Source organism: Hyperolius riggenbachi, chromosome 1, assembly GCF_040937935.1.
Source record: "Hyperolius riggenbachi isolate aHypRig1 chromosome 1, aHypRig1.pri, whole genome shotgun sequence".
NCBI lineage: Eukaryota > Metazoa > Chordata > Amphibia > Anura > Hyperoliidae > Hyperolius > Hyperolius riggenbachi.
Window position 1 is genome coordinate 299,411,108 of NC_090646.1, and position 144,179 is coordinate 299,555,286.

General features: G+C 45.7%; 1 protein-coding gene across 1 annotated transcript; it reads left to right on the top strand.

The window, feature by feature from the left end:
* Window positions 1–24,018: 24,018 nt before the first annotated feature.
* Window positions 24,019–114,780, top strand: CIST1 (colon, intestine and stomach enriched 1). The gene is made up of 7 exons (XM_068233777.1): window positions 24,019–24,051; window positions 25,399–25,527; window positions 82,279–82,404; window positions 93,741–93,863; window positions 104,178–104,270; window positions 108,579–108,733; window positions 114,577–114,780. Exons 2-7 carry the CDS (start codon window positions 25,458–25,460, stop codon window positions 114,622–114,624), a joined length of 615 nt encoding a protein of 204 aa, XP_068089878.1. The 5' UTR covers window positions 24,019–24,051; window positions 25,399–25,457; the 3' UTR covers window positions 114,625–114,780.
* Window positions 114,781–144,179: the final 29,399 nt, after the last annotated feature.

Genomic DNA, 144,179 nt, shown 5'->3' on the forward strand with positions numbered 1-144,179 from the left:
CCAGCAAAAATTGAGCCGTGGAAAGGCAAACTCTCACGTAGGGACAAGTGCCTTACGAAGGCACCTGGAGAGAGGGCACAAACAGCTATGGCAAGAACACCTGAGGAAAAGCAGCACCCCTCAAAAGACAAGCCACCCTCCTTCTTCTCTTCCTCCTTCAGGTGTATCGTCTTCATCCACTTTCTCCCTTGCACCTTCACAGCCACCCTCCTCCACACCGCCTCTTCCCTTGAGCGGTTCCTTCTCCTCTGCCCACAGCAGTACCCAGCTGTCCGTGAAGGAAGTATTTGAGCGTAAGAAGCAAATGTCTGCCAGTCACCCTCTTGCCCGGCGTCTGACAGCTGGCGTGGCGGAACTATTAGCTCGCCAGCTATTACCATACAAGCTGGTGGAGTCGGAGGCTTTCCGTAAGTTTGTGACCATTGGTACACCGCAGTGGAAGATACCAGGCCGCAATTATTTTTCACAAAAGGCCATACCCAAACTGTACTGTGCAGTTGAGAGGCAAGTGGTGTCATCTCTGGCACACAGCGTTGGGTCAAGGGTCCACCTGACCACGGATGCCTGGTCTGCCAAGCACGGGCAGGGCCACTACATTACATACACAGCCCATTGGGTCAACCTGGTGACCGATGGCAGCAAGCAGGGAGTACGTGGCTGCGCAGCAGACCGACTTGTCACACCTCCACGGCTTGCAGGCAGGCCTCCAGCCACCTCCTCTCCACCTGCTACCACCGCTTCGCTGTCGTCATCCTCCTCCTCCTCCTTGGCTGGTGCCGCGATATCCTCTCCAGCTACACAGCCCCAGCACCCCAGGGCCTATGCTGCATGCCAGGTACAACGGTGTCACGCAGTGTTAGACATGTCTTGCCTAAAAGCGGAGAGTCACACTGGAGCAGCTCTCCTGGCTGCTCTTAACAAACAGGTGGAGCAATGGCTGACCCCGCACAAGCTTGAGATCGGCAACGTGGTGTGTGACAACGGCAGCAATCTCATTGCTGCGTTGAATTTGGGAAAGCCGACACACATACCCTGCATGGCACATGTGCTGAATCTGGTCGTGCAAAGATTTGTGTCCAAGTACCCAGGCTTAGAGGACGTCCTGAAGCAGGCCAGGAAGTTGTGTGGGCATTTCAGGCGCTCTTACAAGGCCATGGCACGCTTTGCGGACATTCAGCGTAGAAACAACTTGCCGGTGAGACGCCTGATTTGCGATAGCCCGACTTGCTGGAATTCCACCCTGCTGATGTTCTCTCGCCTGCTAGACCAGGAGAAAGCCGTCACCCAGTACCTGTATCATTACAGTACAAGGACACAATCTGGGAGGATGGGGATATTGTGGCCCAACAACTGGACACTGACGCGAAATGCATGCAGGGTCATGGAGCCCTTTGAGGAGGTGACCAAACTGGTGAGTCGCAATGAGGGCACCATCAGCGACTTGATCCCCTACGCCTACTTCCTGGAGCGTGCCGTGCATAGAGTGGTGGATACAGCTGTGGAGGAGCGTGAACGAGAAGAGTTACGGCAGCAGGAGTCGTGGGAGACATTTACACCCGAACCCGATGTTCCCACAACACCTGCGGCAGCACAGAGGGGGAGGAGGAGGAGGAAGAAGAGGAGTCGTGTGGGGAAGGAGAGGAGTCAGACTCTGATGATGGTGATGATGAGGAAGGTGTTTCTGTGGAGGAGGAAGAGGCAGCGGAAGAAGAACAACCGCGGCAGCCGTCACAGGGGGCTTCTGCTGCTCCACGTTCCCGTGGTATTGTTCGTGGCTGGGGGGAGGAAGAGGAGTTGCGTCCCGTCACTGAGGAAGAGCAAGAGGAGATGGAGAGTACGTCTGCATCCAGCTTTGTGCAGATGTCCTCTTTCATGTTGTCCAGCCTGTTGAGGGACCCCCGTATCAAAAAACTCAAGGCGAATGACCTGTACTGGGTGGCCACGTTACTAGACCCTCGGTACAGGCACAAAGTGGCGGACCTGTTAACAACTCAACAGAAGGCGGAAAGGATGCAGCACTTGCAGAACAAGCTGTCGATGATGCTTTACAATGCGTTTAAGGGTGATGTGGCTGCACAACGCAATCAAGGTACCACTGGCAGTAACCCTCCTCCTCCCAAGTCCACGCAGGCAAGGACAGGACGCTCCAGCGATCTCAGGGTGATTTTGGACATGCGGACGTTCTTTAGTCCAACTCCACGCCATAGTCCTTCTGGATCCACCCTCCACCAACGCCTGGACCGGCAGGTAGCCGACTACCTGGCCTTGAGTGTGGATGTAGACACTGCGAAAAGCGACGATAAACCCTTGGACTACTGGTTGCGCAGGCTTGACCTGTGGCCAGAGCTGTCCCAATTTGCCTTACAACTAGGGATGCTCATTCGGATTCCACGGAAATGCAATTTCCGAAATTCCGCTCGGAAATTGCATTTCCGCATCGGAATACGGAAATCGGTAATGCAAGTGTGTTAGGCGGATTTCCGCCGGAAATCGCGGAAATTTCCGCCGGAAATCGCGGAAATTCCGCTCGACTTTAACATCAATTTTCTCAAAAACTATAAGGTCTTTTTGAAAACTTTTTTTTGCATCTTGTTCAGGAGATTCTGCTTAATAAACCCTGAAAATTTGGTGTTTCTAGGACTTACGGGGGCTGTGCTATTAACTGCTAAAGTCGGCGGATTTTTACTGTAATGTAAAATGCAGAAAATCCGCATCTGCCTATTTTCTGCATTTACATTACAGTAAAAATCCGCCGACTTTAGTGGTTAATAGCAAAGCCCCCGTAAGTCCTAGAAACACCAAATTTTCAGGGTTTATTAAGCAGAATCTCCTGAACAAGATGCAAAAAAAGTTTTCAAAAAGACCTTATAGTTTTTGAGAAAATCGATGTTAAAGTCGGGCGGAATTTCTGCGATTTCCGGCGGAAATTCCGCATCGGAATGCGGAAATTGGTAGCGGAAAGCGGAATCGGTATTTGGCAATGGTGGAATGCGGATTTCCGACCATCCCTACTTACAACTTCTCTCTTGCAAGCGTCCTGTCAGAAAGGACCTTCAGTGCAGCTGGAGGCATAGTTACTGAGAATAGAAGTCGCCTAAGTCACGACAGTGTTTAGTACCTGACCTTTATCAAAATGAATGAGGAATGGATCCCGGAGGGCTACTGCTCGACCGAAGACTAAGTCGGTCCCCACACACAGCATCTCTGCCTGCAGGCCGCTTGCCTTCTCCGCCACCACCAACAGGGTCCAGGACTCTAGGCAGATTCCTGAATTTTTAAGGCCACTGCTAGCAGCGGCCGCTACACTAATTTTTCTGGTGCGTGTACATGCCTGCCTAATTTTTCTGGCTGCACTGCGGGCGGCTGCAACAAAAAAACAAAAGGCATGTACATGTGCCCATCCCCCTTCGTGATCATTACCTTGCCGCGGTGAAGGGGCTTGCGTATCACAATGAAGCAATGACCGCCGGCTATTTGAGTGTCTCGGGGGGGGGTGGCACACAAAAGATAATAAGGTCGTTGCTTCATTGTGGTCAGACCAAATTTGATCAGCTGGACAGTTACTGTTGTTCTATCATTGAGCTACCACAGCCCGGCGACCATATGGGCTTGAAAAACGCCACGACCTACACTCTGGCCACGGTGCGCACCAGTCCAGCACGGTCGTCACTACGCAAACAGCCATTTGCGGTGCGTTACACAGTGAGTTTGGTGTGTCAGTTTGAAGCAGAACTCTAATTACACTCCCTGATTGATGTATACCCATGCAAGATGTTTGAAAGCACTTTAGGCCTGCAATTTAGCATTCAATGTGATTTCTGCCCTTAAAACGCTGCTTTGCGTCAAATCCAGATTTTTCCCCGGGACTTTGGGCATGTATCCCACTCCACCATGCCCCCCTCCAGGTGTTAGACCCCTTGAAACATCTTTTCCATCACTTTTGTGGCCAGCATAATTTTTTCTATTTTTCAAAGTTTGCCTCCCCATTGAAGTCTATTGCGGTTAGCGAACTTTTACGCGAACCGAACCTTCCGCGAAGGTTCGCGAACGGGGTTCACAAACCGAAAATCGGAGGTTCACGACATCTCTAGTATCCTGCTGTCTCTTCCGCGTTAGGCCCCGCCTTACATGTTTAGTCACACCGTGACTCATCAGAGGGCCTAACGCGGAAGAGACAGCAGGATACACGCAGCCACGGCAGGACCCAAGACGCCAGAGGAGGACAGAGCTGACTGAGCGCGCGGCGGTCGGAAGTTCACCATAGGTGAAGGGAGACCCAAGCCAGCTGGCCATCTTGGCGGGGGAGAGCCCGCAGGATAAAAAACTCTGTGCTGATATGTTGCTGTGGAAATTGTAAGTGCAATTGATTTTAAAAGTTTTTATTAAAGTGACAGTATTACACTATGTGGAGTATTTTTATTGAAGTACATTGAGGAGGATATAGAGCATATTGGACTGCCTGAAGTCTGTTGGATCTTGCCAGAGGGGTGAGGGATGACCCTGTGACTGTCCCAAGGCACCATCTGACCTATCAGCAGGTCAAAGCATCTGGTGAGTGTATCTCAGAGAGGTGTGGTGACGGGCTTTTTCGCTGGATACATGAATCTGCTAGCAGTCCAAGAAGTGTGCGTTCTGATTAAGCTACAGATTGTAATTGGATCACTTAGTATATACAGACTGTTGATGCTGGAATTGGAACTTGGCTAGGTGTTGACACGCTGAAGCCTGGTTTATACCCTGGAAACAACTTTATAAGTGGACATTGTGCATATATCCATTGATTTATATATACTTCTTTGGTTTCTTAAAGGGGAAAGAATTTATTGAGTAAAGGTTGGGTGGGTAGGTGGCATTGTGAGGGGCAATATTATGCTAGCATCTTGAGTTTTTATTTCCCTTTTAATGCATCCCAAAATTTTGTTAGCTTTAGCTGCAGCGGCTTGGCATTGAGTAGGATTATTTAATTTGTTGTCTATGAGTACTCCTAAGTCCTTCTCCAAGTTTGATGTCCCCAACTCTATCCCATTTATTTTGTATGATGCTAGACCATTGGTACGACCAAAATGCATGACTTTACATTTTTCAAAATTGAATTTCATCTGCCATTTATGTGCCCATATAGCCATCCTATCCAGATCCTGTTGCAATATGTCCCTATCTCCCTGAGAGTTGATGATTCTGCACAATTTTGTATCATCTGCAAAAATAGCAACATTGCTTACTACTGCATCTACTAGGTCATTAATAAATAAATTGAAGAGCACTGGACCCAGTACAGACCCCTGTGGGACCCCACTGCTAACAGGCACCCATTTTGAGTATGATCCATTGACCACAACTCTTTGTTTTCTGTCCATTAGCCAGTTCCCTATCCATGCACACAGACTCTTCCCTAGTCCTTGCATCCTTAACTTTTGCACCAGACTTTTGTGTGGAACAGTGTCGAAGGCCTTAGCAAAGTCCAAGTATATCACATCTACAGCATTCCCAATATTGACATTAGCGTTCACTACCTCATAAAAGCTGAGCATGTTAGACTAGCAGGACCTGTCTTCAGTAAACCCATGTTGATGCTGAAAAATACGATTATTTTCTACTATGAAGTCATGTATAGTATCTCTTAGTAACCCCTCCAATAGTTTACATACAACTTAAGCTTACAGGTCTATAATTTCCTGGATCTGATTTTTTGCCCTTCTTAAATAATGGAAAAACATGGGCTGGACGCCAATCCACTGGGACTCTGCCAGTTGAAAGAGAGTCACAAAAGATAAGATAAAGGGGTTTATCTATAACTGAACTTAATTCCCTTAGGAACTGAGGATGCATGTCATTCGGGCCAGGTGCCTTGTCTATTTTTAATTTATTTAGTCTTGACTTCACTTTTTCTTGCGTTAAAGGGAAGGTCCACGCAAAATAAAAAAATGAGTTTCACTTACCTGGGGCTTCTACCAGCCCCATAAAGCCATCCTGTGCCCTCGTAGTCACTCACTGCTGCTCCAGTCCCCCGCTGGCAGCTTGCCGACCTAGGAGGTCGGCGGGCCGCATTGCCTACATTTTTACGCATTCCCACTAGTGCAGGAACATTGACACATAAATTTTTACGCGTTAGTGGTTCAATGCGTAAATTTTTACGCATTGAACCATTAACGCGTAAAAATGTACGTGTCAATGTTCCTACACTGGCGGGAATGCGTAAAAATGTACGCAATGCGGCCCGTCGACCTCCGAGGTCAGCAAGCTGCCAGCGGGGGACTAGAGCAGCAGTGAGTGACTACGAGGGCACAGGATGGCTGTATGGGGCTGGTAGAAGCCCCAGGTAAGTGAAACTCAGTTTTTTATTTTGAGTGGACCGTCCCTTTAAGTATTTAATATTACAGTTGGAAGAATGAGACTCTTCTGCATCTGTAATTTGCAACAGTGATGTTTCCCTTGTGAATACAGAAGCAAAGAAAGCATTTAATAACTCTACCTTACCTTGGTCACCCACCCTCATCCTTTAGGAGTCCTATACAGTCAACCTTTCTTTTTTTAGAGTTAGAAATTGAGAGCTACATTTCATATATTGCGCATCAACACGATATATATGTACTCTAGTCAGTCAGTCTTATTATTTTGTAGTATTATATATTTGTAATATTATCATATGGTAATATTGTATATTATCTGTGTACCGACCTTTTGCCTGCCTCTTGACCTCGCTCTTGCCTAGCCCTTCTGTACCACTGCCATCTGATATATGTGTATGACTCTGCCTGTCCCTGACTTTGCTACTGTTTGATCCTTCCAATACGATTGACATCTGACTTATGTGTATGACCCTGCCTGTTAATTTACTACGATTTTGCCTAACTCTATTGTACTTCACTCATCTGCTCCTGTGAACGACTTCGGCCTGACCCTGACTATGCCTTTCTCACTAGAACTGAGATTTACACTAGTTATGTTAGATCTTTTCACTTATCAGCGTGATATGCAATCAGATTGTCAGCATATTTCCCCACAAAATACAATCAGATTGGCAGCAGATTTCCCCACAAAATGCAATCAGATTGTCAGCAGATTTCCTTGCAAAATGCAATCAGATTGTCAGCAGATTTCCCCACAAAATGCAATCAGATTAGCAGCAGATTTCCCCACAAAATGCAATCAGATTGGCAGCAGATTTCCCGACAAAATGCAATCAGATTGGCAGCAGATTTCCTTGCAAAATGCAATCAGATTGACAGCAGATTTCCCCACAAAATGCAATCAGATTGGAAGCAGATTCCCCAAAAAAGAGAGGACCTGGCGGGCAGGTCTACAGGTGTCCCCAGTTTAGGTAGGCAGGTCTATGAGTGTCCCCAGTATAGGTAGCCAGGTCTATAGGTGTCCCCAGTTTAGGTAGGCAGGTATATAGGTGTCCCCAGTTTAGGTAGGCAGGTATGCAGGTGTCCCCATTATAGGTAGCCAGGTCTATAGGTGTCCTCAGTTTAGGTAGGCAGGTCTATAAGTGTCCCCAGTATGGTGCCCCCAGCCTGGATGGCACAGAGCGGCGGGGAGCCCCCCCTTTCATGCTCCCCCCTCCAAAATTGTAGAAAGCCAACACGGCAGCGAGCGGGAATCACTCACAGAGAGTGAGAGAGCTCTGCGTGCCGCTGCTGGTCTGGTCTTCTGCACTGCACTGTCCAATCATGCTCTCACAGGAAGTACATTGAGAGCGACAGACCAGCGGCACGCAGAGCTATCGCTCTTGGTAAGCCATTCCCCACTGCTGCCGCTGGCTGGCTGCAATTCTGGAGGGTGGAGCGCTGAAGGGGGTACCCCCTTTCCCCCCCTCCTGCACTGTGTTCCTTCCTGCACTCTTTTTCAGCACTTGGGCCCCCAGGGGGAAGAGGCCTACCGGGCATAAGCCCAAGCTCCCTCTGGGCCTGTCTGAGCCTGTGTGCATGCATGTCTGAGGAGGGAGAATTATTGCAGGCTTGTATGTGTATGTCTGAGTAGGGTGACTAGTTGCAGGCTTGTATGTGTGTTTGTGTGTATATATGTGTGTGTGTATGAATAGGGAGACTTGTTGCAGGCTTGTGTGTGTACATCATGGCCTCAATTCACTAAGCTTAACTCCTGTCTTTAATAACTCTTCTGAGCTGTTTTACAGTTATCACCATGGTGATATAATTGTGATAACTGTAAAACAGCTCAGAAGAGTTATTAAAGACAGGAGTTAAGCTTAGTGAATTGAGGCCCATGTGTTTTTTGTGGGCAAACACTGCAGGCATGCAGCGATTTGCAACTTGTATTTTAGCAGCATCATGTGTATTTTGTGGGATAACACTGCTGCATCATTTGTAATTGTTGGGAAACGCTGCACCAGCACATGCACAGTACTGTTCGGCTTGCCGTAAGAGACTTTTCACAAATCCCCCCTTGAAAATCTTGGGTTTGCCATTGAGTGCCATTGCCTTGCAGACTGAGATCTGAAATTTCAATTATTGACTGAAGTAAATTCCTTAAGTCAGTAGTAGTACAATACATGCTTAGGTTCTGTACGGGGATTCCAAATTGATTTGCTTGCATCTTTATCCTTTTGAATCTCTAACTACGTTTCTGGCACGGGTCACACAATTCTTATGCACAGGATTCCTTAGATTCAATATTTGAAAGGTTCGAGATATCCGAGAACCTTTTTGTAATTGGATTGCAAGAAATTTTAGATTTGTCCCATCTGTACCTAAAAGCGGTATGAAACCCAGCATTTCTTTTTTGCTGTAAAAGATTATTGACAGCATTTAACCACTTGAGGACCTAGGGCTTTCTACCCCTTAAAGAGTAACTGTCAGGCTGCAGAAGCTAATTTAAACCTCTATTCTCCTGTGTTAAACAGTTTAGAAGGAAGCCCAAAAGCAATTAGTGAAGATAAAAATCTCAGTTACCTTTGATGTGTGCTTATCAGCAAGGCTGTTATTCTTAAGAAGACGCAAGCCGCATACCATACTGCAAAGCATTCTGGGGCTCTCCCCTCGGCTGCTAATGAGACGTTACAGCAGCTTGTAATCGCGTAGCACTGATAAATCTCGGGCAGAGTACACTGCAGGAGTCAGCTATTGTTCCTAGCCACATGGCTCATTAATATTCACTGCACACTGTGTTATTTAGTACCAGCTTATCTGTGATCAGGAAGCAGGCAGGACATGACGACACATTTGACAGAAAAACATGGAGCCTGCCATGAGCTGTCAGGAGCATCTATCTCTGCATATACTATATACAAATTCTGTGAAATCCAAACGTGGACAGTGAAATGCATATGTAATGTAAGTACAGCCAATCTTTAGCTACTGATATATGTGTTTATTTTCTCTGGCCGGCCACTTTTTTTCCATTCAGACCACTGCAGCTTTCACGGTTTATTGCTCGCTCATACAACCTACCACCTAAATGAATTTTGGCTCCTTTTCTTGTCACTAATAAAGCTTTCTTTTGGTGCTATTTGATTGCTCCTGCAATTTTTACTTTTTATTATATTCATCAAAAAAGACATGAATTTTGGCAAAAAAATGATTTTTTTAACTTTCTGTGCTGACATTTTTCAAATAAAGTAAAATTTCTGTATACATGCAGCGCGAAAAATGTGGACAAACATGTTTTTGATTAAAAAAAAAACCATTCAGTGTATATTTATTGGTATATTCATTGGTTTGGGTTATAGTGTTTACAAACTATGGTGCAAAAAGTGAATTTTCCCATTTTCAAGCATCTCTGACTTTTCTGACCCCCTGTCATGTTTCATGAGGGGCTAGAATTCCAGGATAGTATAAATACCCCCCAAATGACCCCATTTTGGAAAGAAGACATCCCAAAGTATTCACTGAGAGGCATAGTGAGTTCATAGAAGATATTATTTTTTGTCACAAGTAAGCGGAAAATGACACTTTGTGAGAAAAAAAAAAAAAAAAGTTTCCATTTCTTCTAACTTGCGACAAAAAAAAATGAAATCTGCCACGGACTCACCATGCCCCTCTCTGAATACCTTGAAGGGTCTACTTTCCAAAATGGGGTCATTTGTGGGGTGTGTTTACTGTCCTGACATTTTGGGGGGTGCTAAATTGTAAGCACCCCTGTAAAGCCTAAAGGTGCTCATTGGACTTTGGACCCCTTAGCGCAGTTAGGCTGCAAAACAGTGCCACACATGTGGTATTGCCGTACTCAGGAGAAGTAGTATAATGTGTTTTGGGGTGTATTTTTACACATACCCATGCTGGGTGGGAGAAATATCTCTGTAAATGACAATTTGTTAATTTTTTTACACACAATTGTCCATTTACAGAGATCTTTCTCCCACTCAGCATGGGTATGTATAAAAATACACCACAAAACACATTATACTACTTCTCCTGAGTACGGCGATACCACATGTGTGGCACTTTTTTGCACCCTAACTGCGCTAAAGGGCCCAAAGTCCAAAGAGTACCTTTAGGATTTCACAGGTCATTTTGAGAAATTTCGTTTCAAGACTACTCCTCACTGTTTAGGGCCCCTAAAATGCCAGGGCAGTATAGGAACCCCACAAATGACCCCATTTTAGAAAGAAGACACCCCAAGGTATTCCGTTAGGAGTATGGTGAGTTCATAGAAGATTTTATTTTTTGTCAAAAGTTAGCGGAAAATGACACTTTGTGAAAAAACACAATTAAAATCAATTTCCGCTAACTTGTGACAAAAAATAAAATCTTCTATGAACTCGCCATACTACTAACGGAATACCTTGGGGTGTCTTCTTTCTAAAATGGGGTCATTTGTGGGGTTCCTATACTGCCCTGGCATTTTAGGGGCCCTAAACCGTGAGGAGTAGTCTTGAAACGAAATTTCTCAAAATGACCTGTGAAATCCTAAAGGTACTCATTGGACTTTGGGCCCTTTAGCGCAGTTAGGGTGCAAAAAAGTGCCACACATGTGGTATCGCCATGCTCGGGAGAAGTAGTACAATGTGTTTTGAGGTGTATTTTTACACATACCCATGCTGGGTGGGAGAAATACCTCTGTAAATGGACAATTGTGTGTAAAAAAATCAAAAGATTGTCATTTACAGAGGTATTTCTCCCACCCAGCATGGGTATGTGTAAAAATACACCCCAAAACACATTATACTACTTCTCCCGAATACGGCGATACCACATGTGTGGCACTTTTTTGCACCCTAACTGCACTAAGGGGCCCAAAGTCCAATGAGTACCTTTAGGATTTCACAGGTCATTTTTGTTTCAAGACTACTCCTCGCGGTTTAGGGCCCCTAAAATGCCAGGGCAGTATAGGAACCCCACTAATGACCCCATTTTAGAAAGAAGACACCCCAAGGTATTCCGTTAGGAGTATGGTGAGTTCATAGAAGTTTTTATTTTTTTGTCACAAGTTAGCGGAAATTGATTTTAATAGTTTTTTTTCACAAAGTGTCATTTTCCGCTAACTTGTGACAAAAAATAAAATCTTCTATGAACTCACCATACTCCGTACGGAATACCTTTGGGTGTCTTCTTTCTAGAATGGGGTCATTTGTGGGGTTCCTATACTGCCCTGGCATTTTAGGGGCCCTAAACCGTGAGGAGTAGTCTTGAAACCAAATGTCGCAAAATGGCCTGTGAAATCCTAAAGGTACTCATTGGTCTTTGGGCCCATTAGCGTACTTAGGGTGTAAAAAAGTGCCACACATGTGGTACCGCCGTACTCAGGAGAAGTAGTATAATGCGTTTTGGGGTGTATTTTTACACATACCCATGCTAAGTGGGAGAAATATCTCTGTAAATGACAATTGTTTGATTTTTTTTACACACAATTGTCCATTTACATAGAAATTTCTCCCACCCAGCATGGGTATGTGTAAAAATACACCCCAAAACACATTATACTACTTTTCCTGAGTACGGCGGTACCACATGTGTGACACTTTTTTGCAGCCTAGGTGCGCTAAGGGGCCCAACGTCCTATTCACAGATCATTTTGAAGCATTTGTTTTCTAGACTACTCCTCGCGGTTTAGGGCCCCTAAAATGCCAGGGCAGTATAGGAACCCCACAAGTGACCCCATTTTAGAAAGAAGACACCCCAAGGTATTCCGTTAGGTGTATGGCGAGTTCATAGAAGATTTTATTTTTTGTCACAAGTTAGTGAAAAATGACACTTTGTGAAAAAAAACCAATAAAAATTAATTTCCGCTAACTTTTGACAAAAAATAAAATCTTCTATGAACTCGTCATACACCTAACAGAATACCTTGGGGTGTCTTTTTTTCTAAAATGGGGTCACTTGTGGGGTTCCTATACCGCCCTGGAATTTTACAGGCCCAAAACCGTGAGTAGTCTGGAAACCAAATGTCTCAAAATGGCTGTTCAGGGGTATAAGCATCTGCAAATTTTGATGACAGGTGGTCTATGAGGGGGCGAATTTTGTGGAACCGGTCATAAGCAGGGTGGCCTTTTAGATGACAGGTTGTATTGGGCCTGATCTGATGGATAGGAGTGCTAGGGGGGTGACAGGAGGTGATTGATGGGTGTCTCAGGGGGTGGTTAGAGGGGAAAATAGATGCAATCAATGCACTGGGGAGGTGATTGGAAGGGGGTCTGAGGGGGATCTGAGGGTTTGGCCGAGTGATCAGGAGCCCACACGGGGCAAATTGGGGCCTGATCTGATGGGTAGGTGTGCTAGAGGGTGACAGGAGGTGATTAATGGGTGTCTCAAGGTGTGATTAGAGGGGGGAATAGATGCAAGCAATGCACTGGCGAGGTGATCAGGGCTGGGGTCTGAGGGCATTCTGAGGGTGTGGGCGGGTGATTGAGTGCCCTAGGGGCAGATAGGGGTCTAATCTGATAGGTAGCAGTGACAGGGGGTGATTGATGGGTAATTAGTGGGTGTTTAGGGTAGAGAATAGATGGAAACACTGCGCTTGGGTGGTGATCTGATGTCGGATCTGCGGGCGATCTATTGGTGTGGGTGGGTGATCAGTTTGCCTGCAAGGGGCAGGTTAGGGGCTGATTGATGGGTGGCAGTGACAGCGGGTGATTGATGGGTGGCAGTGACAGGGGGTGATTGATGGGTGGCAGTGACAGGGGGTGATTGATGGGTGATAGGTGATTGGCAGGTGATTGACAGGTGATCAGTGGGTTATTACAGGGAAGGACAGATGTAAATATTGCACTGGCGAATTGATAAGGGGGGGTCTGAGGGCAATCTGAGCGTGTAGGCGGGTGATTGGGTGCCCGTAAGGGGCAGATTAGGGTCTGATCTGATGGGTAACAGTGACAGGTGGTGATAGGGGGTGATTGATGGGTAATTAGTGGGTGTTTAGAGGAGAGAATAGATGTAAACGCTGCGCTTGGGTGGTGATCTGATGTCGGATCTGCGGGCGATCTATTGGTGTGGGTGGGTGATCAGATTGCCCGCAAGGGGCAGGTTAGGGGCTGATTGTTGGGTGGCAGTGACAGGGGGTGATTGATGGGTGATAGGTGATTGGCAGGTGATTGACAGGTGATCAGTGGGTTATTACAGGGAAGGACAGATGTAATTAATGCACTGGCGAATTGATAAGGGGGGGGGGGGTCTGAGGGCAATCTGAGCGTGTGGGCGGGTGATTGGGTGCCCGCAAGGGGCAGATTAGGGTCTGATCTGAAAGGTAACAGTGACAGGTGGTGATAGGGGGTGATTGATGGGTGATTGATGGGTAATTAGTGGGTGTTTAGAGAAGATAACAGATGTAAACGATACATTTGGGAGGTAATCTGACAGCGGGTTTGCGGGCGATCTAATGGTGTGGGTGGGTGATCAGATTGCTCGCAAGGGGCAGGTTAGGGACTGATTGATGGGTGGCAGTGACAGGGGGTGATTGATGGGTGATACGTGATTGGCAGGTGATTGACAGGTGATCAGTGGGTTATTACAGGGAAGAACAGATGTAATTAATGCATTGGTGAATTGATAAGGGGGGGTCAGAGGGCAATCTGAGCGTGTGGGCGGGTGATTGGGTGCCCGCAAGGGGCAGATTAGGGTCTGATCTGATAGGTAAAAGTGACAGGTGGTGATAGGGGGTGATTGATGGGTGATTGATGGGTAATTAGTGGGTGTTTAGAGGAGAGAATAGATGTAAACAATGGATTTGGGAGGTGATCTGATGTCGGATCTGTGGGCGATCTATTGGTGTGGGGGGTGATCAGATTGCCCGCAAGGGGCAGGTTAGGGGCTGATTGATGGGTGGCAGTGACAGGGGGTGATTGACGGGTGATTGACAGGTGATTGACAGGTGATCAGGGGGATAGATGCATACAGTAAACAGGGGGGGGGTGGTCTGGGGGGGGGGGTCTGGGGAGAATCTGAGGGGTGGGGGGGTGATCAGGAGGGGGCAGGGAGCAAGGGGGGGATAAAAAAAAAATAGCGTTGACAGATAGTGACAGGGAGTGATTGATGGGTGATTAGGGGGTGATTGGGTGCAAACAGGGGTCTGGGGGGTGGGCAGGGGGTTCTGATGGGTGCTGTGGGCGATCTGGGGCAGGGGGGGGAGAAATCAGTGTGCTTGGGTGCAGACTAGGGTGGCTGCAGCCTGCCCTGGTGGTCCCTCGGACACTGGGACCACCAGGGCAGGAGGCAGCCTGTATAATACACTTTGTAAACATTACAAAGTGTATTATACACTTTGTATGCGGCGATCGCGGGGTTAACATCCCGCCGGCGCTTCCGTATAGCCGGCGGGATGTTGCGGCGGGCGAGCGGTGACAGGCGCCGGCGGAGGATCGCGTCACGGATGACGCGATCGCTCCGCCCATGCCCTTAGAAGGACCGCCGCCTCTGTGGGTGAGCCGGTCCTTCAGGGCTCCACTTCCCGGCCGCCTCTGTGCGTTAGGCGGTCGGGAAGTGGTTAATAAACTAACACACTATTTTTTTTTTTTAGCAGAACAGCATTCAAACAGTTATACAGGTCTTTTTTTTTTAAAACACAAACAAAAATATTTATTTAAAAAAAAATAAACATGGGGGGAGCAATCAGACCCCACCAACAGAGAGCTCTGTTGGTGGGGAGAAAAGGGGGGTGGGGGGGAATCACTTGTGTGCTGTGTTGTGCGGCCCTGCAGCTTGGCCTTAAACGGAAGTGAGCACATTCTCTTTCACTGGAATCTCTCCTGACATAGAAGCTGCCATGTTCCCCCCTCCCCTTCTCACACTCCTTATTTACAAAAGTCAGAGATGCTATCTTGACACATTGACACACACCATGGCTTTGAAGACACACTCCTAATTACTCACCCCCTTTGCTGATGAAAGGCATGGTTTACCTCTTGGTAATTAGCTCAATAAAACAATTAGGTTCCTGAAGTCTCTGTCGGGCAGGCCTGCTCAAACAGGCTAATTTAACTACTTTAAATGTAAAATACAAGGTAAAATTAAAGTTTATTTTAATGATGAAACAGATAGTCGGCATGCATTTTTCATGTGCTATAGAAATGTCCTGAGTGAAAAAAAGGTGCTCGGTTCAATTTAAAGCTGCAGTGGCCTTTTTTACTAAAAAGGGTCTGGTCACTAGGGGGGTTTAGTCCTGCAGTCCTCAAGAGGTTAATACTGCTTTAAATACTATTCAGTAAGGAGATCAAGGCAAGACCCCCTAACACTGCAGGGTGGCCTCTTGAGCGCGTTCCAATGGCTGCAGCTCTTGAGCACTTTGACTGTGACCGGAGAAAAGTGCTATACAAATGTTTGGATTATTATTATTATTACTAGCTGATGGCCTAGCATTGCCCGGGTATGTATTTGGCTGGTGTTGGCTCCGCCCACTTTTTCTAACCTTAACACACAATTCCTCAATTACTCAATGACCTAGTTTGTGAGCTTTTCACTCTTTGGCATCAATCATTTGCATTGAAATGAAACAAATCTGATTGCTGTCTGTGGCTCTACCCCCTTTTCAGAATCTGAACCGCAGTCATCCAATGACCAACTGTACCAGGTTTGAGGCTTGTGCCATTAACAGTGCAAGAAAGGCAGCAATTAAATATTCCCCTTGAAAATCAACAGGTGAATTTTGATTGTCTTTTTGTAGACTTCACCTACTTTTCTGAATATTAATTCCAGTCACCCAGTGACCAACTGTGCACTGTTTGAGAAACCTACCATAAACAGTGTAAGAATGGCTGCCGTTTACATTTTCCCAGCCAAATTTGTATTTGTCTTCGCCCACTGATGACCCAGCGTTGCCCGGGTATGTATTTTGCTGATGTTGGCTGTGCCCACTTTTTCTAAGCCTAACACACAATAACTCAATTACTCAATGTGCAAGTTTGTGAGCTTTGCGGTCTTTGGCATCAATTATTTGCAATGAAATGAAACAAATATGATTGGCTGTGGCTCCATCCCCCTTTCTGAATTTGAACCCCAGTCACCCAATGACAAACTGTACCAGGTTTGAGGTTTGTGCCATTAACAGTGCAAGAATGGCAGCAATTAAATATTCCCCTTGAAAATCAATAGGTGAATTTTAATTGGCTTTTGTAGGCTCCACCCATGTTTCTGAATCTTAATCTTAATCACCTAGTAACCAGCTGTGCAAAGTTTGAGAACCCTACCATAAACAGTGTAAGAATGGCTGCAGTTTACATTTTCCCAGTGAAATTTGTATTTGTCTTCGCCCACTTTTTGGTTAGGGGGATAAAAAGTATTCTATATGTTATTCCAGGTAATGTAGTATGTGTGTGCCAAATTTCATTCAAATCCTTTCAGCCATTGTTGCATGATTGAGTAACAAACATCCAAACTTTCACATTTATAATATTAGTAAGATTAAAGCGGACCCAAACCAAACATTTTTTTAATTCAAAATATTTAGTTGCACCACTCTGACACATACAAAGATAAATAAACACTCCTTCAAGCCCATGATCATTTCAGTGCATGCTTTTCACCCTTCTCTTTTCATAACTAGGATTATACAGGTGGCAGCCATTAGCAATTCCTCCTTTGCCGGACACCACCTACTCCACCGGTTTGCCGGATTCTGTCCCGGCAATATGAGAGGAAGGGAGGGGTTCCTCCAATAACTGTAAAATATTTTATATTTGTCATCATGCGGCTGAAAAAAGGCTGCTATTTAATAATATAATTTAGAAAATAGATTTTATTTTTAATTTGGTTCTACTTTAAGTAGGCTTTCTGATGGTCATGTAACCGTTCACAATGTTTAGAGAGTTCCAACTGCAGGTGGGCTGAAGAACTGCATAGTTCACAACTTTAAAAGGTACATCTGCTGGTGGAAAGTGTAAGTCCATACAAAAGTCCTTAATAAAGTCTAATTGTCAGGCATAAAATCAAAAATGTATTTTTTATCTGGTAAACAAGTAATAAGGATGCTAACCAGGCAATCCAAAAGTTAAAAATCACTATTACTTTTCTTGCTAATAAATGATCATTCCCCAGTTTACCCGACTCTTATTTTGTACATTGCCACACAAAGGAAGTTGCAGGGCATGCTGGGTTGTCTTTTTTTGCTTCTTTATTTCCCCTCAGACCCAACTAATGCAGCCTGATTGGCCGAAGCCTCTTTCCCTCCTGTTTTCCCCTGCCACACCCCTTTTCCTCTCTGATTGGCCAATATTTATCATGCTGAGACAATGCACTTTCTATTGCAGAGCTGGATGGGAGTGCCTGAAGACTGGGAGGAGGGCGAGCAATGCATACACAATCAGGCAGAGGAGAGTGAGGGAGGAAATTGCATCAAAATTGGCTTCAAGATAGACACAGTTAAAATGGAGAATCCTAAGAAGGATTTTCTCTTTTTTTACTATAAAAAAATTACTAAAATCAAAACGTGGACTGTGCAATACATATGTTATGTAAGTAGAGCAAGTATTTATTTACTTATATATGTGGGCTTTCTGAGATAGTATGGCTGACAGCTCCTCTTTAAGAGCTGCCACCAGCAGGAAACCTGAGGGTAAAGTTCATGACATAATTCCCCCTTTCAGGAGCAGGCTCTGGATATTCCAACAGATCACCCATAGACACCCAACTGGATCCCATCAATTGGCAGGCAGAAGGTAACAATGCTGGGCAGGGAGGGCAAAAAAATAAAAAAAGAAACATGACCAGGTCTATCATGAGAGCAGGAGTTTTTGGAAACTGGACGGCAGGAGTTTGGACAGCATGAGGAGATCACCTGGCAGGATAGCAAGCTGGACAGTAGACTGGAAACCACCAGGCCAGACGACAGGCTGGACAGCGGATGGGAGACCATCAGGATGGCAGGCATCAGGCAGGAAAACAGACTAGCAGGCATCAGGCAGGGAAGCAGGCTGGCAGGCATCAGGCAGGACAGCAGACTGGCAGGCATCAGGCAGGAGAGCAGACAGGATACCAAAAGACAGGAGGGCCACCAAAAAGGGCCTCCTCTCATCAACAGCGGGGGGGGGGGGGGCAGGAAATCACGTTCAACCCAAGCATGGCTCATTTTGATGAATGTTAGTCTGTCCACTAACTCGGTGACCATGCCACACGCTGCACTGAACCATTTCTCTGACAGCACACTGGAAGGGGGTAGGAGAGGACTTCTGGGGGCATACTGGGCAAGCTCCCCCCAGGTGTCCAGTCTTTTTTCCCAGTGCTCATGCTGTCAAAGGCACTGAGAGACCCCATGTAGTCAGCTACCATGTGGGTTAGCCGCTGGCGTTGAATGGAGAAGGAGGCTGCTGGCACCTGGTACAATGCCCGGGTGAGACCCAGCAGATCTCCTGGGTGGCTGGTGCTGTGGGCCGCAGGCACCTGCTGGGACAGCTGGACAGGGACATGGGGGGTGGAAAGCTGGGGGAAGGCTTCCTCCAGTTTGTGAACAAGGGCCTCCTGCAATTCCATTGTTAGCTACATATGCTGTGTGCATGACACAAACTCCTCCAGCTTCCACTTCAATAAAGGGTCCAGAATCATGGCAACCCAGAGGTCCTCACTTGCCTTCATCTGAACCACCTGGGGGTCCCTGTGGAGGCACTGCAGCTTGTGAAAAAGTGGGACCACAGAACCACACGTTCATGGCCAGACAACACATAGTTACATAGTTATTTCGGTTGAAAAAAAGACATACGTCCATCGAGTTCAACCAGTACAAAGTACAACTCCAGCCTGCTCCCTCACATATCCCTGTTGATCCAGAGGAAGGCGAAAGGCATGGTCCAATTGGCCCCAAAAGGGAAAAATTCCTTCCCGACTCCAGATGGCAATCAGATAAAATCCCTGGATCAACATCATTAGGCCTTACCTAGTAATTGTAGCCATGGATGTCATTCAACCCAAGGAAAGCATCTAAGCCCCCTTTAAATGCAGGTATAGAGTTTGCCATAACGACTTCCTGTGGCAATGCATTCCACATCTTAATCACTCTTTCTGTAAAGAACCCTTTCCTAAATAAGTGGCTAAAACGTTTTTCCTCCATGCGCAGATCATGTCCTCTAGTTCTTTAAGAAGGCCTAGGGACAAAAAGCTCATCCGCCAAGCTATTATATTGCCCTCTGATGTATTTATACATGTTAATTAGATCTCCTCTAAGGCGTCTTTTCTCTAGACTAAATAAACCCAGTTTATCTAACCTCTCTTGGTAAGTGAGACCTTCCATCCCACGTATTAATTTTGTTGCTCGTCTCTGCACCTGCTCTAAAACTGCAATATCTTTTTTGTAATGTGGTGCCCAGAACTGAATTCCATATTCCAGATGTGGCCTTACTAGAGAGTTAAACAGGGGCAATATTATGCTCGCATCCCGAGTTTTTATTTCCCTTTTAATGCATCCCAAAATTTTGTTCGCTTTAGCTGCAGCGGCTTGGCATTGAGTACGATTATTTAACTTGTTGTCGATGAGTACTCCTAAGTCCTTCTCCAAGTTTGATGTCCCCAACTGTCTCCCATTTATTTTGTATGGTGCTAGACCATTGGTACGACCAAAATGCATTACTTTACATTTTTCAACATTGAATTTCATCTGCCATGTATGTGCCCATATAGTCGTCCTATGTAGAACCTGTTGCAATATGAGTTGATGATTCTGCACAATTTTGTATCATCTGCAAAAATAGCAACATTGCTCACTACTGCATCCACTAGGTCATTAATAAATAAATTGAAGAGCACTGGACCCAGTACAGACCCCTGTGGGACCCCACTGCTAACAGTCTCCCATTTTGAGTATGATCCATTGACCACAACTCTTTGTTTTCTGTCCATTAGCCAGTTCCCTATCCAAGCACACAGACTCTTCCCCAGTCCTTGCATCCTCAACTTTTGCACCAGACTTTTGTGGGGAACAGTGTTGAAGGCCTTAGCAAAGTCCAAGTATATCACATCTACAGCATTCCCAATATCCATATTAGCATTTACTACCTCATAAAAGCCAGGGGTGCAGCTAAGGTTTTTGTGGCCCCAATCGGACTGTAGGAAGTGGCCCTATCCTGCGGCGCGGCGAAAAATGGGCGTGGCTATCCCCGCATAAGTGGGCGTGGCCATGACATGTGGGTGGAGCTGGAGGGCGGATTGGGGCGGGGCTGTTTGCGGGGAAAATGGATGTGGGGGTGATTGGCCATTACATTGTATGGGCGGAGCTTAACCGTAGCACAGCAAATATAGCCAACTATGACCATTAAATAATAAATGTAGCAACAGTTACCACAGACACCAGAAAAAAAAAACGCAATTTGTGCAACATTTCAGCAGAAAACAAACGCAATTTCTGCAACATTTCAACAGAAAACAAACAGAATTTGGGCCACATTTCAGCAGAAATGAAATGCAATTTGGGCCACATTTCAGCAGAAATGAAACGCAATTTGGGCCACATTTCAGCAGAAATCAAACGCAATTTGGGCACATTTTCAGCAGAAATCAAACGCAATTATGGCACATTTGCAGCAGAAATCAAATGCAATTAGGGCCACATTTTCAGTAGAAATCAAATGCAATTTGGGCACATTTTCAGCAGAAATCAAACGCAATTATGGCACATTTTCAGCAGAAATCAAACGCAATTAGGGCCACATTTCAGCAGAAATCAAACGCAATTTGGGCACATTTTCAGCAGAAATCAAACGCAATTATGGCACATTTTCAGCAGAAGTCAAACGCAATTAGGGCCACATTTCAGCAGAAATCAAAAGCAATTAGGGGACATTTTCAGCAGAAATCAAATGCAATTAGGGCACAGTTCAGCAGAAATCAAACGCAATTAGGGCACAGTTCAGCAGAAATCAAACGCAATTAGGGCCACATTTTCAGCAGATATCAAACGCAATTAGGGCACATTTTCAGCAGAAATCAAACACAATTAGGGCACAGTTCAGCAGAAATCAAACACAATTAGGGCACAGTTAGGCAGAAATCAAACACAATTAGGGCACAGTTCAGCAGAAATCAAACACTATTAGGGAACAGTTCAGCAGAAATCAAACACAATTAGGGCACAGTTAGGCAGAAATCAAACACAATTAGGGCACAGTTCAGCAGAAATCAAACACTATTAGGGAACAGTTCAGCAGAAATCAAACGCAATTAGGGCACATTTTCAGAGCTGCAAAAAGAAAAGAATTTACTCACCTGGCACTGGCAGTCTGGCAGAAGTCTTCTCTCCCCGTCTCCTCTCCTGGCCGGCTCCTCAGGCGCGCAGTTCCCACGGAGCTCCCTCCCTCCTCCAATCTCCCGCGCTGATTGAATCAGGGCTACGGGAAGATGGCCACCCGAAGCCCTGTACTGGAGACATAGTCTCCAGAGCAGGGCTTCGGCGGCGGCCATCTTCCCGTAGCCCTGCCCTACTCTGCTCTGCCAGCCCCGCGGGTCTGCGGGAAAACAGTGACGTCACGCCGACGTCACTGAGCCGCCGAGGCCCCTACGATCTTGAGGCCCCAAGCGACCGCTTGGTTCGCTTTATGCCTCGCGGCCCCCCTGATAAAAGCTGAGCATGTTAGTCAAACAGGACCTGTCTTTAGTAAACCCATGTTGATGCTGAGAAATAAGATTATTTTCTACTATGAAGTCATGTATAGTATCTCTTAGTAACCCCTCAATAGTTTGCATACAACTGATGTTAAGCTTACAGGTCTATAATTTCCTGGATCTGATTTTTTGCCCTTCTTAAATAATGGGAAAACGTGGGCTGTACGCCAATCCACTGGGACTCTGCCAGTTGAAAGAGAGTCACAAAAGATAAGATAAAGGGGTTTATCTATAACTGAACTTAATTCCCTTAGGACCCGAGGATGCATGCCATCCGGGCCAGGTGCCTTGTCTATTTTTAAGACAGAAGCAAAGAAAGCATTTATTAACTCTGCCTTACCTTGGTCATCCACCATTGAGTTCCCACCCTCATCCTTTAGGATTCCTATACAGTCAACCTTTCTTTTTTTTAGAGTTGATGTACTTGTAAAACTTTTTTGGGTTAGATTTGATATCCCTAGCGTTTTGATTTTCAGCTTCGATCTTTGCCAGCCTAATTTCTTTTTTACAATTTTTATTGCACTCCTTATAATTGCTTAGTGCAGCCTCGGTCCCCTCCTGTTTTAGGAGCTTATAGGCATTCTTTTTCCTCTTCATTTTATCTCTAACCTTTCTATTCATCCATAGAGGCCTTGTTTTATTCCTAGACATTTTGTTTCCATATGGGATATACATACTACAATATTGATTGAGAATACGTTTAAAAGCTTGCCATTTCCCTTCAGTGTCCTCCCCTTGTAGTACATTATCCCAGTTCACCAAACTTAGTGCCTGCCTAATTTGATTGAACTTTGCTTTTCTAAAATTCATAGTTTTAGTGGTCCCGCTGCCCCGTGGCCTATCAGTCACCAGATCAAACGCTATCATGTTGTGATCACTATTTCCCAAATGTTCTTGAACCTGCACATTTGATACATTATCTGGTCTATTAGAAATGATCAGATCCAGTAACGCATTTCCCCTAGTTGGTTCCGTTACCATTTGAGTCAAGTAATTGTCCTGTAGTGCTGCCAGAAATCTGCTGCTTTTACCAGAATGGGTAGCCTCAATACCCCAGTCAATGTCTGGAAAGTTGAAGTCGCCCATAACTATGACATCATTTTTACTTGCAGCTTTTTCAATTTGCTGTAGTAATCGCAGTTCTGCAGCTTCATTAATATGAGGTGGTCTGTAGCACACCCCAATAAGCAATTGGCAACTTTTATATCCACCATGAATATTTACCCAAACGGACTCCACATCTTCGCAATCTTCCTCCATCTCATTGTTGAGGACAGCTGTAAAATAATTCTTAACAAAGAGACAAACCCCTCCACCCTTTTTCCCTGTTCTATCCCTCCTAAACACATTGTATCCCTTTAAATTAGCTATCCAGTCATGGCTTTCATCCATCCATGTCTCGGTTATTCCCACAATGTCATAGCCTTTGTCATTCAGAATGAACTCTAGTTCGTCTATTTTATTTGCAAGGCTCCGAGCATTGGTTACCATGCACTTTATATTTTTACCACCACATTTACCAATTTTGTTTACCTGAAATGGGCTACTTGAAGTTTTACCAACCTCCTTAATCTTTACACTGTCCCCACCCCCCTCTCCACCCCCCATAATGTTAGGCTCCCACTGTCTTTTTACCTTATCTTGTCTACATATTGAGACTTTATCCTCCCGCCTCCCCCCAGATCCTAGTTTAAAATCTCCTCCAACCGTTTAGCCATCTTCTCCCCCAATGCAGCTGCACTCTCCCCATTAAGGTGCAGCCCATCCCTACTGTAGAACCTGCTCATCCTCTGCTTGCTGCTGACTCTCCTCATCTCTCCAGCTTTGGACGAGTGAAGCTGCACTGTCATGCTCTTCCTCTGCAGAAAGGTCAGGCACCTCCAACTAATCCTCCACCATCTCCTCCTTCAGCCGCTGCTGTGCATCGCTCTCTCTTGCTGGCAATTCCCCTGCATGTTACTCGCCGGTAATGTGCCAGCGAGTCACATGTGAGAGAGACGCCAGCAGGTGAGAGTGATGCACGGTGGTGGCTGACAGAGCAGGGACAGAGGAAGCTTAAGCGCTGGAAGCTTGGAGAGAGGTGAGTGACCGTGTTCCTGCTCTCTGGGGAAGATGGGGGGGGTTGGATCGGTTGTTTGTTGGCGGCTGAGCTGAGTGATCCGGCCACTGCCTGTCTCAGGAAGCTGCTCAGTGCTGCCCAGGTCTCCGGAAGAGAGTCTGCCTGCAGCCTACTGGCGGCTGCAGGCTCACTCCAAGCCAGTGAAGGGGCGGGACACAGGATCTAATTTAGTCCTACTTTCAATTGTCTACCCAAACAAAAATTATATTATTACCCTGGTGCAAGCTAATTACTCCAGGCCTCATGTCTGCCATGGCCACAGACTTACACCACCACCACACAGGCATCACAAGGGGAACAGAGGTGGCACACAGACGGCACACAGGCGGGACAAGGAAAGCAGAGGTAAAACACAGGGAACAGCACCAAGTTTCTCAACCGTTTGTGGGACTGGATCAGATGGGCTGGAACACCCCATAAGACCTACAATTCTAGAGTCTTTCTGACACAGTTGTCTAGCTATCACAATTTAGCCATTGTCAAAGCTGATCCGTATGTTTGCCCATTTTTCCTGCTCCCAATACACTTCTGTCAATAACTGTTAACTTGTTCCTTAAATTCCCACCTTTTGAAAGGTTCCTTTACTAGGAGATAACCAATATTTTTATATTCCCTTCCAGTGTTTTTAATGTTGTGGCTGATTGGTGTAAAACTAAATGCAAAGTTGTTTTCTTTTTTTACTGAAAATGTATAGCTAACTGGAGTAATTGCCAAAATCAACAGACATTTAACTTCTGTCAACCTGAATGAAGTCACCATAAGTGATCACACGCTGCTCGACTATAGCCAAGCATCTTGTTATGTTCTATGAAAGGGAAAGAGGGAATAATGAGTGGGGAACAGCGTGCAGCACCCTGTGACAGAAAGAACAATATATAAAAGTAGTCCTCATTGGTGATTTGTTGTATAGCAAGCAATCTGTCATCATGGATTGCTAAACAACATTGTGAGGCAACGGTAGAGAACCTAGATTTTTGCACAAGATGATCATGAATGATTGTTTAACATGCAAAAGCTGTACGTAGCTTAACTGGCTTAACTAGCATTTTCACTAATGGATTCTATTGTTATCTGAAATTGCTTTGCAGAGCATACAAATAAAGTAAGGATCTACATGATTGCTAACAGGTAGCTGTCGGGTGAGCAAGAAAAATGGACAGTCATTTCCACAGAAAAAAAAATAAAAATCAACTTCCTATTTACATAAGTAGCTTTGTTATTCTGTTTTGCTTTTCTGCACATCAACAAAGAGTTAAGTGTAGGTATTACCTGTTCTCAGATTACACCTGTTCATATCCTTTCCACTAGGATACACAGACGTGGTGAGAAGTCATTTGTCAAACAGCTGTCAGACTACACTTTCTACCATGGCTGAACTTCATAATCTCTTCACGCTTCTACTTGTGCTAATACTAGGGAACTCAGAATCAACACAAGGTAACACGTTTAAAGTTTTACTAATGAACATTTTAATTTGTAGTAGTCTTTAACTTTACGGAGTCATCTATTTATAGAATGTATAGCATTTGGGTGGATATGATTTTATAGTTCCTCACTGTGAAGTGGAGTTAGGTTGTCTTTCCACTAGTGTCTGATTCATCAAGCACAGTTGACTTTCCAGTGGTGGCACCCAGCTCTCCTGAGAAGGCAAGGAGGGATGATGGTGGTGGGCAGGAGGGATGGAACGCAACACCACAGGAGCCACATCAACTTCTTAAAACCTGCAGCCTCCACACTCATTGTTGTGCTTTGTGAGAGTTAGCAGTGCTCACTGAATGTCCCTTCCAAGCATGCATTTAGTTACTATTTCCTGGTGAATGTTATCAACAACTAATGTAATTCCTAAAGCTTTAATTACGATTAAGATATGTGTTTAAAAAGCACAATAAAACAATGAAACAGTGTGATCTCTTTACAACATACATCAGTATGGTTTTGAGCTATAGTATATATTTTGCTTTTTCCGTTTACTTACTGTTTGTTTTCATTCATGTGGTCACATAATTCCAGTGTGCTGCAACTTAAAAAGCATGTAATCCATACATTTTGTTTGTCATGTTACATGTGTCACTGTAATTACTATGTCTACCAATTCTGTATTATGTACCAGTGTCTATATTTTGTGTATACCATTTTTTGTATTATTATGTACCCCATGTTTGTTGGTTACTCCATACAGCTCCACTGAATATTTTGGTGCTTTATAAATTAATAATTATGATTACATTCACACAGTCACAATTACAAACACGAATCAAACCAAATGCAGGTTAGAATAGTGTAGAATGCATTACTGTACCACAATTATGATTTGCTTCAATTGGGACCAATCTATCCTTATAGATGATGGGTGATCAAATCAGTAGGTAAGGGATGCTGCTATGTCTATGTCTAGTGTTCAATGAGTGGAAAGTCACACTCTCTAGAAGTTAAGTCTCTTGCCCCTCACTGTTGACCTCTGACCACTGATGAGGATCCATTAATAAGGCAATAATTTGATAAGACAATGGAAAAGGATTGCTTGCTCTGCCATAACTAATGATACAGCAAGCCGAATATAATATTATTATATTATATTATATGAATATAACAGCGTTGATCGCGTGTGGGAAAACGGGAGCAAGGGGCGGCTGCACGCCACTGCAGACTTGCATTCACTGCCCTGGTGCATCCTGTGAACTTTGCAGGGCCGTGAATGTACCGCACGGCGTGCATCAAGGATGTTTCTGAAATTTATCTTCTCGGAGAGAAGATGAGTACCCCCCCCAAGCTTGTTTAAAGGTGCCAGAGCTCATCATTCACCCTTCCAAAAGCCACTCCATCTTCCCCTGTGGGCCCAGTTCACAAGCTGAGCTGCCCAGCTTGGTATTTTCTGTATCTCATCATTGTTCATGCAACTTTATGTTCTACGTACTGTCTGTTGTACAGCATCACAGAATATGTTGGCTCTATATAAATTAATAATTAGTTCAAGCTCTGGCCACCTGCTCCACATTTGCTCCAGTTTTTCTCCAGTTTTCCTTGCTTTTGTTGTGATAAGTCTACCCAAGTGTGTTTTACTTCCATTCACAGATACTACACGACTCCTATCACACTGTGCATGTTGCTCTGTGATAAGATCGCAATGCATCGTATCTGAAATCTGAAAATTGCATTGTGCGGTACAGTTAGGTGCGATCACACAGTGAGACATGCAGTACAAAGAAAGTTTGCCTCACTGCCAATGTTAATGTGCACGTTGCCCTGTAAATGCTCTGTATGCTGACCATTACCTCCACAGAGTGCAACACACCACAATCAGAGTGATAACTCCATAGAAATAGTGTTGTGATGCAGTGATATTGTGATTTGCGACGCAACGCAATGGACATAGTGTAAAAGGAGCCTTAGGATAGAGCACTGTTAAAGTGCAGCTGAGGTCAGAATCCAGTTTCACCATCTATGAATAAGTGAGCAGAAGTATGCTGACATTCAGGGACTGCATTTTGTGCAAAACCCATATAAGTACTGTCACGATCTCACCTCAGCCTGGTTCCAGTGGGTTGTTAGTAATCTACGGTGCAGAAAGGAGCTCGACTCCTGGCATACAGATTGCGTCTTTCTAGGCGACATGTGTGTGTTACACAGCCAGCCTACGCTCTCCGGGTCCATTTCTGAACCAGGAAGTGATTGACTAGGGCAGAGTTAAAGGACAACTGAGGTGAGAGGGATATGGAGGCTGCCATATTTATTTCCTTTTAAGCAATACCAGTTGCCTGGCAATTCTTGTAATCCTTTTGGTCTGTAGGGTCTAAATCACACACCTGAAATAAGCACCTAGCTAATCTTGTCAGATTTTTGTCATAGGCATCTGATCCGCATGCTTGTTCAGGGTCTATGGCTTAAAAAGACTTTATAACAAAAAACAAAAACCTCTGGGGCATACTTACCTCGGGTGGGGGAAGCCTCAGGGTCCCAATGTGGCTTTCCCGTCCTCTGTAGCTGGGGGAATCTAGTGCTCCTTGACAAAGCTTGACAAGTTCTGCTCTTGCCCTGTAATAATTACCTACTGTGCTCCTGCACAGTAGCAGCACTTCGTTCGGGCTAAGGTGGAAATAGCCGAGCCCGATCGTATCTGCTCTCCTGCACAGACACAAAGGAAAGTAGAGTGGATATGATCTGGCTCGACTATTTCCACCTTAACCCAAACGATGAGCTCTGCTACTGCGCCTTTGCTGGATCATGGTAGGTAAGTTATTTACCTCGCCGCTGTTTGGGGGGGGGGGGGAGGAGGGTCACAGCACTGGATTGCCAGGACAGAGGACGATGGGGGAAGCCTTGTTAGGATCCAGAGGCTTCCCCCTTTCCGAGGTAAGAGAGGGTTTTTTTTGGGGGGGGGGGGGGGTTACAGGTTTTCTTTAAAGTATTAGAGGCAGAGGATCAGCAGGAAAGCCAGGCAAATGGTACTGTTTAACAGGAAATAAACATGCCAGCCTCCATGTTCCTCTCGCCTCGGGTTCCCTTTGAAGGACAACTGAAGTGAGAAGAATATGGAGGCTGCCATATTTATTTCCTTTAAACAATCCCAGTTGCCTGGAAGCTCTGCTGATCTGTTTGGCTGCAGTAGTGTCTGAATCACACCAGTAACAATCATGCAGCTGCATACACTTTGTCTGTATCAATTTCCGGAGAATGAAATAAACTGGGGATTTGCTTTGCTACCGCTGGTGTCCAGATACTCTCTTTTTTGAATTTGGTCATTTGTAGTGGCTGGATAGTGTAATGGTTAAGGGCTCTGCCTCTGACACAGGAGACCTGGGTTCAAATCTCGGCTCTGCCTGTTCAGTAAGCCAGCACCTATTCAGTAAGGAGTTTCTTGGGCAAGTCTCCTTAACTGCTACTGCCTACTGAGTGCGCTCTAGTGGCTGCCTCGCAAGCGCTTTGAGTTCAACAGGAGAAAGGCGCTATACAAATACTGCAATTATTATTACTGTGTATGACCCTGGACTGTTTGACTACAATATTTGCCTGTTTCACAGCTCACTGAGTTCTGGTGGTACTCAAGTCTTCCTGGCCTCAGTACCTATACTTTGCATGCTGAAGTCCTGGGGGTAACTGTAGTTGCGTAGGCATAACTTTGTCACCCGTTAACATGGGGGCTTGTCTTTAAGTAAAGTGCGTGGTGTCAGATTGGGGGCATAGGGACTGAAGGAAGACGAGAGATCTTCCAGTCCTTACAAGTACAGCGTTCTTACGGCCTTTAGCACTAAGCTAATTGTGTTGCCTAAAACCAGTCTTACAGGAGAAACTGTAGGGCGAGTCAGGGTTGGGACCTTATTGATATCTTGCATGCAGATAAGAGAGGTAAATATTGTTTCATTTTATTGCACTCTTTGCTTAACAAAAAGAAAGCAAGTGTGTTTTCAGTGGGTATGCATGTTATGTTTTCATTTTCATTGTTACAACGTTTAATTTAATGTAGCTAAAATATTTGCTTACTTCTGCCTGATAATAGCCAAAACACAGTTTTGTAAAAATAAGCAGAATTGCTGAATGCTATATGATACATTTATATGTGCAGTATAACGACCCAGGATTAGGTGAATCACATCCATTTTCCCTTCACTTTTAAGGAAAAAATTGCCTTCTTCCCCTCTTCTAAAGCACCCGACACACAGTGGTGTAGCAATAGGGGGTGCAGAGGTTGTGACCACATTGGGCCCTTGAGCCAAAGGCTGTCCACAGCAGGTTTTGGTACGCCATATGATTTGTTATGTATAGAGTGTTTGGGGGGGGCAAAATTAATTGTACAAAACACACTCTCCGACGCTGGAAAAATCTCCTACAACAAGCTGCGTGTCATGTAGAGGGATCCCTTAACCCTCAAATTGCATAATTTATCAAATTATATACTACTGACACGCCCTAGATCACTTCAATATTTTATTGATATCTCCAAAAAATATTTTAAAATAAAAATAAAACACATGAATCCAGGTTAATAACCATGCACACTCTTCATACATTTATACCTTAGAGAGGCCTCTCTAATCTCTAAAAAAATGAATCCAACGTTGGATGTACCTTCCTAAAAATACCCCCTAAAAAAATGTTCAGTAATTAACCATCAACCTCAATCCTTCAATCATCATTGGCAAGAAGTGGTCAGCTCCTGACATATATAGCAGGATGTCACTTATACTAATGTCTGCACGTGTTACCGTTATAGCAGTTCAATCCGTGCCAGATAACTTTCAAATAGTTATAATTAGATCATTTCTAATAGACCAGATAATGTATCAAATGTGCAGGTTCAAGAACATTTGGGAAATAGTGATCACAGCATGATAACGTTTGATCTGGTGACTGATAGGCCACGGGGCAGCGGGACCACTAAAACTATGAATTTTAGAAAAGCAAAGTTCAATCAAATTAGGCAGTAGTGATGGGCCGAACCTCCGATTTTAGGTTCGCGAACCGGGTTCGCGAACTTCCGCAGAAGGTTCGGTTCGCGAAAAAGTTCGCGAACCGCAATAGACTTCAATGGGGAGGCGAACTTTGAAAAATAGAAAAAATTATGCTGGCCCCAAAAGTATTGGAAAGGATGTTTCAAGGGGTCTAACACCTGGCGGAGTGGGATACACGCCAAAAGTCCCAGGGAAAAATCTGGATGTGAAGCAAAACAGCGTTTTAAGGGCAGAAATCACATTGAATGCTAAATTGCAAGCCTAACGTGCTTTCAAACATCTTGCATGTGTATATACATCAATCAGGGAGTGTAATTAGCCAAACCACAGAGGGAGACGCTGTGCCACGTGGATGTTCTTATCTGATATGCACAATTTTATTCGTCTTCTGTGAGTGCACTTTTAATTATTTTTACCTGGAATTAAACAGTATTATGCTATGCGAGTCTCTGTCTAAGTTTAAAGGTGCTATGGAGTCACATATGCTGGAGTAACAGATTCAAGCTGGTTTAACAACTATTGATGCTGGTCTAGTGGGGTCAGCCATATAGTCTGGTAAGAGGCCACCTGTTGCATTTTTATGAGGAGGATTATATGGTGCTGGGTCACGTAATGTGAGGCAGTGTGTGCTGAGCACTTTGCGGTGGAAAAATAAACATACTACGCCATAGAGGTTTTCTTTCCTTTCCTATATGACCTGCATACGGTTGGAGACATATTGGAAGAGCTGCTGAGATTCACTGGCTGGGCCGCTCGTGTTTGATGCCAACTGTTGTAATTGGCATTGAAATCTGGTGAGCATAATCGTTTTACTGTAGTAAGGATAGCGTTTGAAGGGTCATCAAGGATTCAAGCACATCAACTAAGAACTTTGATTGAAATTAAGACTTTTTTCATTTTTAGGACTCTATAACTTGGACCTTCAGCTGAATAATAATTATGCAATAATTTATGGTGGACACTTAATTAGCCCATTTACATCCCGCATAGAACTTGTGGGAAGTGAGGTGAAGGTCTAACACATTGTTTTAAGTTTAGGTCCTGGAAACTAGGCCATTTGTTTGAATGCAATTTCATTGTATTTACTTGAGCCACTGGGAAAATACGGTATTGGATATATATGTGGCTTAAATTCAGCTAGTCCTGTTGAGCGCTAATCTTGTCCAATATAAAAAAGTGTAATTAGAGTACTGCTTCACACTGACGCACCAAACTAACTGTGTAACGCACCGCAAGTTACCAGCTGTTTGTGTAGTGACGGCCATGCTGGACTACTGCGCAACATGGTAAGATTGCTCTTCCTCACTCAGTGATGTCAGGTAATTTGTGACTGCCTTCTCAACTTTCCATGGCATTGTTAAAAAGCTTACGTTTTGTTTTTAAATTACATTTTCTACTTGTAGCGGTACTTGTTCAGTACCGCTACAATGAGAGTCCTATGGAGGCGGGCAAGTCTGGCGTTGTGACCCCGGGTAATGGCCGGGGAATGAGGGATGGAATCCGGTGTGGAGCCTGAGCAACGGCTACCACTACACATCCAAGGAGGGCAGCAGTCAGGCATGCACGCCCGCCCCGAGGTAGTGACCAAAAATAACAATACAGGAGGACTATCGAGGGCTTGCTGTATTTGAAATTAATGTACTTTAAATCCTTTAACGAGAAGCAGTTATGGCAGGCAAAGATGACACCACATTCCTTTCACGAGAATCATATGGAGGCGGGCAAGTCTGCCATTTGTGACCCCGGGTAATGGCCGGGGAATGAGGGATGGAATCCGGTGTGGAGCCTGAGCAACGGCTACCACTACACAGGCAAGGAGGGCAGCAGGCAGGCATGCACGCCCGCCCCGAGGTAGTGACCAAAAATAACAATACAGGAGGACTATCGAGGGCTTGCTGTATTTGAAATGAATGTACTTTAAATCCTTTAACGAGAACCAGTTATGGCGGGCAAAGATGACACCACATTCCTTTCACGAGAATCATATGGAGGCGGGCAAGTCTGACATTGTCACCACGGGTAATGGGCGGGGAATGATGGTTGGATTCCGGCCCGAAGTGGGAGCCTGCTGAGACCCATGCTGTAGCTGCCCTGACCGTGCTTTGCAGACCAGGCATCTGTGATCAGATGGACCCTTGACCCAGCGGAAGACAAACCAAGTCGAAAGCATTTGCCAAGAATGTTTTACGGAGGGCAAGTTTTTTGCCTTTTTTTTTCAATTGTAGATGGTTGTATTTTTAAATTGTTTGAAAATGTAGATGGTTGTATTTTTAAATTGTTTGAAAATGTAGATGATTGTATTTTTAAATTGTTTGAAAATGTAGATGGTTGTATTTTTAAATTGTTTGAAAATGTAGATGGTTGTGTTTTTAAATGGTTTAAAACTGTATCCATTCAAGTGCAAGTTATGCACTGACTGCCAGGTATAATGTGCAGTCACAGATGCAGTGAAAGGTATGCAGTGACTGCAAACAGCCGTTTGTGTAGTGACGGGCGTGCTGGACTGGTGCGCACCATGACGAGAGTGCAGGTGATGGTGGCTTTTCAGCCCATATGGTCGCCCGGCTGATGTAGCTGAATGACAGAACAGTGACTGTCCAGCTGATCAAATTTGGTCTGACCACAATGAACTAACTCAGACGTATGAGGTGGTGTACCTGCACCTTCTCCTTGTTGTTGCAGTAGTAGCTGTGAATCAGTGATTTCACCACCACCACCACCAAATAACTCCTGCGAAATGTCAAATGCAGCGGATGTGGTGCTTGTACTAGCGCTGGTAGCACTGGCTGCTGGAGATGAGGTCTTCTGTGTTAAATACTCAAGCATGTCCTCACAATTTTGGAAAGTGATGGCACGTGCCTTCTTCTGAGCACTGTACTTTGGTCCAGGTCCGCGCGAAATCACAGCAACACCACCTCGCACAGACCTGCCAGTGCCAGGTGGCCTTCCTCTGGGTCTTCCTCTACCTCTTCCTCTACCTCATTTGTCCATTTTGTCCATCTCGGGGGGAAGCTAGGTATATGCAGTGAGGTGAGTTCACTCAACAGAAAAGGTAGATATTCAGTGAGGTGAGTTCACTCAACCCAAAGGTAGCTATATATGCAGTGAGGTGAGTTCACTCAACCCAAAGGTAGTTATATATGCAGTGAGGTGAGTTCACTGAACACAAAAGGTAGCTATGTGCAGTGAGGTGAGTTCACTCAACCCAAAGGTAGTTATATATGCAGTGAGGTGAGTTCACTGAACACAACAGGTAGTTAGATGCAGTCAGCTGAGTTCACTCAACACAAACGTAGTTACATGCTGTGAGGTGAGTTGACTCAACAGAAAAGGTAGATATGCAGTGAGGTGAGTTCACTGAATGCAAAAGGTAGTTATGTGCAGAGAGGTGGGTTCACTCAACACAAACGTAGGTGTATGCAGTGATGAGGTGGGTTAACTAAACACAACAGGTACTAGTAGTAGGTAAATGCAGTACTGGGTAGGTAGTACAATGTGCAGCTCCCTGTCACACACACAGGTGTCACTGAATGTGCTGCTGAATGCTGGTGGGCTGCTGGCAGTGGGACACACACATTATGAATTAGCAATGCTGTCTAAGCAAAACCAGTGTCTCACACACACAGGTAGTAGTCACTGAATGTGCTGCTGCTGCTGGCAGTGGGACACACAGTATGAATTAGCAATGCTGTCTAAAAAACACAAGTGTCTGTTTCAAACACAGAAAAAAAAATTGATCACACGAGCAGGATGAGCTCTGAAAAGAGCTTTTCTGGGGCGCTATTATAGCAATAAGATTCAGCTAAGCAAGCTAAGAAGGCAAGAGCCTGACTAATCTGTCCCTAGGAGAACAAGTCTGCAGCAGCTGTCCCTATTCTGTCTCTAGCAGGCACACGAGTGAGGCTAATGGCCGCCGGAGTCTGACTTATATAAGGGGGGGGCTCCAGGGCTTAGTATAGCCGGATTGGCTACAGTGCGCCTGCTGACTGTGATGCAGAGGGTCAAAGTTGACCCTCATAGACCATTATGGGGCGAATCAAACTTCTGGGAAAGTTCGCCGGCGAAGGCGAACCACCCGATGTTCGCCTGGAACCGTTCGCCGGTGAACCGTTCGGCCCATCTCTATTAGGCAGGCACTAAGTTTGGTGAACTGGGATAACGTACTACAAGGGGAGGACACTGAAGGGAAATGGCAAGCTTTTAAACTTATACTCAATCAATATTGTAGTATGTATATCCCATATGGAAACAAAATATCTAGGAATAAAAAAAAGGCCTCTATGGATGAATAGAAAGGTTAAAGATAAAATGAAGAGGAAAAAGAATGCCTATAAGGTCTTAAAACAGGGGGGGACCGGGGCTGCACTAAGCAATTATAAGGAGTGCAATAAAAATTGTAAAAAAGAAATTAGGCAGGCAAAGATTGAAGCTGAAAAACAAATCGCTAGGGATATCAAATCTAACCCAAAAAAGTTTTACAAGCAGGGGCGTAGCAATAGGGGGTGCAGAGGTTGCGACCGCATCGGGGCCCTTGGGCCAGAGGGGCCCCATAGGGCCCTCCCTGAACATCAGTATTCGCTCTCTATTGGTCCTGTGCTGGTAAAAATCACTTCTATAGATGCTTTAAATAGCAGTAATCAATAACAAACTGCTCCCCAACCCCCTTTTGCACCTCTGTTACTGTAGTTGCCATTGTCAGGTTTTGGTGCGCCGTATCAATCGTTATGTATAGAGTGCTTGGGGGGCCCCATTGTAAAACTTGCATCGGGGCCCACAGCTCCTTAGCTACGCCACTGCTTACAAGTACATTAACTCTAAAAAAAGAAAGGTTGACTGTATAGGACTCCTAAAGGATGAGGGTGGGAACTCAATGGTGGATGACCAAGGTAAGGCAGAGTTATTAAATGCTTTCTTTGCTTCTGTCTTCACAAAAGAAACAGCACTGTTGCAAATTACAGAGGCGGAAGAGTCTCAACCTTCTAACTGTAATATTAAATACTTAACGCAGGAAGAAGTGAAGGCAAGACTAAATAAATTAAAAATAGACAAGGCACCTGGCCCGGATGGCATGCATCCTCGGGTCCTAAGGGAATTAAGTTCAGTTATAGATAAACCCCTTTATCTTATCTTTTGTGACTCTCTTTCAACTGGCAGAGTCCCAGTGGATTGGCGTACAGCCCACATTTTCCCATTATTTAAGAAGGGCAAAAAATCAGATCCAGAAAATTATAGACCTGTAAGCTTAACATCAGTTGTATGCAAACTATTGGAGGGGTTACTAAGAGATACTATACATGACTTCATACTAGAAAATAATCTTATTTCTCAGCATCAACATGGGTTTACTAAAGACAGGTCCTGTTTGACTAACATGCTCAGCTTTTATGAGGTAGTGAATGCTAATATGGATATTGGGAATGCTGTAGATGTGATATACTTGGACTTTGCAAAGGCCTTTGACACTGTCCCTTACAAAAGTCTGGTGCAAAAGTTGAGTATGCAAGGGCTGGGGAAGAGTCTGTGTGCATGGATAGGGAACTGGCTAATGGACAGAAAACAAAGAGTTGTGGTCAATGGATCGTACTCAAAATGGGAGACTGTTAGCAGTGGGGTCCCACAGAGGTCTGTTCTGGGTCCAGTGCTCTTCAATTTATTTATTAATGACCTAGTAGATGCAGTAGTGAGCAATGTTGCTATTTTTGCAGATGATACAAAATTGTGCAGAATCATCAACTCTCAGGAAATAATCGTACTCAATGCCAAGCAGCTGCAGCTAAAGCTAACAAAATTTTGGGATGCATTAAAAGGGAAATAAAAACTTGAGATGCTAGCATAATATTGCCCCTGTTTAACTCTCTAGTAAGGCCACATCTGGGATACGGAATTCAGTTCTGGGCACCACATTACAAAAAAGATATTGCAGTTTTAGAGCAGGTGCAGAGACGAGCAACAAAATTGATACGTGGGATGGAAGGTCTCACTTATCAAGAAAGGTTAGATAAACTGGGTTTATTTAGTCTAGAGAAAAGACGCCTTAGAGGGGATCTAATTAACATGTATAAATACATCAGAGGGCAATATAATAGCTTGGCGGATGAGCTTTTTGTCCCTAGGCCTTCTCAAAGGACTAGAGGACATGATCTGCGCATGGAGGAAAAACGTTTTAGCCATTTATTTAGGAAAGGGTTCTTTACAGTAAGAGTGATTAAGATGTGGAATGCATTGCCACAGGAAGTCGTTATGGCAAACTCTATACCTGCATTTAAAGGGGGCTTAGATGCTTTCCTTGCATTGAAAGACATCGATGGCTACAATTACTAGGTAATGCCTAATGATGTTGATCCAGGGATTTTATCTGATTGCCATCTGGAGTCTGGAAGGAATTTTTCCCTTTTGGGGCTAATTGGACCATGCCTTGTAAGGGTTTTTTCGCCTTCCTCTGGATCAACAGGGATATGTGGGGGTGCAGGCTGGTGTTGTGCTTTGTGCTGGTTGAACTCGATGGACGTATGTCTTTTTTCAACCAAAATAACTATGTAACTATATAGTCATAACTCACGGTACCCCCTTGATGAATACACCGCCTCCTCAATGGGTCCGCTTAGGATCTTAATAGGATAATACCTCCACTCCGCTTCAACTCCCAAACAGCTCTGTATGACTGACTCCTGGGAGTTTCAATCTGCGTGCCGCTCTCCAGACTAGCGTTGGACCCAGTTACACACCTGGCTTTTGTACAGATGGGAAGTCTGTAGATGAGGAGGCACAGGTACAGTGCCAGATTAGATTTGTGTATGCAGCAGTGGCCCTTACCCAATTAACATTTCCTCCTGAGTTGTTCTCCCCGGTGATCATTTTTCATCTTCTCTAAAGGACTACTCGGCAATTAGCTAAAGAAAAATTACTAAAAGCATGGCTCTAAAGTAAGAGTGCAGACTATAAACTGGGCTTGTCTGAAGTCCAGACCGGAAGCAGGAAATTTGGGAGCATGAGGCAGGTGGACAAAAAGGGCGCCGCCATTCACTCCCATAATAAATATCGTTTAATCGGCGCCCAACTGGAAAAAAGGGCGCCGGAGAAAAATAACGTTTTAAAAGCGGCGCCTGGAGATTTTTAATGCTTTATAACTGCTTCTCATGATTACACATTATTTAATGATTTATAATTTTTTACACATTATTTTTAAACGAAAAACAGTACAATATTTTTAAAAACATTTTTAAACGAAAAATTGTAAAATTTTTCTTTTTCAAAACATTATTTTTAAACAAAAAACCGCACAATATTTTTTAAAACGTTATTAATGCTTATCACAGGGGGTCTTAGGTTTAGGCACCACCAGGAGGGTCTTAGGTTTAGGCACCACCAGGGCGTCTTAGGTTTAGGCACCACCAGGGGGGGGTCTTAGGTTTAGGCACCACCAGGGGGGGTCTTAGGTTTAGGCACCACCAGGGGGGTCTTAGGTTTAGGCACCACCAGGGGGGTCTTAGGTTTAGGCACCATCAGGGGGGTCTAGGGGTTAGGGATAGGTACAGGGAGGGTTCTGTGTGAGAGTAGGGTTAGGTATAGCTTTACTAACATTCTTATTAATGTTTTCTAAAACGTTATTATAAATTTCACTTATTAAACAGGGAAGATTAACGTTTTTACAATTGCCGATTTCATACACATTATTTAATGATTTATAACTTTATAAAACATTATTTTTAAACGAAATATAGCACAATTTTTTATTATGCTTATCGTTTAAAACCGTGCGGCCTTTTTTCCCGGCGCCCTTTTTTAACGTACGCGTCCAGACCTGTTACCCACTAAAACATTTGGCACATTATGAACTATTCACAAAAATGGAGAAGCACCCATGCAAGAAGACCTCTGTGTGCCTTAGCTCATGGTCACAGTACCAGGTGACCCAGTAACAAAAAATTCCACGAAGCTGGCACCACCAAATGTAGTAAAATAGCTCTTTATTCAAACGTCATTAAAATGACATTCAGTCAATGATCAAAAATGTAGCAATGGCGACAGCCCGCTGTTTCGAACTTGACGTCCTTTGTCAAGCCATACTGCTATCACTAAACATAAAACACACCTCCTTTAAATAGTGGTCAGTTACACAATCAACCAATGAGTTTGAAATCGCAACATCCAATGAGAATGCCTGACAGGGGGTGAGGACCTGATGGGGAACTGCTCTAAATCATGTGATCCATGGTAGACCAATAGGAACGCTGGTCGCGTAACCGAAATACGCATGCGGACAAAAATACGCATGAAAATACGCATAAAAGCTTCCGGAACACAAAAATGACGTCAACGCGTGTCGTACGCGTAAAAATTTACGCATGCGTCACCGGATGCGTAAATTTACCAAAAAAGTATCCTAGGCCTCTCCCCAGTGTGGCCAGCTTAAAAAGTCCTAAAGCCTCACAAAGGAAGCATGTGATTAATCATAAAGACAAGCCCAGTTAAGGCCACATCAAAGAGGAAACAGTCGGCCCACACTGTGGAGAGCACCAAATTTTGGCAAAAGAGGGGGAAGGAAAGAAAGGGATGGAAGGCAAGGAAAAAGGGAGAGGGAGGGGGAGGGAGGGGGGGAAGAGGGAGGGGGGGGAAGGAGAGGAAGGGGAAGGAGAAGGGAGGGAGACGGAAAGGCAGGGAGGGGAAGGAACTGGTCTCACCATAGATCATAAAAAAACCAAAATAAATAAAAACATCAGGTAAAAATAACAACCCCTGACGGCATCGCCAATGGTTTACAAAGACAGAAGCATAGGCCAACAAGATCACGGCCAACACCCTTGAAGCATCAAAATTAAACACAAAAACTCAAATCATAATCTCGATTCAAACCCCCTCGACCCATGACCCCCAGGCGTTTAATCCACCAAGCTTCTCTACGTGCTAGTTCTTGTTTGCGGCTCAATTTACCTCGCCAATCAAGGGGAACACTATCGATTACTTGGACTCTCATTTGTGAAATGTTATGCCGTGCCTCTGTGAAATGACTGGACACTGTCTGGGTAGAATCCTTGTTACGGATGGCAGTCTTGTGACCCGACATCCTAACTTTAAGAGGTTTGGTCGTCATCCCAACATACCCAAGACCACATGGGCATACAATCAAGTAAACTACATAACTCGAGTCACAAGAGTACCGTCCCCTAACAACAAATCTTGTACCTCTAGAAGGGTGAGTAAAAGTACCACCTCTAGTGATATGACTGCATAAATGACAACTAAGGCAGGGATAGGTACCTTTCTTAGCATTATCAGGAAGCCTGTCCCTTGACACCCGGTGATGAAAAACCTTATCCCTGACAGTGGGGGCTCTCTTAAAAGACAAGAGAGGAGGGTAACGGAACTCGGGAATACGTGGGAAGGCCCCTTGTAAGAGGTGCCAATGTTTACGAATGGCCTTACCTATAGCTTCACTACAAGTATTAAAGGTAGACACAAATGGCATACGATGTTGTTTTGGTTGTCTCTTACCACGTCTACGCTGATCAGAAAGAGTATCAGAGGGGTATCCTCTTGCTCTAAATTTAGATCTAAGGGCCTCTTGTTGTTCCTCTCGTTTGATAGGGTCGGATACAATCCTCGAAACACGGGTCATCTGGCCAGAAGGAATAGCATTCTTGATGCCAATTGGATGAAAGCTATTAAAGTGTAAAAGAGAGTTTCTATCAGTAGGTTTTACATAAAGTGTTGACTCTACCTTACCCGATGTACAGGTAATCCGGGTATCAAGGAACACAGCCTCCTCCTTACTGCTATGCTCAGTAAATTTAATGGTTGGACATTTAGAATGAAGAGAACCAATAAATTCAATTAGGGTCGAATGTGGCCCCTCCCACAAACAAAAATGATGGAGGTGTGGAGGCGGTCGATTGGTACTTGATGCAACAGACAGATTTATCCAGTGCACAACGTAATTTCATTATTGAATTATTGAATGTTATTTTGAGATTTAACTATTTTTCCTTTCAGGGTTCCTTCTACATACAACAACGGGGGACAGCCATGGGGTCGAATGTGGCCCCTTCCTATGCTGGTTTATTTATGGGTTTATACGAAGTAAGTTTTGTTTATACCCACCCACTCTTCCACCAGCACGCTAAGTGCTGGTGGCGTTATATAGATGATATTTTTTGTTTGTGGGAGGGGCCACATTCGACCCTAATTGAATTTATTGGTTCTCTTCATTCTAAATGTCCAACCATTAAATTTACTGAGCATAGCAGTAAGGAGGAGGCTGTGTTCCTTGATACCCGGATTACCTGTACATCGGGTAAGGTAGAGTCAACACTTTATGTAAAACCTACTGATAGAAACTCTCTTTTACACTTTAATAGCTTTCATCCAATTGGCATCAAGAATGCTATTCCTTCTGGCCAGATGACCCGTGTTTCGAGGATTGTATCCGACCCTATCAAACGAGAGGAACAACAAGAGGCCCTTAGATCTAAATTTAGAGCAAGAGGATACCCCTCTGATACTCTTTCTGATCAGCGTAGACGTGGTAAGAGACAACCAAAACAACATCGTATGCCATTTGTGTCTACCTTTAATACTTGTAGTGAAGCTATAGGTAAGGCCATTCGTAAACATTGGCACCTCTTACAAGGGGCCTTCCCACGTATTCCCGAGTTCCGTTACCCTCCTCTCTTGTCTTTTAAGAGAGCCCCCACTGTCAGGGATAAGGTTTTTCATCACCGGGTGTCAAGGGACAGGCTTCCTGATAATGCTAAGAAAGGTACCTATCCCTGCCTTAGTTGTCATTTATGCAGTCATATCACTAGAGGTGGTACTTTTACTCACCCTTCTAGAGGTACAAGATTTGTTGTTAGGGGACGGTACTCTTGTGACTCGAGTTATGTAGTTTACTTGATTGTATGCCCATGTGGTCTTGGGTATGTTGGGATGACGACCAAACCTCTTAAAGTTAGGATGTCGGGTCACAAGACTGCCATCCGTAACAAGGATTCTACCCAGACAGTGTCCAGTCATTTCACAGAGGCACGGCATAACATTTCACAAATGAGAGTCCAAGTAATCGATAGTGTTCCCCTTGATTGGCGAGGTAAATTGAGCCGCAAACAAGAACTAGCACGTAGAGAAGCTTGGTGGATTAAACGCCTGGGGGTCATGGGTCGAGGGGGTTTGAATCGAGATTATGATTTGAGTTTTTGTGTTTAATTTTGATGCTTCAAGGGTGTTGGCCGTGATCTTGTTGGCCTATGCTTCTGTCTTTGTAAACCATTGGCGATGCCGTCAGGGGTTGTTATTTTTACCTGATGTTTTTATTTATTTTGGTTTTTTTATGATCTATGGTGAGACCAGTTCCTTCCCCTCCCTGCCTTTCCGTCTCCCTCCCTTCTCCTTCCCCTTCCTCTCCTTCCCCCCCCTCCCTCTTCCCTCCCTCCCTCCCCCTCCCTCTCCCTTTTTCCTTGCCTTCCATCCCTTTCTTTCCTTCCCCCTCTTTTGCCAAAATTTGGTGCTCTCCACAGTGTGGGCCGACTGTTTCCTCTTTGATGTGGCCTTAACTGGGCTTGTCTTTATGATTAATCACATGCTTCCTTTGTGAGGCTTTAGGACTTTTTAAGCTGGCCACACTGGGGAGAGGCCTAGGATACTTTTTTGGTAAATTTACGCATCCGGTGACGCATGCGTAAATTTTTACGCGTACGACACGCGTTGACGTCATTTTTGCGTTCCGGAAGCTTTTATGCGTATTTTCATGCGTATTTTTGTCCGCATGCGTATTTCGGTTACGCGACCAGCGTTCCTATTGGTCTACCATGGATCACATGATTTAGAGCAGTTCCCCATCAGGTCCTCACCCCCTGTCAGGCATTCTCATTGGATGTTGCGATTTCAAACTCATTGGTTGATTGTGTAACTGACCACTATTTAAAGGAGGTGTGTTTTATGTTTAGTGATAGCAGTATGGCTTGACAAAGGACGTCAAGTTCGAAACAGCGGGCTGTCGCACATTATGAACTGAAAGATACAACAAAGGAGTTCCTGAACTGGTCCTGAAAGCGGCGTACTGTGAGCACGCAACAGCCGCCAGCAGAGTTCCAGCAACCTAGAGTGGTGACGTCACCTGAGAATAGTGCACGCGGAAGACTGTGGGACGTGAAGTACAGCGAGCGGACTCTTGTTACTTACAAGTGACGTATGCTGTACGAAGACGCTAGTCTGGAGAGCGGCACGCAGATTGAAACTCCCAGGAGTCAGTCATACAGAGCTGTTTGGGAGTTGAAGTGGAGCGGAGGTATTAGCGGAATATAACCCTGCATTTCAACTTTGCTCTAAAATATTATTTACAGCATATTATATGCAAAAAGCATTTTTTTTTACTAGACCAGCATTGGAAGGGTTAAACAAGTTCCGTGGAGAGATATGCAGAAGTTCAGATAGATACATTCTATTTAGTTGAATGTATCTATTGATAAATGTTACACACTTTTTGGCTGTCCTCCAAGCTCCTTCTCAGTGAGAGAGATGAGTCACATGCCACACTTAGATACATTTATGTAAAGAAAATGTATCTATTTCAGTATCGGATGCATCTGCAGAAATCTCCAGGAACTTTAAAGCCCTGTGTAACCCATTCCAATGCTGGTCTAGTAAAAAAAAAATGCTGGTTGCATATAATATACTGTAAATAATGTTTTAGAGCAAAGTTGAAATGCAGGGTTATATTCCGCTTTAAGATCCTAAGCGGACCCGTTGAGGAGGCGGTGTATTCATGAAGGGGGAACCGTGAGTTATGACTATATAACTATTTGAAAGTTATCTGGCACGGATTGAACTGCTATAATGGTAACACGTGCAGAGATTAGTATATACTAGCCAACCCGCGTCGTAGCATACGCCGCATCTATCTATCTAATAGAGTACGTGCCTCAACCTTAAAGCAAGAAGAAGTAGGCTTTCCATGAGAAAATGTATGCGTGCTTAAACACCAAGTTAAACCCTAGCAAGTCTGGCTTTGCAAATCCGGCCTAATTGACTATTCATGAGGCAATGCTCATGCAAATATGCATTTGCTTTCGCATGCCAAACTATGCAGGGTCAAAAAAACAATACTGCAAAGTGCTCTCTCGCTGCCTGGAAACCACAGCAGCACCCCGGAGTGGGAGGCTGGGTGGCGCAGCCGCCCCCCCCCCCCCCCAAGCGTGGCCAAGGCTGGGGAGAGCCGTCCGCACCCACCTCCTAATATTAAAAACAGCCACTTACCTTAACGTCCATTGGGTTCTGCTACATGCGCATTAATTTTCTCATGGAAAGCATTTTGTGCAGTTTGTATCCTTTGGAGGCAGGTGGTGGATGGCTTGCTCCGGTGGTGTGAACCCTGGAGTGAGTGCGCCTGTCCTCCCCCCCCCCCCCCCCTCTGGAGTGCTGTATGTGAGCCAGCCCTGAGCTCTAAAGCTCGGGGTGACCCATGCTTCTCTCCTTTCTCATGTGGTGCCCCCAAATTAATGTGCATGTAGCAGAACGCAATGGACGTTAAGGTAAGTGCCTGTTTTTAATATTGGGAGGTGGGTGCAGTCGGCTCTCCCCGGCGCTGGCCACACTTGGGGGGGGAGGTCGTCTCCACGCCACCCAGCCTCCCCCTCTGGGGTGCCGCTGTGGTTTCCAGGCAGTGAGAGAGCCTGGGACCCTGCGGTCCCCCAGTTGTATAAAAAGGGGGCATTGGGAATCCTCCCCGTGGCGCTCCTGGAGGCCTGGAGCACACCAAAAACTGCTAGCAGATCCGCAAAATGCTAGCAGATTTTGAAACGCTTTTTCTTATTTTTCTGTAGCATTTCACCTAGCATTTTGCGGTTTTGTAAAGCGTTTTTGGTGTAGTAGATTTCATATATTGTTACAGTAAAGCTGTTACTGAACAGCTTCTGTAACAAAAACGCCTGCAAAACCGCTCTGAACTGCCGTTTTTCAGAGCGGTTTGCGTTTTTCCTATACTTTACATTGGAGGCAGAAACGCCTCCGCAATCCAAAAAATGCCTCACCTCGGGAGTATGCGTTTCAGCAAAACGCCTCCCGCTCTGGTGTGCACCAGCCCATTGAAATACATTACCCAAGCGTATCCGCAGCCGCAAGTGGATCGCAAAACGCTGCCGAACCGCTCTGGTGTGCACTAAGCCGGATAGTGCTAATGTACCATGTAGCAGGGTGACTGCTTTGTGGTATTGGTTTGTGCATGCATTTGCATGAGCATTGCCTAATGGATAGCCAATTAGACCAGATTTGCAATGTCAGACTTGCTAGGGTAAGGCCTCTTTTCCATGGACTGTGAATAGGCAGTGAAATGGCTCTCAAACTCTCACAACTGCTCACTGCTGCCTGGTAACTGCTCACTGCTGCCTGGTAACTGCTTGCTGCTGCCTGGTAACTGCTTGCTGCTGCCTGGTAACTGCTTGCTGCTGCCTGGTAACTGCTTGCTGCTGCCTGGTAACTGCTTGTTGCTGCCTGGTATCTGCTCACTGCTGCCTGGTAACTGCTTGTTGCTGCCTGGTGACTGCTCACTGCTGCCTGGTAACTGCTCACTGCTGCCTGGTAACTGCTCACTGCTGCCTGGTAACTGCTTGCTGCTGCCTGGTAACTGCTTGTTGCTGCCTGGTATCTGCTCACTGCTGACTGATAACTGCTTGCTGCTGCCTGGTAACTGCTTGTTGCTGCCTGGTAACTGCTTGTTGCTGCCTGGTATCTGCTCACTGCTGCCTGGTAACTGCTTGCTGAGCACACAGCTCAACACTCCGTGGAAAAGAGGCCTTTAACTTGGTGTTTGAGCACGCATACATTTTCTCATGCAAAGTACTTCTTCTTCTTGTTTGAAGGTTGAGGCACTTAATCTATTATATATATAGATGTCAGGCGCTGACTGTAACGATTGGTGTCAGCACACAGAGAGTATCTGATTATTGGTGATCTGCAGTATCACCAACAATACAGATGTATACCTGATTATGGGTGATCTGCAGAATCACCAATAATACAAGTATGACTAACCTCTGGACACCTAATGAGTGTAAGTGCTTGGTGCAACTGTAGGCTATCTCCCGTGGAGCGAGAGACACAGATACTTCTGCAGCCAGTGACCACCTGAGGAGCAGGTGGCCTCTGACTGTGCAGGGACTATCTCTTTAAGTGGAGGAGATAGAGATAATCTTGCAGCCAGTGATTCCCTGATGGACTGGAAATCAGACTGTACTGCAGCCAGTGGACTCCTATGGGGTAGAGGCCACTGGCTGGGCTGCAGGAAGGACTCTCTGAGGAGCAGGAGGTCCTTGCAGCCAACTGACACCTGGTGGATTGGTGTCACAGGCAGACTGATAACTCGAGGAATGAGTGACAGTCAGAAGGGTCAGACAGGCCAGGTCGGCAACACACGAGCAGATAAGGTACAGAGACAGAAGGCTGATTCGGTAACCGGGTACAGACAAGGTAGGCAACTGGTAGACAGATAGGCAGAGGTACTGAATCAGAAAGCTAGAGAGAGGTCAACAGAGCCAGAGGTCATAACAGATATCAAGCACAATCCTAGTCTGAGGTGTGAGCTCCTTGGTCTCGACACCCGGGAACTAGTCTAAAGAATAACACAGTCTCCTATGCTTGGGTGTGAGGTCCTTGGTCTCAACACCCTGGAACTGGTCTAAAGTATAACACAGTAATGACACAGTAATCCTATGCTTGGGTGTGAGGTCCTTGGTCTCAACACCCTGGAACTGGTCTAAAGTATAACACAGTAATAACACAGCAATCCTATGCTTGGGTGTGAGGTTCTTGGTCTCAACACCCTGGAACTGAACTAAAGTATAACACAGTGATGACAAAGTAAACATCAAGAGCTAAGTGTGAATTCCCAGTTCCAACTGGTTCTAACACACTGTATGATCTGACTGAGGTCTGAGTGCTCACACGTAAGTATTCACAACGGCAGACAACCAGCAACTGACAAGGAAGATCTATATATACTACAGCGCTCCGCAGCGCCGCCCCCAGCCACTCAGCCAATCAGGAGTTCCGCTGGGATCAGCTGATCGTCCTGATTGATCAGCTGATCGTCCTGATTGATCAGCTGATCGTCCTGATCAGCTGATCGTCCTGATCAGCTGATACCTCTCCTACTGGCATAAAGGTCCTGTCTTATGGTGCGCGCGCACGTAGCTCTCCATCTATGTGCACTAGAAGGCCCAGGCAAACCAGACACATGTTGCTGTGCGGAAACCGCCGGTCTGAACGCGGAGACAGCCGCCCCGCCGCCAGACCGTGCGGCGGCATCTCCGCTATTCATTACAGTACCTCCCCCCCCCCTGAGGAGTGGACTCCGGACACTTCTCACCCGGCTTCACAGGATGTGAGTCATGAAATTATTTCTTTAATTCTTCCGCATGCATGCGACAATCTGGCACCCAAGTTCTTTCCTCCACACCATATCCCTTCCATTGGACCAGATACTGCACAGAATTTTGCACTAAGCGAGAGTCCAGAATCTTTTCAATCTCATATTGAGGTTGGTTATCAACCAACACAGGAGGGGGGTGGAGAGGAATCCACGTCGTGCACTGCCGGCTTCAACAGAGACACATGGAATGATCTCACACCTCTCATGCTGGCTGGGAGATCAATCGCATAAGTGACATTATTAATCTTTCTGGTCACTGGAAATGGTCCTATGAATCTAGGACCCAGCTTGGGTGACAGTTGCTTCAAGGCCTAATGCCGAGTGGATACCCATACCATGTCTCCCGGAGAAAACTTCCATTCCACAGACCGCCTTTTATCTGCCTGTTTCTTCTGGGTCTGGAAAGCTTTCCCCAAGTTCCTCTTAACCATTCCCCAAATCTCCCTCAAAGCTCTCTGCCAATCCTCCAAGGCTGGGAATGGTGTAGACGCTACAGGTAACGGGGCAAACTTGGGTGATCTTCCCGAAACTACCTGGAATGGGGAAAATCCTGAAGAGGAACTCTTCAGATTGTTGTGCGCAAATTCTGCAAATGGTGAAAATTTTACCCAATCGGACTGAGCATCTGCGACATAACATCTGAGAAATTGCTCCAGAGACTGGTTAACTCTCTCGGTCTGGCCATTGGTCTGTGGGTGGTAGCCTGATGAAAATGCAAGGTCCCTATCCAGCTGATGGCAAAAAGCTTTCCAAAATTTTGATACGAATTGGACTCCCCGATCTGACACTGCATTTTCCGGAATGCCATGCCGCCGGAAAACGTGCTGGATGAAGAGATCAGCCAACTCCTGGGCCGAGGGGAGTCCTTTTAATGGGACAAAATGGGCCATCTTACTGAATCTATCCACTACCACCCAAATGACTGTCTTGCCCTCAGACCTGGGGAGTTCTCCTACAAAATCCATGGACAGATGAGTCCATGGTTCACTGGTAAAGATTGTAACGTACCCACAGGTGCCTGACGAGAAGGTTTACTCCTAGCACATACTGCACATTCTCTCACAAACTCCTTACAATCTGTTGCTAATGTAGGCCACCAAGCGCATCTGGCCAGCAAATCCTGAGTTCTGGTGGCCCCAGGATGACCTGCATTCTTATGGGAATGAAACAGATGTAAGAGTTGCAGACGAAAAGGTAGTGGTACAAACATCACCCCCTCGGGCTTCCCCTCTGGAACATCCTGTTGATAGGGACTCAGAGTGACTGTCCAATCTGTCCAGGTCTCGGTAGCTGCCACGACTACCCTCTGAGGTAGAATGGTCTCAGGGGCTGAGGGCCGTACTGTCTCGGGCTCGAAACACCTGGACAAGGCGTCAGCTTTGATGTTTTTACTATGTGTATATGTTATAACAAATCTGAATCTTGAAAAGAACAAAGACCACCGGGCCTGACGAGGGCTAAGTCTCTTGGCGCCCTCTATGTACTCCAGGTTTTTATGATCTGTATAAACTGTGATAGTATGCTCTGCACCTTCTAGCCAATGTCGCCATTCTTCAAAAGCTAATTTAATAGCTAAAAGCTTCCGATTGCCAATATCGTAGTTTTTCGCTGCGGGTGAAAACCTACGAGAAAAGTAAGCGCAAGGGTGAAGTTTGCCCTGCAAACCAGAGCGCTGAGACAATACAGCCCCCACCCCAACCTCTGAGGCATCGACCTCCACAATAAAGGGGAAGATGACATCCACATGTCTTAAAATGGGTGCAGAACAGAACAGTTTTTTCAGTGTAGAGAAAGCAGAATGTGCCTCTGCTGACCAGTGGTAAGTATCAGCTCCCTTCTTGGTGAGACTGGTGAGAGGTGAGACCACTGAAGAGTGATAAATCTCCTGTAGTAGTTGGCAAAGCCCAAAAATCTTTGGAGTGCCTTCATTCTCACAGGCTGAGGCCACTCCAAAACAGCAGAGACTTTCCCTGAACCCATGGAGAGGCTAGACGTATAGGTAATGTACCCCAGGAAAGCAACAGAGGTTACCTCAAAGAGGCATTTTTCCAGTTTAGCGTAAAGTGAATTCTGTCTTAATTTCATTAACATAAACTTGACATGTCTTCGATGTTCCAACAGACTGGAAGAGAAGATCAGTATGTCGTCCAGATATACTAAGACGAACCTCCCCAACACCTCCCTGAATACCTCAATTATTAACTCCTGGAAGACGGCCGGAGCGTTACACAACCCGAAGGGCATCACCAGATACTCGTAGTGCCCGTCGGGTGTGTTGAAGGCCGTCTTCCATTCGTCACCATCTCTAATTCGAACTAGGTTGTATGCGCCTCTTAAATCTAGTTTAGAGAAAATCTTGGCGTTGGTAACCTGAGTGAACAAATCGTCAATCAAGGGCAATGGATAACGATTTTTCACTGTAATCTTGTTCAAACCTATAATCAATGCAGGGATGAAGGCCTCCATCTTTCTTTTTTACAAAAAAAAAATCCTGCCCCTGCTGATGAACGAGAGGGACGGATGAAACCCTTGGCCAAGTTCTCTTTGATGTATTCCTGCATTGCCACTTTCTCAGGCCCAGATAGATTATAGAGGTGACCCCTAAGAGGCATACAACCAGATCTTAAATCGATAGGACAGTCGAAGGTACGGTGAGGGGGAAGTTTATCTGCCGATTTAGGACAGAATACATCAGCAAATTCTGCGTACTGAGTTGGCACACCTTTAATCTGAATCTTGGTGTTCCCTACGGTTACTTTCACTAAACAGTGATGATGACAATGGGTAGACCAGCTTGTTAGCTGACCTGAAGCCCAGTCAATCTGAGGGGAGTGAAGTTGTAACCATGGCATGCCAAGAATAATGGTGGAGGTTGTCATACGCAGGACCAGAAACTGTAAACTCTCTTTGTGTAGCACCCCAATTTTACACATCAACTCAGGGGTTAGAGAAAGGTGTTGTCTACTTTGCAGAGGAGAGTCATCTACCGCAGTAACCAAAAGCTGTTGGTCCAATGGGAGTAAGGAAATCCCCAAATTCTTTGCAAACTCGTAGTCTATAAAGTTAGCCTCTGAACCAGAGTCTAAAAAAGCTTCAGTGGGAACAGTCTGACCCTCCCATGTGATAGAGCAGGGAAGGAGCAGACGATTACTGTTTAGAGGTAATGACTGCGTGCCTAGGGTACTACCTCTGACTACACCTAGGCGGCAGCATTTCCCAACTTTTTTAGGACAATTCTGTACCCTATGACCCTCCTCTGCACAGTACAAACAGAGCTGTTCTGTTTTCCTGCGATTCTTTTCCACCTGTGTCAATCTTGAATGTCCAATTTGCATTGGCTCTGGTGGAGGCGACACAGGTGGAGGAGAGGCATAAGAGACATATCCCACAGCATTCCCACCCTGGGTTTGTTTTTGATAGCGTAAACGGCGATCAACCCGTACTGCTAAAGAGATTGCCTCATCAATAGATTTCGGTTCAGGATGTCCCAACATCAAATCAGAAACTGCATCTGATAAACCTGACAAAAAGCAGTCTAATAATGCAAATGTCCCCCACCTAGCTGACAGAGCCCACTCCCTGAATTCAGCTGCGTAAACTTCTACCGGATCTTTACCCTGACGCAAAGTCTTAAGCTTCCGCTCAGCGTTGGAAGAAATGTCCGGATCATCGAAAATTATGGCCATAGCCTTAAAAAATTCCTCAACTGATGACAAAGCCTCATGCCCTGCCTGAAGGCTATATGCCCATGTTTGTGAGTCTCCTGACAAAAGGGTCTTTATAAAAGTAATTCTCTGTGCCTCAGTTCCCGATAAATTTGGTCTTAACTCAAAATAAGACAATACTCGATTTCTAAAGTTCTGAAAGTCAGATATATGCCCAGAAAACCTTTCGGGTACAGACATACACAAGTCTGTAACAGGAGGAGATCGCACTGCATTCACAGCTGTTTGGAGGACGTGTATGGACCCAGACAAAGCGGTGATCTGGGTCTGTTGGCCATCCAACACCCTGATGAAATTCTCCACCGAGGTGGTTAGTCCATCAATACAGCTGTTGAGTGCGTCCATTTTGTATTTTGGGTCTACCATTCTGTAATGATTGGTGTCAGCACACAGAGAGTATCTGATTATTGGTGATCTGCAGTATCACCAACAATACAGATGTATACCTGTGTATGGGTGATCTGCAAAATCACAAATAATACAAGTATGACTAACCTCTGGACACCTAATGAGTGTAAGTGCTTGGTGCAACTGTGGAGCGAGAGACACAGATACTTCTGCAGCCAGTGACCACTTGAGGGGCAGGTGGCCTCTGAGTGTGCAGGGACTATCTCTTTAAGCGGAGGAGATAGAGATAATCTTGCAGCCAGTGATTCCCTGATGGACTGGAAATCAGACTGTACTGCAGCCAGTGGACTCCTATGGGGTAGAGGCCACTGGCTGGGCTGCAGGAAGGACTCTCTGAGGAGCAGGAGGTCCTTGCAGCCAACTGACACCTAGTGGATTGGTGTCACAGGCAGACTGATCACTCAAGGAATGAGTGACAGTCAGAAGGGTCAGACAGGCCAGGTCGGCAACACACGACACAAGCAGATAAGGTACAGAGACAGAAGGCTGATTCAGTAACCGGGTACAGACAAGGTAGGCAACTGGTAGACAGATAGGCAGAGGTACCGAATCAGAAAGCAAGAGAGAGGTCAACAGAGCCAGAGGTCATAACAGATATCAAGCACATTCCTAGTCTGAGGTGTGAGCTCCTTGGTCTCGACACCCGGGAACTAGTCTAAAGAATAACACAGTCTCCTTTGCTTGGGCGCGAGGTCCTTGGTCTCAACACCCTGGAACTGGTCTAAAGTATAACACAGTAATGACACAGTAATCCTATGCTTGGGTGTGAGGTCCTTGGTCTCAACACCCTGGAACTGGTCTAAAGTTTAACACAGTAATAACACAGCAATCCTATGCTTGGGTGTGAGGTCCTTGGTCTCAACACCCTGGAACTGAACTAAAGTATAACACAGTGATGACAAAGTAAACATCAAGAGCAGAATCTGGCTAAGTGTGAATTCCCAGTTCCAACTGGTTCTAACACACTGTAGGATCTGACTGAGGTCTGAGTGCTCACACGTAAGTATTCGCAATGGCAGACAACCAGCAACTGACAAGGAAGATCTATATATACTACAGCGCTCCGCAGCGCCGCCCCCAGCCACTCAGCCAATCAGGAGTTCCGCTGGGATCAGCTGATCGTCCTGATCAGCTGATACCTCTCCTGCTGGCATAAAGGTCCTGTCTTCTGGCGCGCGCGCACACGTAGCTCTCCATCTATGTGCACTAGAAGGCCCAGGCAAACCAGACACATGTTGCTGTGCGGAAACCGCCGGTCTGAACGCGGAGACAGCCGCCCTGCCGCCAGACCGCGCGGCGGCATCTCCGCTATTCATTACACTGACCACTTCTTGCCAATGAAGATTGAAGAATTGAGGTTGATGGTTAATTACTGAATATTTTTTCTGGGTGTATTTTTAGGAAGGTACATCCAACGTTGGATTCATTTTTTTTAGAGATTAGAGAGGCCTCTCTAAGGTATGAATGTATGATGAGTGTGCATGGTTATTAACCTGGATTCATGTGTTTTATTTTTATTTTAAATTATTTTTTGGAGATATCAAAAAAATATTGAAGTGATCTAGGGCGTGTCAGTAGTATATAATTTGATAATATTAAACTTGGATTGGGGCCCAAAGCTCCTTAACTACGCCACTGCAGGCACAGATGGTATTCCAATAGCATTCTATTACTCTAAATCCTGGCTCTTGAACTCCTAAAAGTTTACTAAAGTTGTTATGAAGAGCTGACGTTAATCCCCACTATGCAGAAAACCCTCATAACAATAATAGTTAAACTTGGGAAAGATACAGTCATATCCATGATGGCCATGTGATTATGGTAGGGATGAGATGGTGAGCACCGCTGAGCACTCTCCCCAAAATACTATATCTTTTTTGCCAGGCACCTGTTTATTCCTAAAAAGAACTACTGATACCCTTGAATTTATTTGGACAACTTAGAGACACAGGTTGAATTGCCTAGTTTTACAAGGCCCAAAAGAACTTAGGGTTATGGCATTCCTAAACTGTTTCATTTTATTACTTAGTCTCCAAACTCTCACATGTATATCAATGGCAGAAAGCCATAGAAAGGCACACAGTATAGTTATGGATCTTCTCCTCTTTAGTCAGTTGCTTAAGATTCGACACCCACCTTATATGATTCTGCAAGGAAACTAGGGAAGCCCTAACAAGCATTAAATACCATACTCTTTGATCCAGATGCTTTACATATGAGACTCTGCACACAAATTACTTACAGAGAACCCGAGGTGGGTTTGAAGAATATTATCTGCATACAGAGGCTGGATCTGCCTATACAGCCCAGCCTCTGTTGCTATCCCAAACCCCCCTAAGGTCCCCCTGCACTCTGCAATCCCTCATAAATCACAGCCACGCTGCTGACAAACAGCTTGTCAGAGCTGGCTGTGTTTATCTCTATAGTGTCAGTCTGCTGCTCTCCCCGCCTCCTGCAGAACTCCAGTCCCCGCCTGCATCCCTTCCCTCCCTGCTGATTGGAGGGAAGGGACGGGGGCAGGGACCGGAGCTATGAAGGAGGCGGGGGAGCAGCTGAGACTGACACTACAGATGTAAACACAACCTCACAGCATGGCTGTGATTTATGAGGGATTGCAGAGTGCAGGGGGACCTTAGTCGGGTTTGGGATAGCAACAGAGGCTGGGCTGCATAGGCAGATCCAGCCTCTGTATGCAGATAACATTCTTTAAACACACCTCGGGTTCTCTTTAACATAACAAAACCCTTAAAATGCCTGCCACTCACTCCACCCAAGTAATGTGACCTGCAAGGAGAACTAATCTTGTACCCCAGAGGAGTAGCACACATACACCAGCTATACAATACTAACAACTTGAAATTATTCAGCCAACTGCAGAACGACTTCGATTTACTGCATCAACTGCAATAGAGATATTGTTTTCACACAAAGGGTTTATTTAGCGAAAAGGTCATGTAATCAGCATCAGCATTCCATCAGCATACAACTTAGTCCATACATATTGTATTGTTGCAAGACATTAAAAACAGCCATGAATAACAGTCACAGTTGGTTACAGATAGTTGAGCACCTTGTGTGGTGTATAGAAATTAGTATCATTTCATGGACACACAGTTAAATGTAATTACATACCGCACCTGGTGCCCATACAAAAACTTCCTTGGGAACCTATACAAGATTAGGTTGTGTGAGATCTATATCAATGGCGATCCAGCCGCATTTTCCAATGGCATTAATAGGACACACTTTGGGGTTCACAGGTTTCAGTACCTCTGAGGAAGTCCACTGTTACAAAACACGCCACGTGCTGTGTGATGCCGATACCCGAAAGTTGGACAGCATCTTGTTCCCCGTGCCTCCGCACTTCTTCTCTCATTTGCCGTCTGGGTGCAACCCGCACACTGCACAAGAGGCTAATCTTTCAGCACAACCTACGGGCTGCCTGTGAACCCCAAAGTGTCATTGAGGCCATTGGAAAATACCACCGGATCGCCACACCGCACTTTCAATGAAGACTATCTATGGGACACATGAGTTTATTGCTCAGCAATTTGCTGCATAGGTTTGCCGGTTAAAAATGATTGAGTCTTGACAAAGCTGTACTTGTCATTAATGAGTGCATACATGTTATTACATAGAGGCGTGCTAAAATTATGCACACGGAGTGACTAATACTGCTGAGTTCCTATCCACAAAAAAAAGCTGTCTTTTGTGGAAACTACAGTTTTGCTATGTGGGCCTGAATTATTTATTCTCAAGTCTCTGGATAACAGGAGTGCACTCCAATCAGGACTTATGGTGTTCTATTCCAGCTTCCGTGTGTTTTTAGAAGGGAGTATTGTTTTTATGATTGATGTTAGTAGTTTATACCAGTGCTGTCCAACTTCACGGGCATGGAGGGCCGTTTATTTTTTCAGACCACATGGTGGAGGGCCGGCAGACCGACACAATCACCCCCCCCCCCCCCACCCCCTGAGGTAAAAAAAAAAATATTGCAGATTTCCCCACAAAATGCAATTAGAGTGATAGCACATTCCCCACAAAGTACACCCAGATTGGCAGCAGATTTGCCCACAAAATGCACTCGGATTGGCTGCAGATTTGCCCACTAACTGCAATCAGATTGGCTGCAGATTTACCCACATAATACATTCAGATTGGCTGCAGATTTACCCACAAAATACACAAAGATTGGCTGCAGATTTACCCACAAAATACACAAAGATTGGCTGCAGATTTACCCACAAAATACACAAAGATTGGCTGCAGATTTACCCACAAAATACACAAAGATTGGGTGCAGATTTACCCACAAAATACATTCAGATTGGCTGCAGATTTACCCACAAAATACATTCAGATTGGCTGCAGATTTACTCACAAAATACATTCAGATTGGCTGCAGATTTACCCACAAAATACACAAAGATTGGCTGCAGATTTACCCACAAAATGCACAAAGATTGGCTGCAGATTTACCCACAAAATACACAAAGATTGGCTGCAGATTTACCCACAAAATACACAAAGATTGGGTGCAGATTTACCCACAAAATACATTCAGATTGGCTGCAGATTTACCCACAAAATACATTCAGATTGGCTGCAGATTTACTCACAAAATACATTCAGATTGGCTGCAGATTTACCCACAAAATACACAAAGATTGGCTGCAGATTTACCCACAAAATACACAAAGATTGGCTGCAGATTTACCCACAAAATACACAAAGATTGGCTGCAGATTTACCCACAAAATACATTCAGATTGGCTGCAAGTTTACCCACAAAATACACAAAGATTGGCTGCAGATTTACCCACAAAATACATTCAGATTGGCTGCAGATTTATCCACAAAATACATTCAGATTGGCTGCAGATTTACCCACAAAATACACAAAGATTGGCTGCAGATTTACCCACAAAATACACAAAGATTGGCTGCAGATTTACCCACAAAATACACAAAGATTGGCAGCAGATTTACCCACAAAATACACAAAGATTGGCTGCAGATTTACCCACAAAATACACAAAGATTGGCTGCAGATTTACCCACAAAATACATTCAGATTGGCTGCAGATTTACCCACAAAATACATTCAGATTGGCTGCAGATTTACCCACAAAATACATTCAGATTGGCTGCAGATTTACCCACAAAATACATTCAGATTGGCTGCAGATTTACCCACAAAATACATTTAGATTGGCTGCAGCTTTACCCACAAAATACACAAAGATTGGCTGCAGATTTACCCACAAAATACATTCAGATTGGCTGCAGATTTACCCACAAAATGCAGTCAGATTGGCCGCACATGTGCCCACAAAATGCACTCAGATTGGCCGCAGATTTGCCCACAAAATGCACTCAGATGATTGGCCGCAGACATGCACACAAAATGCCCTCAGATTGGCCGCAGATGTGCCCACAAAATCCACTCAGATTGGCCACAGTTCTGCCCACAAAATGCACTCAGATTAGCCTCAGATGTGCCCACAAAATGCACTCAGATTGGCCGCAGTTCTTCCCACAAAATGCACTCAGATTGGCCGCAGTTGTGCCCACAAAATGCACTCAGATTGGCCTCCGATGTGCCCACAAAATGCACTCAGATTGGCTGCAGTTCTGCCCACAAAATGCACTCAGATTGGCCTCAGATGTGCCCACAAAATGCACTCAGATTGGCCGCAGTTGTGCCCACAAAATGCACTGAGATTGGCCGCAGTTCTGCCCACAAAATGCACTCAGATTGGCCGCAGAGCTAAAATATTTACACACCCCCGCCCCCCTCGTTGTCTCCCGTGCTGCCGCTTGTAACTCACCTCAGCTCAGATCGGCAGGCAGGAGATCGGAGCCAGTCAGACCGGCGCATGGCAGCCGCGCTGTGAATTTGAATGGAGGAAGTGACAGCATCGGTCATGTCCTGCACTTAAGGTCCCCCGTGCGGCTGCCCTGCGCTGGTGTGGTTGGTTCCTATCTTCTGCCGCTGCCGATCTAAGGTGTGTTAGAGGCGGCAGCACGGGGGACAAAGAGAGGGGAGGCTGTCCGCAGCCGCAGCATGGGGGAAAGGTTTTTTTTTTTTTTAAAAAACGTTGCGCTGCCACAGCATGGAGCAGGCGGCAGGGGGGCCCGCAGCAGGAGGCCTGGCTAGCCGGATGCGGCCCGCGGGCCGCCAGTTGGACAGCACTGGTTTATACAATGATTATTGATTAAAGATACACTGTACCTTTTGTAATTTGTATATAAACCTTAATAGGTGAGACGAGGCACTTAATAGGTTGATATCCCGTAACTTGTTTGTTTGTACTTTTAAGATGCTAGCAACACCCCTGACTATGCCTATGGTGGGGTGACACCTGTGTGGGGGATTTTGTGGATGACTGTAAGCAGAGCATAGAACGGTAAACCGTGTTTTCAGATACCTGCTATGCATATGTACACCCCTGTAAACTTCTCTTGTGGATCAGGGGCGTAGATATGGGTATTTGTTCAGTTAATACCACCGTTCACAATCCCAGGTGCACTCCTGTTTGCCTTCGTGGTAATCCTGCTGTTCCGTGATCGGTGAATGGGAAACCGCTGTTCCTAAACCAGTGCCTATGATGAATAAAAGCCAGTGTCAGTGAGATGCCGACATTAATTTACAAAAGTGAAAGTAAACAGATACACATAACACTTCTGTATACTGTTCAAAAAGTAAAAATATACCCACATACACTATCTCACATATAAAATAAATACATTTTTTATTTTTTAACTCCTTTCGCCCTACCCCATAGTTACCAAAATAAAGTAAAAAAATACATTTTTTTTAAAGAAACCCTGTAACAAAGAAAACCTCCCCTGGGGGGGTACTCACCTCGTATTCGCCGCCGTCGCGAGACCGAGGAGTACGGGGGAAGCCTCAATAGGATCCGGAGGCTTCCCCCGTCCTCCTCGGTCCCACGGCAGCTGCGAAAATCCTCCCGGAAAGGCAGGGATGTAAATATTTACCTCCCAGGCTCCAGCGCAGGTGCAGTATCGGCTCTCCGCCTCGGAGATAGGAGGAAATAGCCGATCGCTGTCGGGCCGCTCTACTGCGCAGGCGCAAGTCTCCTGCACCTGCGCAGTAGAGTGGACCCAACGGAGATCGGCTATTTTCGCCTATCTCTGTGCGGAGAGCCGCAACAGTGCCCCCGCTGGAGCCAGGAAAGGTAAATAAATCAGCACTTGTCAGCCTTGTCGAGGGAGGATTCTGGGACACTTCGAGGGAGCCAGCGCTGGACTGCCTGCAGCTACAGGAGTGGGGGAAGCTTCATTGGGATCCTGGGGCTTCCCCCTCCCGAGGTGAGTACCCTCCAGGGGACTATTTTTTTGTTACAGGTTCTCTTTAAATACATATATAGTTACCTTAGGAACTTTTTTAATATGTTTGTCATGAGGGTATATTACTGTTATTTTTGTAAATAAAGGCTTGTAATTATTGATATACTGTAGTATTAAAAACACTAAATGGAAAAAATAAATCTTTATTTCCAAATAAAATCACCATACATTGTACTAGGGGCATCTTTTAAATGTTGTAATAACCAGGACAAATGGGAAAATACAATGTGTGGGTTTTATCTACAATAGAACATTTTATTTTTAAACTACTGGTATAATGGCTGAAAAATAAGAAATTATTTTTTTTTTCAATTTTTTCTTCTTTCCTGTAAAATGCATATAAAATAAAATAATTCTTAGAAAAAAGTACTGCGAAAAGAAAGCCTAGTTTGTCCGATGCAAAAAAAAAAAATATATAGATCATTTCAGTGTGATATGTAGCGATAAGGTTATTGGCGAATGAATGGAAGGAGTGTGATGTGAAAATTGCTGTGGTTTTTCCCGGAAAAAAAACCTGTGGTTTGGAAGTGTTTTTTTTTTCTTCCCCCCATTACTTTTGCTCTTTTCCTTCTTATTATTTCCCTTTGCAACAACGTTAACAGTAAAATTTTATTACAGTACAGTTTCTCATTACTGGTATCTCGGAGCTCACTCCAACCTGAGTTATTGCAAATACTTTCTGTTTTAAGAAAGCAAACTTTTGTTTTCCATGGCATTTTACTAAGAGGCCTTTTAGGTCCATTTTAAGCCCTTACACACTCCTGGGAGTTCTGGTTCACCATGAGCTTGCTGGGCAATCTGTAACTCTTAATGTTTCAAGTCCTGCCCCATAGAGCCACATTAATCAATGCCATGCACTGATGAGGATCAATCAATCGAAACAGTCTGTATGCATGTTGGATTATTTTGGCTCTGTAATATTAACAAGCTGACACATCATTGCATTCCAGCGGATCTGGAGGTGTCGCTAGCTTTCAGGGACAACAATGGATAATTTACATATTTCAGCAGTGATGCACTGAGAGACATCTTGGAGCTCACTCCAACCTGAATTATCGCAAATACTTTCTGTTTTAAGAAAGCAAACTTTTGTTTTCCATAGCATTTTAGTAAGGGGGCTTTTAGGTCCATTGTAGCCCCTTACACACTCCTAGGAGTTCTGGTTCACCATGAGCTTGCCGGACAATTTGTAACTCTCAATACTGGTATTAGGCTGCTTACACACTAAGACGTTACAGGCGCACGTTAGTGCAGCCTGTAACGCTCCCCAACGCACAGCAATGTAACACAAGTGGGCTGTTCACACAGCCCACGTTGCGTTACATGTAACGCTGCACGTTCTTAAGAGAGTGCAGCATGCTACGGCGTTAGAGCGGCTTAAACCGCATTAGACTGTCTGCACATGCGCAGTCATGTTGGGGAGGAGCGGAGAGCAGCCAGGCACATGGCTAATTAATATTCACTGCACGTTGTGACGTGCAGTGTTTACTTCCTGGAGCGGCCGCTCTGTGCGGTGATTGGCCGGCGGGACCACGTGATGCCGCATGCGTCCAAGAGTGCGCATCACGGCATAACGGACGCCAGAGTGAGCTGCACAACGCGGCTCACTCTGACGTCCACATCGAAGAGCACCAGGCATTGCGTTAGGTGCACGTTATGCGACCTTAACGTAGCACCTAACGCAACGTCTTGGTGTGCAAGTAGCCTAAAACTAGATTGCCGTAGCCAGTTACTTAACTTACAGTATACATTCATTTTTTTCAGACTCTCAGATAAATCAAATAAACCAATGCAGCCCCACTAGAATAACTGGCTTCATCATCACACTCATTAGGCTGGGCTTTGCATTAGCATTATAGTATGATACATATAGTGATAATAGATTATATAATGACAAAAAGGGAAATAAAAGGAGAAGAAGAAGGAAAGAGAAAAGGAAAGAAAAGAGGGGGCAGAAAGACAAAAGAAAAACAGCCGGCAGCAGAAGCTTAATGCAACCCAGTTAGGCATTGCAAATTGTAGTCCTGAAGTTGTATAGTTCGCTTCATCTTATGTCCCTAGGTTCACACATAAATCTGCACATTTCTGGTCCGGTCCAGTACTGTCCTGTCAGTTTTGCATCAGTTTTCTATTAGGGCTAGTTCACACTGGGTGTTTTTTCAGTGCTTTGCTGATCGCCAGCGATCAGCAAAGTGCTGCTGCTAATGTATCCTTTTGGCTACATTCACACTGTAGTGTTTGTGATTGCAATCAGTCGCAAACGAGCTGCATGCACCGTATTTGGGGCAATCACACTGTGATTCTCATTCTATTAACCACTTGCCGACCGCGCACTCATAACGCAAAGTGGTAGCTGCAGGACCAGCGACGCACATCTGCGTCGCCGTCTGCAGGCTAATTAATCAGGAAACAGCCGCTCGCGCGAGCGGCTGCTTCCTGTCAATTCACGGTGTGGGGCTCCGTGAATAGCCTGCGGGCTGCCGATCGCGGCTCGCAGGCTAAATGTAAACACAAACGGAAATAATCAGCTTTGTTTACATTTTTACAACGCTGCTAACAGTAGCAGCGTTGTACTAGATCAGCGATCCCCGGCCAATCAGCGGCCGGGGATCGCTGTCACATGACAGGCAGGATTCCATTTTTCCAAATGGAGAGAAAAAGAAGAAAAAACTCCGGGCACCTTCCGTCCAGTGCTTTATTTGCAAGTAATGGCAGACAGTGTTCAGGGTACCATATCAGAGAGATACCTGCATCTGGTGATCCTCCATGGTGATGGTGCGGTGGAGGTGGAGAAGCCAGGGCACTAGGTGGGACTGGCGACGGCCGTTTCGCGTCTATCTAGACGCTTGGTCACGCTGCGTACCACTGTGATATGGTACCCTGAACACTGTCTGCCATTACTTGCAAATAAAGCACTGGACGGAAGGTGCCCGGAGTTTTTTCTTCTTTTTCTCTCCATTTGGAGAATTGCATCCACGCTTTCTTCACCTAACCGCAGAGCACACGTCCCAGCAAGAGACAAGGGTCACCGCTGATGGTATGGTGAGAAATAAATTTCTTTTTTATACACTGCTTGTAAATATAGAATAGGGAGCGCCACTCTCTTTTTTTTCTCTTTCTCTGGAAATACAAACATGACAGGCAGGAGCCTGTTAGAGGCTGCACAGGACAGATCCGTGTGCAGCCTCCGATCTCCGGTGCAGGGAGGGAGGAGAGGGAGAGGGGGAATCCTGCGGTGGAGGGGGCTTTGAGGTGCCTCCCCCCCCTGCCAGCCACACGCAGGCAGAAGTGATCAGACCCCCCCCAGCACATCATCCCCCTAGTGGGGAAAAAAGGGAGGCCATCTGGTCGCTCTGCCTGGTGTTTGATTTGTGCTGGGGGCTGTAGAGCCCACCCAGCACAGATCAGCGAAATCAGCGCTGGTCAGGCTGAGTCCTGAAGTGGTTAAACGGGAATCACAAGATCAAATCATGGCAAATTGTGAGATTTCACCCACTAAGTCAGCTATTTTCACTCTGCCTGTAGTCGGTGTAGGTAGAGCAACTGCTGCTGCAGATACATGGACAGTGTTAGGCTGTATTGTGCAATTGTGCTGTGTAGCTAATTCCTATGTGCACTGCAACTGTACTCGCAGTGTACCGGCTAGTGACCCACAAAAGTCCTTTTAAGAACTCCTCCTGGCCACAAAATTGTGCAGAAACATCAACTCTCAGGAGGATAGTGACATATTGCAACAGGATCTGGATATGGCACATAAATGGCAGATGAAAAATGTAAAGTCACGCATTTTGGTCGTACCAATGGTCTAGCACCATACAAAATAAATGGGATACAGTTGGGGACATCAAACTTGGAGAAGGACTTAGGAGTACTCATCGACAACAAGTTAAATAATCACACTCAATGCCAAGCCGCTGCAGCTAAAGCTAATCAAATTTTGGTATGCATTAAAAGGGAAATAAAAACTCGAGATGCTAGCATAATATTGCCCCTGTTTAACTCTCTAGTAAGGCCACATCTGGAATATGGAATTCAGTTCTGGGCACCACATTACAGGAAAGATATTGCAGTTTTAGAGCAGGTGCAGAGACGAGCAACAAAATTGATACGTGGGATGGAAGGTCTCACTTATCAAGAAAGGTTAGATAAACTGGGTTTATTTAGTCTAGAGAAAAGACGCCTTAGAGGGGATCTAATTAACATGTATAAATACATCAGAGGGCAATATAAAAGCTTGGCGGATGAGCTTTTTGTCCCTAGGTCTTCTCAAAGGACTAGAGGACATGATCTGCGCATGGAGGAAAAATGTTTTAGCCATTTATTTAGGAAAGGGTTCTTTACAGTAAGAGTGATTAAGATGTGGAATGCATTGCCACAGGAAGTAGTTATGGCAAACTCTATACCTGCATTTAAAGGGGGCTTAGATGCTTTCCTTGCGTTGAAAGACATCCATGGCTACAATTACTAGGTAATGCCTGATGATGTTGATCCAGGGATTTTATCTGATTGCCATCTGGAGTCGAGAAGGAATTTCCCTTTTGGGGCTAACTGGACCATGCCTTGTAAGGGTTTTTCGCCTTCCTCTGGATCAACAGGGATATGTGAGGGAGCAGGCTGGTGTTGTACTTGTCCTCTGATTGAACTCGATGGACGTATGTCTTTTTTCAACCCAAATAATGTAACTATCTGCAAAAATAGCAACATTGCTTACTACTGCATCTACTAGGTCATTCATAAATAAATTGAAGAGCACTGGACCCAGTACAGACCCCTGTGGGACCCCACTGCTTACAGTCACCCTTTTTGAGTACGATCCATTGACCACAACTTTTTGTTTTCTGTCCATTAGCCAGTTCCCTATCCATGCACACAGACTCTTCCCCAGTCCTTGCATCCTCAACTTTTTCACCAGACTTTTGTGTGGAACAGTGTCAAAGGCCTTTGCAAAGCCCAACCTGAGCAATAATGGGAGATTGTAATGAGTAGGACTAATTTGATCTGTTCTGAGTTATTATAACATGTTTAATGACTATCTATTAGGTACACTTGTTAAACATTATTTTTTTTATAAATGAAAAAGGTTTTAGAAGTAAATAAAAAGCATTTTTCATATGTAATAAAAAAATCAATGCAAACTAAATGCAGCCTAATGTATACTATATAATTAATTGGAAAATAAGTACATATGCAAAATACCTTAGAGCAGGCTTTCTCAACCAGGGATCCCTGGAACCCCAGAGTTCCTTGAGGACTCTGCAGGGGTTCCTTGGCATTTTACCCCATCGTGGGGGAAGTGTAATAGAGCACATTATAATAGGGGGTATTGTAAAAAGAAGCAAAATTGGGGGTAAGAGTAATAATCGGCACGGTATAATGAGTGGCAGTGTAATAGAAGGTAGTGAAATTAACCTACTACCTCACCTACTTTTAAAGACCATGCCTCCTGCAAAATAAATACAGAGGTTCCTTGAGACCAAAAAATAGTTTGCAGGGGCTTCTTGAGTTCCAAATGTTATTTGCAGGGCTCCACCAGGGTAAAAAGATTGAGAAAGGCTGCCTTAGAGTAACCAATAATCTCTCTTCTGGGGAAATGCTGTCTCTTGAATGTAGTATCTTGATGAACAATATCTGTGCAAATTAGGGCCAATAATTCATGAAATCTATAAAAAAAAAAATGTACAATGATATTTTTCTATGTATCAAACACTGGTTTTGTTAGAATAATGCTTCATGCAACGCTACTGAATTGTAAACTATTAGGCCATGTAGTGAATGTTAATTATATGCCATATTTGTGATGTGTGTATTCTTGCTAAGGACAATAACATCTGTTGCAATGTCTAGGCTGTGTCTATGTATGTAGATATAACAGTGTATACTTTGATAATGTATGTTAGTAAATGTTTCAAGATAAACGATAGAAATTAAGCAAGATTGTTTGCATGGCTTTGAGAGAGGACTTACCTAGGAATATACATCCTGGTGTATTCCAGAAACTTGTCTGGATTGTGCAATATATCAGGAAATAGTGTTGAAAAATGCCCCTTGTCAGACCTTTCCTCAAAGAGAGGATGGACTCACCACCTCCTAACATTTCTATACCTGTGAGGCAACATGCGCTACAAAACAAGTATCGCTAAGCCCCCCATACAGTAGCCTAGCTCTATTTTGAAACATACTGCTACTTTGATTGCAGTATGTATTCCGGCCAAAGGAAGTTAGTGCTAGAGATCCTGTTTTATATGCCTTTTTCTCGCCATGCATATCATTAAACGCAACGCAACGTGCGTATCTGCGAAGTGCATTTTTGTCGGTCCGATGCCCGCAATGCTGACGTCAATCCGCAGTATGGAGTAGGCCTAAAAGCTGATAAACAGGTATAGGTTGAGGTTAAAAATTAACTGGGGTAAAAAAATACCACTTTTTATTTTATTGGGACCATGTCACCTCAAATTTTTTTTTTAACTTCTAAAACTTTTTTTTCCCTAACTTTATTGAATGATCTTTGCTATTAGCAAACAACAATCATTCACAGGAGTATGCACATTGGCGGCGGTTTTTAATGTAGGACATACAGTGGTGTGAAAAACTATTTGCCCCCTTCCTGATTTCTTATTCTTTTGCATGTTTGTCACACTTAAATGTTTCTGCTCATCAAAAACCGTTAACCATTAGTTAAAGATAACATAATTGAACACAAAATGCAGTTTTAAATGATGGTTTTTATTATTTAGTGAGAAAAAAAAACTCAAAACCTACATGGCCCTGTGTGAAAAAGAAATTGCCCCCTGAACCTAATAACTGGTTGGGCCACCCTTAGCAGCAAGAACTGCAATCAAGCGTTTGCAATAACTTGCAACAAGTCTTTTACAGCGCTCTGGAGGAATTTTGGCCCACTCATCTTTGCAGAATTGTTGTAATTCAGCTTTATTTGAGGGTTTTCTAGCATGAACTGCCTTTTTAAGGTCATGCCACAACATCTCAATAGGATTCAGGTCAGGGCTTTGACTAGGCCACTCCAAAGTCTTCATTTTGTTTTTCTTCAGCCATTCAGAGGTGGATTTGCTGGTGTCTTTTGGGTCATTGTCCTGCTGCAGCACCCAAGATCGATTCAGCTTGAGTTGACGAACAGATGGCCGGACATTCTCCTTCAGGATTTTTTGGTAGACAGTAGAATTCATGGTTCCATCTATCACAGCAAGCCTTCCAGGTCCTGAAGCAGAAAAACAACCCCAGACCATCACACTACCACCACCATATTTTACTGTTGGTATGATGTTCTTTTGCTGAAATGCTGTGTTACTTCTACAGATTTAACAGGACACTCACCTTCCAAAAAGTTCAACTTTTGTCTCGGCGGTCCACAAGGTATTTTCCCACAAGTCTTGGCAATCATTTTTTTTTAGCAAAATTGAGACGAGCCTTAATGTTCTTTTTGCTTAAAAGTGGTTTGCGCCTTGGATATCTGCCATGCAGGCCGTTTTCGCCCAGTCTCTTTCTTATGGTGGAGTTGTGAACACTGACCTTAATTGAGGCAAGTGAGGCCTGCAGTTCTTTAGATGTTGTCCTGGGGCCTTTTCTGGCCTCTCGGATGAGTTTTCTCTGCGCTCTTGGGGTAATTTTGGTTGGCCAGCCACTCCTGGGAAGGTTCATCACTGTTCCATGTTTTTGCCATTTGTGGATAATGGCTCTCACTGTGGTTCACTGGAGCCAAAGCTTTAGAAATGGCTTTATAACCTTTACCAGACTGATAGATCTCAGTTACAGTACTTTTGTTCTCATTTGTTCCTGAATTTCTTTGGATCTTGGCATGATGTCTAGCTTTTGAGGTGCTTTTGGTCTACTTCTCTGTGTCAGATAGCTCCTATTTAAGTGATTTCTTGATTGAAACAGGTGTGGCAGTAATCAGGCCTGGGGGTGACTACAGAAATTGAACTCAGGTGTGATAAACCACAGTTAAGTTATTTTTTAACAAGGGGGGGCAATCACTTTTTCACACAGGGCCATGTAGGTTTTGAGTTTTTTTTCCTCACTAAATAATAAAAACCATCATTTAAAACTGCATTTTGTGTTCAATTATGTTATCTTTGACTAATAGTTAACGGTTTTTGATGAGCAGAAACATTTAAGTGTGACAAACATGCAAAAGAATAAGAAATCAGGAAGGGGGCAAATAGTTTTTCACACCACTGTAGATTCTACGTCCTAAAACCTACAGCAGCACCAAGCAGTTAAAAATCATGTAGAATTGGTATGGGAGCTGCCAATAGTTGCATGTGTTAACAATCAAATGCACTTTCAAGTGATAATGGACCAAACAAATTCTGCAAAGATGGAATTTTCAAAATGGTCCATTTTCAATCTGCATACATTTGCATACAAAATTTGCATACACCTGCATCAACATAGAATTATTTGTATCTTATTGACCATCCCTACTTGTGACACAGCTACTCATCGGGCTTTATTCTTACAGCAGGGATGATATCTATTATGTATAAAATATTCCTCTGTACTTATCCTATGTAATAAAACCTAAGTGTCCCTGCATCATCCTGTCCCTGTGTCCGTGCGTTTGCACTACTGCGCATGTGCAGCACGGACGGCCATTGAGACAGGAGGACAGGGCCAGGGAGCCGGGCGTGCATGTATGCAGAGCCGGATTAAGGCTAAATGGGGCCCTAAACAAAGTAACTGATTTGGGCCCCCCCATCATGTCATAATAGAATCAGAAGATGCAGCTGCACAGCAACATGCCGCACACACCGGGGCAGCCGAGCTACTGGTTGCTATGGGCAACAGCCCGCTTTCCTCTGTGGGTGCACAATGCAGGGAATAGCAGCGTCAAAATGCAGAGTTAGAGATAAATGGCTGGGACATTTGCACTCAGGGGCTGGGGCACCCCAGTGAAGAGGGCACCAGATATAACAGCAGCAGCACTTTCCCCCTGCATCTCCAGCCTGGCAATAGCAGAAAGCTCTGGACAACGCCAAACCGAAAGCCGCTCCCCAGACAGAATTACATAACCACCCTCACCACCGAACGACCGATTTCCTTCCAAACTAGACAGCCACCATGCAGCCTCCATCCCAGTGAATACGATAGTCCAGCAGAGAAGGCAGCCGCAGCGCGGGAGAATGACAGCACCAGATGACTCACATTCACCTATTGGGATCAAGCATCCCATCTGTCTCCTCTAGAGCGCTGCCGCTCTGTTATTACTACTTCCTATTTCCTGTCTGATCTGAGAATCAGGAAGTTCAGAGCGAGCGGCTGCACTCTAGAAGAGACAGATGAGTTTCAGATGATGGGATCTCTATCGCTTGGATCATGGCTAGGTGAGCGAGCGTTTGCCATCTGCTGATATCATTCTTGCTGCAGCTGTGGATCTCTGTGGGAAGGGAGGGAGGAGTGGGCAGTGGCAGAGCGCACAGTAGCAGGAGGGGGAACCTAGGAGGAGAGCCTGGCTCTGAAGACAATCAGCAACGCACGGCATCATTTGACAAGACAAGACAAATAACATTTATATCGTGCTTTTCTCCTGGCTGACTCAAAGCGCCAGAGCTGCAGCCACTAGGACGCGCCCTATAGGCAGTAGCAGTGCTAGAGAGACTTGCCTAAGGTCTCCTACTGAATAGGTGCTGGCTTACTGAACAGGCAGAGCCGAGATTCGAACCCTGGTCTCCTGTGTCAGAGGCAGAGCCCTTAAAGGGACTCCTAACAGTGCCTGTGGGCATGCCTTTAAGCATACCCACAACAAATTAATTACATCCTCACACCTACCAGCATGATGTTTGTAATTATATCCCCCTGGGTTCCTTACATTTCATTGCATTGTGCTGAATCAAGCTGCCGACTTCGGAGAAAAGTCGTCCTGTGTAATACAATGTAACTATGGAAAGATGCATATCATTTTGAAGCTCTCTTTCTCCTCTTTCCAATGATAGATAAACTGCCACCCTACGCCTCTTCGTTTTCGCTATTTTCACGATCGAAATTGCTGTGGCTGCAATTTCGATCGCGAAAATAGCGAAAACTAAAAGGCATAGGGCGGCGGTTTATATATCATTGGAAAGAGGAGAAAAAGAGCTTTAAAATGATATGCATCTTTCCGTAGTTACTGCACTGCTCAGAGTCCCTTTAACCATTATACCATCCAGCCACCGCTGACAGGATGGCGAGAGCTGGTTTATGTGCTGATGGGGCCCCTTTGACTCTGAATGGGGCCCCAAGCGACTGCTTTTGTTGCCTGGTCGGTAATCCGGCCCTGCATGTACGGGTGTGGAGGGGTGAACACTGACATGCGTCGGTGGTGGCGCTGTGACAGAGGCCTAGAGCGCGTTTTTAAACTGGCTTAGGTCACCTAGTCAAATATATAGTTACAATCAGATATGTATATTTGATTTTAAAAGTTATTTATGATGACTATTATCTGCAAAATCGATCATTTTATCATTTTTTTCTTTTAATTGTAGTTTAAATTTTATTAGAGTCGAAGTCAGTACTTTTTTTTTTTTTGGAGTGGGGAAGGGGGGTGGTGAGACAGAGACAGGACAATGGAAGAAAGAGATAGAAGAGAGTGGGGGAAAGGCAGAAAGGGTGATGTGAAAGACAGTAAAGGGGAAGAGACTTCAGTGTGTGTGTGTCTGTATTTGTGGGAAAGAAGAGGCACACACACACACACACACACACACGACAGAGTAGAAAAGAGAAAGGCACAGGACAGAGAGAATGGGAGGCAACACACAGAAACAGGTGAGAGATACGTGATCAGGATTGCAATATTCTATTTTGCAGAGACATTCATTGTTTAAAGCTCCAAACCTTTAACCTCCTTGCCGGTCTAAAAAATCCGGCAAGGAGGCAGCGCCACACTTTTTTTTTTTTTTTTTTTCAAATCATGTAGCGAGCCCAGGGCTCGCTACATGAAAGCCGCTGAGCGGCGGCATCCCCCCACCCACTCCGATCGCCTTCGGCGATCAGAGTATGCAGGAAATCCAGTTGAGAACGGGATTTCCTGCAGGGCCTCCCCGGTCGCCATGGCGACGGGGCGGGATGACATCACCGACGTCATGGACGTCGGGACGTCACAGGGAATCCCGATCCGCCCCTCAGCGCTGCCTGGCACTGATTGGCCAGGCTGCGCAGGGGTCTGCGGCGGGGGGGGCGGCTCGGCTCGGTAGGTAGCGGCGAATCGGCGGCGAGCGACGGTGATCGCGTACTACACGCAGCTAGCAAAGTGCTAGCTGCGTGGAGGAAAAAAAATTATGCAAATCGGCCCAGCGGGGCCTGAGAAATCCTCCTGCGGAGGTTACCCCGAGCTGAGCTCGGGATAACCGGCAAGGAGGTTAAACAAGTTCGGGGGACACTTGTACATACATTGGATTCATCTACTTACCTTTGACTTTTTTTTTTTTTTGTAACTGTTCCCTGGCCTGAACACAGAAGCATTTCTTGGCCGCACAAAGTCTTAGAAGTACAGTAAAACCTTAGATTGAGAGTAACTTGGTTTAAGAGCACTTTGCAATATAAGAAATTTTTTGTGTGAAATTTGACTTGATATACAAGCAATGTCTTGATATACAAGCAAAAAAACTATACATGCATCATCACAACTGAGCTGATAGTTTTTCTCCCTTTGGCGCTGCAGGATTGTACTTACAGTGGGTTGCAAAAGTATTCAGCCTTGAAGTTTTCCACATTTTGTCATATTACTGCCACAAACATGAATCAATTTTATTGGAATTCCACATGAAAAACCAACACAAAGTGGTGTGCACATGAGAAGTGGAACGAAAATCATACGTGATTCCAAACATTTTTTACAAATTAATAACTGCAAAGTGGTGTGTGCATAATTATTCGGCTACCTAGGATCTGAGTGCAGTCAGTTGCCTATAGACATTGCATGATGAGTGCTAATGACTAAATAGAGTGCACCTGTGTGCAATCGAATGTCAGTACAAATACAGCTGCTCTGTGAGGGCCTCAAAGGTTGTCTAAGACAATATTGGGAGCAACAACACCGTGAAGTCCAAAGAACACACAAGACAGGTCAGGGATCAAGTTATTGAGAAATTTAAAGCAGGCTTAGGCTACAAAAAGATTTTTAAAGCCTTGAACATCCCACGGAGCACTGTTCAAGCGATCATTCAGAAATGGAAGGAATATGGCACAACTGTAAACCTACCAAGACAAGGCCATCCACCTAAACTCACAGGCCGAACAAGGAGAGCGCTGATCAGATATGCAGTCAAGAGGCCCATGGTGACTCTGGACGAGCTGCAGAGATCTACAGCTCAGGTGGGAGACTCTGTCCATAGGACAACTATTAGTCATGCACTGTACAAAGTTGGCCTTTATGGAAGAGTGACAAGAAGAAAGCCATTGTTAACAGAAAGCATAAGAAGTCCCGTTTGCAGTTTGCCACAAGCCATGTGGGGGACACAGCAACCATGTGGAAGAAGTTGGCCAAAATGCAAAACGCTATGTGTGGCGGAAAACTAACACGGCACATTACTCTGAACACACCATCCCCACTGTCAAATAAGGTGGTGGCAGCATCATGCTCGGGGGGTGCATCTCTTCAGCAGGGACAGGGAAGCTGGTCAGAGTTGATGGGAAGATGGATGGAGTCAAATACAGGGCAAACTTAGAAGAAAACCTCTAGGAGACTGCAAAAGACTTGAGACTGGGGCGAAGGTTCACCTTCCAGCAGGACAATGACCCTAAACATAAAGCCAGGGCAACAATGGAATGGTTTATAACAAAACATATCTATGTGTTAGAATGGCCCAGTCAAAGTCGAGATCTAAATCCAATCGAGAATCTGTGGCAAGATCTGAAAACTGCTGTTCACAAACGCTGTCCATCTAATCTGACTGAGCTGGAGCTGTTTTGCAAAGAAGAATGGGCAAGGATTTCAGTCTCTAGTTGTGCAAAGCTGGTAGAGACATACCCTAAAAGACTGGCAGCTGTAATTGCAGCAAAAGGTGGTTCTACAAAGTATTGACTCAGGGGGCCGAATAATTACGCACACCCCACTTTGCAGTTATTGATTTGTAAAAAATGTTTGGAATGATGTATGATTTTGGATCCACTTCTCACATGTAGACCACTTTGTATTGGTCTTTCACGTGGAATTCCAATAAAATGATGCATGTTTGTGGCAGTACTGTGACAAAATGTGGAAAACTTCAAGGGGGCCGAATACTTTTGCAACCCACTGTAACTACTTCAGGATCCTTGGTACGCATATCTACGCCCCTGTATAATTCACTTGTAAATCGGTGGCATAGATATGCATACTGTTTACTTACCAAAGCGAAAGCGATCCCCGCACCATTTCCGTTCGCCTTACTGACGCAATCCTCTTCTTCTGTGATCGGGGTATAGAAAGTGGCTGTTCCAAAAGCCAATCACCGTACCTGTGATGACTCAGAGCTTGCAGCAACTAGACACAAGCTCTCAGTCAAAAAAACCTGACAGTTCCATGTTTCTATTAATAGAACATGGTTAGTTTAGCACCATCTTGTGGTCAAAAAGTAGAAATACACCCAAATACACCATTATATACTTTTTTTAACTCCTTCCACCCCTGCCCCATAGTTACCAAAATAAAACCCTTGTTGAAAAAATAAAACAAAATACATTTTTAATATGTTTGTCATGAGGATATATTACTTTTAATTTTGAAAATAAAGACTTGCAATAAGTGATATAGTGTTGAAAATCACTAAACAGAAAAATACACCTTTATTACCAGATAAAATACTATCACCGTACATTTTACTAGGCAGTGGCATATCTACCATAAGGCTGCAGGTGCTCACAGCATCGGGTGCAGCCATGACTAGGGGTGCCACTGTGGTGCTCGATCACTGTGTTCTTCCACCTGGGACTTTTTTCATAGTTTAGGTAACATTCAGGAAAAATAGCAAAAGGCAGTGCAGAGGACTGCACTACTTTCTGCACTAGATGTAGCACCCCTCCCCCTTCCCCCCTTCCTGTCCCATGGCCATTGTGTCTCCTTGCTCTCTACACACAGCCTGCAGTGAACGTGCAGAGCAGCAGGGTGAGTAGAGAGAATTATTGCAGTGCTACAGCTGGAACATTAGCAGAGAGAGGTGGCAGGATGTGTTAAGTGCTTCAGAGGTTGTCTGTCATTAGTAGCCATGTGCACTGGCTGCTGTAATACCAGAGTGCCGTAGACTATTGATTATTTATCCTGGTCAGAGTAATTAATCAATAATGCAGGGAAGTCTGCTGTTGCAGAAGCCAGTGATTGAGGTGTTGACAGCCGACTTCTGTAGTGAGCAGAGAAGCAAGCTCCAGGAAATTTAGATTAGCTTGATTGCAGGTAATCTTATCTCTTTTCCCAGCTCCCACTCCCACCCTGTTGTCTTCCCCATTACCCTTTCCTCTTTTCAGATTTTAGTGGCTTCTTTTAACAGCATGTCCCTGCCAAACAGCACTGGTGTTGTCTGCAGTCCTGGAGAGAGGTCTTCCTACCATTTTTCCTCTCCCACCAGGCTCTCTGTTTTGTTCCTCTACCTTTTTAACCCCCCTCGTCCTATGCATCCACCTCTTTCGTACGTCCCCCTTTTCTGACTGTCCTCACAGGAGCTCACAATCTAATCGTACCATAGTCATAGTCTAATGTCCTACCCTATTATTATTCTGTATTTATATATCACTGACATCTTCTGCAGCACTGTATAGAGTACAGAGTTTCATAACAGTTAGCTCCGTCCACATCCTGATGACTCCTTATCCCCAAAAATCCCCCAAAATTTGCATCGACGCGCTCGGTGCCCCAACCTTATAATTCCCTTTACAATGCATATAAATTAAAATAATTCTTAGCAAATAGTACCACCCAAACAAAACCTAATTTGTAGTGAAAAAAAAAACCCAATGTATAGATCATTTCAATGTGATAAGTAACAATAAAGTGAACGAACGGGAGGAGCGCTGAAATGTGAAAATTGTTTTGGTTTTTAACCCTTTTCGGACCGGCTGCCTAACCCCCCTTAAGGACCAATTGATTTTGCATGGGGAGGGGCGCGTTTGGGGGGGTCAGGCAGCCAGATCCCTGCTAGGGCTTAGGTGGGTATGGTCTCCCTAGTGTGGCCAAGTGTCCCCCGTATTGCAGGCAGCCTCTAGTCACCTCCCAGGCTCCAGTGATAAGCCGCTGTGGACCCCTCCACTCTCACCGGAATTCCCCCGGCTGAGGGAAGCGCCGATCGCTGGGGGAACGTCAGGAAGGTGAGTGGATCCTCTTCTTTCCCACCTACCGCCGCAGCTCTAATGGTCATCACTATGATCCGCCGGTGATCCTAATGAACTAAGCACAATGGTTCCTGATCACTGAGGGTAGATGTCAGCTGTCATATGACAGCTTAATCTCCCCTCTTGGGTGTGCTGTGCACGATCGCGTTAGGAGCAGAAACAGTGGGCGGCATAAATCCTACGCCGCATCAGGCTTAAATAGCCACAAGTGCGGCATAGAATTTCATATCGGCGGTCCCCAAAAGGTTAAGGGGAAAAAACCTGTGATCCTGAAGTGGTTAATTGTATTTAATCTGAGTGTAGAGACTGTGCAAAGCCACGTTTCCATGAAATACTAAAAAGTAACTGCCATTGGATAAGTTCCTTGTTAAAGCCACACACACACACACACACACACACACACACACACACACACACACACACACACACACACACACACACACACACACACACACACACACACACACACACACACACACACACACACACACACACACACACAAATAGGTTGGGGCGAGCCAACAGATGACAGGCCTCAATTCACTAAGCTTATCTCCTGTCTTTAATAACGTTTCTAGAGTTGTCACCATGGTTATGAGGCATGTAGTATTCAGGGAACATTTTACCTAAGGCAAACCTAAAGTTACCGTAACTCTTCTGTCTTTAAGTGAATTCTTTAATCCTTAAAATAACTCCAGAATTCTAAAGTAAAAGACAGGCTGTTAATTAACTACAGAGGAGGTAACTTCACTAAAGAGGAGGTAACTTAACTACAGAGGAGGTAACTCTCTCAACGATGAGAGGTAACAGCTGTCCTCAACGATGAGAAGGAAGAAGATTGCGAAGATGTGGAGTCCGTTTGGGTAAATATTCATGGTGGAAATAAAAGTTGCCAATTGCTTATTGGAGTATGCTACAGACCACCTCATGTTAATGAAGCTGCAGAACTGCGATAACTACAGCAGATTGAAAAAGCTGCAAGTAAAAATGAGGTCATAGTTATGGGTGACTTCAACTTTCCAGACATTGACTGGGGTATTGAGGCTACCCATTCTGGTAAAAGCAGCAGATTTCTGGCAGCACTACAGGACTATTACTTGACTCAAATGGACCTGATCATTTCTAATAGACCAGATCAGGGGTCGAGTCCTGCGTGAAGGCGGGGGGGACGGCGTCCACTCACTTTTTTTGGACAGTGGACGCCGTCCCCCCTAGCACCCTGGAGGGGAGCAGCGCAGCAGAGAGGAGCATTGTGCGCAGAGTGGGGAAGGGCAGACGTTTCCCCCCCCCTTCCCTCACCTTGGGGCTCCTCTCCGTGGCTCTCCCCTCCATAAAGAATGCGGCGGCGGTGGCTGGCGGCGGTGACTGGCAGCGCCATCAGTGGGCGGGACTTATCTCCTCCAGTGTTCCGGGTTGACGCTGTGCGTGCCGCTGCTCTGGTCTTCACTAGACCAGAGTAGCTGCACGAACAGCGTCCACTTGCCGGAACGATGGAGGAGGTAAGTCCCGCCCACTGATGCCGCTGCCAGCCACCGCCGCCAGCCACCGCCGCCGCATTCTTTATGGAGGGGAGAGCCACGGAGAGGAGCCCCAAGGTGAGGGAGGGGGGGGGGAACGTCAGCCCTTCCCCACGCTGCGCACAATGCTCCTCTCTGCTGCGCTGCTCCCCTCCAGCTGGGGGGACACCTATACACCTGGCTACATATACTGGGCACATATACACCTGGCTACATATACTGGGCACATATACCCCTGGCTACATATACTGGGCAAATATACCCCTGGCTACATATACTGGGCACATATACCCCTGGCTACATATACTGGGCACATATACCCCTGGCTACATATACTGGGCACATATACCTCTGGCTACATATACTGGGGACACATACCCCTGCCTACATATACTGGGCACATATACCCATGGCTACATATACTGGGCACATATACTCCTGGCTACATATACTGGGCACATATACACCTGGCTACATATACTGGGCACATATACACCTGGCTACATATACTGGGGGCACCTATATACCTGGCTACATATACTGGGCACATATACCCCTGGCTACATATACTGGGCACATATACACCTGGCTACATATACTGGGCACATATACACCTGGCTACATATACTGGGCACATATACACCTGGCTACATATACTGGTTACATATACACCTGGCTACATATACAGGGGACACCTATACACCTGGCTATACTGGGGACACCTATACACCTGGCTATACTGGGGACACCTGAACACCTGGTTACATATACTGGGGACACCTGACTATACTGGGGATACCTATAGACCTGGCTACCTATTCTGGGGACATCTATACACTTGGCCACCTATTCTGGGAATATCTATACACCAGACCACCTATTCTAAGGACATCTATACACCTGGCTACCTATTCTGGTGACATCTCTACATCTAGCCACCTATTCTGGGGACAACTATACACATGGCTACTTATACTGGGGACACCTATAGACCTGGCTAGCTATACTGGGGGTACCTATTTTGGGAGAACTGCTGTCAGATCTGTATTTTTGGGGAACCGCTGATGCCAGATTACATGTATTTTGGGGAACCGCTGCCAGATTGTGTATGTTGGGGGACCACTACTGCCAGATTACATGTATTTTGGGTGTTGCGCGTATTTTGGATGATCCACTGCCAGGTTTTGCATATTTTGGGGAACTGCTTCCAGATTATGTGTATGTTGGGGGAACTGCTGATGCCAGATTGTCTATTTTGGGGGAATACTGCCATATTATCTGTATTTTGGAGGAACCTCTGCCAGATTATGTGTATTTTTGGTGAAATGCTGTCAGATTACATCTACTTTTTGGGGATACACTACGACAGAGCTCAAACTTCCCCTGGCAGACCTTTTATACCACTGCTAAGGCCATGTATATTTGGCCCCACCCATGACCACTAAACAGAGGTTTTTAGGGTGAGTCCACTCACTTCTTTTTCCAGGACTAGACCCCTGGACCAGATAATGTATCAAATGTGCAGGTTCAAGAACATTTGGGAAATAGTGATCACAACATGATAACGCTTGATCTGGTGACTGATAGGCCACGGGGCAGCGGGACCACTAAAACTATGAATTTTAGAAAAGCAAAGTTCAATCAAATTAGGCAGGCACTAAGTTTGGTGAACTGGGATAATGTACTACAAGGGGAGGACACTGAAGGGAAATGGCAAGCTTTTAAACTTATTCTCAATCAATATTGTAGTATGTATATCCCATATGGAAACAAAATGTCTAGGAATAAAAAAAGGCCTCCATGGATGAATAGAAAGGTTAGGGATAAAATGAAGAGGAAAAAGAATGCCTATAAGGTCCTAAAACAGGAGGGGACCGAGGCTGCACTAAGCAATTATAAAGAGTGCAATAAAAATTGTAAAAAAGAAATTAGGCTGGCAAAGATCGAAGCTGAAAATCAAAACGCTAGGGATATAAAATCTAACCCAAAAAAAGTTTTACAAGTACATCAACTCTAAAAAAAAGAAAGGTTGACTGTATAGGAATCCTAAAGGATGAGGGTGGGAACTCAATGGTGGATGACCAAGGTAAGGCAGAGTTATTAAATGCTTTCTTTGCTTCTGTCTTCACAAAGGAAACAGCACTGTTGCATATTACAGAGGCAGAAGAGTCTCAATCTTCTAACTGTAATATTAAATACTTAACGCAGGAAGAAGTGAAGGCAAGACTAAATAAATTAAAAATAGACAAGGCACCTGGCCCGGATGGCATGCATCCTCGGGTCCTGAGGGAATTAAGTTCAGTTATAGATAAACCCCTTTATCTTATCTTTTGTGACTCTCTTTCAACTGGCAGAGTCCCAGTGGATTGGCGTACAGCCCACGTTTTCCCATTATTTAAGAAGGGCAAAAAATAAAATCCAGGAAATTATAGACCTGTACGCTTAACATCAGTTGTATGCAAACTATTTGAGGGGTTACTAAAAGATACTATACATGACTTCATAATAGAAAATAATCTTATTTCTCAGCATCAACATGGGTTTACTAAAGACAGGTCCTGTTTGACTAACATGCTCAGCTTTTATGAGGTAGTGAATGCTAATATGGATATTGGGAATGCTGTAGATGTGATATACTTGGACTTTGCAAAGGCCTTCGACACAGTTCCCCACAAAAGTCTGGTGCAAAAGTTGAGGATGCAAGGAATGGGGAAGAGTCTGTGTGCATGGATAGGGAACTGGCTAATGGACAGAAAACAAAGAGTTGTGGTCAATGGATCGTACTCAAAATGGGAGACTGTTAGCAGTGGGGTCCACAGGGGTCTGTACTGGGTCCAGTGCTCTTCAATTTATTTATTAATGACCTAATAGATGCAGTAGTGAGCAATGTTGCTATTTTTGCAGATGATACAAAATTGTGCAGAATCATCAACTCTCAGGAAGATAGTGCCATATTGCAACAGGATCTGGATAGGATGGCTATATGGGCACATAAATGGCAGATGAAATTCAATGTTGAAAAATGTAAAGTCATGCATTTTGGTCGTACCAATGGTCTAGCACCATACAAAATAAATGGGATACAGTTGGGGACATCAAACTTGTAGAAGGACTTAGGAGTACTCATCGACAACAAGTTAAATAATCGTACTCAATGCCAAGCCGCTGCAGCTAAAGCTAACAAAATTTTGGGATGCATTAAAAGGGAAATAAAAACTCGAGATGCTAGCATAATATTGCCCCTGTTTAACTCTCTAGTAAGGCCACATCTGGAATATGGAATTCAGTTCTGGGCACCACATTACAAAAAAGATATTGCAGTTTTAAAGCAGGTGCAGAGACAAGCAACAAAATTGATACGTGGGATGGAAGGTCTCGCTTACCAAGAAAGGTTACATAAACTGGGTTTATTTAGTCTAGAGAAAAGACGCCTTAGAGGAGATCTAATTAACATGTATAAATACATCAGAGGGCAATACAATAGCTTGGCAGATGAGCTTTTTGTCCCTAGGCCTTCTCAAAGGACTAGAGGACATGATCTGCGCATGGAGGAAAAACGTTTTAGCCATTTATTTAGGAAAGGGTTCTTTACAGTAAAAGTGATTAAGATGTGGAATGCATTGCCACAGGAAGTCGTTATGGCAAACTCTATACCTGCATTTAAAGGGGGCTTAGATGCTTTTCTTGCGTTGAAAGACATCCATGGCTACAATTACTAGGTAATGCCTAATGATGTTGATCCAGGGATTTTATCTGATTGCCATCTGGAGTCGGGAAGGATTTTTTCCCTTTTGGGGCTAATTGGACCATGCCTTGTAAGGGTTTTTTCGCCTTCCTCTGGATCAACAGGGAAATGTGAGGGAGCAGGCTGGAGTTGTACTTTGTACTGGTTGAACTCGATGGACGTATGTCTTTTTTCAACCAAAATAACTATGTAACTATGTAACTTAAAGAGACACTGAAGCGAAAAAAATATATGATATAATGAATTGGTTGTGTACTATGAATAATTACTAGAAGATTAGCAGCAAAGAAAATATTCTCATATTTTTATTTTCAGGTATACAGTGTTTTTTCTAACATTGCATCACTCTATAATATGTGCAGATTACACAACACTCAGCATTCAAAATGAGTCTTTCAGAGCAGTCTGTGAAGTAATGAACTCTCCTCTGGCAGAGGAAAAGTAAACAGTTCAATTACAGTTGAGATAATAAAAGTCAGATAACAGCCCTCTCCAGGACTAAGTTAGTCGGAGAGCTTAATGGCTTTTTTGCATAGAGATAACAACTGGAGTCTCTCAACTCTTCCTGTACTGGAAACAATTAGACTGATGTATCTGATCTTAATGTTTTTTTTCTTAGCTGTACTACACATACAAATCATAATATCATCATTTTTTTTTTCGCTTCAGTGTCTCTTTAAGGAATGAAGAAATAAGATAACTCTCTCACGGGGCTTGATTCACAAAAGAGTGCTAAATGTTAGCACGGGCGTTTTTGTGCGAATTTTCGCATTGAGCGCGATCGCGAATTTTTCAGGAAAATTTGCGTTTGCGCACGGAAACGTTATCGTTTCGCATGAAAATTCGCGATCACGCGCAATGCGAAAATTTGCACGAAAACGCCCGTGCTAACAGTTAGCACTCTTTTGTGAATCAAGCCCACTGTGTGGTGGCAAGTTTTCTCTTGCCTTATTATCTCCAGCATGATCTTAGTGAATTGAGGCCAATGATTCTGTTATAGTGAAATTATTGTTTACACTTTTATTTTATTGTTAAATCGTGGAGAAAAAAGCAAAGGGAGAGCCGGGAGCCCAATCTAGCGTAATATCGTTAGGTCACCAGGACAGTATATAAAAGGCAAGAAGTATACTCACAAACAAGGGTTGCTGGGTGAAGCAACCACTCGTCAGCGCTTGTGGGAAAGTACCGTCCCCACTCGGCCTTGTATGGTATGATGCTGGTCGCTGCTCCAAAAAAAAAGGGATTCTGTGGTTCACTGGAAAAACCCTTTTAAACCAATCCCCACTCCCCCTAAAACTAAGGGGTAAATGCTAAGTACTGTAAGAACTGGAGGCGCCCGTTTCTAATGTTGTTAAGTTTGTCAAATGGCGCCCGGAAACAGGACTACCCTGGTGTTAGGCACGTTACTGACCTGAGGAAGAGTTTTTTACCGTGAAACGCGTTGTCGAGTGCACGAATAAATATTTTTGAACTTTTTATCTGAATCCTGATTTATATATCTAGAACAGGAACCCTAAAAGGTAGGACACCACATAAGTTATTGTTGGATACTGCCTTTTGGAGATCTCTGTACACTTAACAACATTAGAAATGGGCGCCTCCAGTTCTTACAGTACTTTTATTTTATACTATTTTACTATAACTGTTTTTGGATTGTGGAGCGAATCAACTGGGCCTCCATCAATGGGGAAATTCACTTTGATATAAGAGTGCTTTGGATTACAAGCATGCTTCCGAAATAAATTATGCTCGCAAACCAAGGTTCCACCGTACTTACAAATTGCCACTGAGAGTTAGTCTGCAGTTCAGCTGTAATCCGAAATGCTCATTTAGAGCCTTGGATTCTGAACTCTTGGGCCTGGTGCACACCAAAAACCGCTAGCAGATCCGCAAAATGCTAGCAGATTTTGAAACGCTTTTTCTTCTTTTTCTGTAGCGTTTCAGCTAGCATTTTGCGGTTTTGGGAAGCGTTTTTGGTGTAGTAGATTTCATATATTGTTACAGTAAAGCTGTTACTGAACAGCTTCTGTAACAAAAACCGCCTGGCAAACCGCTCTGAAGTGCCGTTTTTCAGAGCAGTTTGCGTTTTTCCTATACTTAACATTGAGGCAGAAACGCATCCGCAATCCAAAATCTGCAGCAGCCCGGAAGTATGCGTTTCTGCAAAACGCCTCCCGCTCTGGTGTGCACCAGCCCATTGAAATACATTACCCTAGCGGATCCGCACCCGCAAGCGGATCGCAAACCGCAGCAGAACCGCTCTGGTGTGCACTAGGCCTGAGTGTGTGTGTGTGTGTGTGTGTGTGGGGGGGGGGGGGGGGTGGAATTACACAGCCTAAGTCTAAGTAGGGGCTGGTGCACACCATGGGCTTGATTCACTAAACCCTGATAACGGATATCACGGTCGAGCTAGCGTTTTGTAATGTTTGTCTTGCGGAAACGCAAATTTTCACAAGCAAACGCGGCAATCTTCACACGAAAATTTGCATTTGCGAGTGAAAATTCGCGATTGCATGCGGAAAACGTTACATATGCAAAATACTACTGTGACTGTGATATCATTTATCATAGTTTAGTGAATCAAGCCCCAAGAGCGCTTCTGAGCTCTTTTTTAAATTGCCAGCGCTTGGCTAATGTTACCCTATGAGGGGGTTCCCACAGCAACATTGTGATTTTTTCAAAATGGCATACGCGCTGCATTTTCTGGAGCGGTTCAGCTTAAATGAATGAGCAAAAACGCTCATTCATTGAAAAATCTTTCTGAAAGTCGTTTCACAAAATCGCAATCACTAAGCGCTACCAATTTCTATTGTGATTTCCGTGTGCACTAACACAAAGACTGGGACTGTACATGTTTATCTCATGCCATGTCAAATTTCACTTTAGGTACCCTTTAACCTCACACTATGAAATGAACTGTAATATTGATATTGTCATTGAGAATGGTATGTAGAGATATTATATGTATAAATGCTTAGGAATAAGGCTGGGTTCACACATATAAAGGTGTCCAGTCCTGTCAGTTTTTGATAGTTGCCATCATGTATGGGTTTCTGTGGATGTGTTCACACATAAAAGGTGTACAATTCCGGTCGATTCAGGTAAAACACATTGAAAATGGATGCAAAACTGACAGGACAGGACTGGACTGGAAATGTACAGATTTATTGTGTGAACCAAGCTTCACTTAATTAAAAATCAAAGTTTTGCTTATGTGTTTCTGTCTGGAAATAAATATTTGCTTATTACTGTTATTGTTACGCAGTTACCACCAGTTTTGTGTCAAGTAGCCTCACAACAGTGACACAGAAAACAGAAAGCAACACAAGTAATGCGACTACAACAAATCCACATGGGACACAAAATGATACTGGAACTACCAAAAATACAAGTGAGTATCACTGCATCTATGTAATTTATCATCTCTGAATAACAAATAAGCATCAAATAACCAGTTGAGTCTATACTACAGTAAATCTACTGTACCACCAGTTATCTACCATCTGGGGTTAAAGTGTATCTGAACTCATAAGTCCTCTCTGCTCTAAAATATACACAACAGCATAATAACCTTTAAACAAAAAACATTTCTTTGTTACAGCTAAAGCTTAAAATAATTATGTACTGTTTCTACTTCCTGATTCATGGAAGCAGACATTGGGCTTGATTCACTAAGACAAATAGCATGCCTTATCAAAGTTAGCATGCCTTATCAAAGAACCCGCAGGGGCTCAGGGCAGGACGAGTGGAACTCTCGTCATTGCCAATTAGCAGCCATAAGTTTGCTATGCTACTCTGATAAGGTGTGTTAACTTTGATAAGGCGTGCTATTTGTCTTAGTGAATCAAGCCCATATTGTTAGCACATCCAGTGCTTTCAAATGGGCGTATCTGCCATCTCTGCCATAGGCAGTCATGTGACATAGGGAGAGATCAGATTACAACTTGTGATTATACACAAATGAGGGGGAATTAGACAGGCTAAACTCTCCAAATACATACAGGGTGCATTTCTCTCTGTTTTTCTTCTGTCCTGTGCAAGAGTTCAGGTCCACTTTAATGAGCATAGCATGCGTGCTAGCATGCATTTGTGCTAATCTAGAACAAGGATCTTTTAAAGGACTAACTAGCCCAGGAATACCTTCCCTGGTATCTAATTCCACTCCTCCCTGCAGATATTGGCAATAGGAAGCAATGCTGATGTAAGCATCAGTTCGCCTCTACCGTAATGATCGTGGCTCTTCTGTGACCCACACTGCAACCAGCTTCTTAAGGTTGCGTCGATTGGATCCCTATTGATATTATCAAGTTAGGACCTGGTACACGCGGGGTAGAAAAATGTAGCTCAGAGAAGTAACCCCCATCCTTACTCGTGGTAGCTGCTGGGAGGTTTATACAGAGCCTTATGAACAGCGGGCATTTCAATTCACCTCCCCTGGGATCCAGACGCCAGCAGTCATTCTCCTTTCTGTCCTTGGAAAGGCTCTGCTTCCCTCTGGTGAGACCGCCGTTTGTCGTCAGCAATCTCACTACATAATTACAGCGCCACCCGAAGGATGGAGGGAGAAGTGCAACACTGGATCCCTGGGAGGTAAGTGTTGGGCTGCTGCAGAACTCTCTAGCAGCATGATTTTTCCATGGTTTTAGTGTCTGATGCAAAAAACTTCCACCGCTTTTACACCCTAAAATCCAGAATTAATTATGCTGCCAGGGGTACAGGTAAAAGGGAGACATGAAATAAGGAAATGCAATAGGGCATGCAATAGGGCACCAAGATAGTGGAGATGCAGAAACTAATGGAATTGAGAATACTATGTAACCATGCCCACTATTGAGCCTACACCCCCTACCTAATAAAATGTTTAACTGCACACCCGCTTTCCCGTTTTGTTGCTGTTATAGGAAATGCAACGACCATTGTGAACTTAGCCTAAAAGTATTATAGGTAGAGTATCAACAGGAAAGCCAAGCAACTGGCATTGTTCAAAAGGAAATAAATATGACAGACTCCCTCAGATATCCCTCTCACTACTGTCCTACTTGGTGCTTCTTTTGTCACCTTGTGCCTCCTGCGCTCCCCTAGCTCAGTGCAGTGCAGAGTATGTGCAGTGGAAGCAGCAGCACTTCTCTCACCTGCTCTGGGAGCTTGCAGCAATAAGCGACCTTTCCTCACCCTGACTGCTCCCACCAATTAATTAGGTGAGAAATGACGGGTCGGCAGGCCTCTTGTATCGGCATGTTGTTCGTACATGGGGGCGTTCATAAGGGCATTGTCCCTGCATCTATACCACTATCTAGATATTGTACAGCACAGGAAACAGCACCTGAAATCTATCCTCTCCGATTGCTATCTTGAGATTTAATCCAGCGCTGTCTCCCCCAAAATCTCCTGCAATCCATGCTCGACAAGCCTGACAAGGCTTGCTATATTTACCTTCCCTGGATCTCAGCACGGAGATAGGCGAAAATAGTCGATCTCCGTCAGGTCCGCTCTACTATGCAAGCGCAGGAGACTTGCGCCTGCGGAGTAGAGTGGGCCAATATCGATCAGCTATTTCCGCCTATCTCCGAGTGGAGAGCCGATACTGTGCCTGCGCTGGAGCCGGGAAGATAAATATTTACATCCCCGCTGTTCGGAGGGCCAGAGCGAGACAGCCGTGGGATACAGGAGGACGGGGGAAGCCTCAATAGGATCCGGAGGTTTCCCCCTACCAAGGTGAGTACCCCCCAGGGGAGCTTTTTGTCGTTGCGTTTCTTTAAAGTTTTATCAACTCTGGCAGGCAGGGGTCACACTTGTCAAAAATTGCATGCGTTTTCCATGCGAAAACACACATAAAGCTTCCAAATGCACAATGGCATTGCAGTGGGAGCAATGTGTACTTTCCTGCAGTGGTAAAAAAAAAACACTGGCACTGCTGCTTTTTTTTCGCTCTCAGCTGACTGTCGGCCAACAATTCAGATTCATCCCCGGGAAGCCACTGCCATCTTTCTGTGGACTCAAATATGTATGAATGTTTTTTTAAGGAATTGCTTTAAAAAAAAAACAGAAAGTTAAATAAAGTTTTTCTTAAATGTTTCTTCAGAAGAAGTTGAGTTACCTTGGGGAGCCACAAGGTTGGATCTCCATGCATTCCTCTTTCCTCCTCATAGAATGCTGTATATACAGTAGAGTGTTTTTCATTGTAAACACTTTCTGTCTGAAGTGTGCAAAATAGCTACAGTAAAGCCAGGCATCAGAATGCTAATAAACTAATTTTTGATGTACATAGAGATCCCACAATCTCTTAAAGGACAACTGAAGTGAGAAGAATATGGTGGCTGACATAGTTCTTTCCTTTTAAACAATAACAGTTGCCTGGCAGCCCTGCTGATCTATGTGGCTGCAGTAGTATCTGAATCACACCAGAAACAGGCATGCAGCTAATCTTGTCAGATCTGACAATAATTTCAGAAACACCTGATCTGCTGCATGCTTGTTCAGGGTCTATACAGGGGTGTCGCTAGCCCTATTTTGGGGGGCACATGCCCCCAATCTGTCCTGGGGTGCCACAGATCTCTTCCCCAGGGGTGCCTGGCACTGCCCGCTGTCCCCTCCTGGCCGCCGCTGTCCCCTCCTGGCCGCCGCTGCCTCCCCCCCCCCCCCGGCTGTCTCCGCGGCCAGAGCTTCATACCTCGATCAGCGGGCGACCAGATACAGCGGGCGCTAGGATCTAGCGTACACCGCTGATATGCGGAAGTGACATCACTTCCGCATATACAGCGTGGTGCGTCCGGCACCCGCTCTATCTGGTCGGGTCGAGGTTTGCTGGCTGCGAGGTAAGGGAGGGGGCGCACCTGTCACTCACTACCTAAAGGGGGTCCCTGTCACTCACTATCTATCGGGGGTCCCTGTCACTTACTAGCTAACGGGGGTCCCTGTCACTCACTAGCTAACTAGGGTCCCTGTCATTATCTATCGGGGGTCCCTATCACTCACTATCAGGGGTCCCTGTCACTCACTATCTGGGGTCCCTGTCACTCACTATCGGGGGTCCCTGTCACTCACTAGTTAATGGGGGTCCCTGTCACTCACTAACTGGGGTCCCTGTCACTCATTAGCTAACGGGGGTCCCTGTCACTCAGTAGCTATTGGGGGTGCCTGTCACTCACTATCTATCGGGGGTCCCTGTCACTCATAGTCTCGCACCAAGCCCGCACTTGCCACCGCTGAATGGAGGGGGAGAGAGGCAGAAGGAGGGGTCCCAGGTGAGGGAGGGGGGGATATTTTCCCCCTCCCCACCGCTGCCCCACTGCCCCTCCTTCTAGCGCTGCTTCCCCCCTCCAGGGACATCTATACTGGGGGCAACTATACCAGCTATAATGGGGGCAGCTACAGTGGCGTACCTAGGGCATTTGGCACCCGGTGCTGGGTATTAAAAGACACCCCTCCCCCTAAAAAAAATTGGCGTGACCACAACCTGCGGCGTGCTTCGTGGCAAAAATTGGCGTGGTCATGACCGGATGAGGGCAGAGCTAACTGTAATTTAAAGTATTAGCGAGTATAGTTGCCCCAGTATAACTAGAAGTTTCCCCCAGAATAGCTGCCCCCAGTGAAGCTAGTATAGTTGCCCCCAATGAAGTTAGTATAGTTACCCCCAGTATAGCTAGTTTAGTTGCCCCCAGTATAGCTAGTATAGTTGCCCCAGTATAGCTGGTATAGTTGCCCCCAGTGTAGCTGGTATAGTTGCCCCAGTATAGCTAGTATAGCTGCCCCCAGTATAGCTAGTATAGCTGCCCCCAGTATAGTTGCCCCCAGTATAGCTAGTATAGCTGCCCCCAGTATAGCTAGTATAGCTGCCCCCAGTATAGCTAGTATAGCTGCCCCCAGTATAGCTGGTATAGCTGCCCCCAGTATAGCTGGTATAGCTGCCCCCAGTATAGCTGGTATAGTTGCCCCCAGTATAGCTGGTATAGTTGCCCCCAGTATAGCTGGTATAGTTGTCCCCAGTATAGCTGGTATAGTTGCCCCCAGTATAGCTAGTATAGCTGCCCCCAGTATAGCTAGTAGAGCTGCCCCCAGTATAGCTGCCCCCCAGTATAATTTAGACAAATGGGTCCTAAAAATTCCTATCACAGATAATCCTCCACAAGTCTGAGACTTCTCAATATGATCAATGTAAGACTAAGGAAGCAGGAGGAAATAAATTATATATAAAAGTACAAATTTTATTAATGACCAAAATACAAACACATATATATGTAAATCTATTTAAAATTGACCAGAACACACAGGTGGGCCACCATGTCTAGGCCAGATCCCCTAAAAAAATATTGATAGTGCGCAATCCATCAAATATCTTAATGCAAAAAAGGGGGAAGCGACTCCTAGCAGGTAACATTGAAACAAAAGGTCTTTTGTTTCAATGTTACCTTTGTTTCAATGTTACCTGCTAGGAGTCGCTTCCCCCTTTTTTGCATTAAGATATTTGATGGATTGCGCACTATCAATATTTTTTTAGGGGATCCCCTACATTTTTCCATCTGGCCTAGACATGGTGGCCCACCTGTGTGTTCTGGTCAATTTTAAATAGATTTACATATATATGTGTTTGTATTTTGGTCATTAATAAAATTTGTACTTTTATATATAATTTATTTCCTCCTGCTTCCTTAGTCTTACATTGCCCCCCAGTATAGCTAGTTTAGTTGCCCCCAGTATAGCTAGTGTAGCTGCCCCCAGTATAGCTAGTATAGCTGCCCCCAGTATAGCTGCCCCCAGTATAACTGGTATAGTTGCCCCCAGTATAGCTGGTATAGTTGCCCCCAGTATAGCTAGTAGAGCTGCCCCCAGTATAGCTAGTAGAGCTGCCCCCAGTATAGCTAGTTTAGTTGCCCCCAGTATAGCTGCCCCCAGTATAGCTAGTTTAGTTGCCCCCAGTATAGCTGCCCCCAATATAGCTGCCCCCAGTATAGCTGGTATAGTTGCCCCCAGTATAGCTGCCCCCAGTATAGCTAGTATAGTTGCCCCCAGTATAGCTGGTATAGTTGCCCCCAGTATAGCTAGTTTAGTTGCCCCCAGTATAGATGCCCCCAGTATAGCTAGTATAGTTGCCCCCAGTATAGTTGCCCCCAGTATAGCTGCCCCCAGTATAGCTGGTATAGTTGCCCCCAGTATAGATGTCCCTGGAGGGGGGAAGCAGCGCTAGAAGGAGGGGCAGTGGGGCAGCGGTGGGGAGGGGGGAAATATTCCCCCCTCCCTCACCTGGGACTCCTCCTTTTGCCTCTCTCCCCCTCAGTGGCGTTCCTACTGTAGAGCGCAGGGGGGCGGGGCGCACCGGGTGACAGACACCCAGGGGGGGGGGGGGGGTCGCCACGACCCCCCACAGCACAGAGCAGGAGGGGGAAGCAGCGCTAGAAGGAGGGGCAGTGGGGGCAGCGGTGGGGAGGGGGGAAATATCCCCCCCCTCCCTCACCTGGGACCCCTCCTTCTGCCTCTCTCCCCCTCCATTCAGCGGTGGCAAGTGCGGGCTCGGCGGCGGGGAGACGTGCAGAGAATTACTCACCACTTCTGCGTTCCAAGCGCCGGCAGCGTCATGTCGTCACAGATCTCCGCCTGCCGGCGCTTGGAACGTGGAAGTGGTGAGTAATTCTGCGCATGTCTCCCCGTCCCCGCCGCCGAGCCCGCACTTGTCACCGCTGAATGGAGGGGGAGCAGTGGCGTACCTAGGGCATTTGGCACCCGGTGCTGGGTATTAAAAGACACCCCCCCCCCCTAAAAAAATGGGAGTGACCACAACCTGCGGCGTGCCTTCGTGGCAAAAATTGGCGTGGTCATGACCGGATGAGGGCGGAGCTAACTGTAATTTAAAGTATTAGCTAGTATAGTTGCCCCAGTATAGCTAGTAGTTTCCCCCAGAATAGCTGCCCCCAGTGAAGCTAGTATAGTTGCCCCCAATGAAGTTAGTATAGTTGCCCCCAGTATAGCTAGTATAGTTGCCCCTAGTATAGCTAGTATAGTTGCCCCAGTATAGCTGGTATAGTTGCCTCCAGTATAGCTAGTATAGCTGCCCCCAGTATAGCTAGTATAGCTGCCCCCAGTATAGCTAGTATAGCTGCCCCCAGTATAGTTGCCCCCAGTATAGCTAGTATAGCTGCCCCCAGTATAGCTAGTATAGCTGCCCCCAGTATAGCTAGTATAGCTGCCCCCAGTATAGCTGGTATAGCTGCCCCCAGTATAGCTGGTATAGCTGCCCCCAGTATAGCTGGTATAGCTGCCCCCAGTATAGCTGGTATAGCTGACCCCAGTATAGCTGGTATAGCTGCCCCCAGTATAGCTGGTATAGCTGCCCCCAGTATAGCTGGTATAGCTGCCCCCAGTATAGCTAGTATAGCTGCCCCCAGTATATCTAGTATAGTTGCCCCCAGTATAGCTGCCCCCAGTATAGCTGGTATAGTTGCCCCCAGTATAGCTGGTATAGTTGCCCCCAGTATAGCTAGTAGAGCTGCCCCCAGTATAGCTAGTAGAGCTGCCCCCAGTATAGCTAGTAGAGCTGCCCCCAGTATAGCTAGTAGAGCTGCCCCCAGTATAGCTAGTTTAGTTGCCCCCAGTATAGCTGCCCCCAGTATAGCTAGTTTAGTTGCCCCCAGTATAGCTGCCCCCAATATAGCTGCCCCCAGTATAGCTGGTATAGTTGCCCCCAGTATAGCTGCCCCCAGTATAGCTAGTATAGTTGCCCCCAGTATAGCTGGTATAGTTGCCCCCAGTATAGCTAGTTTAGTTGCCCCCAGTATAGATGCCCCCAGTATAGCTAGTATAGTTGCCCCCAGTATAGTTGCCCCCAGTATAGCTGCCCCCAGTATAGCTGGTATAGTTGCCCCCAGTATAGATGTCCCTGGAGGGGGGAAGCAGCGCTAGAAGGAGGGGCAGTGGGGCAGCGGTGGGGAGGGGAGAAATATTCCCCCCTCCCTCACCTGGGACTCCTCCTTCTGCCTCTCTCCCCCTCAGTGGCGTTCCTACTGTAGTGCGCAGGGGGGCGGGGCGCACCGGGTGACAGACACCCAGGGGGGGGGGGTCGCCACGACCCCCCACAGCACAGAGCAGGAGGGGGAAGCAGCGCTAGAAGGAGGGGCAGTGGGGGCAGCGGTGGGGAGGGGGGAAATATCCCCCCCTCCCTCACCTGGGACCCCTCCTTCTGCCTCTCTCCCCCTCCATTCAGCGGTGGCAAGTGCGGGCTCGGCGGCGGGGAGACGTGCAGAGAATTACTCACCACTTCCGCGTTCCAAGCGCCGGCAGCGTCATGTCGTCACAGATCTCCGCCTTCATTGAAGGCGGAGATCTGTGACGACATGAAGCTGCCGGCGCTTGGAACGTGGAAGTGGTGAGTAATTCTGCGCATGTCTCCCCGTCCCCACTGCCGAGCCCGCACTTGTCACCGCTGAATGGAGGGGGAGCAGTGGCGTACCTAGGGCATTTGGCACCCGGTGCTGGGTATTAAAAGACACCCCCCCCCCCTAAAAAAATGGGAGTGACCACAACCTGCGGCGTGCCTTCGTGGCAAAAATTGGCGTGGTCATGACCGGATGAGGGCGGAGCTAACTGTAATTTAAAGTATTAGCTAGTATAGTTGCCCCAGTATAGCTAGTAGTTTCCCCCAGAATAGCTGCCCCCAGTGAAGCTAGTATAGTTGCCCCCAATGAAGTTAGTATAGTTGCCCCCAGTATAGCTAGTATAGTTGCCCCTAGTATAGCTAGTATAGTTGCCCCAGTATAGCTGGTATAGTTGCCCCCAGTATAGCTAGTATAGCTGCCCCCAGTATAGCTAGTATAGCTGCCCCCAGTATAGCTAGTATAGCTGCCCCCAGTATAGTTGCCCCCAGTATAGCTAGTATAGCTGCCCCCAGTATAGCTAGTATAGCTGCCCCCAGTATAGCTAGTATAGCTGCCCCCAGTATAGCTAGTATAGCTGCCCCCAGTATAGCTGGTATAGCTGCCCCCAGTATAGCTGGTATAGCTGCCCCCAGTATAGCTGGTATAGCTGCCCCCAGTATAGCTGGTATAGCTGCCCCCAGTATAGCTGGTATAGTTGCCCCCAGTATAGCTGGTATAGCTGCCCCCAGTATAGCTGGTATAGCTGCCCCTAGTATAGCTGGTATAGTTGCCCCCAATATAGCTGGTATAGTTGCCCCCAGTATAGCTAGTAGAGCTGCCCCCAGTATAGCTAGTTGAGCTGCCCCCAGTATAGCTGCCCCCCAGTATAGCTAGTTTAGTTGCCCCCAGTATAGCTAGTATAGCTGCCCCCAGTATATCTAGTATAGTTGCCCCCAGTATAGCTGCCCCCAGTATAGCTGGTATAGTTGCCCCCAGTATAGCTGGTATAGTTGCCCCCAGTATAGCTAGTAGAGCTGCCCCCAGTATAGCTAGTAGAGCTGCCCCCAGTATAGCTAGTAGAGCTGCCCCCAGTATAGCTAGTAGAGCTGCCCCCAGTATAGCTAGTTTAGTTGCCCCCAGTATAGCTGCCCCCAGTATAGCTAGTTTAGTTGCCCCCAGTATAGCTGCCCCCAATATAGCTGCCCCCAGTATAGCTGGTATAGTTGCCCCCAGTATAGCTGCCCCCAGTATAGCTAGTATAGTTGCCCCCAGTATAGCTGGTATAGTTGCCCCCAGTATAGCTAGTTTAGTTGCCCCCAGTATAGATGCCCCCAGTATAGCTAGTATAGTTGCCCCCAGTATAGTTGCCCCCAGTATAGCTTAAAATTACTTTTTTAGCTTTTTAAAACAGAAAATAAAACTGGGAGGTTCTAAAAAATTGAATATATTTTTCAGGAGTAGGATGGATGAAATTGTTTATCTTCACAGTTTATTTTCAACTTGGATTTTCCATAATGTTCATGTATGAGTTAAAACGTTTGTACAGTATTTAGTTTAAATTGCTGTTGCCACTTTGCGATAGATAAGTGACTTTTGGGTTGCGGTTTGGGCACTCGGCCTCCAAAAGGTTCGCCACCACTGTCCTAATCTAATGTCCCACCATTGCTAGGTTCATGTAAATTTGTCTCCACCCGTTACCACACCTACATTCTGGTCCATGGCCCACCCATTTTTCGGTGCGGCGCGATAAGCGCGCCGCACAACGTGATCCTCATATTTTTGGCACGCTAGCTGCAGTGTGCTGAATTCTACTGCCTACAGTATGTACAGTATACGCTGTTCTCTAGTGCCTGCACTGTGTGCTGATCTACCTCCAGTGTGTACAGTGTAAGGTGTTACAACCAGCTGTATTGTATGCTGATCCCTGCTACTTTCAGTATGTACAGTATTAGCTGTAAAGCCTGGTACACACATACAATTTTGATTAGCCAATTTTAGCTCTGTTCATAAAATTCATTGTCTGTTGGCCCACTTACTGCACGGGGGTGGTAAAATTGGTGGTCAGTGATTGACCAATCAAAATTGTATGTGCGTATACATCTTTGATCTATGCCTATACTGATTGTAAATTATCTAAATAAAGAACAGGGGGCTCCATCCAATATTTCGATGGGCAGGCCCGTTATCTGTAGCTTACACTGCTGCTAAGTTCATGTAAATTTGGCCCCACCCATGGCCACGCCCACTCACCTTGTGGCCACACCCACTTCTTGCCGCGGCACCCCCCACCCACCCACCTGTTGCCCACAGGTGCCCCCGATCTCCAAGGACCCTAGAAACGCCCCTGGTCTATATCTAAAAGTATTAGAGGCAGAAGATCAGCTAGACAGCCAGGCAACTGGTATTGCTTAAAAGTAAATAAACATGGCAGGCTCCATATCCCTTCCACTACAGTTGTCCTTTAATGTAAATACACTTTCCCACCAAAACAGAAAACTTCTTTTGTTGGGAAAGGGTTAAGGCCCCTTCCCCATCTGATCGCATCTGAAAACAGAAGTGCCAATGCAACGCATGCATTCCAATTCCACTGTGAATAGCAATGCACACATGGAGATTTCAGACAGTGCAGTCTATGCCTTTTTTGATGTCCCTGCAGATCGTGTCACATTGCAGTTCAGTAAACACGGCGGAAAGCGTGGCTTTTGGGTAAGGGGCAGGGGCGTAGCAATAGGGGTTGCAGAGCTAGCGACCGCATCGGGGCCCTTGGGCCAGAGGGGCCCCAAAGGGCCCTGCCTCAATTACAGTATTAGCTCTCTATGGGTCCTGTGCTCATAATAATCACTTCTATAGATACTTTGAATAGTGATAATCATTAACAAGCTGTTCCCCATCCCCTTCTTGCACCTCTGACACTGTAGTTGCCATTGGCAGGTTTTGGTGCGCCGTATCAATTGTTATGTATAAAGTGCTTGGGGGGCCCCATTGTAAAACTTGCATCCGGGCCCACTGCTCCTTAGCTACGCCACTGGTAAGGGGCCTAACAGAAATAATTGCAGATGCTACTTATGATGTAATGTTGGTTGTAGAATAAATGTTATCATAATCAATAATTTTTTATGTGAAGAGCAACTTACTTTTCCTACCTCAGGCAGCATTCTAGAAATTCCCTTGGCTGTATCTGTAGCTATAATTTTTTGTTCTATAGGCTATTTAATAGTAGTTATGAATGCACTGTAGGTAAACCAATTGCAATACTTTGTAAGCAATTGTAAATTATCGGCTCATATCTGAAGCTAACTACTCGTAAGTGGAAGATGTAAAATAAAAAAATGATTTATAACATAAAAATAAATTTGTGCTTATTATTTGTATTGTTACGCAGATACCAGTCCTGTGTCAAGTAGCATCACAACAGTGACACAGAAGACAGAAAGCAACACTAGTAATGTGACTACAGCAAATCCACATGGGACACAAAATTTTACTGATACTACCAAAAATACAAGTAAGTATTCCTGAATAACAATGTAATTTATCCTTCTCAGAATAACAAATAAGCAGTTATGTAAGTATTACAGTAAATCTACATCCTCTGTGCCACCTGTTACATAACATCTGCAGTTAATGAGCACAGCATGCATGCTAATATGCGTTTGTAGAGGACTAACTAGCAATGCCTCCCCTGGTATCCAATCCCTCTCCTCCCTGCCGAAATTGGCAAAAGAAAGTAATGCTTATGTAAGCTTAATTTCTTCTCTCCACCAATGATTGTCGCTCCCCTTCAACCTTTACTGCGGTCAGCTTCCTTTGGTTGCGTATATTTGGTAGGTGGTGAAATCAAGTTGGGACCTGGTACACTTGGCTGGACAAGACGGGAGCACAGTTCATTACTGGCATGGGGAGAAGTAAGCTAATACTTATCCAACATGCTTCTGACTGTCAATGTCTGCATCTGGAAAAAATGAAGATGAAAGAGGACTCTTAGATCACCAGGAAAAATCTAGAAGGAGGAGGTGGGGGGCATTAATCCATTAGGCAACTATAAGACGAGCACAGCACAGGAACCTCTATAAGGGGCACACACTACAAGGACCACTATAAGGGGCAAAGCATTAGGGGTGGTTTATAGTATTATAGGTATTATAATGAAATGAGAATACTATTTAACCATGCCTACTTTTGAGCCCACACCCCTACAAAAGAAAATTATCAACTGCACACCCTGTTAACCACTCCTTCCACCATTTTCAATATTTTGAATTATTGTTACATTTCAAGGAGAAAAGATGTAGCACAAATGCTGTTTTTTTTTAACAAATAAGTTTATTGAATAAAGCAAAAGTTGCATACAATAATTTCAATATCTGAAGAAAAGAACCAAATATAAAAGTACATTGCATGCAGTCATATATAGTATAAACGTATAACAGTGCAACGTTTGATATGCATAAAAAGAAATCCCATCAATAAAAATAACAATGACACTCGCAACCAAACAATAGACAACCAGCAATACAAGGCAGATAGGAAAACACCCCTAAGGCTCAATCATCCCATGTCAACCCATGGGGACCATATTTTAGTGAAGTTATGGACACTCTTTATGTAAAGAAAAGGTAATTTCTTTCAGTAGGAATTTTTTTTGCAACTTGTGGGAAAGTGATGTGAGTTGAAGGGATGGATATTTCCACTCTCTGGCAATGAAAGCCTTAGCTGCATTGCAGAATTGAATGAGGAATACGTTCTGATATTTGGAGAGGGTGGGAGAGAGATTATGGAACAGGGCCACCCAAGAATCAGGATGGATGAATACATCCATAACAGAAGACACTAATTGAAAGCATTCCACCTACAGCTGTTGAAAGACTGACCAGGACCACCAGGGCCTGGTCAGCTGTGTGACTGCAGTCTGCAGCCCCTGAAACATTGATCGGAAGGAGCCAAGCCCCTAGCATGAAGCAAGGCGGGAGAGCTATACCAGTCATAAAGGACTTTTTAGCCCCTCTTCTGAATCATTCAGCTAATAGAATACTTGGCCAAGCACAAGAACATGGTATCCCAGTCTTCTTGAGGCAGCACAGTAATGAGCTTATCTTCCCACTTGGCCATTGCTGGAAATGAACAGTCTAGTTTGTTGTACCAAATTTCAGCATACATTAATGAAATTAACCCGGGCTGTGCTTATAAGAATGGAACACCGACATGATGGAGGCAGGGCTGAAATCCAGGCCATCTCTAAGGTGAAGATGCTCCGTAACATCAACACCATTTAGTAGACCTAAAAGGCAAGTTACTACAGTACGTGAGATAGCTTTTTCCAAGATACTGTCTAATAAGTCAAGAACACCTCCCCAGAATCTATGATATTTAGGGCAATACCACAATATATGTAATAGACCATCGTGATCACATTCATCTTGTACGTTTATACTGTGCTAAGTTGCTGACAGCAATTATAATTTCTTGTTAACCTCTTGAGGACTGCAGGGCTAAACCTCCCTAGTGACCAGGCCATTTTTAGTAAAATTGGCCGCTGCAGCTTTAAAGCCAAGCTGCAGGGCCACACAACACAGCACACAAGTGATCCCCCCCCCCCTTTTCTCCCCACCAACAGAGCTCTCTGTTGGTGGGGTCTGATCGCTCCCCCGTGTTTATTTTTTTTTCTATAAATATTATTGTTGGCTTTTTTTTTTAAACTGTTCCTTTAAATACCTTCCCTCCCTCCCTCCCTCCCCACAGCCAGCCAATTACGGCGATTGGCTGTCATAGGCTTCTGCCTATGAGAGCCGATCGCTCTCTTGTCCCCCAGCGCTGTACATAGAAATATACGGCGATCACGCCGTCTAACAGTATCCCGAGTGGCAATAGCCGCTTGTAGACTGAAGGCGCGGCGGAGCTCCGCCCCCAAGCAAGAGATGCACACGCATCCTGTGCGCAATCTCCTGCATTAGCTGGCCCCAGGACTTTACGCCAATCGGCGTTAGGTGGTCCTGGGGCTGCCGCCGCGGCCACGCCCATCGGCGTGACGCGGTCGGAAAGAGGTTAATTGCAAATATTTAAATAAAAAATGTAACAGAAAAAAGGAATGGTTTAAATAAATCAAAATACTTCCAACTTTGCTTTAAAAAAAAGTTCTCATTGTGGGTGTCTACATTCCTTAAAGAGAACCTGTACTGAGTAAAGTTATTTAAAATAAACACATGAGGTAACTTCAAATGAACAGTACATAGTTACCTTGCCATCAGTTCCTCTCAGAAGCTCCCCATTTTCTTCTTACAGTGATCCCTTCCAGTTCTGACAACATTTTGTCAGAACTGAAACATATCAGTTGCTGTCAGTTATATATCAGTTGCTGTCAGTTACAGCTGACAGGAGAACTGATGTGTCCATGTTTCCCTATGGCTCAAGTGGGTGACCAGGAAGTTGTTATGGGGTAATGGCCATTTTCAAAATGGAGGACAGAGAATTCCATTGATCACAGTGGACAAACAGGATGCAGGAGAGGATAAATAGATTGATGAGTACACTATACAGGAGGCATGTATGACTTGTGTATGTTTATTTTGACTTTTAATGTTCAGTTCAGGTTTTCTTTAACCTCTCAGCAACTGTTCAAATGATCTGATAGGATTCAGGGGAGGGTTACAAGCTTTGGCCATGTCAATATAAAAAACAATATTTGATTAAACCCAGTTCAGGTTTCCAGGATTAGACATGCTTTCCACTCTTCATCTAAAAAAAAAAAAAAAAAAAAGCCTTCAGTGAATGACTGTATCATGATCCAATTAATTGTCCACATGCACTCTGTGTGTGACACTACACAGCCCACTGACACCCAGAGCTGTGTACACTACTGCTATTATGGTTGCCAAATTAAAGGGACACGTAAGCCAGGAATAAAAAAATCTGTTTTACTTGCCTGGGGCTTCTACCAGCCCCCTGCAGCCGTTCATGCCCTGGCAGTCACTCATGGAGCCTCCGGTCCCATGCCGCTAGCTAGTTTTGTTTTTGCTGACAGGCCCTGACAGGGAGTCGGCGGGCTTTCTGCGCCTGTGCAGGTCTGGCCACGGATATCCTTCATCATGTTGCCGTCCTCAATAGCATCCTGCACAGGCACCGGACGCTATTGCGGATGTTTATCTCGGATCCACTTTAAGTTGAAAATATTTTTTTCTGCTTTGGGCGCTGTATTATTGAAAAATGCATAGCAGCCTATGGTGGTGTCCAAATCGTCCACAAGCCGCCAGCACCCTTTTTTCCTGCTACCTGTGTTTCTATTACCAAGCAGTGCTTCAGGATTGCTTTATATACATTCCAGCTATATGGTTCAGTCTATCTAAATAGCTCCACACCATTGTGTTGAGGTGTATTTTTTAATTCTTTCTAAAATATAAATTACAAAAATCATGAAGTGGAGGAGCACTAAGTAAAAGGAGAAATTCCTGCGTGCCCAAGCCAAAGGTCTCGGTACCAATGAGGCCCATACAGCATGCATACAAGAAGGGCTGGCACCACAGAATAAAAATAAGCTCTTTATTGAAATGTCATTAAAATGACATAATAGTCAAAAAAAATAGGCTTTGACAGCGACAGCCCGCTGTTTCAATAGCTCTTTCTCAAGCCACTCAGCCTAAATACAATCAAACACACACCTGCTTATATAGTCACAAGGGATCATTAGCCTTGGAGAACTCATGGAGCACATGATCAGTTTGATCAGCTGATAGATTTGTAATCTCTTATTTGCTGGTTATGATCCTGTGTTAAACCAGGAAGTCATCTCAGCAAATCAGAGGCTTACAAATCTATCAGCTGATCAAACTGATCATGTACTTCTCCATGAGTTCTCCAAGACTGGGCCATCTCTAGTGATCATATTAACCAATCAGATTTAAAAGGCAATAGCCAATCACAGCACATAGAGGAGGAGAGGACCTGATGAGGAACTAGGTAAAATAGAAATAAAAAAAAAACACACCTGCAAAATAAAAAGCCAATTAGGCATCTCCCACTGCCTAATTGGTTTTTACTGAGTGCTCCTCCACTCCACGATTTTTGCAGTTGACAAGCACCATGCAGGACTTAACGACTGGTATACTTCCAGTCACTCTTTCCTACACTGATGAACAAGCAAGCAGGATTATGGCGGGATTCGATGGTGAGGCTAAATTCTTGCAGGAACCTGATATGAAATCTATTACACGTGAGCTGGAAAATTTGCGGAAGCGACGTATTGACCTTGATTTACATGCAAGGACTCTTGTTGAATACTGCAATGTTAAGAAGATTCCCCGTGTAGTACGCTCTCCTATTTATCCTTTGCTGTTCCTGGGTGATACAGACTTTTGTGCCGGTTGGGAGCGCATATGGAACAAAGCATCATTTGACGCAATGATCCACACAGTGGCAAGGATACAAAAGGAACTTCCAGTCATTGATGAGAAAATTAATAATAGTGGAGACCGTTTGAAACATATATTAACTGCCGAGGAATTTTAAACATACGCAGATACTCTTAATAAGAAAATGGCGAATTACAGAAAAGTTGGAGAAGATATAAAGAGATCCAAATACCATCGTGATCTTTCCGATTATACGACCGGTTTTGTATATGCATGGCAGAAATCAACTGTCCAACCGAGAGGCAAGAGAGTCCCTAAACCAATGCACCCAAGAAAGAAGGGTGGGAGGCCTGTCACTTCTGAGCAAGAGGCATCCTCAAGTGATTATTTACCTTCCTCCGGGACACCTCTCCGAATACCAGAGGGGGAGGAGACGGAGGGGCGGCAGAAGGTATAAACGGAGCCAACAAAAGAGGACAGATGACCCTAAGACAGCGGAGGGAACAGATATTGTACCGCTAGTGGTCAACATCTCTAGTTACCCACTCACAGAGATAGAGGAAAGGGTACTGAATTATGGCCTTTCATTCAGTCATACGAACAATCCGGATTTCTTCACTTTGGATCAGGAACTTTTTCGGGTTTTTTTGCAACATTAAGCTGAAATTTTTCTTTAGTAACAACCCTGGAACTTATTCTGGAATACATGAAAATATCGATGTCTTAAACTTGAAGGACACGGGTTTAACCACTTGATGACCCACCCTTTACCCCCCCCTTAAGGACCAGCGCTGTGTTTAGTGATCTGTGCTGGGTGGGCTCTGCAGCCCCCAGCACAGATCAGGTAGCAGGCAGAGAGATCAGATTGCCCCCCTTTTTTCCCCACTAGGGGGATGATGTGCTGGGGGGGTCCGATCTCTCCTGCCTGCGTGTGGCTGGCGGGGGGGGGGGGGGCACCTCAAAGCCCCCCTCCGCGGCAAAATTCCCCCCTCCCTCTCCTACCTGCTCCCCCCCGGAGATCGGGGCTGCACAGGACGCTATCCGTCCTGTGCAGCCAGTGACAGGCTGTCCCCTGTCACATGGCGGCGATCCCCAGCCGCTGATTGGCCGGGGATCGCCGATCTGCCTTACGGCGCTGCTGCGCAGCAGCGCCGTACAATGTAAACAAAGCGGATTATTTCCGCTTGTGTTTACATTTAGCCTGCGAGCCGCCATCGGCGGCCCGCAGGCTATTCACGGAGCCCCCCGCCGTGAATTGACAGGAAGCAGCCGCTCGCGCGAGCGGCTGCTTCCTGATTAATCAGCCTGCAGCTGGTGACGCAGTACTGCGTCACTGGTCCTGCAGCTGCCACTTTGCCGACGCGCGTTATGAGTGCGCGGTCGGCAAGTGGTTAAGGAACAGGAGTACCTTTTCACCACCAAGTCATCCCATCATTGACTTGTTTATTGAGAAAGTCAGGGAAGAGGTTAATGGGATTGAAGCTAGAGCAGGTGAACTTAGATCAAATTTCAATCTGACGAAGGGATGAACATACTGCTTTGATACAATTAAGCCAGCGGACTGAAATCACTATCCGCCCCGCTGACAAAGGGGGTGCATACTAGATACAGCTTATTATGAGCAGGAGATATTGTCACAGCTGGCACAACAGGATGTATATGTTAGGGTGGAGGGTGATCCTTTACGGATGGTGCATTAAAAAAATTCTTGATGATGCTAAAAGCAATAATGTTATTGATGATAACTTTACAGTTTTCTTCAACAGGATTCACCAAGAACTCCGTCCTTTTACACCTCACCGAAAATCCACAAGAACCCACGTCGGCCACCGGGGAGACCCATTGTGGCCAGCGTGGGTTCAGTCTTTGTGCCACAATTTGTGGATCGATTGTTGCAACTGATTGATATTTCACTCAAGTCTTATAATAACCACTTCAGCACTACAGGGTTTTTTGCTTACAAACCAGAGCAATTTTCACATTTCAGCGCTCCTCCCATCCATTCACCAATAACTTTATTGCTACTCATCAGATGTAAATGATCTATATCTTGTTTTTTTTTGCCACAAATTATGCTTTGTGAGGGTGATATTTGCTTTTAGTAATTATGTTATTATCTGTGCATTTTAAAGGGAAAAATGAGAAAAAAAAGAAAAAATACACTATTTCTCCATTTCCATCCACTATAGTTTTCAAATAAACAATGTTACCATAGGTAAAACCCAAACATTGTATTTGCTAATTTGTCCTGGTTATCTCAACATTTAAATAAAGTTCCTAGTACAATGTATGGCGATAATATATTAGTTTCTGGTTTGTGTTTTTTGTTTTCTCATTGTACTCTATCAGTAATTAAAAGCCCTTATCTTCATGATTAACAGTAATACACTCTCATGGCATACATATTTTAAAAGCTAAGTCCCTAGGGTAACTATGTATTCTCTTTTCAATGCTGTCACGTTTGCTTTTTTTTTTTACAAGTATTTATTTAGGGGTACAGAGTACATGAAAATAACAGTTTTATTAGTTTTATTGCTTTTCATTCAGTTTTCCGGTAAAAAAAAAATCACATGACTTAGCCCTCAGTTGTCAAACAACACAAAATCTATTCTCTCACTTGTCACGGTTAAAATTATACCCTATATACATAATCAGATAGCTTATTAGGCATACAGCACACTGTTTACCACAAGTACGCTTATCTACTTCCCTGAGCTTCAGATGAAGTTTTGTGGGGAGTAGATAAGCGTAGCAAGGGATTCAAAGTGGTTAAGGATACCAACATGTTCCTGACTAAGTTACAGTCTTTGGGTGAGACTTCTGATGATACCTTATTGGTTACCCTTGACGTTGAGAGCCTCTACACCTCCATCCCTCATGATGGGGGTGTGGAGGCTGTCGAGTGGTATCTTATGCAGTATGCAGATATGTCTGTGGCACCTAGGAAATTTGTGATTAATTTACTTAATGTTATTTTGAGATGTAATTATTTTTCTTTTCAGGATTTGTTTTATGTTCAACAACGCGGTACTGTGATGGGGTTGAATGTGGCCCCATCCTATGCAGGTCTTTTTATGGGACAGTATGAGGACAGTTATATGTACACCCATCCACTTTTCCACCAGCACGCAAAGTGCTGGTGGAGATATATAGATGACATTTTCTGCCTGTGGGCCACATTCGACCATAATGGATTTCATTTCTTCATTACATCTCAAATGTTCGGCCATCAGACTTACTGTACATGCAAGTAAACAGGACGCTGTTTTCCTTGACACCCGTGTCATTAATTATGCTGGTGTACTTACTACTACTCTTTTTGTTAAACCTACAGATAGAAATTCACTTCTGCACTTTAAGAGCTTTCATCCACCATCTGTCAAGCTTGCGATTCCCACCGGCCAATTCAAGCGCTTAGAAAGAATTGTAACCAACGATAATGTGTTGGAGGAACAAAAGGTAATATTAAAAAAGTAATGTTTGGCACGAGGCTATCCTGAACAAAGCCTCTTACCCAAATGACGTAATTTCCGACGTGACCGGAAACAGTTTCGTATCCCATTTGTGTCGACGTATAACACGTGTAGTGAGTTGGTCGGTGGAGTAATTCGCAAGAATTGGCATTTGTTGCAAGAAGCGTTCCCAAGAATACCTGAGTTTCAGTATCCAACCTTACTGTCTTTTAAAAAAGCTCCCACCATACGGGATAAAGTATTTCATCACCATGCCCACAAAGATCCACCCCCTAGTGATAAAACTGGCACTTTCCCGTGTTTAAGCTGCTATCTTTGTAGCCACATAGCTAAGGGCAATTCGTTTACGCATCCTTTTTAATTAAAGGTCGCTACACATGCAACTCTATCTATGTGGTTTATCTTATTAAATGTCCATGTGGCTTAGGCTATGTCGGTGTGACAACCAAAGCTTTAAAAGTGAGAATGTCTGGGTACAAAACAGCAATTAGGAATAAAGATCTCACCCAGGCAGTTTCAAACCATTTCACAGAAGCTAGGCATAATCGGTCACAATTACGTGTGCAGGTGATCGATAGTGTTCCTATAAATTGGCAAGGATGACTAAGTAGACAGGGGGAACTTTTAAAACGTGAGGCAAGGTGGATTAAGAAACTGAATGTTATGGGCAGGGGAGGGTTAAACCGGGATTATGACCTGAGTTTTTGTGTTTAATCATGTTTGTATTTTTATTCTAGGAGATGATCACTGTGGTGTATGTTAAATCAGTGTAGGAACTAATATATGTATGGCTAATTATATCCAATTGGAGGACGTAGTACTTTATGGGGACGTATGTATTATATTTTTGTAGTGGGTGGTGTAAATACCCCCTGTTTTTTTCTTTTTTCCTTTTAGTCTTTTTGTATATAGCCACAGGTGTCTATCACTGTTAGCATGACGGGAGATCTTTTAGAGAGCACGTTGGCCTTGTCTCACTGGGGGGTGCTAAGTGTTGGCGCACCAGTCAAGGGGCACTTGGGAAGCGAGGACGGCCGCGTCGCATGCTAATATGCGCGCAGGCGTTTGCGCGCATGGAGGTTCGCCGGGCGTCGTGCCTGTGCGCCCGGGGCGTTGCTCCGGTGTGCGTGGGGTGTCACGGTGTTTCGCATGCTGTGTTTTGGGCGCGAGGGTGCGACATTCTGCGCGTGATTAATAACCGTCTCAGAAGTGCGGACTACTTAGCGCCCTGGTTTGTGCGTTCCGGAGCTTTTGGGCGTGCTGGATTGGTTGGCGTTTTTTGGGGGTCGGGTCCAGTGTGTGCGTTTACAGTATATGTCATATGTCACTTCTGTGTACTTTTTTTGCTGGATATTTTGATCTGGCTTTGTTTATATTTATGCCTGTTGTCATGGCGGGTGCGATTTAGCACGCAATTGTCAGCATCAGATGCGGCTGAATTGATGCATGTCTGATGCACCACATGGGATGCACCCGAATCGGCGCACATGATGCACCTGGATTGGCGCACATATGATGCGCCGTGATCGGTGCATGGTGAGCCTTTTTTTCTATTGGCTGCTTGTACATTATTCTGTGCTTCCCCAGCCCCTCCTGACTTCACTGCTGGTAATTGTTGCAGTTATTCAGATGCTCTTGCCCTGCAACAGTGGGAGATGCCTAATTGGCTTTTTATTTTGCAGGTGTGTTTTTTTTTTTTTTTTTGGTTTTTTTTTTACCTAGTTCCCCATCAGGTCCTCTCCTCCTCTATGTGCTGTGATTGGCTATTGCCTTTTTAATCTGATTGGTTAATATGATCCCTTGTGACTATCTAAGCAGGTGTGTGTTTGATTGTATTTAGGCTGAGTGGCTTGAGAAAGAGCTATCGAAACAGCGGGCTGTCGCCGCAAAAGCCTATTTTTTTTGACTATTATGTCATTTTAATGACATTTCAATAAAGAGCTTATTTTTATTCTGTGGTGCCAGCCCTTCTTGTATGCATACAATATAAATTAATATTTGCAGATATTACGCATGCTAATGGTGATATCTCTAGTACTACAATCAAGTCCTCCTTCAGCACCCTCCAACTGGACAATAGAACAAGTATTTTTAATGGTGAGTAGTCAGTCTGATCATGTACTGCATGCAACTGCAATGACACACAGGTACATACTTTGAGGCCCTGTTGACAGTGGTCAGTTGTGCTGCTGAATAATTCTTCATGTCAACTCACTGCCCATACAATTCTAAGGGCCTGTTCACCAATGCCTGATGGAACCTCACCGTCAGTTCCTCTCAGAAGCTCACCATTTTGTTCTTACAGTGATCTTTTCCCGTTCTGTCAATATTTTGTCAGAACTGAAATATACCAGTTGTTGTCAGTTATATATCAGCAGCTGTCAGTTACAACTGAATGTGCAAGGTAATGTCCATGTTTCCCTATGGCTCAAGTGGGGGATATTACAGTTTAACAGTGTGCTGACCAGGAAGCTGTTATGGGGTAATGGCCATTTTTAAAATGAAGGACGGAGAATTCCATTGATCACAGTGGACAAATGGGACTCAGGAGAGGAGAAAGAGATCGAGCAGTAGACTACACGGGAGGTAAGTATGACTTGTGTATGATTATTTTGACTTTTTATTTTCAGTTCAGGTTCTCTTTAAAGCACACCTGAACTGAGAGGACTATGAAGACCAACATAGTTATTTCCTTTTAAGCAATGCAGATTACTTGGCAGTTCTGCAGACCCACTTCCACTAATTAGACATAGACTCTGAACAAGCATGCAGATCAGGTGCTCTGACTGATTGGCGCTCTGATTCTGACTAGATTAGCTGCTTGCTTGTTTTTGGTGGTATTGTTGAAAAGAAAATATTGCAGTATTGCAGCCTCCATATCCCTCTCAGTTCAGGTGAACATCATCCTTAAAGAGACACTGAAGCGAGAAAAAAAAATTATGATATTATGATTTGTATGCGTAGTACAGCTAAGAAATAAAACATTAAGATCAGATACATCAGTCTAATTGTTTCCAGAACAGGAAGAGTTGAGAAACTCCAGTTGTTATCTCTATGCAAACAAGCCATTAAGCTCTCTGACTAAGTCAAGCTGGCCATACACTGGCCCGATTTGCGCCCATTTCGACAGCAGATTCGATCACTGGGATCGAATCTGCTGCCAATCGCTCACGCTACATGCCGAATTTCGATCCATTTCGTCCGATCCCGTCGATCGCGCCGTGCGGAAAATAACCGTCGATCGCCCGCGGGTAAAGAGCGCATCGCTAGCGGCGTTCGAGTGCCCGACGACCGACTCAATAGAGCCCGCATACATTACCTGCTCCGCCGTCGCGACTCCAGTCTCCCGGTCACCGCTGCTCTGTCTGCGCTCTGGTCTCCAGGTCCGGCATGCCTCACTTCTTCTAGCCCGGCAGGAAGTTTAAACAGTAGAGCGCCCTCTACTGTTTAAACTTCCTGCTGGGCTAGAAGAAGTGAGGCATGCCGGACCTGGAGACCAGAGCGCAGACAGAGCAGCGGTGACCGGGGGACTGGAGTCGCGCCGGCGGAGCAGGTAATGTATGCGGGCGGGCGGGGGCAGCAGCACCACCACAACAGATTGTGAACGGTTTCAGGCTGAAATCGGTTCACAATCTGTTTGCTGTAAAGGTAGCCATACGATCGCTCTCTGATCAGATTCGATCAGAGAGGGATCTATCTGTTGGTCGAATCTGATGGCAAATCGACCAGTGTATGGCCACCTTTAGTCCTGGAGAGGGCTGTTATCTGACTTTTATTATCTCAACTGTAAGTGAACTGTTTACTTTTTCTCTGCTAGAGGAGAGGTCATTACTTCACAGACTGCTCTGAAAGAATCATTTTGAATGCTGAGTGTTGTGTAATCTGCACATATTATAGAATAATGCAATGTTAGAAAAAACACTATATACCTAAAAATAAAAGTATGAGAATATTTTCTTTGCTGCTAATCTTCTAGAAATTATTCATAGTACACAACCAATTCATTATATCATTTTTTTTTTTTCGCTTCAGTGTCTCTTTAAGCTTAACACACACCATACAATCTTGGTTGTACAGATTTACCAAATCTATGTAGTATAAGGGCCAACAGATTGAAAATACCTGGAATGATTGATTGGATAAGCTCTTATACTACATGAAAGTGGTAAGATTGTACAACCAAGATTGTATGGTGTGGGTTGAGCTTAAGTCAGTGACGTATCTGGGTAATATGGCACCTATGGCAATCACTGAAATGGTGCCTCCACTACCAGTCAGAGCCCCCTTACCCTGTAAAAACAGCATCACCTGCTCCCCACACAGGACACCCCTGCTTCCTAGCACATGACTCACACCCTTGTCCTTCCCCCAGCATATGACACCCCTGACCCTCTGTTCCCACAGAACATCTCTGTTCCCACGGCACATGACATCCTGCCCCTCCAACAGCACATGACACCCCTACCCTGTCTGTCCCTTGTCTCCTGACCACATGATACTTTCCCCCAGCACATGACACCCTGCTCCCCCAACAGCACATGACATCCCTGCCATGTCTACCCCTCATCTCCTCACCACATGATACTGCCCCCCCAAGCCCATGGCATCTTGCCCCACCCCCAAACAGCAGGATACCCCTGCCTTGTCTGTCCCTTGCCCCTTCACCACATTATACCATCCCCCCAGTATCTAACACCCTGCCCCCCAAACAGCACATGACACCCCTGCCATGTCTGTCTCTCGTCCCCTCACCAAATGATACCTTGTCCCCCTGCATGTCATCTGCCTCATCCTCAGGAGAAGTGTGTGGCAGCCATGGTCACAGGGTAATGTGAGAGACAGGCTGTACCTGGGAGGAGGGAGAGGCCATTCGAGTCTGACCGCTGCAGCGATCACTGCCCGCACCGACCACAAAGGATGGGACAGAGCATTCCAGCTGCATCACATGACCAGCGGCGCCACTCTGCACATCACTTCTCCTAGAGTCCTGGGTGGTATCAGCTAATCAGTCTTCTTGCGCTGCAGCCAGAGTTATGTGGTCAGAGGGGGGGGGACAATCGCTGCTCCCACATGACATGGCCTATTGGCTTCATCTCACTTCAACCTGCAGAGCATTCCTCCATCAGAAGTGAGCCTGAAGCAGTGACAGCGCACATGGAAACAGCAGTTGCAGCAAAGCAGGGGGCAGGCATGGCACAAGTATATTTATAGGCATCCCCTATACAAAAAATCCAGTAAATATTTGGAATGTTATTTCCACTATTCTTTTCTATTACACAGCCTGAATACGAATTCCACTAAAACAGCAATAGGAACTCCACTAGAAACTGCAAAATGCAAACAAATTGACTTTACCGCCAGGTACAGGCAGGTCTTAAACTGATCAGTAAATTATGTGCTAACATAACCCCTAATTTCCATGAGAATAGTGATTTTCAGTAAAATTAATGCAAATTACTGTATGAATTACCGCATAATTTATCGCATGCGGTAACTCATGACTACAATTTACCGCATGCGGTAAAACATGACTAAAATCTACCAGAATTACAAAATGTCACTACCGCGTGTAAATTACCATACATGCAGTAATTTGGTCAAAAACCCTACCAGAATTGAGGCCATAGTGTATAACCATTTAAGGACCAGCAGTCTCTGGGCACTTAAAGACCAGAGACCGCTCGTCCAATCCCGACGAATCGCCGCACATGCCCGCCGCAACCGCCGTCATCGCTGCTCGCCGAGACCCTCAGGACATAGACTCTACCGTCTCTATGACGGCAGAGTCATGTGAGCCGGTCAGGAGCCGCTTTCATTGGCTCCTGACCCTGTTTTTCAATGTAAGCCAATGGGAATGGCTTACATTGAAAGACAGTGCCAGGAGCCAATGAAATCGGCTCCTGACCCGCTCACATGACTCTGCTGTCATAGAGACAGGCAGAGCCTGTGAGATGCGGCGAGAATCGTCGGGTTTGAGCGGCGCTATCGGCGTGGAGCAGCGGAAACGGCGGATTCGCACTGCGGACAGTGATTGAGATCTAAGCCCTGCCAGCCAGGAGCCCACCAATACAGGGCGTAGATCTCAATCACTGCGGTCCTTAAATGGTTAAATTAATTTGCAATAAACAAAAGTAAATAGATATTTACAGTACATAATAAAAAAAAGCATGTACTGTATTACATAGTTATTTGGGTTGAAAAAAGACATACGTCCATCGAGTTCAACCATTGATACCATTAATTGATACTTTCCAAAATGTAATCACAATGTAAAATGTCAGTTCCCCCCAGAGCACTCATTTTCTACTTTTCCAGAAGGTATTTTTGTTTATAATTTAGGTTGCTTATTGGCATTGTGCTCTGTGCAAAATTTGTGGAGATAATATTATTTTCTTATGATTACAGGTACTGAAGCTTCCAAAGCTCTTGCAGATAACCCTGGCCTGGTTGCTGTACTTTGTATTTTTGTAATTGTCCTCTGCATTGTTATTGTTGTGTCTGCTGTTAAGGTCTGCAAAAGAAATGAGACACAATTCAAAAAGCTGGATGAAGTTCCAATGGTAAGGAAACAAGCTGCAGTTTGCTGTTAGGAGATATATAGTTTGAGATAGGTTTAAATCAAATGGCTTACAGCAGCCTGTATTTGTTTGTGAAAGACTTGATATTTAAAAGTAAAGGTTACAATTTCTACAGGATGTTCGTTTTCACATTTCACTTTAAAATGAAAGTACTTTCCTTCTTGGCTTAGAGCTCGTTAATCGGTCCAGAATCATAATATATGAAGAGCACAATTTATGTGGAATCTCATAGAGTACTAACAAATTATTTCAAAAGAAATCATTCCCTAACATCGGGGGATAGTACTAGAAACCCTGCATCAGTTTGGGTGGCTTATAAACTAAAAAGCCAGTTGTGTAACAAACGCTGGAGAGGCAGCCGCGGTGAACAGCGCTACCACCGCAGCTGCCTCCAGCTCCCAGTGTAGCTGCATATCCGGGCCTCAGGCATCTAGCACGCCAAGGACGGAACTGTCAGTTGCACATAGGGTTGCCTTGTCGCGCGCGCATAGACAGGACCTTTATGCGGGGAGAAGGCGTGTCAGCTGACCGGCTGGTCGGCTGACGTCAGAGGAGACGCTCGCCGCTCCTCATTGGTCAATTGCAAGGGGCGTGCCTGGAGGGTCTCCTCTGCTTCATAAGCCTAGCTGTGTCACTCGCAACTTGTCTGCTGTTTGCGAATACTTCGTGTTAGCGCTCAGACCCTTAAATAGTTCCGGTGTGCTTTGATCCGGGAGGAAACCAGGGATTTCACACAAGATAGGAATTGTTTGATAGCCTTAAAGAATTACCTTACTGTATATTATTTGTGCATGACTCTGGCTCGTTCTGACCACTCTCTTGCTCAGTGATTCTGTACCTTTGCTCATCTGATCTTGCTGCCAACTCTGCCTGTTATATCTTCCTGACTCTGCCTTCCGATTTTGTACTGCATCTGTCTGTCTGTTGCCAAACCCGATCTGTCTGACTACTCCACTCCCACCAGAGGGCCCTTGACTCTGGTGAGAGGCACTATACTGATAGTACCCACTAGCTCCTCTGGTGAGGTATAGCTCTGATCAGTATTACTGTTGCACCAAACACCATCTGTATTTGTTGTCACATCAGCTTCTGATATACCAGTATTATAGGTGATTCTGCAGATCACCTAATAATCAGAATTCTGTTCTTGCTGACACAAATCGTTACAAGTTGTTACCTGTCAAGATGTCTGACTTAACCTCTTGACGACCAGCTAACGCCGATTGGCGTAAACTGGTCGTCTGCGGGTTACCATGGAAACGGCCGCTCGATCGAGCGGCCTTTCCATGTCAGTTCACGGAGGGTGTCTCCGTGAACAGCCGGAGAGCCGCCGATCACGGCTCGCCGGCAAAATGTAAACACGCGGGGAAGAAATCCCCGCTGTTTACATCATACGGCGCTGCTGCGCAGCAGCGCCGTAGGGCAGATCGGCGATCCCCGGCCTCTGATTGGCCGGGGATCGCCGGCATCTGATAGGCGGAAGCCTATCCTTCAATGCGCAGGACGGAACTCCGTCCTGCGCATTACGGAGAGAGGGAGGGAGGGAGGTAAGGAGGCAGAGGGCGGAAATGGCTGCGGAGGGGGGCTTTGAGGAGCCCCCCCCTGCAAAAAGCAGATGGCCGGCGGCGATCAGACCCCCCCCCCCCCCCGGCAGGACATCCCCCTAGTGGGGGAAAAAGGGGGGAAGTCTGATCGCCCTTCCATAATACTGATCTGTGCTGCGGGCTGGAGAGCCCACGCAGCACAGATCAGGCAAATCACCCCTGGTCGGCAAGTGGTTAACCAGGTGCTCAGTTCGACACAATACAAGATACGGTTTCAATGAAGAGTGGAAATAAATGATGATCATAGACAGTGTCTACGAGTGGATACTCTACGGAGACAGAGACTATTGTCAACAAGGAAATGCCTGCATTTGCTCAGACTCCTAACATCCACCATACCTCTGCTGAAATGGAGTCGGTGGCTAATGACATCAGTCCAGTTCGGATTCCATTCACAATGGAAAAAGTCAAATTATCAACAGACAATTGTAATGAAGGAACAGATTAAACTGTCCCTGGAGTGGCGGCTGAACAGAGACAATTTGACAAACTCTTTTTCATTACGCCTTCAATGTTGGATCCTGTTAACAACGGATGCCTCTCTATCTGGTTGGGGTGCATTATGCGAAGACCATGCAGTACAGGGGACTTAGTCTCAAGAGGTGACAACGGTTTCAAACATACTAGAACTACAAGCAGTTTTTCAAGCCTTCAAATCCAAGATTTTTCAGCAGGCTGTATGTGTACAATCGGACAACAAAACTGGCATTGCATAGCTTCAGAAGCAGGGGGGAACTACAGGTCTAACCCTATTAAATATTCTCTCACCAATAATTTCATGGGTGAAGAAGAATTTGAGAGCCTTAAAAGGACCCTGAGCAGTGGCCTAAATTGAAAATTTGGACGTACCTGGGGCTTCCACCAGCCCCCCGTAGCCCGATTGGTCCTCCGGCATCCTCTTGCTGCCTTCCGTGGTTCCGCTGGTGGCTAGAGATGGCCCAAACGATTCTCCGGCAAACTTGTTTGTGCGAACAATGGTGGTTCGCGTTCACGGCGAACCGCGCACTTTACGCGAGTTCGACCCGCTCACTATACTACATCATTGGGCTAAACTTTGACCCTCTACATCACAGTCAGCAGACACATGGCAACCAATTAGGCTGCACTCCCTCCTGGAGCCCCTCCGCCCCTTATAAAAGGCAGCAGCGTTGCCCATTTTCTCACTCTGTCTGCTGCTGTAATTACTGAGAGAAGGGAGAGACATTGGAGAGATAGGGAAAGCGACAGGAGGTCTGTTAGCTTGCTCCTTGCTGATATTTATTGCTGAAAAGCACCCCAAAACAGCTAGTGTTCTTGTAATGTGTTTTTTTTTTTGGGTGGCCCAATGACACTGCATATACAGCCCTGTCTGTCGCAGCTGGCCCTTGCTAATTGCTATACTATGCCAGGCCCAGCACATTCAGTGCATATCTGTTAACTGCACCTGTGTGTGTGACAGCTGCACATTGTATTGTAATACCAGTCACTGTATACCTTTCACTGCACCTGTGTGACAGCACACTGTTTTATATACCAGTCCGTGCATATCTGTGTGTGTGACAGCTGCACATTGTATTGTAATACCAGTCACTGTATACCTTTCACTGCACTTGTGTGACAGCTGCACATTGTATTGTAATACCAATCACTGTATACCTTTCACTGCACTTGTGTGACAGCACGCAGTTTTATATACCAGTCACTGCATACCTGTTCACTGCACCTGTGTGTGTGACAGCTGCACATTGTATTGTAATACCAGTCACTGCATACCTTTCACTGCACCTGTGTGACCGCACACATTTTTTTTATATACCAGTCCGTGCATACCTGTTAACTGCACCTGTGTGACAGCTGCACATTGTATTGTAATACCAGTCACTGCATACCCTTCACTGCATCTGTGACTGCACATTGTATTATACCAGCAGTCAGTGTATACCTTTCACTGCACCTGAGTGACTGCACATTGTTCTAGCAGCAGTCACTGCATACCTTTTCACTGCACCTGTGTGACTGCACATTGTTCTACCATCAGTCACTGCATACCTTTCACTGCACCTGTGTGACTGCACATTGTTCTACCATCAGTCACTGCATACCTTTCACTGCATCTGTGTGACCACACATTGTATTATATACCAGCACTCAGTGTATACCTTTTCACTGCACCTGTGTGACTGCACATTGTATTAGTCAAGTCAGTGCAAGTCAGTGCATATAGCAGCGGCCACTATAATACTTTTTCTGGTGCGTATACATGCCTGCCTAATTTTTCTGGCTGCACTGCGGCTGCAACAACAAAAAAAGGCATATACATGTGTCAATTCCGCTTCATGATCGTTACCTTGCCGCGGTGAAGGGGCTTGCGTATCACAATGAAGCAATGACTGGCTATATGAGTGTGTTGGGGGGCACACCTGACCTAAGAAAATAAGGTCGTTGCTTCATTGTGGACAGACCAAATTCGATCAGCTGGACACTCAGTCACTGTTGTACTGTAATTGAGCTACCTCAGCCAAACCATATGGGCTTGAAAACCGCCATCGCCTGCACTCTCGCCATGGTGCGCACCAGTCCAGCACAGCCATCACTATCAAACAACTGTTTGCGGTGCGTTACACAGTGAGTTTGGTCTGTGAATCAGTGCACTAATTACACTCTCTGATCCATGTATACACACGCAAGATGTTTTCAAGCACTTTAGGCCTCCAATTTAGGAATGCAATGTGATTTCTGCCCTTTAGGGATTATAACCCTGCTCTGCGTCAAGTCTGTAACCTGGAACTTTTGGTGTGTATCCCACTCCGCCACGCCCCCCTCCAGGTGTTAGACCCCTTGAAAAATCTTTTCCATCACTTTTGTGACCAGAATTAGTGTTTGTAGTTTTAAAAGTTCACCTGCCCATTGAAGTCTATTGCGGTTCACAAAGTTCGCAGGTTCGCAAACTTTTGCGGACGTTCGTGTTCGAGGCTCGCGAACCTAAAATCGAAGGTTCGAGCCATCTCTACTGGTGGCTTCAGGTAATAAGGCGACTTCAACTGAAGTCGTGAGTCCACTCTGTGAGCGTCCTGAGCATGCAAGGTTCAGTCTTCAGACACAGGATGCTTATGCCAACCGATGTAATGACACGCTGGGGGCGCAAACACGCAAATTAAGGCAAAGTTGGATTAACAGAGCCACCAGTGGGACCACAGAAGTGATGCCGGGGGACTTCACGGGCTACGAGCGGCTGGAGGTAAGTCCAGATTTTCAATTTAGGCCACTGCTCAGAAACCAGGAACTCAGAATGTACATGTTATAACAGAAAACGGTGGACAACCTGCAATAGTCATTGAAATGGGGTTATCCAATGATAGACTTGCTTGCATTGGAGAAGAACAAGAAAGTCAACACCTTTTATTTGATATTCCCTTGCAGGAATTTGGCAAGCTTAGATGCTCTAGTCTAACCATGGCCCAAACTAGCTTATGCTTTCCCTCCGATCCTTTTGATTACACAAACACCAAGAGCCCCAATAGTGTAATATGTACTGGTAAATGGTTACTAGATAGAGTAAATATTAATACTCACAAACCAGGGTTACCATTAGGCAACCACTTTAAAGGCAGGTGGGGAGATTTTCCTGACCCCACTCAGGAATAAGAAGTCGCTCTCTGTAGATGAGAAAAAAGGGGGTTCAACCCTCCACCCAGGGTCGACTCAATATTATGCAGGAGAACAGAGGCGCCAAAAGAATAAAAGAAAGCTAAATGAGCTTAAAAGCCAAATTCTTAGTAAATAGAGGAGGTAGTGGTGGACTTACCTCCTCCAAGTAGACACACAACGACTGTAGTAAAGACAGTCAATATATTTTATTTATGAACTCCAAATATGCAACGCGTTTCGCAGGTTTGATCCCGCTTCATCAGGCAATAACAACAGAGCAATAGCTGTAAACAGAGATAATTGGCTCATAACCCATGTGTAGTCATACAGTCATTAAATTGTATAAAAATAAAATATATATACAAACTTATAACTATAAATAAATATCAAACATTAGAGGTGAAATAGGTATTAAAAAGTGGGGGTGATTGGGATAAAGACAGTGGAAAAGGTAATTGTGAGCAGTGATGAGCAAAACTGTTAATAAGTATATTATATTATATTTTTAATTTCAAATTGCAATTTGCCTACATGTGTTGTGGTTGATATAATTGTACCATGTTAAAGTTATTTCAATTACCTCATCTCTTACAGAGTGGCATCAATGAAGAAGCTCCTTTTGCCCGTTATCCTCCAAAATAATACACCAAGGGAATATTGCCATTATTTGCTACAGATTTATTTGTGTAAAGTATCTAGAAAACTTCATGATTTTTGTGTTTTTTTTGGTCATGAAGATTATTTGTTGATTTTGAGTTTACATTATATTTGCACAGTCTAAACCAATAAAAGAAACTAAAGAACAAATTGTGTGTGTGTTTTCTTTTTTTAGTTTTTTATGTGCAACCTTCACAAAAGCTTCCAATTTACTTCAAAATCAAATTCAAGTTAGTAATTTCACAGAGCACACAGTTAGGTCATGGTGAACAAGAGTCTCCTCTTTCTTCCGGGACCCATGCTGTACGTGTTGACATCCCTTGGCTCCCAATCACATAATGTGACAATGTGAAGGGGCAGGTTTACAGGCTAAAGTAGCTCAGGCTAAAGAGATGGCCACCTGCTAAGTGCAGTGGGATTTGATTTCTTAAAGCGGACCCAAACCAAACATTTTTTTAATTCAAAATATTTAGTTGCACCACTCTGACACATACAAAGTAGAGGTGTAGCGAACGGTTCGCCGGCGAACGGTTCCAGGCAAACATTGGTGGTTCGCGTTCGCCTGCACCAGGCGAACTTTTACGGAAGTTCGATTCGCCCCATAATGCACTATGAGGGTCAACTTTGACCCTCTGCATCACAGTCAGCAGGCACATTGTAGCCATTCAGGCTACAGTAAGCCCTGGAGCCCCACCCCCCCCCCCCCCTTATTTAAGGCAGGCTCCGGTGGCCATTACACTCACTCGTGTGCCTGCTAGTGAGAGGAAAGGGACAGCTGCTGCAGACTTGTTCTTCTAGGGACAGAGTAGTTAGGTCCTTGGCTGCTTAGTTTGCTCTTTGGCTGATTGTTATTGCTTTATAGCACCCTAGCTTTTGTCAGAGCTCATCCTGTACTTTTTTTTTTTTTTTTACTGTATGTCAAACTGACACTTTTGTTGCATGCACAGCCTTGGTAATTGATAGTGTGTGTGTGTGTGCCACTGCCAGCAGCCCAGCACATTCAGTGACTGACTGCCTGTGTGTGTGACAGGGAGCTGCACATTGTACTACCCAGTACTGCATATACCCCCAGTACCTGTTGTGTTTACTTAACCCACCTCATCACTGCACATTACTACCTGTAGTGTTGAGTGAACCCAGCTCACTGCATACACCTAATACCTGTTGTGTTTACTTAACCCACCTCATCACTGCACATAACTACCTGTAGTGTTGAGTGAACCCAGCTCACTGCATATACCTACAAACTGTAGTGTTGAGTGAACCCAGCTCACTGCATCCTACTACTACCTGTTGTGTTTACTTAACCCACCTCATCACTGCACATAACTACCTGTAGTGTTGAGTGAACCCAGCTCACTGCATACACCTAATACCTGTTGTGTTTACTTAACCCACCTCATCACTGCACATAACTACCTGTAGTGTTGAGTGAACCCAGCTCACTGCATACACCTAATACCTGTTGTGTTTACTTAACCCACCTCATCACTGCACATAACTACCTGTAGTGTTGAGTGAACCCAGCTCACTGCATCCTACTACTACCTGTTGTGTTTACTTAACCCACCTCATCACTGCACATAACTACCTGTAGTGTTGAGTGAACCCAGCTCACTGCATACACCTAATACCTGTTGTGTTTACTTAACCCACCTCATCACTGCACATAACTACCTGTAGTGTTGAGTGAACCCAGCTCACTGCATCCTACTACTACCTGCTGTGTTTACTTAACCCACCTCATCACTGCACATAACTACCTGTAGTGTTGCGTGAACCCAGCTCACTGCATATACCTACTACTACCTGTTGTGTTGAGTGAACCCAGCTCACTGCATCCTACTACTACCTGTGGTGTTTACTTAACCCACCTCATCACTGCACATAACTACCTGTAGTGTTGAGTGAACCCAGCTCACTGCATCCTACTACTACCTGTTGTGTTTACTTAACCCACCTCATCACTGCACATAACTACCTGTAGTGTTGAGTGAACCCAGCTCACTGCATACACCTAATACCTGTTGTGTTTACTTAACCCACCTCATCACTGCACATAACTACCTGTAGTGTTGCGTGAACCCAGCTCACTGCATATACCTACTACTACCTGTTGTGTTGAGTGAAACCAGCTCACTGCATCCTACTACTACCTGTTGTGTTTACTTAACCCACCTCATCACTGCACATAACTACCTGTAGTGTTGAGTGAACCCAGCTCACTGCATATACCTACTACTACCTGTTGTGTTGAGTGAACCCAGCTCACTGCATCCTACTACTACCTGTTGTGTTTACTTAACCCACCTCATCACTGCACATAACTACCTGTAGTGTTGAGTGAACCCAGCTCACTGCATATACCTACTACTACCTGTTGTGTTGAGTGAACCCAGCTCACTGCATCCTACTACTACCTGTTGTGTTTACTTAACCCACCTCATCACTGCACATAACTACCTGTAGTGTTGAGTGAATCCAGCTCACTGCATATACCTACTACCTGTTGTGTTGAGTGAACCCAGCTCACTGCATATACCTACTACCTGTTGTGTTGAGTGAACCCAGCTCACTGCATCTTACTACTACCTGTTGTGTTTACTTAACCCACCTCATCACTGCACATAACTACCTGTATTGTTGAGTGAACCCAGCTCACTGCATATACCTACTACCTGTTGTGTTGAGTGAACCCACCTCACCGCATCCTAGTACCTTTACTGTTCAGTGAACCCAGCTCACTGCATCCTACTACCTGTTGTGTTGAGTGAACCCACCTCACTGCATCCTAGTACCTTTACTGTTCAGTGAACCCAGCTCACTGCATATACCTAGCATCCCCCCGAGATGGACAAAATGGACAAACCAGGTAGAGGAAGAGGTAGAGGCAGACCCAGAGGAAGGCCACCAGGCACCGGCATTTCTGTGTGAGGTGGTGTTGCTGTGATTTCGTGCGGACCTGCCCCAAAATACAGTGCTCAGAAGAAGGCACGTGCCATCACTTCCCAAAATCGTGAGGAGGTGATTGAGTATTTAACACAGAACACCTCATCTCCCGCAGCCACCAGCGCTACAACAAGCACCACATCCGCTGCATTTGACACTTCGCAGGAGTTATTTGGTGGTGGTGGTGAAATCACCGATTCACAGCTACTACTGCAACAACAAGAAGAAGGCGCAGGTACACCACCTCCTACGTCTGAGTTAGGTGGCGATAGTATGGACGTAACGTGTGTGGAGGGGGCTGATGAAACACCTGAAGTTGGTGCAGTTGAGGAGGTGTCTGAGGAAAGTGCAGCTGGCCAGGAGGATTATGATGACGATTAAACGGATACCACATATGTTCCCGGTAGAGGAGATGACCAGGGGGACAGTTCAGAGGATGAGTCAGAGAGGACTAGGAGGAGACGACTCCATGATAGAAGCAGAGGGAGCTCGTCCTCAGAAACAGCTGGGGGCAGTGTCCGGCGCCATGTATCGCCAGCTATGGCCAGACAGCCAACATGCCCTTCAACGTCAGCTGCTGAGGCCACCGTAGCGCCATCACCCCAGGGGGGCTCAGCGGTTTGGAAATTTTTTAACGTGTGTGTCTCAGATCGGAGCAAAGCCATCTGTTGTCTCTGCCAGTAAAAATTGAGCCGTGAAAAGGCCAACTCTCAGGTAGGGACAAGTGCCTTACGAAGGCACCTGGAGAAAAGGCACAAACAGCTATGGCAAGAACACCTGAGGAAAAGCAGCACCCCTCAAAAGACAAGCCACCCTCCTTCTTCTCTTCCTCCTTCAGGTGCATCGTCTTCATCCACTTTCTCCCTTGCACCTTCACAGCCACCCTCCTCCACACCGCCTCTTCCCTTCAGCGGTTCCTTCTCCTCTGCCCACAGCAGTACCCAGCTGTCCGTGAAGGAAGTATTTGAGCGGAAGAAGCAAATGTCTGCCAGTCACCCTCTTGCCCGGCGCCTGACAGCTGGCGTGGCGGAACTATTAGCTCGCCAGCTATTACCATACAAGCTGATGGATTTGGAGGCTTTCCGTAAGTTTGTGGCCATTGGTACACCGCAGTGGAAGATACCAGGCCGCAATTATTTTTCACAAAAGGCCATACCCAAACTCTTCCGTGCAGTTGAGAGGCAAGTGGTGTCATCTCTGGCACACAGCGTTGGGTCAAGGGTCCACCTGACCACGGATGCCTGGTCTGCCAAGCACGGGCAGGGCAACTACATTACATACACAGCCCATTGGGTCAACCTGGTGACCGATGGCAGCAAGCAGGGAGTACGTGGCTGCACAGAGGACCGACTTGTCACACCTCCACGGCTTGCAGGCAGGCCTCCAGCCACCTCCTCTCCACCTGCTATCACCACTCCGCTGTCATCATCCTCCTCCTCCTCCTCCTTGGCTGGTGCCGCCATCTCCTCTCCAGCTACACAGCCCCAGCACCCCAGGGCCTATGCTGCATGCCAGGTGCGACGGTGTCATGCAGTGTTAGACATGTCTTGCCTGAAAGCGGAGAGTCACACTGGAGCAGCTCTCCTGGCTGCTCTTAACAAACAGGTGGAGCAATGGCTGACCCCGCACAAGCTTGAGTTTGGCAACGTGGTGTGTGACAACGGCAGCAATCTCATTGCTGCGTTGAATTTGGGAAAGCTGACACACATACCCTGCATGGCACATGTGCTTAATCTGGTCGTGCAAAGATTTGTGTCCAAGTACCCAGGCTTAGAGGACGTCCTGAAGCAGGCCAGGAAGTTGTGTGGGCATTTCAGGCGCTCTTACAAGGCCATGGCACGCTTTGCGGAGATTCAGCGTAGAAACAACTTGCCGGTGAGACGCCTGATTTGTGATAGCCCGACTCGATGGAATTCCACCCTGCTGATGTTCTCTTGCCTGCTAGACCAGGAGAAAGCCGTCACCAAGTACCTGTATCATTACAGTACAAGGACACAATCTGGGAGGATGGGGATGTTGTGGCCCAACAACTGGACACTGATGCGAAATGCATGCAGGGTCATGGAGCCCTTTGAGGAGGTGACCAAACTGGTGAGTCGCGATGAGGGCACCATCAGCGACTTGATCCCCTATGCCTACTTCCTGGAGCGTGCCGTGCGTAGAGTGGTGGATACAGCTGTGGAGGAGCGTGAACAAGAAGAGTTAGGGCAGCAGGAGTCATGGGAGCCATTGACACACGAACCCGATGTTTTCACAACACCGGCGGAAGCACAGAGGGGGGAGGAGGAGGAAGAAGAGGAGTCGTGTGGGGAAGGAGAGGAGTCAGACTCTGATGATGGTGATGATGAGGAAGGTGTTTCTGTGGAGGAGGAAGAGGCGGCGGAAGGAGAACAACCGCGGCAGCCATCACAGGGGGCTTCTGCTGCTCCACGTTCCCCTGGTATTGTTCGTGGCTGGGGGGAGGAAGAGGAGTTGCGTCCCGTCACTGAGGAAGAGCAAGAGGAGATGGAGAGTACGTCTGCATCCAGCTTTGTGCAGATGTCCTCTTTCATTTTGCCCAGCCTGTTGAGGGATCCCCGTATCAAAAAACTCAAGACGAATGACCTGTACTGGGTGGCCACGCTACTACACCCTCGGTACAGGCACAAAGTGGCCGACCTGTTACCAACTCAACAAAAGGCGGAAAGGATGCAGCACTTTCAGAACAAGCTGTCGATGATGCCTTACAATGCATTTAAGGGTGATGTGGCTGCACAACGCAATCAAGGTACCACTGGCAGTAACCCTCCTCCTCCCAAGTCCATGCAGGCAAGAACAGGATGCTCCAGCGATCTCAGGGTGATGTCGGACATGCGGACATTCTTTAGTCCAACTCCTCGCCATAGTCCTTCCGGATCCACCCTCCACCAACGCCTGGACCGGCAGGTAGCCGACTACCTGGCCTTGAGTGTGGATGTAGACTCTGCGAAAAGCGACGATGAACCCTTGGACTACTGGTTGCGCAGGCTTGACCTGTGGCCAGAGCTGTCCCAATTTGCCATACAACTTCTCTCTTGCCCTGCCGCAAGCGTCCTGTCAGAAAGGACCTTCAGTGCAGCTGGAGGCATAGTTACTGAGAAGAGAAGTCGCCTAAGTCACGACAGTGTTCAGTACCTGACCCTTATCAAAATGAATGAGGAATGGATCACGGAGGGCTACTGCACGACCGAAGACTAAGTCAGTCCCCACACACAGCATCTCTGCTTGCAGGCCGCTTGACTGCCTTCTCCGCCACCACCAACAGGGTCCAGGACTCTAAGCGGATTCCTGAATTTTTAAGGCCGCTACACTCATTTTTCTGGTGCGTGTACATGTGCCCATCCCCCTTCGTGATCATTACCTTGCCGCGGTGAAGGGGCTTGCGCATCACAATGAAGCAATGACCGCCGGCTATTTGAGTGTCTCGGGTGGGGGTGGCACACAAAAGATAATAAGGTCGTTGCTTCATTGTGGTCAGACCAAATTTGATCAGCTGGACAGTCACTGTTCTGTCATTCAGCTACATCAGCCGGGCGAGCATATGGGCTGAAAAGCCACCATCACCTGCACTCTCGTCATGGTGCGCACCAGTCCAGCACGGCCGTCACTACACAAACGGCTGTTTGCAGTCACTGCATACCTTTCACTGCATCTGTGACTGCACATTATACCTGGCAGTCAGTGCATAACTTGCACTTGCATGGATACACTTTTAAACAATTTAAAAATACAACCATCTAAACTTGCAAACAATTTAAAAATACAACCATCTAAACTTTCAAACAATTTAAAAATACAACCATCTATCATTTTCAAACAATTTAAAAAAAGGGCAAAAAAACTTGCCCTCCATAAAACATTCTTGGCAAATGCTTTCGACTTGGTTTGTCTTCCGCTGGCTCAAGGGTCCATCTGACCACAGATGCCTGGTCTGCAAAGCACGGTCAGGGCAGCTACAGCATGGGTCTCAGCAGGCTCCCACTTCGGGCCGCAATCCAACCTTCATTCCCCGCGGTGACAATGGCAGACTTGCCCTCCATAACGGATTCCCGTTAAAGGATTTAAAGTTAATTCTTTTCAATTAGGGCCGCAAAAGGTCCTCCTGAGTCCTGTATTGTTATTTTTGGTCACTACCTCGGGGCGGGTGTGCATGCCTGCCTGCCTCCCTCCTTACCTGGATGTGTGGTGGTAGCCGTTGATCAGGCTCCAACTCCGGAACGCAATACAAGAGGGAGCTCGTCCTCAGAAACAGCTGGGGGCAGTGTCCGGCGCCATGTATCGCCCGCTATGGCCAGACAGCCAACATGCCCTTCAACGTCAGCTGCTGATGCCACCGTAGCGTCATCAGCCCAGGGGGGCTCAGCGGTTTGGAAATTTTTTAACGTGTGTGTCTCAGATCGGAGCAAAGCCATCTAGTGTCTCTGCCAGCAAAAATTGAGCCGTGAAAAGGCCAACTGTCACGTAGGGACAAGTGCTTTACGAAGGCACCTGGAGAGAAGGCACAAACAGCTATGGCAAGAACACCTGAGGAAAAGCAGCACCCCTCAAAAGACAAGCCGCGGAGAACAACCGCGGCAGCCGTCACAGGGGGCTTCTGCTGCTCCACGTTCCCATGGTATTGTTCGTGGCTGGGGGGAGGAAGAATGGCTACACTTAAACAATTTAAAAATACAACCATCTAAACTTTCAAACAAATTAAAAATACAACCATCTAAACTTTCAAACAATTTAAAAATACAACCATCTAAACTTTCAAACTATTTAAAAATACAACCATCTATCATTTTCAAACAATGTAAAAAAAGGGCAAAAAAACTTGCCCTCCGTAAAACATTCTTGGCAAATGCTTTCGACTTGGTTTGTCTTCTGCTGGCTCAAGGGTCCATCTGACCACAGATGCCTGGTCTGCAAAGCAAAGTCAGGGCAGCTACAGCATGGGTCTCAGCAGGCTCCCACTTCGGGCCGGAATCCAACCTTCATTCCCCGCGGTGACAATGGCAGACTTGCCCTCCATAACGGATTCCCGTTAAAGGATTTAAAGTTAATTCATTTCAAATACACAGCAGGGCCTCGAAAGTCCGCCTCCTGTATTGTTATTTTTGGTCACTACCTCGGGGCGTGCGTGCATGCCTACCTGCTGCCCTCCTTGGATGTGTAGTGGTAGCCGTTTCTCAGGCTCCACACCGGATTCCATCCCTCATTCCCCGGCCATTACCCGGGGTCACAAATGGCAGACTTGCCCGCCTCCATATGATTCTCGTGAAAGGAATGTGGTGTCATCTTTGCCCGCCATTAACTGGTTCTCGTTCAAGGATTTAAAGTACATTCATTTCAAATACACAACAGGGCATCGAAAGTCCGCCTCCTGTATTGTTATTTTTTGTCACTACCTCGGGGCGGATGTGTAGTGGTAGCCGTTGCTCAGGCTCCACACCGGATTCAAACCCCTCATTCCCGGGCCATTACCCGGGGTCACAATGGCAGACTTGCCCACCTCCACAGGATTCTCATTGTAGCGGTACTGAACAAGTACACAGCAAGTAAAAAATGTAATTCAAAAACAAAACGTAAGCTTTTTAACAATGCCATGGAAAGTTGAGAAGGAAGTCACACATTACCTGACATCACTGAGTGAGGAAGAGCAATCTCGCCATGTTGCGCAGTAGTCCAGCATGGCCGTCACTACACAAACAGCCGTAGCGAAGTCAAGGAAACCGTAACATAAAAAAAAAATCACAGGTTGTGGGAAAAATTGTGCGAAAAGTCACGCTGTGGGTATGTGCCTTTACACACATGCCTGTAGTTATGTATTGGGAGAGTATACAACGGGCAAAAAGATCCCTGTAGGTGCACCACAGACACCTCCACATGAACTAATCAATTCGTCAGGGATATAGTAAAAACACAGGAAACCAAAAAAATTTCAAAATATACTTTTTCTTTTAATAGTGCAGCATTTTGTATACACGGACTTTAATCATGTAGAAAAGTGCATATAATTTGTAAAAAAAAAGGCAACAACATCAAAATGTTTCGGCTCTGTGACCCTTCTTCAGGCCTTTAAACATACAGTGAACATCTATAAAGTATAAGAATACATTACAGTTAAAAATTGTAGAAAAACTACAGTATAATACAATCAAATTGTGATAAGAAGGCATTAAACCGTAAGAGAAAAAGACACCCAAGAAGTGTGTAGTTTGAATAGAGTAGCAGTAGAGTAGTTTTGCGTGGGGCAAACCAGCGTGCCAAGGAAGATATTAGGAAAAGATGACAAATGGTGAAAAAGACATTAGAAGCAAACAAGAAAATTGTACCAAGCACAATTTAAATATACACGTATCTCATCTGGACAATCACTAAGCCAGGATAGACCACCTACAAAAATCAGTACAGGAACCAAATCAAAAATCAATTATGAGGGATAGCTAATGCAAACGGCTTACAGTAGTAGCCAAAATTTGACCATAAAAAAAAAAAAAAAAGTGACCAAAGACAATACAGTCAAAGTCTGAAGGGTACCAGAGATTCAATATAACTACCATTAGCAAACAAAAACAATTGATATATTACCACATAGAGCATCAGAAGAGAAGCCGCACAGGAGCAGGACATCCAGACCAGGTGGTGACTAATCAGCAAATGGGCTGGGTTTAAATACCTTACAGGGAGAGGTACTGGGCATGCTCAAAGCAATCCACACCTGTTCACAATCTTAATGCTGCGATAAACCAATGGCAAGCAGTAAAACCAGGTAGAGGAAATGATGTAAAATATAATGCGACAACCATAAGCCCACTTCCTGCCTCAGAACCATCCTGGAGTGCATAAGCATCACTTCCTCCGCATCAAATGCGAAAGAATAGGCGCACAACATAACCAAACTGGAACGCATAGACATACGCATCACTTCCTCCGCGTCAAAGGTGGAAAAACAGCCGCAATCACTACCTTTTGCGTGTAACACGGAAAAACAGCCGCAAAAGAACCAAACTGGAATGCATAAACATACGCGTCACTTCCTCCGCATGTAACACAGAAAAACAGCTGCAAACAACCAATGATAGTAAAATACATACGCATACATCTGCCTATAAATAAAGACAGTGCAGGAGTCCATATTTCGCGCATTCCACATGGAAAAATGGACCAGTGTTGCCAACTCATCCCTTTAATTACTGACACATATGAATTATAACAACACAGATCCTGAGATAAGCAACACTAAACAAAAATGTTCCCTGACAGGGGAATAAAACTTAACATTTAATGAATCGTTAAAATCCTAGATTACTGTCATTATGGTAGCTACATAGAATGGTTGAAACAGTAGGTTAGGTATATGGAGTAGATGCCTCCCCCTACTACAACCACATAGTACTGATTACAAATTACAGAGACCCCCCCACCATCTATTAAACAACCTGACATGTTTCACTTCCTGATGGAAGCTTTATCAAGGGAAAAGTGCAGTGCATAATGTGCATATAGTGATAGAATAGATTACAAAGTAATTTAAAACATAATCAATTGTAGCATAGCGTATAGGCCTATGACAGCAGCCAGTATGAATTATACAAGTTTTGTGGCTAGGTAGATGCAGTTAAGGTATTGATTATGTCCAAATAGCCCCAGAACCTGTATATCTTAGATGTGTCAGTAATTAAAGGGATTAGTTGGCAACACTGAAATGGACGCATCTAAGAATGAAAAAGCTGGAAAGTGGAGTAAAAAGCCAAACAAGATGCCCAGACCCAATTACCTGTACCCAAAAGGGGGTGTTAAGGGTAGAAAACTTTCCACACCAAATAGATTATAGAAGGCTGAAAATGAATGGAGAAGAGGAGAAACAATCATTGGATCAACAGGGATATGTGAGGGAGCAGGCTGGTGTTGTACTTTGTTCTCTGGTTGAACTCGATGGACCTATGTCTTTTTACAACCTAAATAACTATGTAAGCACTGATTTTACATTAAATTACACAACTGCAGAACTTTACGCTCTTACTAGAACCTGTCTGCCGCACAGGGTTCAACCCCTCACTGTCCCTACTGACAGTCAGTATGCTTTCTCAATCATGCATACATTTGTGGCCTAGTGGCACCAGCAGGGTAAGGTAACAGCAACAGGGAAGCCTGTCCGTCACAAAGAGTTGCTTCTTTAATCTAAAGAAGCTATCCAGGCTCCCAATAAACTGGCTATTTGTAAGTGTGCAGTATACAAGTATGATGATTCCCCTGATATGCATGGCAACTACCAGGCAGATAAAGCGGTTAAACTAGCTGCAACCACAGCACCCCCTACTGACCTGCAGTCTAAAGCACAGCCTAAAAACACTCTACATTCCACTGACTTACTAACCTCCCAAGACTAAGTTCCCAAGCAGGAGGTTGATAAGTGGGTGAAGGGAGGAACTGTACAGACAAGGTCTGGTTTATGAGTGATGGGTACAAAACTTTGTATATTCTGTACTTTGCTCAGATTATTTTTAATTGTGACACATTTTTTTTTACATGTGTCAACAGGAGGGATGGTAGCTAAATTAGACAGAGGTATTTTACACCTAATAAGAACAAACTCAGCAAAACCACCAAGGAAACAGGAAAGGGTTGGGTTTGGAGTTTGCCAGCAGTACTATTTAGGATAACACCAGGTGAAAAGGAACGGTCACCTTATGAGATATTTGCTTGTGAAACAATACAGATTTCCTGAATTTGATACACCGGAACAGCCTCCAGAGAAGTGGGAACTGGCAGATTACCTAAGGCACACCTGTAAGCACTGAGCACGTTACCCAGGCCCAATACCCACAAGAAAAGCAGTACAAGGGTATGAACTAGCCCTTGGAGATTGCATTTGGATCTAGGTAATCAAGAGAAAGCAGTGGGTTTCCCTAAGGCGGGAGGGTCCCTACCAAGTACTTGTCAGTACCCCTACTGCTGTCAGAGTAACTGAAAGATCAACCTGGGTTCACATAAGTCGTTGTAAGAGGGCACATATGAGCCTTCCAAACCTGCATTAATTGAAGGCCCAGAGCCACAGCCTGTCACGGGCACTTATATAAAGCTTCAGTTAGCCAGGGCGGAGCCAGGAACGACTGGTGGAATACTAAGGCCCAGGGTGACAGGAACATTTGCTTGAACCCTGGTCAAGAAAGTGCTTAGCATTGGAGGTAAAAGTCAGTCATTTCCCTCCAACAACAGCAGCCGGATTGAACTTGCTCCGGTAGGTAGGGACAAGCAATGGCAGACAGGGAAATAGGGGAGCCCGAAGGACTGGCACCTGAAAGGCTGAAACCGCCACCTAAGAGAATACCCTTTCTTGAACCAGGTTGGTCTAACACCATGGAAGGATGAGTATTTTGGATAGTAATGACAGCAGCCATGTTTGCATTGGTTTGTTTCTGGTGGATAACAGTGGGGATAAACTACATGAAAATTAAGTCACAATCCAATGTACAAGAACAGACCCTAACTAGACAGGTCAGAACAATCAAACAGAGGTGGTCCAAATATATTAACCGAGGTTATGGGACAGGGGCAATTGACCTAAATGCAACCATCTCACCTGGAATGGATAATGTAGTGTTTAGGTTAAAACCCACTTAAACATTTGTAGATAGGTATGGAACTGATTACAATTTTTATTTGGGTGCAAGAGGCAAACTACCTATACTGGGTTGGAAAGATGTGTGGAAGACTATTGATCCATCTGGGTGGGAGACATCTAGTACAAAGTTAGATCCCAAAGACACAAAGCTATATGACAGAATAAAAATACAAAAAAGTTGGAAAGGAAATTTGGATAATAATACAAAAACCTGAGGTGACAGACACTGGCATATATGTACTCGGGGTCACTGTTCCAGGAACAGATCCCTATGTTATCATTACAATGACAATGACTGCTCAACCTAAACAGACTACAGATCCACCCCCATTGAACAGTAATAACAAGATGGACATGAATAGTAATAAGGTTTCAGTGAGAGGAGAACGGCTACCCCCTAGATTACTTCATTTATTAACCACTTCCCGACCGCCGTATATACAATTGGCGGCCGGGAAGTGGACGCCGCAAGGACCGCCGTATTGGCAATTGGCGGCGGTCCTTGTATGGGCATGGGCGGAGCGATCGCGTCATCCGTAACGCGATCCTCCGCCTACGCCTGGTGCCGCTCACCCGCCGCAACATCCCGCCGGCCATACGGAAGCGCCGGCGGGATGTTAACCTGACGATCGCCGCATACAAAGTGTATAATACACTTTGTAATGTTTACAAAGTGTATTATACAGGCTGCCTCCTGCCCTGGTGGTCCCAATGTCCGAGGGACCACCAGGGCAGGCTGCAGCCACCCTAGTCTGCACCAAGCACACTGATTTTTCCCCCCCCCCCTGCCCCAGATCGCCCACAGCACCCATCAGACCCCCCCCTGCCCACCCCCCAAACCCCTGTTTGCCCCCAATCACCCCCCTAATCACCCATCAATCACTCCCTGTCACTATCTGTCAACGCTATTTTTTTTTATCCCCCCCCTGCCCCCCGCTCCCTCCTGATCACCCCCCCACCCCTCAGATTCTCCCCAGACCCCCCCCCCCCTAGACCCCCCCCATGTACTGTATGTCACTGCCACCCATCAATCAGCCCCTAACCTGCCCTTGCGGGCAATCTGATCACCCCCCCCACACCAATAGATCGCCCGCAGATCCGACATCAGATCACCTCCCAAATCCATTGTTTACATCTATTCTCTCCTCTAAACACCCACTAATTACCCATCAATCACCCATCAATCACCCCCTATCACCACCTGTCACTTTTACCTATCAGATCAGACCCTAATCTGCCCCTTGCGGGCACCCAATCACCCGCCCACACGCTCAGATTGCCCTCTGACCCCCCCCTTATCAATTCACCAGTGCATTAATTACATCTGTTCTTCCCTGTAATAACCCACTGATCACCTGTCAATCACCTGCCAATCACCTATCACCCATCAATCACCCCCTGTCACCCCCTGTCACTGCCACCCATCAATCAGCCCCTAACCTGCCCCTTGCGGGCAATCTGATCACCCACCCACACCATTAGATCGCCCGCAAACCCGCCGTCAGATTACCTCCCAAATGTATTGTTTACATCTGTTATCTTCTCTAAACACCCACTAATTACCCATCAATCACCCATCAATCACCCCCTATCACCAACCGTCACTGTTACCTATCAGATCAGACCCTAATCTGCCCCTTGCGGGCACCCAATCACCCGCCCACACGCTCAGATTGCCCTCAGACCCCCCCTTATAAATTCGCCAGTGCATTAATTACATCTGGCCTTCCCTGTAATAACCCACTGATCACCTGTCAATCACCTGCCAATCACCTATCACCCATCAATCACCCCCTGTCACTGCCACCCAACAATCAGCCCCTAACCTGCCCCTTGCGGGCAAACTGATCACCCACCCACACCAATAGATCGCCCGCAGATCCGACATCAGATCACCACCCAAGCGCAGTGTTTCCATCTATTCTCTCCTCTAAACACCCACTAATTACCCATCAATCACCCATCAATCACCCCCTATCACCACCTGTCACTGTTACCCATCAGATCAGACCCTAATCTGCCCCTTGCGGGCACCCAATCGCCCGCCTACACGCTCAGATTGCCCTCAGACCCCCCCCCTTATCAATTCGCCAGTGCAATATTTACATCTGTTCTCCCCTGTAATAACCCACTGATTACCTGTCAATCACCTATCAATCACCCATCAATCACCCCCTGTCACTGCCACCCATCAATCACCCCCTGTCACTGCCACCCATCAATCACCCCCTGTCACTGCCGCCCATCAATCACCCGCTGTCACTGCCACCCAGTCAATCAGCCCCTAACCTGCCCCTTGCGGGCAATCTGATCACCCACCCACACCAATAGATCGCCCGCAGATCCGACGTCCGATCACCTCCCAAGTGCAGTGTTTACATCTGTTCTCTACCCTAAACACCCACTAATTACCCATCAATCACCCCCTGTCACTGCTACCTATCAGATTAGACCCCTATCTGCCCCTAGGGCACTCAATCACCCGCCCACACCCTCAGAATGCCCTCAGACCCCAGCCCTGATCACCTCGCCAGTGCATTGCTTGCATCTATTCCCCCCTCTAATCACGCCTTGAGACACCCATCAATCACCTCCTGTCACCCCCTAGCACACCTACCCATCAGATCAGGCCCCAATTTGCCCCGTGTGGGCTCCTGATCACTCGGCCAAACCCTCAGATCCCCCTCAGACCCCCTTCCGATCACCTCCCCAGTGCATTGATTGCATCTATTTTCCCCTCTAACCACCCCCTGAGACACCCATCAATCACCTCCTGTCACCCCCCTAGCACTCCTATCCATCAGATCAGGCCCAATACAACCTGTCATCTAAAAGGCCACCCTGCTTATGACTGGTTCCACAAAATTCGCCCCCTCATAGACCACCTGTCATGACAATCTTTTGATTTTTTTACACACAATTGTCCATTTACAGAGGTATTTCTCCCCCCCAGCATGGGTATGTGTAAAAATACACCCCAAAACACATTGTACTACTTCTCCCGAGTATGGCGATACCACATGTGTGGCACTTTTTTGCACCCTAACTGCGCTAAAGGGCCCAAAGTCCAATGAGTACCTTTAGGATTTCACAGGTCATTTTGAGAAATTTCGTTTCAAGACTACTCCTCACGGTTTAGGGCCCCTAAAATGCCAGGGCAGTATAGGAACCCCACAAATGACCCCATTTTAGAAAGAAGACACCCCAAGGTATTCTGTTAGTAGTATGGCGAGTTCATAGAAGATTTTATTTTTTGTCACAAGTTAGCGGAAATTGATTTTAATTGTGTTTTTTCACAAAGTGTCATTTTCCGCTAACTTTTGACAAAAAATAAAATCTTCTATGAACTCACCATACTCCTAACGGAATACCTTGGGGTGTCTTCTTTCTAAAATTGGGTCATTTGTGGGGTTCCTATACTGCCCTGGCATTTTAGGGGCCCTAAACCGTGAGGAGTAGTCTTGAAACGAAATTTCTCAAAATGACCTGTGAAATCCTAAAGGTACTCATTGGACTTTGGGCCCTTTAGCGCAGTTAGGGTGCAAAAAAGTGCCACACATGTGGTATCGCCGTACTCAGGAGAAGTAGTATAATGTGTTTTGTGGTGTATTTTTACACATACCCATGCTGAGTGGGAGAAAGATCTCTGTAAATGGACAATTGTGTGTAAAAAAATTAACAAATTATCATTTACAGAGATATTTCTCCCACCCAGCATGGGTATGTGTAAAAATACACCCCAAAACACATTATACTACTTCTCCTGAGTACGGCAATACCACATGTGTGGCACTTTTTTGCAGCCTAACTGCGCTAAGGGGTCCAAAGTCCAATGAGCACCTTTAGGCTTTACAGGGGTGCTTACAATTTAGCACCCCCCAAAATGTCAGGACAGTAAACACACCCCACAAATGACCCCATTTTGGAAAGTAGACGCTTCAAGGTATTCAGAGAGGGGCATGGTGAGTCCGTGGCAGATTTCATTTTTTTTTGTCGCAAGTTAGAAGAAATGGAAACTTTTTTTTTTTTTTTTCTCTCACAAAGTGTCATTTTCCGCTTACTTGTGACGAAAAATAATATCTTCTATGAACTCACTATGCCTCTCAGTGAATACTTTGGGATGTCTTCTTTCCAAAATGGGGTAATTTGGGGGTTATTTATACTATCCTGGAATTCTAGCCCCTCATGAAACATGACAGGGGGTCAGAAAAGTCATAGATGCTTGAAAATGAGAAAATTCACTTTTTGCACCATAGTTTGTAAACGCTATAACTTTTACCCAAACCAATAAATATACACTGAATGGGTTTTTTTTTATCAAAAACATGTTTGTCCACATTTTTCGCGCTGCATGTATACCGAAATTTTACTTTATTTGAAAAATGTCAGCACAGAAAGTTAAAAAAATCATTTTTTTGCCAAAATTCATGTCTTTTTTGATGAATATAATAAAAAGTAAAAATCGCAGGAGCAATCAAATAGCACCAAAAGAAAGCTTTATTAGTGACAAGAAAAGGAGCCAAAATTCATTTAGGTGGTAGGTTGTATGAGCGAGCAATAAACCGTGAAAGCTGCAGTGGTCTGAATGGAAAAAAAGTGGCCGGTCCTTAAGGGGTAGAAAGCCCTAGGTCCTCAAGTGGTTAAAGGAGGTAGAATACAGGGGGAATCTTTGGACCACTTTGGCAACCTTTACTGCAACCCAAATGAATGTGTCTGATTGTATTGTATGTGCAGCAGCCAGACCGCAGATTGCCCTGGTACCGATAGTAGCAACTAGCAAGTGGGACTGAATTAGGGTGTATGATACAGACAGGGCCGGATTTGTACTTTTTACCGCCCAAGGCCAGCTGTCATCAACCACCCCCCCCCCCCACCCCCCCAACTACTAATATCCTCACCCACTACCCCTGCCCAACAGAAACATTCTCAAACAATCAAAGCAGGATATAATGCCCACTGGGAGGCTGCGGAAGTGTTTCTCCCACAGGAGCACTAGAGGTAGCGGCACCCTTTAACATAAGTTGCCTATCCAGCAGCATAGATCTCTATGTACCTCAGAGGGAACTTACAGGATCTACTGCAACCAATGACACTTGTCAGTAACTGGTGAATGCACCTTACACTCTAGTGCTCTCATGGGAGATGTGGAAATGGTTAGAATGATCCAATGTTGCCTCCCGGGGGCATTCAGTTTTAGTTTGGGAGAATGTACCCTCCCAAAACTGTGTCAGAAAATAAAATTGTGTAATTGATGTGTGCATATGTATGGTATGTGTGTGATGTGTGCATATATATGCAGTATAAGTGTGATATTTGTATATGCATGGAGTATATGTTTGCGATGTGGTTATAAGTATATGTGTGCAATGTGGAGTATGTGTGTATGATGTGTGCATATGTAAAGTGAGGGGGAGAGAGAGAGAGAGAGAGAGAGTAAGAAAGAAAGAGAGGGAGGGGGCAGAGGGAGAGAGAGAGAGTGGGGGAGAAAGAGGGGGGCAGAGAAAGAGAGATGGGGCAGAGAGAGAGAGAAAGAGAGGGAGGGGGCAGAGAGAGAGAGAGTGGGGGAGAAAGAGGGGGGCAGAGAAAGAGAGTGGAGAGAAAGAGAGGAAGGGGGCAGAGAAAGAGTGTGGAGAAGGAGAGGGAGGATCAGAGAAATAGAGAGGGGCAGAGAGAGAGAGAGAGAGAGAGAGAGGGGAGAAAGAGAGGGAAGGGGAGAAAAGAGTCTTACCAAAGCTGTCTCCTTCCTCCACACACTGCCTGGACCACGAGTGTCAGCCCCTGCAGCACAGCAGCTCCAAGACTTTTGACCTCCTCATCTGACCTGGCAGGACGCTAAGAAACTTTAGCTGCCAGAGAGTCACTGAAGCTGCCGTGTGCTGCCTGCAGAAGAGAGATATCCAGCGCAAGCTGAAGTCACAGGGGACCAGAGGCAAAATCCTGTCCTGTGACTTGAATAGGAGGGGAAGCTGGGCATCGGCACCATCACAGGCACAGCAGCTCACAGATTGTGATGGGTAGTAGTGTTGGGCGAACAGTGTTCGCCACTGTTCGGGTTCTGCAGAACATCACCCTGTTCGGGTGATGTTCGAGTTCGGCCGAACACCTGACGGTGCTCGGCCAAACCGTTCGGCCATATGGCCGAACTAAGAGCGCATGGCCGAACGTTCCCCGAACGTTCGGCTAGCGCTGTGATTGGCCGAACGGGTCACGTGGTTCGGACCCGAACGCGCTCTGATTGGCCGAACGGTCACGTGGTTCGGGTAAATAAATACCCGAACCACGTCATATCTCCGCCATTTGTCTGTGGGTTTAGCTTTGGGTAGGCAGGCAGGGTAGTTCGCGCTCCAGCCACGCTAGCCAGGGTCCCCCCTGTCATTGTGTCACTGCTGGGAACAGTAGTACACCGCTTGCTCAGCCACACTATATAGCATTCTGTTTACTGCCACTCTGTGTACCTCGCTCAGCCACACTATATAGCATTCTGTTTACTGCCACTCTGTGTCTGCTGGGAATAGTAGTACACCGCTTGCTCAGCCACACTATATAGCATTCTGTTTACTGCCACTCTGTGTACCTCGCTCAGCCACACTATATAGCATTCTGTTTACTGCCACTCTGTGTCTGCTGGGAATAGTGGTACACCGCTCGCTCAGCCACACTATATAGCATTCTGTTCACTGTTCTGTGTCTGCTTGGAATAGTGGTACACCGCTCGCTCAGCCACACTATATAGCATTCTGTTTACTGTTCTGTGTCTGCTGGGAATAGTGGTACACCGCTCGCTCAGCCACACTATATAGCATTCTGTTTACTGTTCTGTGTCTGCTGGGAATAGTGGTACACCGCTCGCTCAGCCACACTATATAGCATTCTGTTCACTGTTCTGTGTCTGCTGGGAATAGTGGTACACCGCTCGCTCAGCCACACTATATAGCATTCTGTTCACTGTTCTGTGTCTGCTGGGAATAGTGGTACACCGCTCGCTCAGCCACACTATATAGCATTCTGTTTACTGTTCTGTGTCTGCTGGGAATAGTGGTACACCGCTCGCTCATCCACACTATATAGCATTCTGTTCACTGTTCTGTGTCTGCTGGGAATAGTGGTACACCGCTCGCTCAGCCACACTATATAGCATTCTGTTCACTGTTCTGTGTCTGCTGGGAATAGTGGTACACCGCTCGCTCAGCCACACTATATAGCATTCTGTTCACTGTTCTGTGTCTGCTGGGAATAGTGGTACACCGCTCGCTCAGCCACACTATATAGCATTCTGTTTACTGTTCTGTGTCTGCTGGGAATAGTGGTACACCGCTCGCTCAGCCACACTATATAGCATTCTGTTTACTGTTCTGTGTCTGCTGGGAATAGTGGTACACCGCTCGCTCAGCCACACTATATAGCATTCTGTTTACTGTTCTGTGTCTGCTGGGAACAGTAGTACACCGCTCGCTCAGCCAGAGTATATAGCATTGTGTTTACTGCCACTCTGTGTACACCGCTCAGCCAGACTATATACCATTGTTTACTGACACTCTGTGTACACCGCTCAGCCAGACTATATACCATTGTTTACTGACACTCTGTGTACACCGCTCAGCCAGACTATATACCATTGTTTACTGCCACTCTGATTCTGCTGGGAACAGTAGTACACCGCTCGCTCAGCCAGACTATATACCATTGTTTACTGACACTCTGTGTACACCGCTCAGCCAGACTATATACCATTGTTTACTGCCACTCTGATTCTGCTGGGAACAGTAGTACACCGCTCGCTCAGCCAGACTATATACCATTGTTTACTGACACTATATAGCAGACTATATAGCATTGTGTGTACACCGCTCAGCCAGACTATATACCATTGTTTACTGACACTCTGTGTACACCGCTCAGCCAGACTATATACCATTGTTTACTGCCACTCTGATTCTGCTGGGAACAGTAGTACACCGCTCGCTCAGCCAGACTATATACCATTGTTTACTGACACTCTGTGTACACCGCTCAGCCAGACTATATACCATTGTTTACTGCCACTCTGATTCTGCTGGGAACAGTAGTACACCGCTCGCTCAGCCAGACTATATAGCATTGTGTTTACTGCCACTCTGTGTACACCGCTCAGCCACACTATATAGCATTGCGTACTCTGCCAGTCAGTGTGTATATTGCTGGGATCAGTAATACTCCACTCACCGTCAACCACTATATGAGCTCAACATGAGTTCCCCAGAGACCTCCGCTGTGAGCAGCACTCCCAACAACAGCAACAGCCAACGCCCCACGCAAGCTATAACATCCACCCCAGCAGCCAGTGGTCAGCAGCAGCCCTCCCCGGAGGAGAACGTTGTGTCCATCAGTCCGTCGCCAGAGCGATTAATGAGGGCTGCCATTGAGGAGATGATGGGGCCTGATGTGGAGGAGGAGGTCTGGCTCAGGCCAGCATCCCAAGTTAATGTTGAGGACGATGAGGGGTCTGTGTCTGGGGATGTTGGGGTGGCAGAGGTGGTGGGTGGGTCAGACTCAGGAGAAGAGTTGTATGATGAGGATGATGATCGGGACCATCTGTATGTGCCTCAGAGTCCGACCCCGGAAAACATGTTGTATCGTGTGTTTAGGTACTAAAATCTGCGTTCCCTCCCAGTAGTGTTGGGCGAACAGTGTTTGCCACTGTTCGGGTTCTGCAGAACATCACCCTGTTCGGGGTGACTATATAGCAGACTATATAGCATTGTGTTTAATGCCACTCTGTGTACACGGCTCAGCCACACTATATAGCATTGTGTTTACTTCCACTCTGTGTCTGCTGGGAACAGTAGTACACCGCTCACCCGCCACTGTATAGCATTGTGCTCTGTGTCACTGCTGACAATAGTGGTACACCGCTCACCCACCACTGTATAGCATTTCTGTACTGCCACTGTACTGCTGCCAGTCAGCGTGTACTTTAAGGATAAGTGAAATGAGGAAGAAATCCGGTGAAAGAGGGAGGGGCAAGGGAAGAGGTGTTTACCCTGACGGTTCACGTACAGGCCACAGGGGAGCACCCAAGAAAACCCACTCAATACTGCCCATGTTGTCCAGGACAACAACCCTCACAGATCCAAAAGAACAGGACCAGATAATTACTTGGATGACCTCTCAAGCGTCCAGCAGTGGGTTAAGCAGCACCAGCACATCACGCACGAGGTCCGAGTCCTCAGCCAGTTAAAGTCTGGGCTTTCTTTGAAGACTGCACTGAGGATGTTACCATGGCGATTTGCAAGGTGTGCAAGACCCGCCTGAGCAGGGGGAAAAGTATTAACAACCTCTCCACCACCAGCATGAGCCGCCACATTCTATCCAAACATCCCACTCTGTGGGCAAACGCGGCAGGACAGGGTACCACCAGCAACACTGCCTCCCTTGGGTTCACCAGACTCACCACCAGACCCGCCTCAGCAGCAGCAGTAGCCCAGCCATTGCGTGGTTCACAACATTCACAAACATCAGACGATGCTGACACTGTCACTTTCCGGACTAGTGCTCTTGAGGTCTCCCAGTGTTCATCAAACACAACAACCAACAGCCCTTCGGTGTGCAGCGCTACGGTTGAGTTGTCTGTCTCTGAGATGTTTGAGCACAAGAGGAAATTGCCAGCAAATGACCCCCGGGCCGTGGCAGTAACAGCCAGCCAGCATAGCCAAGCTTCTGGCCTGCGAAATGCTGCCATATCGAGTGGTGGAGACAAACAGCTTCAAGGGCATGATGTCAGTGGCCATCCCACGTTACGTGGTTCCCAGCCGCTACCACTTTGCGCGCTCTGCAGTGCCTGAGTTGCATGAGCACGTGGTCAGCTAAATAACCCGAAGCTTGAAGAATGCCGTTGCCTGCAAGGTTCACCTCACCACTGACACCTGGACGAGTGCGTTTGGCCAGGGTCGATACATCTCCCTTACCGCGCACTGGGTGAACCTTGTGGAGCCTGGCAGCGATTCCTCACCTGCTACGGCGCGGGTGTTGCCCACGCCGCAAACAGCTGGATAACAACAGCAGCACCTACCTCTCTGACTCCTTCTCCTCCAACGCATCTCAAAGCTGTACCTCATCCGGAAATGCTAACCCAGCACCAGCAGCAGTAGGATCGTGGAAGCAGTGCAGCACAGCTGTTGGCATGCGTCAGCAAGCGTTGCTGAAGCTGATCTGCCTTGGGGATAAGCAGCACACAGGGGAGGAAATTTGGAGGGGAATAAAGGAACAGACGGATTTGTGGCTGGCACCGCTGGACCTGAAACCGGGCATGAAGCTAGACACCTGGCACGAACTGGCAATGTACGCAATAGAGGTGCTGGCTTGCCCGGCAGCCAGCGTTATGTCGGAACGCTGTTTCAGTGCTGCCGGAGGCATCATCACAGATCGGCGTATCCGCCTCTCCACAGAAAATGCAGACCGTCTGACTCAAATTAAAATGAATCAATCCTGGATTGGAAACGACTACGCAACACTCCTGGACCCCAACCAAGTAACATGACCGATGAACATCTAGGATGGTTTAGCGTTTCCGGTCCCTGTTTATTGAACCTCTCATCTGTATTACATTTATGACTGCATGGCGGCAAAAAGCATTGCTGCTATATCCGCACGCTTTTTGTCCTCATGCAAGGCCTGGGTTGTTGTGTCTCACAAAGCGTGGCCTTCTCCTCCTGCGCCTCCTCCTGTTCCATCACGTGTGCTGCTGCTGCTGCTGTTGCTGCTGGGTTACCGTTGCCGGTCCCTGTTTATGGAACCTCTTATCTTTATTACATTTATGACTACATGGCGGTACAAAGCATGCTATCCGCACGCTTTTTGTCCTCATGCAAGGCCTGGGTTGTTGTGTCTCACAAAGCGTGGCCTTCTCCTCCTGCGCCTCCTCCTGTTCCATCACGTGTGCTGCTGCTGGGTTAGCGTTGCCGCGTGGTCCCTGTTTATTGAACCACTTATCTTTATTACATTTATGACTGCATGGTGGTACAAAGCATGCTATCCGCACGCTTCTTGTCCTCATGCAAGGCCTGGGTTGTTGTGTCTCAAAGCGTGGCCTTCTCCTCCTGCGCCACCCTCCTCCTGTTCCATCACGTGTGCTGCTGCTGGGTTAGCATTACCGGTCCCTTTTCCTGGAACCTCTTATATGTATTACATTTATGACTGCATGCCGACAAAAAGCATGTTACCTGTGCAAAGAAAACAGACATTTCCCGCATTTAAAAGACAGTTTTCCCTTTGAAACTTTAAAATCGATTTTCTCAAAAACTATAAGCTCTTTTTGCTAAATTTTTTTTTCCTCTTGTACCCACTCCCAAGGTGCACATACCCTGTAAATTTGGGGTATGTAGCATGTAAGGAGGCTTTACAAACCACAAAAGTTCGGGTCCCCATTGACTTCCATTATGTTCGGAGTTCGGGTCGAACACCCGAACATCGCGGCCATGTTCGGCCTGTTCGGCCCGAACCCGAACATCTAGATGTTCGCCCAACACTAATGGGTAGTACACTCAGTCTCTCCCTGGGCGGAAGCAAAATCAGCAAGTGGCACACATCTGGATGCTGATCTGCACTTTGTGGAAGTTGCGGAACATGTGGAAGTTGCCTGCTGTATGTTCCGCTTCCTGCCTCCAGTGCCCCTCCGAGATTTTTCATCCTCTGCTAGCCGCTGCCACTGTGTGACGAGATGTCACATGCCAGACCTTGATGTCCAGCCTGCCCACTGCTATCTATAAACTTTTGAAGCAGGGCGGCCAGACTCCATCTCCCTCCCTTCCCCGATCCTGCCCCCGCACGCACCCGCAGAGTAGCAGCAGAAACAGCCACTTTACCTCTCCAGCGCCAAAGCTTCCTTGCTGCCGCTGGGCGCCTCTCTCTTGCTGGCGATTCCCACCATGTGACTCGCGGTAACCTGCCGGCGAGTCACATGGGAGCGACGCTGACTGGAGAAAGAAGCGCCCAGCGGCACAGGGACAAAGGAAGCTTCGGCGCTGGAGCCTGGAGAGGTAATGTGGCTGTTTCTGCTGCTACTCTGCGGGTGCGTGCGGGGGCATGATCGGGGAAGGGAGGGAGAGGGGCACTGAGCGAAGTGATGCGGCCACTGGCCGCTTACAGGAAGCTGCCGGGGGGTCACAGCAGGCTTGCTCTCTCCACCAGGCAGCCAGCACCAATCCAAGCCCACATAGCGAAAGGGCGGCTGTGGACTCGCAGCGGCTCCTCTCAGGGCTGGTGACCGGTGCAGTCAACCTGTCACCACCCGCCCCTAAAACTCTGGTGGAATCTGGCGCCCTAGGAACGGGCCTTGGAGGCCTTTCCCCAAATCCGGCCCTGGATACAGAGTATGACTAGTGTGAACCTGCCACAAAATTGCACCACAAAGAGAATCCGTATGAAAGTGTCGGGTACACCGCAGCGTGCATTTGCTACAGCCAGCAATCTTACGTGCTATAATAAGTCTGTCCCCAGTGACCATCCAATGACTAAGTATTGTGGTGAAATATTGGAAGTAACAAATAATGAAGGGTTGAGTTCAGGAACTAAGTGGCAGTTAGAGGATACTTGGTGGACTTGTGAACCTAATAAACAGAATTATTATTATCATCAGAATGGAAGGGATTGTGTGCCCCTGTCTGGATGATAGAACATGTAACTATACTGTCCTATGACTCTTTCAAAACCCTAGTGAGTAAAAAGACATGCCGGAATAAAAAGGAGGCACCAAAAGGGAGTTTGGATGCACATGTGTATATTGATGCAATAGGGGTCCCGACTCCCAAGAGGTGTGCCAGATGAGTTCAAGGCCAGGAACCAAATTGCTGCAGGTTTTGAATCAATTTTTCTCTGGCCGTCGATTAACAAAAATGTGGATTGGATTAATTATATTTACTATAATCAGCAAAGATTTGTTAATTATACTAGAGATGCTATTGAAGGTTTAGCAGAACAACTGAAAGCGACATCACTTGCAGCATTACAGAATAGGATTGCATTGGATATGTTGTTAGCAGAAAAAGGTGGGGTGTGTGAATTTTTGGGGGAACAATGTTGTACCTATATTCCAGATAACACATGCCCTGATGGAAAAGTGACAGTAGCTCTTTAGCAGTTAAAAGATATATCTGAAGAACTGAAACGAAACTCAGGTGTTTCAAAACCAATAACAGACAGGTTGCAGAACTGGTTTGGAAACTGGGCCTCATTTTTCCAGAGTTTTGGTATCTCATTTCAAACTGTTCTTATAGTTTTGTTTTTGTTAGCCTGCTGTATTTTTACAATGCTAAGAACATTTTTTGCACGGCTAATGGATAAGCATATGATGTATGCAGCCTTAGCGCAGTATGATGAAGGATTTTATGGTGATCATGGGGGAGATTATGATAACGTAGCTGAAAGGGATGACCAAGCCAATGTGTGAGGTGACTGCTTCAGTCCATGACCATTTGTAACATATATACATATGTTTTCTCTTTAAGTACTATGTAGCCATGTCCTTACCTTTGATCTGCTAAGAAATACTGTCACCAATGTGTTTGTCACCTGTAACTTTGAGTAGGGCAATCTTTTTGATGTGTGTGTAAATACAATTTTACCTGTGGAAATTAGATCTATGGGGAGATGGGAAATCTCTGCAAAAGATCAAGGTGGGATACGAAAGCTTTGAAGTTGCATAGCCAGCAAGCCAGTCACACCTGAGGAAATTAGATTATTCCTGGATCTGGACATTTGAGTAGCCCCGAGCCACAAATCTGGCTATAAAACCTAGAAAGACTTAGAGTTGTAGTTCTTTGGAGATAGCAACACGCTAGGACTATCTTGGTTCCTGACCAGAACTGCGTTCTCCTCACAACAATGCTCAGATCTATATGCTGGTAACGTTTATTTCCCTTTTATTTTTGCAACCTGTCTTGTTGTGTATCTTTGTAACTTTTATTTTGTAATTTGCACTTTGTTTTTTGTAAATCTTGGGTATATAATATTTTCTGCATTGTTCCACTTTTTTCTAAAATATCAAATCGTTATTTAATAAGTTTGACTTCTGCTGTAATAAGCCAATGCTCATAGCCTAGAGAGAGACTGCAGTGTAATTTACGTTACAAGTTCAGTGCCTGATTGTGCCGTGCTACTGTACGATTGTATTGTGTGTTTGGCGTTCCCGTGTTTGGCCTAAGCGCAAAGCTGACCCAAATACGAAAACGCGGACTGCGTGCAGATCACTCGACAGCAGAGTGGGAATCGTTGAAGTGTCTAGCAGCAGCTAGTGGTGGTAGTGAGAAGTGCTTTGAGGGGCAACAGCCTTGTTGTAGCTTGAATAAGGCTGCTCCCTTCTCGATCTGGTCAAACCCACAGTCGGGAACCATATCTGCAGGCTTGCTGCGGGTCAGGAACCGGCCCCGCGGCAAGCCTTCAGATACGGTTCCCAACTGCGGGTTTGACCAGATCGAGAGGGAAGCAGCCTTATTCAAGCTACAACAAGGCTGTCGCCCCTCAAAGCACTTCTCACTGCCACCACTAGCTGCTGCTAGACACTTCCACGATTCCCACTATGCTGTCGAGTGATCTGCACACAGTCCGCGTTTTCATATTTGGGGTGGCTTTGCGCTTAGGCCAAACATGGGAACGCCAAACACACAATACAATCGTACAGTAGCAAGGCACAATCAGGCTTTGAACTTTGTAACGCAAGTTACACTGCAGACTCTCTCTAGGCAATGAGTGTTGGCTTAGTACAGCAGAAGGCAAACTTATTAAATAAATATTTAATATTCCTGAAAAAAGTGGAACAGTGCAGACAAGAATATATACAAAAGATTTACAAAAACAAAGTAAAAATTACAAAGGATAAAAGTTACAAAGATACACAAGACAGTTTGCATAAAATAAAATGAGATAAATGTTACCAGCATATAGATCTGAGCGTTGTTGCGAGGAGAACGCAGTTCTGGTCAGGAACCTGGATAGGCCGAGAGTGTTGCTATCTCCAAAGAACTACAACTCTAAGTCTTCCTAGCTGAGGTTTTATAGCCAGATTTGTGGCCTGGGGCTACTCAAATGTCCAGATCCAGGAATAATCCAATTTTCTCAGGTGTGACTGGCTTGCTGGCTATGCAACTTCAAAGCTTTCCTGTCCCACCTTGATCTTTTGCAGAGATTTCCCATCTCCCCATAGATCTAATTTCCACAGGTAAAATTGTATTTACACACACACATCAAAAAGACTGCCCTACTCCAAGTTACAGGTGACAAACACATTGGTGACAGTATTTCCTAGCAGATCAACGGTAAGGACATGGCTGCTATTGGCCTAATTAGCCATCTCCTAATTAGAGGCTAGGTAGACAGTCCCTAATTGATCTATTCAATGCAGACAATAGTAGTTTTCCTGTTAGCCTTTGAAGTTCCGAGACTCAGTTGGTCCTGATTTGTATATTGGGACAATGGGCTGTCTACATGTACACAGAGTTCAAAAGCCATGCAGACACAGACTATTCTTTACCAAGTGGCTGCTAATTAACAGCTCCCTGCTACCAGAGAGACTAAATGCAAATGTAGTTGTCATTGACATACAGACAATGACAGCTTCCCCCAAAGCCAGACTGGGTTTTAGCAGACATACACATGTGACACAGACAGAAAATGTGAAAATATGGCTTCCACAAGATGGCTGCTATGTTTTGCATATTACCGTACATATCAACATCACCACATAGATCCTCACACTCATTCTAGATGGGTAAGTGAGGAGGGACTCTTAATTGAAAGATTGCAGAGAGTACATTCTTCCTGACCTAAAGTATGCATTTTGCCTCAGGACATAAGGGGGGGAAAGGTCCAATCAGGACAGTTGGGAACATCTTTTGTCATTGAGATGCTAATCAATTTCCCAGAAGAGAGTACCAACCATATTCTTCTGGGGAGGGCCACAACGGTTAGCATGGGATGTGAGTTTAATGGATCAGGGGACTTTTTGGAGTAGAGAGGTAGAATCCTGGGATACATCAGGTACCACCTTGGGGACTCTCTATGATGGAAGGGTGATGGGACTAAAACGAGGGAGTTTAAAAATAGCGCCCTTAGTCCGAAAGGATGAAGGACCATAGACATACAGTTTTTGCATCCCCACAGTCCCTAGAGTTTAAAGGTCCAAATAGATCTTGCATAATAAGAAGGGAAACCATGATGGTAAAAGTGGGGGTTCTGATGACTCCTAAAGCTCAGGTAGCCACCCTGCCAGTGACTACCCAGGAACCCAACCTACCGTCATGTGAAACACATCAAGTTGTAAAAAGTGGCCCTTTTCAGCTAAATCAACTGAGGGCGACTCCAATTATCATGGAGGCACAGCTTCAATTGATCACTTGGCAGATTAACTTAGAAGAGTGGGTAATATCTAATATCTACCCTAACTGCAGCACTGTCACTGCCACCCTGGTATAGGCTTTTAGGTCATGGGCACATTCCACAGGGAACAGTGTAGCCAGAAGAAGGTCCTGGGATTTAGCAGATACAATCTTGGGAGGCATGGGTGCTGGAATGGTAGTAGCAAACATTTAGACATAGAAGGTATGACAGAGGTCATTCAATAATTAGGCACATTGGGACAACAGAATGTGGGTACCCAACATCATCTGAACTTGGTTTTGGAACAGTTAACGCACAACACCTATAAAGTTCAGGGGTACACTCAAAGGTACATTCAAATAATTCTTCAGAAGATGATTGCACATGCTAGGGGTACTGCATGGGAAACAGCATGCCTGTCTATGCAGGCCGAGTTAACAGCGGATTTTAAGATAATGGCTTAAGCCTTATCAGAAGGTAAAACTCCTTTACAACTGAGACTTGACAAGGAGAGATTTATCGAGTTTCCTGGGGAAGGATCTTTTACATGGATGCACCGAGATGTCTGGGTAAACAGGTGGAAAGGGTGCAATAATTCTTTATGCACCGCTACTTC

Coding starts and splice junctions, on each gene's coding strand:
- CIST1 (XM_068233777.1), top strand. CDS start 25,458: ATGGCTGAACTTCATAATCTCTTCACGCTTCTACTTGTGCTAATACTA. Junction 104,271..108,578: donor TAGAACAAGTATTTTTAATG/GTGAGTAGTCAG, acceptor TTATGATTACAG/GTACTGAAGCTTCCAAAGCT. Junction 108,734..114,576: donor AGCTGGATGAAGTTCCAATG/GTAAGGAAACAA, acceptor CATCTCTTACAG/AGTGGCATCAATGAAGAAGC.